Source organism: Hibiscus syriacus, unplaced genomic scaffold (genome assembly GCF_006381635.1).
Source record: "Hibiscus syriacus cultivar Baekdansim isolate YM2019G1 unplaced genomic scaffold, ASM638163v2 tig00005294_pilon, whole genome shotgun sequence".
Classification (NCBI taxonomy): domain Eukaryota; kingdom Viridiplantae; phylum Streptophyta; class Magnoliopsida; order Malvales; family Malvaceae; genus Hibiscus; species Hibiscus syriacus.
The window spans coordinates 351,002-495,180 of NW_024062052.1; the positions used below are offsets into that span (position 1 = coordinate 351,002).

General features: G+C 35.4%; 7 protein-coding genes and 4 pseudogenes across 8 annotated transcripts; 5 read left to right on the forward strand and 6 right to left on the reverse strand.

Annotated features, from left to right (window-relative positions):
• Nucleotides 1-1,269: 1,269 nt before the first annotated feature.
• On the forward strand, nucleotides 1,270-2,638 carry LOC120199065 (light-harvesting complex-like protein OHP2, chloroplastic). Of its 2 annotated transcripts, none has more exons than XM_039200269.1 (2): nucleotides 1,270-1,764; nucleotides 2,418-2,442. In XM_039200269.1, exons 1-2 carry the CDS (start codon nucleotides 1,337-1,339, stop codon nucleotides 2,425-2,427), a joined length of 438 nt encoding a protein of 145 aa, XP_039056200.1. In that variant the 5' UTR covers nucleotides 1,270-1,336; the 3' UTR covers nucleotides 2,428-2,442. The 2 variants fall into 2 exon arrangements, with proteins under 2 accessions (XP_039056200.1, XP_039056199.1); XM_039200268.1 differs by lacking the exon at nucleotides 2,418-2,442 and adding an exon at nucleotides 2,451-2,638 and having other exon boundaries at nucleotides 1,272-1,764.
• Nucleotides 2,639-13,237: 10,599 nt separating this feature from the next.
• LOC120199067 (protein NRT1/ PTR FAMILY 5.4-like) lies at nucleotides 13,238-15,302 on the forward strand. The gene is made up of 3 exons (XM_039200273.1): nucleotides 13,238-13,377; nucleotides 13,450-13,670; nucleotides 13,751-15,302. The coding sequence occupies exons 1-3, from the start codon at nucleotides 13,281-13,283 to the stop codon at nucleotides 15,092-15,094; spliced, it is 1,662 nt and encodes a 553-aa protein (XP_039056204.1). The 5' UTR covers nucleotides 13,238-13,280; the 3' UTR covers nucleotides 15,095-15,302.
• A 974-nt stretch (nucleotides 15,303-16,276) lies between these two features.
• LOC120199014 lies at nucleotides 16,277-48,563 on the reverse strand (annotated as a pseudogene).
• Nucleotides 48,564-52,877: 4,314 nt separating this feature from the next.
• Nucleotides 52,878-55,759, forward strand: LOC120199068 (pentatricopeptide repeat-containing protein At4g20090). Its single transcript, XM_039200274.1, has one exon. The coding sequence runs from the start codon at nucleotides 52,995-52,997 to the stop codon at nucleotides 54,891-54,893; it is 1,899 nt and encodes a 632-aa protein (XP_039056205.1). The 5' UTR covers nucleotides 52,878-52,994; the 3' UTR covers nucleotides 54,894-55,759.
• Nucleotides 54,929-56,330, reverse strand: LOC120199016 (annotated as a pseudogene).
• Nucleotides 56,331-81,883: 25,553 nt separating this feature from the next.
• Nucleotides 81,884-83,269, reverse strand: LOC120199017 (annotated as a pseudogene).
• A 2,904-nt stretch (nucleotides 83,270-86,173) lies between these two features.
• LOC120199069 lies at nucleotides 86,174-88,400 on the reverse strand (annotated as a pseudogene).
• A 685-nt stretch (nucleotides 88,401-89,085) lies between these two features.
• On the reverse strand, nucleotides 89,086-91,209 carry LOC120199036 (basic transcription factor 3-like). Its single transcript, XM_039200248.1, has 6 exons — nucleotides 91,072-91,209; nucleotides 90,282-90,349; nucleotides 89,834-89,982; nucleotides 89,690-89,746; nucleotides 89,515-89,553; nucleotides 89,086-89,422 (listed from the first exon to the last, which is right to left on the reverse strand). Exons 2-6 carry the CDS (start codon nucleotides 90,347-90,349, stop codon nucleotides 89,259-89,261), a joined length of 477 nt encoding a protein of 158 aa, XP_039056179.1. The 5' UTR covers nucleotides 91,072-91,209; the 3' UTR covers nucleotides 89,086-89,258.
• A 500-nt stretch (nucleotides 91,210-91,709) lies between these two features.
• On the forward strand, nucleotides 91,710-93,098 carry LOC120199018. Its single transcript, XM_039200236.1, has 3 exons — nucleotides 91,710-91,805; nucleotides 91,857-92,034; nucleotides 92,896-93,098. The coding sequence occupies exons 1-3, from the start codon at nucleotides 91,710-91,712 to the stop codon at nucleotides 93,096-93,098; spliced, it is 477 nt and encodes a 158-aa protein (XP_039056167.1).
• Nucleotides 93,099-94,897: 1,799 nt separating this feature from the next.
• On the forward strand, nucleotides 94,898-95,925 carry LOC120199019. The gene is made up of 3 exons (XM_039200237.1): nucleotides 94,898-95,081; nucleotides 95,193-95,531; nucleotides 95,654-95,925. Exons 1-3 carry the CDS (start codon nucleotides 94,898-94,900, stop codon nucleotides 95,923-95,925), a joined length of 795 nt encoding a protein of 264 aa, XP_039056168.1.
• A 164-nt stretch (nucleotides 95,926-96,089) lies between these two features.
• Nucleotides 96,090-102,364, reverse strand: LOC120199070 (cellulose synthase A catalytic subunit 5 [UDP-forming]-like). Its single transcript, XM_039200275.1, has 14 exons — nucleotides 102,093-102,364; nucleotides 101,549-101,744; nucleotides 101,206-101,441; nucleotides 101,023-101,122; nucleotides 100,711-100,879; nucleotides 99,997-100,263; nucleotides 99,474-99,819; nucleotides 99,043-99,180; nucleotides 98,802-98,927; nucleotides 98,454-98,666; nucleotides 98,100-98,361; nucleotides 97,692-97,888; nucleotides 97,235-97,585; nucleotides 96,090-96,961 (listed from the first exon to the last, which is right to left on the reverse strand). The coding sequence occupies exons 1-14, from the start codon at nucleotides 102,171-102,173 to the stop codon at nucleotides 96,380-96,382; spliced, it is 3,264 nt and encodes a 1,087-aa protein (XP_039056206.1). The 5' UTR covers nucleotides 102,174-102,364; the 3' UTR covers nucleotides 96,090-96,379.
• Between the last annotated feature and the right edge of the window lie 41,815 nt (nucleotides 102,365-144,179).

Consider the following 144,179-nt stretch of genomic DNA (forward strand, 5'->3'; position numbering starts at 1 on the left):
TTTACCTCAAAATTGATGTTAACTTCAAAATATTTCATGACTAAACTTAAAGGCATCAAATATTCTTTTTTATTGATCTCTATTAAATGTTACGATTTATTTGTTGACTCTAGACTTTAGCTATTTCTGGAGCTTAATGCAAATTACAAGTTAAAATGAGATGAAAATAGGGGGTGAGGCAGTTATTTCTTTTAAAATTTAAAAATTTTATATATTTTTTATTGATTTTTTTGTTCTTTTAAAACTATATAAGCTTGTCTTGCTTTACATTTTTATAAATTCACCCTCTAACATAAAATTAAATATTCGTCCATGATGTGTAGAAAAGATATACAAAGATTATAAAACTAGAAGATGGAATTTTTTGAAATTATTTCTAAATTTAAATATTATAGAATTATAACAATTATAACGTTGTGTTGTAAAATTGCATATGGAAGTTTGACGTGGAATGTTTAATCATAAAAAAATCATACATATCCAAGAGTTATAATTGAGTCACTCATTTTATCAATTGAAATGAATAAGTCATATGTAATATAAAACATTATCGCTTATATCATAAGATTTATCTCAATCTCTTTATTCGATTTGAGATTAGATTTCTATAATTCTTTCTCAAGAAAAGAAAAAAAATCATCCTAGAGTTCAAACTTCTTCTTCAAGCCTAATCTTCATTGTCTACCATTAGATGACCTTCGTTTCGAGATATGTTCTCCTTCTCACCAATGAAAAGTTCACCATTATTTGAATTGTCAAATAGAGCCTCTGATGTTTAAGAAATACACTCCAAATCACCCATTTATAATAAAATTAATTAAGCAACTCAATTAAACTTTCTAAAATATAATGAATCATTTGTAAACTCACTAATAAAAAATTAACTATGTGATTTATCCAACAAAAATAAAATAAAAATATCTTACAAGAACACCTTTTAACGTCGGTTTGAGATTTAACAATACAATAATATGATTGCTATAATCAAATAATTAATTAACTTGATTGCGTTTTTTAAAAGTATAGTGACCAATTTGTAAACTTAATAATAATAGGATACTTGTGGTGTAATTTACTCCTATATTCATTACCTATAGTTTTACCATTTTACCTTGTATCTCGTATTGTCGCGGCTTTATTTTGGTGTTGAAATCGACAGGTTTACGTTCAAACCCATCCGTGTGTTGAAACTTGGCGATGACTTAGCCACACACCCGACTTCTACTTTCCAACACAATCTTAACTCTTAAGCCTCCAAGAACATAAAATGTTCACAATAAAAAAAAAAAAAACAACAACCCAGAATTTGGATAAACAAAAGAAAAATAATACTACTATGTCTATGGCAACCTCGATCACATGTCTGAAAATCCCAAACCCTTGTTCCCCTCCATGTTCCTCATCACCTTCATCTTCAACCAGTTGCAGATTGTCTGCAACAACCAAACCTTATGGTGTGACGATAAGGAGCTCTCAAACCGACGGTCCTTTGAGAAGGCCCGTGGCACCTTCTCCACCACCTCCTTTGAAACCAGTCCCGCCGTCTTCTCCTTCTCCTCCGCCGCAATTGACTCCTCCTCCTCCTCCTTCGTCTACTCCTCCGCCTTCAGTGGCAGCTGTTGGGGACCAGAATGTGATCACTCTGGAGTTTCAGAGACAGAAGGCAAAGGAGCTGCAAGAATACTTTAAGAAGAAGAAGCTCGAGGAATCTAGTCAAGGGCCTTTCTTTGGGTTCCTTGGCAAGAATGAGATTGCTAATGGAAGGTAAATGGAATAATAAATATGCCCTTTATATATTTAGCCATGATTCTGGTTTGTCTTGATTGAGAATTGAGTGAACAATTTTTACATTGATGGATATGATATCTGCCATTTTGTGATATGGTGTGTATGCATATGAATAATTGAGTTCAAATCCTTATAAATCTGTTAATAATTTTACCAGAATAGCTTATGAGATATGAGCGCGTTGCTTGATTTTGAGAGAATATTTCATAGAATAGGAGTATCCATGCACTCCATGCCTGGAAAATCTTCATATCTAAATTTTGGGATTCACTCTATTAGTTTGTATGCACACTGTAATGGATTCGGACATTTCGATTCATCATATTTTTGTCCTAAAATCTATACCTATGGAATGTGCCATGCAATAAGCTTAATTTGTGCTACTCCTGCGAATTCATCAGATTCTGCCATGATTAACTGGGAAACTGTTATATCTTATCTTTTTAGCTTCCTGCACATTGATATTGTAACATGATGTTGATTGAAGATACACGCACACATTCTGTCTCTAAAACTTGAAGCCCCCATTATTTTCACATGGTTATGCCTTATTCTATTAGTTTCATATTGCATTTAACTTGTGAAATCCTTGTCCTGGCTACTTGTAATGACATACAAATGGTTGCTAGATGTAATTGATTTGAGGGTACTGGAGTTTGTAGATGGGCGATGTTTGGATTTGCTGTAGGGATGTTGACAGAGTATGCAACGGGCTCGGATTTCGTGGATCAAGTAAAGATCATGCTCTCCAATTTCGGGATAATAGATTTGGAATGACTCCTTTGATCTTATATTCTCTTGTATACCACAATGCTTCTTGTATTCATACGTTATGATTTCTGTAAGTTTGTCCAATGTTTTTGTTTGCAGCTCTCTGAGCAAGCTGTTTGCTATCGTTGTTACTTCATGAATCAATTATAATAACAAGCTGTATCTCAACAATCTGCCTGGCTTTATGGCTTTTTCTGCATATATCAAGTTCCAACAGTTCTTCCTCTCTTTACCAAGTTTTTATGAAGTAGTTGTTTATGAAAAACTGAGAAACTGTTTATGACATTTTCTATCTCAATGAGTGGGAAAGTATAAAAAGAAGAAGAAGAAGAAATAATGCTCACTCGCGGCCAAATTCAAGCAATTATGGCTATGGACGGCCATTTTGTCACATTTTTCTTCCATTTCTCTCTCTCTTCTGATCTTTAAACTTGTACCTCCTCAGTAAATGGTACCTCCGCTATTATTTCTTTTGTCTAAAGAAGATTTTGGATTTTCTTGAAATCTTTAGAGTTTTACATCCTTCGATCAGCTATAGATCTTTGATATATACGATCGTTGTCAATTTCATCATATAATATCTATTTACCACGTAAATATAAAAATAGACATTTTTATCTTTAAACAGACATTAACACTAAAGATTTGCATATAAATCATTACGTAAAACTAGAGAAACGACTCCTATTCTTCTGCTGACTCGAACTCCCTTCTTCCCTTATCGTTCGATTATTTATCATCATTTTCAGTCGTCTAAATTAGTATGAGCAGTTCTTCGTCTAAATTTTAAAAGCAAACACCATTACATCTCCGTAATCCCATTTATCCCAACAACAAAACTCTTCCAAGTATCCTCCTTTCGTTTCGTCGTTTTCTCTGTTACTCATTGTTAAACCATAAAGAAGCAACAGAAGCAAAAAAAAGAAGAGTTGTCAGTTGTCATAGTGATTGTCGGTTTGACTCGGTCCACTCGATTTATTGACTTTAAACCGACCGAAGTCAATTATTTTTAAGAGTCACTAATTTTTATTAAAAATAAAAAATATTCAGAATTACAATAATATTTACTGACCGTAAACTAAGATATTTTCTTATATATTACCATGTAAACTAGCCACCTAGATCACACAAGTACCCAAAAAAGAAAGGTTAAAAAACCTAACTAAAAAGCTCAAACAAAATAAAGATATGAACAAATTTAACTGTATCGGCAAACGAACCACAAAAGAAGATGAAGCTACGGAAAGATCATCGACAAATTGTAAATCAGAGTCGAGCGAAGTGAGAAAACTATCTACGAATGCAAAGCGCATATCTAAATTAATACGAGAGTTCAAAGTAGAAAAGATCAATACAATAACAAACAAATACATCCAACCCTGATAAAAAAAGAGAGAAAACAACGGCCATATAACCTAAAACTATCAAATACAGAGAAAAAACATGGTACAAACAACGAAATAAATGTTTGGCAAAGTCAAGTTTTTACCCCTTATAAAAGGAAAGTCTAAAATATGTATAAAACCAATTACATTAAGAGAAAATAACCTCGGTGACTGAAAATTCCTTATAATATACGATTTTGACCAACTTTTTTTCGATTTGCCAAAATGACCAACAAAATCGTAATGCGATCTCCATTATCACAAATCAGTTTCCAGATTCGCAACACGATTTTGACTATCGCATTGCGATTTTAGAAAATCGCAATGCGAATATGTAAATCGCAACGCGATTCTGACTATCGCAACACTGAATTTCAAATTCGCAACAGGTTTTAGTTTTGCAACACAAATGTTTTGGGTATATAACTACGCAGCAACAACAACTCATAACCCAAATCCCTAAATCGTAACTCATTTTATCTTCATCTATCACTCTCTCCGGCGACATCCGTTCCTATATCTAACGACATCCTTCCCCATCCGGCAACAGGTTTTAGTTTCACAGCTCGTTTGTTTAGTAAATTAATTTACACTAATGAAATCATCTAATGTTGATCATGTTTGGATAGATTTGTGTTTTGGAGGGTCATGGGAGAATGTTCATGGTGTTTTACAATATATGCCTTTACCCATGAATCTTCAACTAAAACTGTCATTAAAAAAGTTAACTTATGAAACTCTAATGTTACGTGTTGCAAATAAATTGAATTTAGAGCCCATAAGTGGATTTAGGCTATCTTATCAGAGAAAATGTAAATTTTATTTGTTAACCGACAATGAAGATGTTGGACGATTCATTGCTTACATTAGTGTTTTGCAAGATGATGTTACATTGTATGTTGTTGAACCTAGAAATAGTGAAGTTGGGTCAGTAGCGGATAGTAATCAACTAAGTTTTTCAACCCTAGTTTATGGTGCTCAAAATTTAATGGTTCCACCACAATTTCATCACCAAGCAAATTTTGTTTCACCACATTTCCAATATCAAACACAATCTCAAAACCCACAACCTTTCCCTAATCTAAATCCCAATCAACTTTCAGCACCAAATTTCAGTTTTCGTATTGACCAGTTAGACGATGATGAGCTAACAGAAAAAATTGTGAGTACTAGTCAGTATTCGAAATTTGATCTTGGTCAATACCCGGACTTTGATCTTGGTCAATACTCGGATTTTGATGATGTTTCAGAAGAAGAAACAGACCCTGCGTGTAATGATTTTGATATTGGTCAATACCCGGATTTTGATGATGAAATAGCCGTTGCCAAGGAAGATGTTGTTGATGATAATGAGGAGGAAGTTACGACTGTGAATGAACATGTTGAACATCCATTCTGTAATTCATATAACCCTGAAGAAGAAAAAGAAGAAGAAGAAATCCCCGAAGAAAAGTCCCCGAAGAAAATGCAACGGGAGTATAACTGGAATATGCCAGAATTACTTCAGATACCGGAAGAAGAGTTGGTAAAGATAACAGTTGATTGTTACATAAAAATTATTCGTATAAAGAAAGATGATTGTTTTGATACAAAGGAAGACTTGAAGATAGCTTTGTATACGAAATATGTGGAAGATGGCTATCAACTAAAAGTTAACAAATCAAGCAAAGATCGTTTCGAAACAAGGTGTATGATTGGCAAAAACTATACGTGGCGTATGATTGCAAAGAGGATAAAAGATTGCGAAATGTTTCAAGTTAGGACTTTTATTGATAAACACACATGTTCAAGAACCCAATTTTTTCCTCACCATAGACAGGCAAACAAAAAGGTGTTGGGTGGTTTTCTGGCTGAGTTAATGTTTTTGAATGACAGGGTATATCGGGGACATGAAATTATGACTGACATGAATACTCGGTTCAAGATTAGTATCTCATATTCTCAAGCTTGGAGAGCCAAATGTTATACCTTGGAATTGTTAAGGGGGTCACCAGAAGCATCGTTTGCCCAACTGCCGGCTTATTGTCACAATTTAAAGCTGAAAAATCCTGGGTCGGTAACTCATATCAAAATTGGTGTTGCGGTTAGTCAATCAATATAATTTTGTTGACTCATTTTTGTTAGCTTCATGCATTTCACATTTAAATGATTATATTTCTTGTGTATATTATTTTGTAGATTCGTTCGTTTATTACTTGCATGTTCCCAGTTATTATAGTCAACGGAGCACATTTGAAAGGTCGATACCTTGGAGTAAACTTATTAGTAGTAGTCATGGATGCTAACAATGGGATATTACAAATAGCTTACGGGGTTGGCAAATCTGAAACCTCTGATTCATGGACATGGTTTATGGGGCATCTTAGGGATTGCATAGGTCCTATTAGCAATCTGACAATCATATCCGATAGGGCAAACTCAATTGACAACGCTGTTAGAAGGTGTTTCCCAGATGCTTTTCATGGACTTTGTGGTGATCATTTGTATAGAAATCTAAAATCAAGGTCTGCTGGTATAAAAAATCACAAATGGACATACTGGAAGGCTGTAAAAGCTTATCGGGAAGTGGATTTTAATAAGCATATAAATTGTTTAAGACGTGTTTTGCCTCAGTGTGCTCAAACACTAGAAGATGTCAGGTTTGAAAGATGGTCAAGAGTACATCAACTTGGAGTAAGATATGGTTTCATGACGTCTAATAGTGCATAATCAATCAATGCTCTAATTCGTCATTCCTAGAAATTACCCATTACTATGTTAATGGAGTTTTTTCGAGCATCTATTCAATAGTGGTACTACAAGAAAAGAAACCATGCATGTATTATTTCTTTAAATTCGTAACTTATTATATATTTTACTAAGTATTATTTATTTAAATTTACAGGAACAATGGAACATCGTGTTACACCATGGACTGAAAAAAAGATAACGAAACGTGTTGTGAAGTCAACGTCATGGAGAGTTGAACCATGTTCAAACACTTTGTTTGAAGTACTGGATAATAACTTAAATGGGCTTGTCGATCTAAATGCAAAGACGTGTAGTTGTATGAAATGGCAAACATCTGGTTATCCTTGTGGCCATGTTATAAAAGTTGCTCTTCATCTAAACCAAGATGATTCAAGCGCATACGCTATTGATTACTACACTACAGAAGTATATCGACAGACTTATGCCGAGATTATTTACCTTTTCCACATCCTTCTGAGTGGGACATACCAGATAACTTACAAACAGTTTTGCCACCAGCCATGGACAGAAGGCTACCTGGCCGACCAAAAAGTCACGATCGTATACCGTCTAAGGCTGAAGAGAATAAGAGATCGACATGTAGTCGGTGCAAGGAAAGTGGTCATACAAGGTTGACATGTGGATCACCAGCGCCATCACAATCATCTTTTCCTCTACTAAAATATGAATCATCATCAAAATCCAAAGCTCATATGGTGTCAAGCAAAAGGCAATCAAAATCGCAATCAAAATCAAAATCTCAATCACAACCGGCTTCACCTTTTGGGACTATTAACTTAGGTGATTTTTAAATGCAAACGTTGTATTATGTGTGTAAACTTTTAACATTTTCAGTTAGGCATGTATTAGTAACTTGAGTTTGAACATTGCTATGATTTGTTCAGTTATTATCACTTGTTACACATTCATTTGAATATCGCAACGCGAATTTGACTATTATGTGTATTTTATGTGTAAACTTTTAACATTTTCAGTTAGACATGTATTAGTAACTTGAGTTTGAATATTGCTATGATCTGTTCAGTTGTTATCACTTATTACACATTCATTTGAATATCGCAATGCGAATTTGACTATCGCAACGCGAATTTGACTATCGCAACGCGAATTTGACTATCGCAACACGAATTTGACTATCGCAACGCGAATATGACTATCACAACGTGAATTTGACTATCGCAACGGGAATTTGACTATCGCAACGTGAATTTGATTATCGCAACGGGAATTTGACTATCGCAACGAGAAAATTGCAAAGCGTATTAGACTATTGCAATGCAAATTGACAGGGGCCTTGCGATTTTGGCTTTCGCATTGCGATTTTAACTTTCTCATTGCTATTTTGAGTTTAGCGTTACGAAAGTGTACCTTCAACAGGTCTTTTGCCTTCAATATGATGCAGATTGAAATCAACAAATCAACTTTTACATTTCAATCAATTAAACAAGCACAAATAAAAATTATTTACACATCAATTAAACAAATCAACTTTTACAAATCAATTAAACAAGCAAGAAATAATAATAATTCTTATTTTCCTCATCAATTAAACAAATCACACTTTTAAGAATCAATTAAACAATCAAAAAAAGTGTACCCAGACAGTTGTTTATGCACCCATACATCAATTTCACGCAACTCACTTCAGGATTAACCTGCAGAAACCAAACATTTGCTCAAACAACACTTTCTACACATCTGAAATCAACAAACAGCAAATTATTGAATTCTAGGTACTTAACAACACTTGCATTTGACTTACCAATTGTTTATGGACACTTTCATAACGCGGATGCAGGTAGGCAACGTCTCGTATATATCGCTCTAGCCATAAAATGACGAAACCACAAGCCTACTACACCTCTATCTCTATCGGTGGGAGGTAGAAACTATATACTTCTTGTCGTCAAACGCTCCAAGCACATCCATACGAGAGGACCACAATCCCCTCTGGCTCCATGCGTTTGTTGTGGAGCGGTCTCGTCTCTGATAACTGTAACATTGAACTTCTTTGGCTTCTTGTTTCCAGAATAAGTCCAATAATTATTCGCATCCAAGAATTTAGCCAAATGAGAGCTCCATCCCTTAATAATATCTCTCAAATCAGACAATGATATGTAATTTATCATGTTGCCATATACTATTATCTTCAGGGATGGGAGCTGAAGCTCGACGAGAAACCAATGATTATGTTCTAAAACAGGGATAAACACCTGGCACACTTATTTATGAACACCTTTAAAATATTTAAAAAATAAATACTAACCTTATCGACCTCTCACCATGCAGGATAAAGTTTAGCTTGTCCATTACCCAACACATATGATTCATCTCGTTGATTCTTCAAGTGAACTACGTGAAAAGACGTTGGCATAATTGTATATCGCGTATTTTTTTATTTTTCCTTATTTTCCTTATTATTAGAAGACGCGACACCCATGCATCAATATGTTATTTTACAAAAAAAGACATATATTAGTGAATTACATAAATTTTAAAAAAATTAATCAAAATGAAATATAAGAAGAAAAATATAAGACTTACCCCCCATCGAAATAGCCTTTGTCTTCAACCCCTAATAACACACCCCACCAAGACCGATCAATCAACAAATGCATATCATCGTTGAGTTTGTATATGTCAGCGTAACACCCCTGGCTCCGCTCGTGTAGATAAAAATTAACTGCGGTCTTAGCCCAAAGGGTATTATCCAGAATTGTTTCCGGTAGTTGTCTCCTCTCCACTTCATCTGTCGAAATGGTACTGGCCGGTAACTCATACGAAATCCAACAGTCATCCATCATGTCCGGCACGTGAGGGGGTTTCTCAATAATTCGACATATTACGTCGTGTGAATCGGGCTTTAAAATGGTGGGAGGGACCTCTTCAACGATGACAGGGGCCTCTTGAACAATGGGAGGGAACTCTTGAGGGATGATAGGGGCCTCTTGAATGATAGGAGAGGCATCTTGAACGATGACAGGTGAGTCAGGCTTCTTCTTACGGAGTCTTCGTACTATTGGGATGAACGGAGACATAATGGCACGTGCACGCCGTCTGATGCGTGAACCCCGTCCTGCAAGAAAAGCCCGACATAAAGCATCCACTTTATCGGGCCGCTAAAAATAAATTAATACATAAATCAGTAAATAAACAGACATGATATTAAACAGTGAAAACAAAGACAAATATGTTTCAAACTTGCACGGTATTCACCCAAGTCATTATTCTATCATAGTTCACAAAATGCATCAGATAACATTCCAGAAGTAATCACTTATATAAATATTTAAAAGGACAACATATAGGTTTAGTGCATGTTCAAGGACAACATAAAGAGTAGTAGTTTATTCTTGAAACTTAAATTTGCAACACTGTGAAGTTAGTATTTGTCTTTGTCTTTTGGTTGAAGTAATGCAATCCATTCAAGTTTCAATTTGCAGAAGAAGAATAGTTTCTTAAACTTAAAATCGCAACACGAAACTTAAAATTGCAACGCAAAAATGACTATCGCAACGCGGAAATGACTATCGCAACGCGAATTTGACTATCGCAACGCGAAACCAAAATCGCAACGCGAAACTAAATTCGCGTTGCGATTTTCATTTTCGCATTGCGATTTTCACGTTGCGATTTTTATTTCGCATTGCGATTATCCCGTTGCGATAGTCAAATTCGCATTGCGATAGTCATTTCCGCGTTGCGATAGTCATTTTCGCGTTGCGATTTTAAGTTTCATGTTGTGATTTTAAGTTTCAAAAACTATTCTTCTTCTGCAAATTGAAACTTGAATGGATTGCATTACTTCAACCAAAAGACAAAACAAAGACAAATACTAACTTCACAGGGTTATTTTAGAACTGTTTAGCAGTATTGACAGCAACCGAATGAATTTACTAAGCAATCCAAGTGAAATTGTTAATCTAAGTGAAATTATGAGTAAATCAAGTTAAATATGAAAAATCTTAAACTTACCTCGTTGCGTAGAGTATGAACCTCATTCTACAACGATGTTACCATCTCACGTAGAGCCGCTACCTCACCACGTAAAGTCGATACCTCATCACGCCATGCACTATTGTCATCGCGTAAAGTACTACCTCCTCACGCAAGGCATTGACCTCATCATGTAGCTCCCCTAACTCATCCCGTGGAGGTGAAGAACAGGGAGATAAATGTCGTGGCATCTTTTCCGATCGCCTATCATGAGGTGATGGTGGAGAAGAGGCTCGATGATGTGACGGAATAGGTGATGGCTCTCGTTGTAGAGGTATATAGTGTGGTCGATCAGGTGATGGCTCTGGGTGAGGTGATGACTCTCGAAGTAGAGGCTGCCCATCATCCGTGCCATCAAAAAAACGCTTACTAGCTTGCCACCAATCAGTGGCAAGCTCAGCCTCCGTGGGTGTCAGCCTCTATAATGGAGTGTTGGCCTCCTAACAATATAAAAGCTCAAACAAAGTTAAATGTGTACTAGTAATAACTTGTTTATAAACATATATGGTAGTATTTGTGTTAACTTACATCATTTATTGTCGTACATCGTAGTAACTCTTCCCAAATCAACAACCGCCGTTTCCTCTTCCAGGAAATAACCCTAGGAATATCATTTGAAGTTTTTAATGCATATGTCTGCATGTCGGGAAAAACCTCAAATATCCAAATCTACAAACAATATAATACACAAACATTAGTAATTGTTAAATAATTAATTATAATTTTGGAAACATTATATAGAAATTATTACCTTAAAGGCTCAAATAAAGCCTGACAAAGTGTATTTGGAACCATCGCCATGCAAACTTTTGCGGTCATCAAAGGCAGGCGATAACTTATTCAAGGTAGCTTTCCATAGATACGAACCCCACGGAAACAGGTTCCATGCATTTAGGTCATCTACCAATAATATTAGGTCCTTAGGAATAGGTTGTCTGGTCTCTCTGCCTAAAAAGCCAGCATGCAAAAGTACTAAAAGGCATACTCGAACAACATCGACGTCATCCATCTGAGTAAAACCATCTTTCTTATTAAATAATCTCGCCAAGTCGTCGACGTGTAAATTCGGCTTCTCCATTGACAGCTCAGGAAAAACCCGGGATAACCATGATGGGCGGGTAATATGACTAGTGTATCGACCTATATCATCGTGTCCGAAGCGTAGACCAGTGATTAAGCAAAACTCCTCTCGCCCAAAACACGTATACGCCGGTGGAAAATGAAACCATATCTCTTCAATACCACGTTCTATACTCTCGGGTAGATCGCGTGTCATGGTTTGAAGCCACAAATGGGTCAACATAGCATCTCCACCCGGATGTTGTACTTTCAGCCATGGCCCGAAGCAAGTATCCTCAAACAATTGTCTTTGTACAGGTGAAAGCTTCGACGCAATTGTAGTGACTAGGCTTATTTTATTCCTTAAGGTCAATTGAGCAAAAAAAAAAGTTCTACAAAAACAATAAACATACCAAGTTAGATATACCAAAAACTACACTGTGAAGATATACCAAAAACAATAATAAACATAAAGAGTAGTAGTTTATTCTTCAAACTTAAATTTGCAACACTGTGAAATTCGTATTTGTCTTTGTTTTTTGGTTGAAGTAATGTAATTCATTCAAGTTTCAATTTGCAGAAGAAGAATAGTTTCTGAAACTTAAAATCGCAACACGAAAATGACTATCGCAACGCGAAACTAAAATCGCGTTGCAATTTTGTCGTTGCGGTTTTTATTTCGCGTTGCGATTCTCGGTTTCAAATAGTCATTGTCTAAATTTGAAACTTGAATGAATTGCATTACTTCAACCAAAAGACAAAACAAAGACAAATACTAACTTCACAGGGTTAAAGACTAAACAGTTTAGTAGTATTGGCAGCAATCAAATGAATTTAATAAGCAATCTAAGTGAAATGGTTAATCTATTATTGAAATTACCAGTAAACTTATCATCAATTTCAATATGAAAAACCTAATAATAACGTAAAAATTTTAAAATAAAAATAATTAAAAAAACTAACCATCGGTGGTTGATTTGATTGATTTTCCATTTCTGATCGTTCGTGAATGATTGTGAGGGTGGCTCTGAGAGATGGAGATAGACGGATTTCGCCGGAGATGAGGACGGATTTCGTCGGAGATGGGGACGAATGTCGCCGTAGAGAGTGAGAGATGGAGATGGGACTGAGTTGTGATTTAGGGTTTTAGGTTAAGAGTTACGATTACGGAATATATTAACATTCGTGTTTGGAATTTGAAAATAAAATACGCGTTGTGATAATGGAGATCGCGTTGCGATTTAGAGATCGCGTTGCGATTTAGAGATCGCATTGCGATTTTGTTGGTTATTTTGACAAATCGAAAAAAAAGTTGGTCACAATCGTATATTATAAGAAATTTTCGGTCACTGAAGTTATTTTCTCTTACATTAATCATTAAAAAGCGATCACGCCGGGCACTTTCCAGGAAGATTCAGGCCAATAGGAACCATTTCTCCATGGTAGGAATTACCGAGTTGGTATAAATACAAGAGAGATTGTGATTAATACTAAAACGAGATTCATTATATTTTGAGAGAAGAAAAAAAGATGGGGTTCATCAAAATGTTTCAGAAGATGAGGAATGAATTATCCAACTGGGCGTCTTATAACATCTGTTTCTCCAAAGCTGCTTTATTTATCTCAGGTAATGTAATTAGCTGTTCCAGTTTACTCCCGAAATGAGTATTTACATTAGTTGATTATTGCATGCACACAGGTTTAGTTTTCAGTCATTCGTTTGTAGAAAAAGCTTTCTTTTCTGTGTTGATATCATTCGTCACAAGTAGCTGGGAAACTTATCATCTCCCCAAAGCAGCGGCCATTGTCAATGCCCAAGAAGGTGTATCCATACTCTTTGCACTTGTCATCGCCTATGTTGCCGACGAATGGTTAGGCCGGTTCAAGGTCGTTGGTTACACCACTGCAGCTTTCATCACTGTAAGTGAGGACTGAACGTTTATTTCATCGGATTAAGATCAAGGGACTAATTTGATTCACCTGCTTTTTTTTTATTACAGGGATTAGTGATGTTATGTTTTCACACTGGCAGCAGTGGAACATTTTACATGGCACTGCTACTAGTAACAGTGGGGAAAGGTGGGCGAAGTCCAACTCTGGAAGCATTTCTCAGGGACCAATTTAGTCAGAACCCGAACTCGGAAACGGAAGAGTTGGAAAGGGCGGAGGCTCGGCAACAGTTTTGGTGGCGTACAGCTTGGTTTCTGGGTGCCCTGTTTCCTATTGTAACATCAAGCTTCTTGTCACTGAAGCAAACTGTCATGATTTCATCAATAATAACGGGAGCGGCTTCTTTGGCCTTTTTGCTAGGCATCCGATGTTACAGCAAAGAACCCCCTCGAAGCAATATTAGATTGCAGATGAACAACCCCAGGAGTCTCTTAAGATTGGTCCCTCTTTGGATGATGTTCCTCGTCTATTGTCTGGTGGAGTCAGCAGGGAGCACTTTCTTCCTCGAGCAAAGTGACTACCTGGAAGATGGAATCGGAAAGGGTTTCAGAATTCCTCTAACTTTTTTCGTTGTTATCACTTCCTTAACAAAGTTCACAACTTCCCAGTTGGTGGATTTTATTATAACCTCAAAATTTTGGAAGGAAAACCAAGCAAGGCGTGCTTTTGTCATACGAAACGCTATGGGAATGGTGGTTTCGTTTTTGTGTTGCATAGCTGCTTGGCGGGTCGAGGTTCGCAGATTGAAGTTAATCAACGAGTATGGAGTGTCCGACAGCGAGATTGAGCGGATTCCGATGAATATCCTATGGTTGACTCCTCAGTTTGTGCTCTTGGGATTTACGGGCGGACTCGTTGAGGAAGGGATGAGGGGCTCTTTCTATAACCTGGTCCCAGAATCTATGAGATTGTACGAGTTACCATTCAATAAAATGGTGATGGGAATGGGTAAAATTGTTAGTGTAGTAATTATATTTGTTTTCAGAGAATGGTTTGGAGAGACTAGTGGCGAAAGTCAGCTGGATCGATATTTTCTGATGTTGGGTGTCATGAGTATAGGCTCCTTGCCCTTTCTTACAGTCTTCGCATACGCATTTTACTGGAATTATACGGCGCCCCAAGGCCAAGAGGATAATCTTGTGGAAATGGAAGAGGGTCTCGCACAAGGGATTGCAGGCTCCGATGAACCCTTGGGAGATCCATCCTCCGAGACTGATAATGAAGCAACCCGAGGAATCGAACCGTTAACCCGGGAATCCTCGGGTCAAATCTCAGAAAAGGGTTATTTGTTTTCGGAGGGTGATTCAATGGCTACTAGACCGAGTCCATGGAATAGAGTGAGGGAGTCATTGAGGAATCGAAGTTTCGGTCCCAATAGCAGATCCTTTAACTGATCATGGCCGGTAAGCATTCGGGCCGGACCCCATTCAAATACAGGTGTAGTGTCATCAGCCATTACTGTTCCGACATAGGTTAATTTGGTGGACCATGAAATGCAAGTCATTCATAAATTTGCAAGGGTAGTTCATCGTTCAAACTCTAAAAAGAAAAGGTTATTACTATTGTTAATGTGCTAGACCCTAATCTCGGGAATACAATATGATTTAGCCCTTAATCCCAAATAGAGGTACTTACAAGCGAGTCAATCGTAAGTTAGATAAATGTTTGACTTGTGCTCGCCAAAAAATTTGTTGTTTGACTTGATTCATTGCTCGTTAAGTTTATTAAAGAATTTTGTTGCTCAACTCGACTCGTTGCTTGCTAAACTCATTGCTCGTTAAACTCACGACAAATTTTCCTTATTTTACTATGGGTAAAAGCTAATAATACTATATAGTGTTTAATATAAACATAAATTAATAAATTTAATAAAAAAATTACCAAAAGAATGTATGAAATAATTTTAAAGTATAAAATCTAAAATAACAATCCATAAATACATCAAACTAACATATTGATGAGTTGGACTATGTCAGCGTCATAAATTTAGATCTTGACTAAGATGTTAATGGGAGACGGTATGGTGTGGAAATAACATCAGAGAAATGTTCTCAATAATCAAATAAAAGTCAAGGAAATGTTCTGGTCCAAAATTAAAGTTCCACGAAAGCACGTCTCTCGTTGATTTTTTTATTATTATTAATTTATTTATAATTTAAAATTATTTCTTCATATTAATAGATATTTATAATCAATTTATATATATAATATTTAAATTTTAATAATCAATTATCAAAATATTATTCTATTATTTTTCACCTAATCAAAGTATTTGGTGAAGTTTTTAATTATTGTTTTTCTTTAATATATTTTATAAATAAATAAATAAAATTTCAAAAATAATTTAACTGTATTTATTTAAAAACTGAAGCTAAGGGTAAACTACGCCAATGATCACTAATGTTTGGGTGAATGATTGTTTTCACCACTAATGTTTGAAAAGTCACTAATCGATCACTAACGTTATCGTTTGTTATAAAATGGTCATTAAAGTTATCGTTTGTTACAAATGGTAACTCGACGTTAACAACCGTTAATAGATCGTTACTACACTAACGTAATGATGACATAGCACGTTAAACCAGCTGACTCGGTATGTTTGACCAACCATTTGACTCTTCTTCTTCTTCTTCTTCATTGTTTTCTCCTTGATTTCCACCTTTTTTGCCATGCTCTCTATATGGATGTCTTCGACTGTCATTCACTGCCAAACCCCTCTGTTCATGACTTCTAGGTCCTACATTCACATTGTATATTCAAAAAGAAAAAGAAAATGAAAGAAATGATGTCATTGGCATGATAATGAAGGTTGCTAAATCCATTAAAATGAAACCTTCTATATAAAAGGTTAAAAGAAATGTGTACCAGCATTAGCAGGCTTGCTAAAGCCATCACTCCAACCAGCCAAATGACTCTCACTTTTACCTTTCCAAGCCTTTTCGAATTTCGCAAGTTCATCTAATAAAATTGGTTTGATCAACCTATGTTTTTTCCATTGCTCTCCACTCCAAGTCTCTTCTTCTTCAACCCATGTTTCTTCATTGCTCTCCATTCTCTCTGACAGAACAGAAACCAGACAACCACTATTGTTCTCCATTGCTTCACCACTCAAACCAGCTTTTATCAAGACCCAACCATCTAGAAGCTTGCATGGGGTCTACTGCTACTGTCATCGATTCTCCCTTCTGGTTTCGCTAAAGCTTTATCGTACGAGGAAGCCTTGTAACAGACTATGTAACACCTTAACTCGTATACGTCTCGATATACAAGTCAAATGTGTTACATCAACTTATAAAATATTTATTGAACTGAAATTTTCCTTAAAAAAATGTTTCATTTTAAAACGCTTCTATTTTAACTTTAGAAACTATTTTATGAATATCCTAACTTATAAATTAATTCTTTGTCGTAGAAAAATAAATTCATTTGTTAATCAGTGATTTTATCGATTCATAAATTTTCATAAAATCTTTTTAGAACATAATAATATAAATATTCTTTTCATGCATAAATATTGATAAAACTAAACTAAGTAAAATAAACTAAAGTAGTTATAGTTTACTTTTACAAATTATTTTAAAATAAATACAATAAATAGAACTACTGACATAATTATACATATCACTAAAAGTCAAAAGAAACATCGTAAATGTCTTACTGATACTGATGATAGGTATGATTTTCCAAAAAGATGTTCGGGAGGCTCCTTACTGCTCATATTTATCTCTATTAGAACCTACGCATGAAAATCATTACACGCTAAGTATAACTTAGTGAGGCAGTAGTAATCTAAGGTGAGATAAATCTGAAAACATCATAAACATAAATAAAATAATTTTAAATGAAATATTAAATTGTAAAGTTGACTTATCCAAGCGAGCTTCTTTACTGAGACTTGAAATTTCTTTTAATTCATGAACTCGTGAAAATTCTGATAATCAATGTCTGATAAAATAATCATATCATGTTTTCTATCAATTGAAAATCATTCAAAATTTTTGAACATAAGATACGTGAGTACAGTGCGCACTATACACAACACGATGAAAAATCATAACTAATACTGAGATATGACGTACTTCAGTGCAATCATAACCTGAACACCAACGGTGATGGACATTGGTACACAAATGTACCAAATTTAATATGATAACTGATAACTGAAAAGTACTAAACTAATGGCTTGTCAAATGTACCAACAATTCTCAATATACATACAATAGGCTCATGTATCATATAAAATCATTTATTAATTAATAGTTTATCAATGATAACGTCTAAAATCCATCATAAAAAATATCGTGCTTGCACGGTTCATACCCTAAGTCATTCATAAAACTGACATAAATATTATAGAAATATTTTTATACGCTTTATAAATCGTGTTGTAAATTGAACTGAGGTTAACTTATCGCAAGTCGTCCTCAATCAAAATAATTAAATAAATAAGTTGCACTCATATTTACCTCACTATAGTACCCTTTACGCGATATTCCTAATCACATGCTTTTTCCTTTCCTTTTGAATCGTTCATTTGCTAGATTTGTCGTGGTCTGACAATACCAAATAATAACACAAAGTGTTCAAACTACACATTAATATTGTACTAACATAGGCTGATTTTAACATTCGAAAATTTATAAAATAAAAATCAGAATTAAATCGATATCAAACTAAATCGTATCTCCACTAAAATTTCTAAGTTCTCAAAAATACTCATCCAAATCCATGAATATTTATTTTCATCATTAACCCTTTGTCTTATGCTAATTTACACAAATAAGCCACAAATTATGAATTCTTTTTAGAATTCACCTCAACTTTTTCGTTTAGTTCATAATGGTCCTTCGCCATTAAGATCATTGCACATTAATTACTAAAATTCCAGCACTTTAATAAAATACTCAAATCAATACTTCAACATTCAAAACATTTATAATTTCAACCCAAAACTTTCCTAACTTTCGATTTTCAATCACCTAATTGTATAAATTTGTAATTCAACCCTAACTCAAAATTTAATTCAAAATTCAGCATACTAATAAATTTTCCAACATTCAATAATTTACCCAAATAATACCTCTACATTTAATAACTTGCAAACAAGTCCCCAAGGTTTTGAGACATTTCGAATTCCACCTCCAATTTTACCAAATTTGCAATTTGGTTCCAAACAACTTTCCAACTAAATTTTCAGCATTACAAGTATCAACAATCAACATTGAATTCAAATATTTCAATCTTACGATAATATCCCACAATTCCAAAAACTTCTAAACTAGCCCTTTTGCACTTTTAAGGTTCCAAATCAATCTCCAAATCACATGGAATGCTTCTAATATCATTTCAAATCCATAGAATTTTTTTCAACATTTCCCCCCAATTTTCTTCCCTATGGTTGAATGCTTCATGTCACTTAGGGGGCCTTTTTGTTCAATTTCAAACATGAATTCAACCTCCTATGATTAAATTCATGCATTTCCAATAATCACAACATCAAATTGAATCAAAATTCCATCATTCTTACAAACCCTAACATGACCAAACCTTAGATACACATGTTCAATTAATTTTAATCAGTGCACATGCTTTAGAAATAATCACTAACATCAAAAACATAAAAATCCTTCATCAACTCTTTAAAATACTAAACTCTTCATTACCCTAATCATCAAATCCCATAACACAATCATCTTCACCATGAAATTTTGGTACCAAATGATAGAGAATTTCATATAGATTAATTTTCTATCTAATAGCTAAAATCAAAAATCAAGTATATAGCTTCAAAAATCAAAATAAAAATTTTACCTTGGGAATCCTTGGAGTTCCGGCCTTGGAGAGATGAAAGATGAAAATGATCAAGTTTTCTTGATTTTTCTAGTGATAATTAGCCTTAACACATGACTTAATACTAATATAATTGAATTTTTTATTCAATTATTAAGAAATTTCATATTTACCATTAATGAAACTTAAAAATTACCAATTTCCATTGTCATAATATCCATTAAAATATTCCTTGATCAAAGATGAATCAACTTGGCTTTTACTTTTCACTTTGGCCATGCAATTTTTGAAAATTGCATTTTAGTCACTAAAATTCCATTGTTTCAGTCAAATCTAAAAAAATTGCACTGTTTTGAGCCAAATTTCTCTGATCTAAAATATTAAATTAATTTTCCAACCATTTTCTAACATCCTTCAAATTTTTGTAAAATTCTGATTCGATCCGAATATCCGATTCAAATACCAAATTTTACTACTTTATAACTTTTAACACAATTCTCGTAATAAAAAATCGGATTCCCGCTAAAATCTATGTTTTAATCCAAAATGTTCATTTACATACTCAAATATGTAACTTTTAAAATTACAATTTTGATCCCTAAACTTTTTAAAGTTTATATTTTATCTACTAAACTTTTAAAACTTATATTTTAGTCACTAGACAAAATTTGGGGTATTACAAAATATGTCGGAAGCCCTTCTTGTTGATGAATCCCTCTGGATCCGACTCCGTCCTGCTCTTGTTGGGTTCGGGTTTATATTTTTACAAGGAGCAAAAGCGTTAAGGCTTGGCTTATCGGACTCTAGCGACAGCCTCGGGAGATCTTCGTGTTCGTGGCCCGAGGTCGAAGAAGAAAATGATAACCTTGCTGAAGATATGGACACAGACTCGCTATCCGAGTCTCTAAACAGTGGGAGATTCAATGAAGATGAACACTTTGTGGTTCTATAGAGGAAATGCTTGAGAGATTTGGGGCCTTGAGACTCTGGTTTTGGATATTGTTGATTAGTGTTTTGGGGGGATTTTTTAAGACCGAGAAGCTCCATCTACCTGCTGGAACACCTTTAAGCTCTGGGAGAAAACAAGGATCCATTTCCATCGTTGGACAAGATTTGGTTGTTTTGATGGACCTGGTATCAGACGATGGAGGTTTGTTGCTGTTGTTGTTGTTTAAGTGTCGAGAAATGTAAAGACAGGAGCTTACCATTAGAGAAAAGCTCATTAGCTGGAAGCATGGTGACAGGATCTTCGAGCCTGAACTCAAACTCACCAGCTACAGTAGTATCTTAGATCTCTGGTTCAACAAGATCTGTAGGCTTAGACCGACTAGTCTTGGGTCTAGTCTTCGACGGCTCATCTTCTCGGCTCAAAGATACCCTACTACTCAACCAACCGTATTGTTGGAAACTATCCGACGAGACACCCATGGCCCATGTTGTTAACACAAGCTGCAACCAAGAGCTTAGACTGGAAAAATGTAAGTTTTGAGTTCTAAATATGATTTTTTTCTATTGCAACAATCTGATATCTCTGGAAGAATCATGGGTTGAAGAAGAAGAAAAAGAAGAAGAAAAGTCAAATAATTGATCAAATATGTTAAGTCAGATGGTTTAATGTGTCACATCAATATTTCGTTAATGTAGTAGCCATTTGTTAATGGCCGTTAACGATAAGTGATCAATTTGTAACAATCAATAACGTTAGTAATTAATTTGTAACAAATGATAATATTAGTGACTAATTTATGACTTTTCAAACAACAGTGGTGAAAACAAACTCTAACCCAAACATTAGTGACCATTAGAGTAGTTCACCCTAAATTTTAAAATTTAAAGCTAAATATATTCTGAATGCAGCACAACACCGCACCCGAAGTAACAACTCTCATACAACTCAAGTATTAAAAAAGAGCAAACTTGGCCTGTTGGGGACGGCACTAGTTGTGAGTATACCGTTGATTTACTTTTTTGGTAAACTATACACGTGGCCACCTAACTACAATCCATTTTCATTTTGATTTCTATTTTTTAGTTTTTATCAATATGGTCATCTAACTATTTAAATGCATTCAATCAGGTCACTTGTCGTTAACAGTTAACGGAAGTGTTGACATGATAGTTAACAAAATTAGTATGGTTTTAGTAAAAAAAATAAAATATAAAAATTAATTTTTCTTTTAATTTTATATAAACTAGAGTTTAACATATATATAAAATATATCCAATAATTAGTTAAATATAAAAATTTGTTTAAGTGGTTTTTTGTTGTTAAGTTTTATATTTGGTCTAGGTTCAATTCCACCCTAAGCCATTTTTTTTCTTTTTTTTTTCCTGGTATTGATGAGATTATAAGATATATATAATATTATGTATTATAGAGAACAAATAATGACCTTGGCGGAGTGGTAAGTCGCCCTTATCACAACCAGTAACTCGTGTTTGAGTCCTGCCCAAACCATAGAATAATATTTCTCTATGGTTTATTTTCCATCCAATCAAATAGTGACACATATCACTAGTTGGTTGGAAGAAAAAATAATTATATTAAATGATAAAAATAACCTTTAATAAGATATTGACACGTGTCACTATATGATTAGGGGATTAAATTTATTAAATTAAATGTGTAATTGTACCGAGTTTATTATTTGTCACGTCAACACTACCGTTAACTGTTAACGACAAGTAGTCTGATTGAATGCATTTAAATAGTTGGGTGACCTGATTGATAAATATTCAAAAATGATAGTCAAAATGAAAAGAAGTTTTAGTTAGGTGGTCACTGGTATACTTTACCCTTATTTTTTTAAGGGTAAATTATATTAGAGAAAATAACTTCAGTGACCGAAAATGCCTTATAATATACGATTTTGACCAACTTTTTTCGATTTGTCAAAATGACCAACAAAATCGCAATGCGATCTCTAAATTGCAACGCGATCTCCAGTATCGCAAATCAGTTTTCAGATTCGCAACGAGATTTTGACTATCGCATTGCGATTTTCCAAATTCGCGTTACGATTTTAGAAAATCGCAATGCGAATATGTAAATCACAACGCGATTGCGATAGTCCAAATTCGCGTTGCGATAGTTCGAATTCGCTTTGCGATAGTCCAAAATCGTTGCAATAGTCCGAATTCGCGTTGCGATAGTCCAAAATCATTGCGATAGTCCGAATTTTTACGTTATTTCTTCTAAATTCGCGTTGAGAATAAAAGCTTATCTTATTTAATTGTTGTAGGATTATAATTCGCATTTGTTTCTTAAGAATTTTCTCTAAAAAGATAGTATCCGCGCGGACGTGTCGAAGACACGTATTACCATTACCATTACCACGACCACGACCACGACCACGACCATGACCATGACCCGAGACGAGACGGACGACGACGACGGCGTGCGAGAGTCCCCATTGTTCTCTTTCACTCAACAAGGAAGTGGGAAATCCAAGCCTTAAATACTCATTCCCAATAGTGTTTCTAATACTATGTGGGATTGAGCATTACCAACACTTGTTTCCAATGCTAAGTTGAAACATTTAACATTTGGAAGTTGGAACACATTTAACCAAGTGAACATCCTACTCGGTGGCCAAGATGTAGATGCATCCTTTTGGAACACATTCGTCTTGTGTTGATTATATTTCCACCCCACAATTTCAACAAATCTGATGTGATTCTCATGCACTAGTGGTATTACCAACAATGACAAACGTAATTATTGTTTTATATTTTAAGTAGCTAAGCACATGATCTATGTTAATGATTAAATGAGAAGGTTTAATCAATGTTTGAGAAGGCAATGTACTTGGCGAAAGTTGGGTTAAGAGAAGTGTTAAATGTGTTAAATGTGTTTCAACTTCCAAATGTTAAATGTTTCAACTTAGCATTGGAAACAAGTGTTGGTAATGCTCAATCCCACATAGTTTTGGAAACACTATTGGGAATGAGTATTTAAGGGTTGGATTTCCCACTTCCTTATTGAGTGAAAGAGAACAAGGGGGACTCTCGCGCGCCGCTGCCGCCGTCCGTCTCGGGTCGGTTCGGGTCGGGTCGTGGTCGTGGTCGTGGTCGTGGTAATACGTGTCTTCGACACGTCCGCGTGGATACTATCTTTTTAGAGAAAATTCTTAAGAAACAAATACGAATTATAATCCTACAACAAAAGCTTTTATTCTCAATGCGAATTTAGAAGAAATAACGTAAAAATTCAGACTATCGCAATGATTTTGGACTATCGCAACGCGAATTCGGACTATTTCAATCGCAATGCGAATTTGGAAATTGAGTTGTGAAATTGGAGTTCGCGTTGCGAATTTAAGATCGCGTTGCGATTTTGTTTGTCATTTTCGCAAAACCAAAAAAAATTGGTTAAAATTGTATATTATAAGGCATTTTCGGTCACTGAGGTTATTTTCTCATTATATTATTTATCATTACATTTTACTATCTCTTATTTTATTTACTGTGATTTTGGATTTTTTTCAATTTACTTATTGAACTTTATAGATTGAAATTTTTTAACCATGCAATGATAACATTGATTATTTGATTATTTTTCATATGACATGTAATATTTTTGTTAATATTATATAAAATTATAATAAAAAATAAATTAAAAAAATATTAAATATTACATTCAAACCCTAAATTTCCAAATAATACCTCAAAATTTAAATCTCAAATTAAAATCATCACCCTCACGAGACCACCACCTATTCTATCACGACAATAGCTTCTTCTCTCAACTACAACGGTATCAACTTCTTGTCCCAACTGCAACACCTTTTTCTTCTTCTTCTTCCATTAAAGTTGTCATTCAATATTTATTCAACATTTGTTAACGTCCAACGAGCAAGACATTATCCGTCGATGGGAGTGTAAATATGTCAAGGATGAGGGTGAGTGGGATTATAATTTGGGAATAGAGTTTGAGATATAATTTGAGAATTTAGGGTTTATATTTAAAATTTAAAGATATAATTTAGAATTTTTAAATTTATTTTTTATTTTAATCATATTTGGTATTAAAATGTTAACAAAAATATGACATGTTATATGAAAAAAAAATTAATTCATGTCAAACAAAAAAAATCAATATATAAAGTTTAATGAGTAAATTAAAAAATTTAAAAATAAAGTTAATGAAATATGAGAGAGAGTAAAGTTTAATTATGAATATTGTAGTTTATTTTTTAATTAAGTGAGAAGGTATTATATTTTTAGGGTAAACTATGCGAATAGTCTCCCTTTATTTTCGGTTTGATCGACTTTGATCACGAATTTAAAAATTAAGGGTAAATGGTCCCTTAAGTTATCAATCTGCCCGGTTTAAGTCCCTCCACCGTTAACTTTCGTTAACCCCTTAACAGAAGTCTTACTTGACACTTACAAAATAATTAAAAAAAGTCTTAATACAAAAATAAGTGCCTAAAGAATGTCTTGGAAAATATTTTAGTGCCTAAAGAATTTTTCGTTAAAAATATGTGTTTAAAGTTTTTTACATTACATTTTTAGGTGTCTTCCGTTAAAAACAATTGTTAAGTTACACATATCACGTTTATATTTTAAAAAAAAAATTATTTAAAAATATTTTTTTTAAAATCTGGACGTGACATATATCACTTAACGAGTTTTTTTAAACGGTAATCACATAAAAATGTAACGAAAAAAACTTTAGGAACCAAAAATTAATTGAGTATAATTTAGACACTTATTTTTATATTAATCCTTAAAAAAAAACTATGTGCCTTCTTCTTCTTCGAAACAAGTGACAAAGAGAACGCAATCTTCCATAATGCAAACGATCTAGCACAGGTTATTTGACTATTTCTATCTCTGTTTCACTTTCACATACAAAAGCATCTTAATTCTTCATAAAAGGTCCACAAGTTTTCTATTATTGCAGTCATTTTTCTCAAAGTAAGTTTTTTTTTTGAAAGATTTTTTCAAAGAGTAAAAGTTAAATGATGGGGAAAGTTCAAGCTCCAGTTCTTCAAACAACTCATGTTATGTATTTTTCTATTCAAGCCACCAAGTTTGATGGCGACGAAGATTTTAAAAAATTACTTACGTATTTGAAGGTGCATATCATGCATGTTTGATTGAACTTCATATATTTTCCAATAATCTTCTTGATTGAACTAAATTCTTTTTCACTGCTATATATAAAGGATCTATTCCCCCTATCTCATACAATAACACTCACCTCAAGTTTGATTGTTCTGGCACCGAAAATAATGGAGACAGAGCTTAATGCAGCGGCAACTAAACTGCAAAAGTAGTTACCGGACTCGAAGAAACCTTGCAGATTGTGTTGTTGTTGTTGAAGAGCTCTGGTTTGTTCTCACTTCTTTCTCACAGCCAATTAACCAGCATCTGCGACCGAGTCTCCCTATAAGGTGTCAACTTCTATAACATGTCCACTAGTACCGCCACTTCACTGGCATTTTGTCTACTTTTTTTCTTCCTTGGTCTTCCCTTTTTACGCGTCCTTTTTCCAATAATTTTACTAGTTTATTCTTTGACTCTTCCTCCTCCTTCAGAAACTTCATAAAAGTTTACTCTGGACTTTCCTAAAAGTTTACGGTTCCCTCGTTGTTTGTCATTCATAGCCGACACTTCACTTTGGATTTGGGGTATTCTCAGCCGGAGTTAGGTGGTTGCTGCTCTTAGCCTCATCGTGTTGTCTGGTAGGGATTTTCCATTGTTTTCTTGGAGGTTGAAGGGAGTTACTCAAGGGCCCTGTTCTCACTCAATGATGTGGTTATTGCCTAAATCATCATAAGCTATTTACATCATTCACACGAGCTTACCCCATTAAAAAGATACGATCACATGAACAAACCAATACAACATTCTTATAATGATAAAAAGAAATTTGCCATCAATTAATCATTTCCCAGGCGCAAATTCATGTGGGGATTGGATTTAGAAGCTCAACAACCTCTTTCATGCTCTGTTTTGAAAACCGGACCGGCTGGTTCAATCGGGAACCGTTGCTTAGTCCGATTCAATCTAAACCGGTTGAACCGTTATTAGTGAACCGGCCAGAACCGTTGAACCGTTCGAACCGGATCGGCTGAAAACCGGAAAAAACCGGGATTTTTTTTAAATTAAACCAAACAACATCGTTTGTTAAACGAGCCAAGTCGAACTCGAGTATTGCTGAGCTCGACTCGAACTTGAAAACTTTAAAAGTAAGCTCAACTCAACTCAAACTCACAAGCTAAAAATTATCAAGTTCAACTCAAACTCGAAATATAATATTGAAACTTGAACTCAAAAAGACTTGAACTCAAAAAAAATTTAGAACCTCGATTGAAGCCTAAAATTCGAGCTTAATTGAAGTGAAAGAATAGTTCACTCAATGCTCACCAAAAGGCTCCATGATTTTGAATGCCAAATTACCTCTATTATTTATAGAAGTTAGTTGTGATGCTCTTCTATGTTTCTTAGCAATGTGAGATTGTTTTGTTCTCATATTTTTACTCTTTAGACTTTTGGGATGTTCTTCTATGTTTCTTAGCCATGTGAGATTGTTTTTTTAAAAAAATTAAACCAAACAATATCATTTTGTTATGATTTTTTTAATCCCAAATTTATTTTTTGATTATAGTTATATAATTATATTTATTATTTAATATGTTTTACCTTAAATATTAGAGAAAATCGCCTCAGTGACCAAAAATGCCTTATAATATACGATTTTAACCAACTTTTTTTGGATTTGCCAAAATGACCAACAAAATCGCAACTCGAAATAAAAATCGCAACGCGATCCCCAGAATCGCAAATCAGTTTCCAAAATCGCAACGCGATTCTTGAAAATCGCAATGCGATAGTACAAATTCGCATTGCGATTTTCAAGAATCGCAACGCGAATATGAAAATCGCAACGCGAACACATAAATCGCAACGCGTATCCGTAAACCGCAACGTGTATCCGTAAATAGCAACGCGTATCCGTAAATCGCAATGCGTATCCGTATATCGCAACGCGTATCCGTAAATCGCAACGATAATCCGTAAATCGCAACGAGAATCTGTAAATCGCAACGATAATCCGTAAATCGCAACGAGAATCTGTAAATCACAACACTGAAATTTTGGGTATATAACTACGCAACAGCAGCAAATCAAAAACTAAATCCCTAAATCGCAACTCATTCCATCTCCATCTATCACTCTCTCCGGCGACATCCGTTCCTATATCCAACGACATCCTTCCCAATCCGGCAACATGTTTTAGTTTTGCAGCTCGTCTGTTTAGTAAATTAATTTACAACCATGAAATCATCTAATGTTGATCATGTTTGGATAGATTTGTGTTTTGGAGGGTCATGGGATAATGTTCATGGTGTTTTACAATATATGCCTTTACCCATGAATCTTCAACTAAAATTGTCTTTACAAAAGTTAACTTATGAAACTCTAATGCTACGTGTTTCAAATAAATTGAATTTAGAGCCCCTAAGTGGATTTAGGCTATCTTATCAGAGAAATGGTAAAGTTTATTTGTTAACCGACAATGAAGATGTTGAACGATTCATTGCTTATATTAGTGTTTCACAAGATGATGTTACATTGTATGTTGTTGAACCTAGAAGTAGTATTGTTGGGTCAGTAGCGGGTAGTAATCAACTAAGTTTTTCTCAAAACCCACAACCTTTCTCTAATCCAAATCCCAATCAACTTTCAGCACCAAATTCCGGTTTTCGTATTGACCAGTTAGACGATGATGAGCCAACAGAAAAAATTGTGAGTACTAGTCAGTATTCAAAATTTGGTCTTGGTCAATATCCGGACTTTGATATTGGTCAATACACGGATTTTGATGATGTTTCAGAAGAAGAAACAGACCCTGCGTGTAATGATTTTGATATTGGTCAATACCCGAATTTTGATGATGAAACAGTCGTTGCCGAAGAATGTATTGTTGATGATAATGAGGAGGAAGTTACGACTGTGAATGAACATGTTGAACATCCATTCTGTAATTCATATAATCCTGAAGAAGAAAAAGAAGAAGAAAAAGTCCCCGAAGAAAAGAAAATGCCACGGGCGTATAACTGGAATATGCCAGAATTACTTCAGATACCGGAAGAAGAGTTGGTAAAGAAAGCAGTTGATTGTTACACAAAAGTTATTCGTATCAAGAAAGATGATTGTTTTGATACAAAGGAAGACTTGAAGATAGCTTTGTATACGAAATGTGTGGAAGATGGCTATCAACTAAAAGTTAACAAATCAAGCAAAGATCGTTTCGAAACAAGGTGTATGATTGACAAAAACTGTACGTGGCGTATGATTGCAAAGAGAATAAAAGATTACGAAATGTTTCAAGTTAGGACTTTTATTGATAAACATACATGTTCAAGAACCCAAGTTTTTCCTCACCATAGACAGGCAAACAAAAAGGTGTTGGGTGGTTTTCTGGTTGAGTTAATGTTTTTGAATGGCAGGGTATATCGGGGACATGAAATTATGACTGACATGAATGCTCGGTTCAAGATTAGTATATCATATTCTCAAGCTTGGAGAGCCAAATGTTATGCCTTGGAATTGTTGAGGGGGTCGCCAGAACCATCGTTTGCCCAACTGCCGGCTTATTGTCACAATTTAAAGCTGAAAAATCCTGGGTCGGTAACTCATATCAAAACAGATAGAGATGGACACTTTGAGTTGCTGTTTATCGCCATTGGTGCTACGGTTAGTAAATCAATATAATTTTGTTGACTCATTTTTGTTAGTTACATGCATTTCACATTTAAATGATTATATTTCTTGTGTATATTATTTTGTAGATTCGTTCGTTTATTACTTGCATGCGCCCAATTATTATAGTTGACGGAGCACATTTGAAAGGTCGATACCTTGGAGTAAACTTATTAGCAGTAGCCATGGATGCTAACAATGGGATATTGCCAATAGCTTACGGGGTTGGCAAATATGAAACCTCTGATTCATGGACATGGTTTATGGGGCATCTTAGGGATTGCATAGGTCCTATTAGCAATCTGACAATCATATCCGATAGGGCAAACTCAATTGACAACGCTGTTAGAAGGTGTTTCCCAGATGCTTTTCATGGACTTTGTGGTGTTTATTTGTATAGAAATCTAAAATCAAGGTCTGCTGGTATAAAAAAGCACAAATGGACATACTGGAAGGCTGTAAAAGCTTATCGGGAAGTGGATTTCAATAAGCATATAAATTGTTTAAGACGTGTTTTGCCTCAGTGTGCTCAAACACTAGAAGATGTCAGGTTTGAAAGATGGTCAAGAGTACATCAACTTGGAGCAAGATATGGTTTCATGACGTCTAATAGTGCAGAATCAATCAACGCTCTAAGTCGTCATTCCCGGAAATTACCCATTACTATGTTAATGGAGTTTTTTCGAGCCTCTATTCAACAGTGGTACTACAAGAAAAGAAACCATGCAGGTATTATTTCTTTGAATTCGTAACTTATCATATTTATATATTTTACTAAGTATTGTTTATTTAAATTTACAGGAACATTGGAACATCGTGTTACACCATGGACTGAAAAAAAGATAACGAAACGTGTTGTGAAGTCAACGTCATGGAGAGTTGAACCATGTTCAAACACTTTGTTTCAAGTACTGGATAATAACTTAAATGGGCTAGTCGATCTAAATGCAAAGACGTGTAGTTGTATGAAATGGCAAACATCTGGTTATCCGTGTGGCCATGTTATAAAAGTTGCTCTTCATTTAAACCAAGATGATTCAAGTGCATACGCTATGGATTGCTACACTACAGAAGTTTATCGACAGACTTATGCCGAGATTGTCTACCCTATTCCACATCCTTCTGAGTGTGACATACCAGATGACTTACAAACAGTTTTGCCACCAGCCATGGACAGAAGGCTACCTGGCCGACCAAAAAGTCACGATCGTATACCGTCTAAGGGTGAAGAGAAGAAGAGATCGACATGTAGTCGGTGCAAGGAAAGTGGTCATACAAGGTTGACATGTGGATCACCAGTGCCATCAAAATCATCTTTTCCTCTACCAAAATATGGATCCTCATCAAAATCCAAAGCTCATATGGTGTCAAGCAAAAGGCAATCATCTTTAAAATCCCAATCACAATTGGCTTCACCTTTTGGGACTGTTAACTTAGGTGATTTTTAAATGCAAACGTTGTATTATGTGGATTTTATGTGTGAACTTTTAACATTTTCAGTTGAATTAATGACTCAGGCCAACCATTTTGACTTAACCAACTCTTGTTATTCAGTTGTTATCACTTATTAGGCATGCATTTGACTATCGCAACACGGAAATTATAATCGCAACGAGAGAATCGCAATGCGAAATGAAAATCCCAACAAGAAAATCGCAATGCGAAATGAAAATCGCAATGCGAAATGAAAATCGCAACGAGAGAATCGCAATGCGGAAATGAAAATCGCAATGCGAAATGAAAATCGCAACGAGAGAATCGCAATGCGAAATGAAAATCGCAACGAGAGAATCGCAATGCGGAAATGAAAATCGCAATGCGAAATGAAAATCGCATTGCGATTCTCTCGTTGCGATTTTCATTTCCGCATTGCGATTTTCATTTCGCATTGCGATTCTCTCGTTGCGATTTTCATTTCGCATTGCGATTTTCATTTCAACATAATGCAGATTGAAATCAACAAAATCAACCATTACATTTCAATCAATTAAACAAGCACAAATAAGAATTATGTTCGCATCAATTACACAAATCAACTTTTACAAATCATCTTTTACAAATCAATTAAACAATCAAAAAATAAGCAATAATTCTTATTTCCAATCATCTACTATTGAATCAACTTTTACAAATCAATTAAACAATCAAAAAACAATCAATTAAACTATTGAATCAACTTTTGCAGCCATACATCATTTTCACGCAGTTCACTTCTGAGATTAACCTGCAGAAACCAAACATTTGCTCAAACAACACTTTCTACACATCTAAAACCTACAAACAACAAATTATTGAATTCTAGGTACTTAACCAAACATTTTCAAACCAAAAGTCTATAAACTTACCAATTGTTTATGGACATTTTTATAACGCGGATGCAGGTAGGCAGCGTCTCGTATATATCGATTTAGCCATATAATGCCGAAACCACAAGCCTACTGCAGCTCTATCTCTATCGGTGGGAGGTAGATACTTGGTGCTTCCCGTCGTCAAACGCTCCAACGCCAAGCATACGAGAGGACCACAATCTCCTCTGGCTCCTCCCGTTTGTTGTGGCGCGGTCTCGTCTCTAATAACTGTAATATTGAGCTTCTTTGGCTTCTTGTTTCCAGAACGAGTCCAATAATTGATCGTATCCAAGAATTTAGCCAAATGAGAGCTCCATCCCTTAATAATATCTCTTAAATCGGCCAATGATATGTAATTTATCATTCTGTCATACTCTATTGTCTTAAGGGATGGGAGCTGAAGCTCGACGAGAATCCAATGTTTACGTTCCAAAACAGGGATAAACACCTGCAATCATAAGTAATAATTCATTCATTTGCGCACTTATTTCATAAAACCTTTAAACTCAATCTAAAATAAATACTAACCTTATCGACCTCCCACCATGTAGGATAAAGTTTAGCTTGTCCATTGCCCAAATCAAATGATTCATCTCGTGCATTCTTCAAGTGAACGGCGTTAAAAGACGTCGGCATAATTGTATATCGTATATTTTTATTTTTCTTAAGTTTTCTTATTATTAGAAGACGTGTCACCCACGCATCGATATGCTCTTTTACAAAAAAATACATATATTAGTGACTTACATAAATTTAAAAAAAAAATTAATCAAATTGAAATATAAGAAAAATATAAGACTTACCCCCCCATCGAAATAGCCATTGTCTTCGACCCCTAATAATACGCCCCACCAAGACCGATCAAGCAACAAATAGATATCATCGGTGAGCTTGCATATGTCAGTGAAACACCCCTGGCTCCGCTCATGTAGATAAAAATCAACTGCGGTCTTAGCCCAAAGGGTGTTATCCAGAATTGTGTCCGGTAGTTGTTTCCTCTCCTCTTCAGATACCGGTATGGTACTGGCTGGTAACTCATACGAGAGCCAACTTGAATCCATCATGTCCGGCACGTCAGAGGGTTTCTCAAGAAGCCTACATATGACGCCATGTGAATCGGGCTCTTGAATGGTGGGAGGGACCTCTTCAATGATGACAGTGGCCTCTTGAACGGTGGGAGGGGACTCTCGAGGAATGATAGGGGGGCCTCTTCAACGATAGGAGTGGACTCTTGAGGGATGACAGGCGAGTCGGGCTTCTTCTTGCGGTGTCTTCGCACTATTGGGGTGTACGGAGACTTAATAGCACGTGCACACTGTCTGATGCGTGAACTCCGTCGTGCAAGCATAACCCGACGTAAAGCTTCCACTCTATCGGGTCGCTAAATAATTAAATACAAAAATCAGTAAATAAACAGACATGATATTTAAATAGTGAAAACAAAGACAAATATGTTTCAAACTTGCATTGTATTCACCCAAGTCATTATTCTATCATAGTTCACAAAATGCATCAGATAACAAAGAAAAATATGTTTCAAACTAATACCCTGAAGTTAGTATTTGTCTTTGTTTTGTCTATTGGTTGAAGTAATGCAATCCATTCAAGTTTCAATTTGCAGAAGAAGAAATAGTTTACTTTCGCAACACGAAACTTAAAATCGCAACGCGAAATGAGAATCGCAACGCGAAACCAAAATCGCAACGCGAAATGAAAATCGCAACGACATAATCGCAATGCGAAATGAAAATCGCAACGAGAGAATTGTAACGTGAAATGAAAATCGCAATGCGATTTTGGTTTCGCGTTGCGATTTTGTCGTTGCGATTTTGGTTTCGCGTTGCGATTCTGTCGTTGCGATTTTCATTTCGCGTTGCGATTCTCTCGTTGCGATTTTAAGTTTCGTGTTGCGAAAGTAAACTATTTCTTCTTCTGCAAATTGAAACTTGAATGGATTGCATTACTTCAACCAATAGACAAAACAAAGACAAATACTGACTTCAGGGTATTAGTTTAGCAGAATTGGCAGCAACCGAACAAATTTACTTTCAACCAAAAGACAAAACAAAGACAAATACTATTTCACAGTGTTAAAGAATACACAGTTTAGCAGAATTAGCAGCAACCGAACAAATTTACTTTCAACCAAAAGACAAAACAAAGACAAATACTATTTCACAGTGTTAAAGAATACACAGTTTAGCAGAATTGGCAGCAACCGAACAAATTTACTTTCAACCAAAAGACAAAACAAAGACAAATACTATTTCACAGTGTTAAAGAATACACAGTTTAGCAGAATTGGCAGCAACCGAATAAATTTACTAAGCAATCTAAGTGAAATGGCTAATCTAAGTGAAATTACGAGTAAATTTATCATTAAGTTAAATATGGAAAATCTTAAACTTACCTCGTTGCGTAGAGTATGAACCTCATTCTGCAACGATACTATCATCTCACGTAGAGCGGCAACCTCACCACGTAAAGTTGACACCTCCACACGCCATGCACCATCGTTATCGCGTAGAGTACCGATCTCCTCACGCAAGGCATTGACCTCATCACGTAACTCATCCCGTGGAGGTGGAGAACAAGGAGATAAATGTCGTGGCCTCTTTACCGGTCGCCTATCATGAGGTGATGGTGGAGAAGAGGCTCGATGATGTGACGGGATAGGTGATGGCTCTCGTTCTAGAGGTGTATAGTCGGGTCGATCGGGTGATGGCTCTGGGTGAGGTGATGGCTCTCGAATTGGAGGAAGTGGATGCTGCTCATCATCTGTGCCATCAAAAAAACTCTGACTAGCTTGCCACCAATCAGTGGCAAGCTCTTCCTCCGTGGGTGTCAGTCTTTGTAATGGAATATTGGCCTCCTAACAATATAAAAACTCAAACAAAGTTAAACGTCTACTATTAATAACTTGTTTATATATTATATGAAAGTATTTGTGTTAACTTACATTATTTATTGTCGCATATGGTATTAAGTCTTCCCAATCCAACAGATTTTTCCACTTCCAGGAAATAGCCCTGGGAATATCATTTGACGTTTTTATTGCATATGTACGCATGCTGGGGAAAGCCTCGAATATCCAAATCTACAAACAATATAATAACAAAATTAGTAATTGTTAAATAATTAATTATAATTTTAGAAACATTATATAGAAATTCTTACCTTAAAGGCCCAAACAAAGCCTGACAAAGTGTATTTCGACCCATCGCCACGCAAACTTTTGCGGTCATCAAAGGCAGTAGACAACTTAGTCCAGGTAGCTTTCCATATATACGAACCCCACGGAAACAGATTCCATGCATTCAGGTCCTCTACCAATATTATTAGCTCCCGAGGAATAGGTTGTCTGGCCTCTCTGCCTAAAAAGCCGGCATACACAAGTAGTAGAAGGCATACTCGGACAACATCGACGTCATCCATCCGAGTGAAACCAGCTTTCTTATTAAACAATTTCTTCAGGTCATCGATGTGTAGGTTCGGCTTCTCCATTGACTCATCCGGAAAAACCCGGGATAACCATAATGGGCGGGCGATATGACGAGTGTACCGGCCTACATCATCGTGTCCGAATTGTAGACTAGTGATTAAGCAGAACTCCTTCCGCCCAAAACAAGTATACGCTGGTGGAAAATGAAACCATATCTCTTCCTCACCACGTTGTATACTGTCGGGTAGATTTGATGTCATGGTCTGAAGCCACAAATGGGTCAAATTAGCATCTCCACCCGGATGCTGTACTCTCAGCCATGGCCCGAAGCAGGTTTCCTCAAACAATTGTCTTTGTGCAGGTGAAAGCTTCGAAGCAATTGTAGTGGCTAGGCTAACTTTATTCCTTAATGTCAATGAAGCCGAAAAAAATTTCTACAAAAACAATAAACATACCAAGTTAGATATACCAAAAACTACACTGTGAAGATATACCAAAAACAATAAACATAAAAAGTAGTAGTTTATTCTTGAAACTAAAATTTGCAACACTGTTTTGTCTTTTGGTTGAAATGAAAATCGCAACGAGAGAATGACTGTCGCAACGAGAGAAATGAAAATCGCAACGAGAGAATCGCAACGCGAAATGAAAATCGCAACGAGAGAATCGCAACGCGAAATGAAAATCGCAATGCGATTTTTGTTTCACGTTGCGATTCTCTCGTTGCGATTTTCATTTCGCGTTGCGATTCTCTCGTTCCGATTTTCATTTTTCTCGTTGCAGATAGTCATTTTCACGTTGCGATTTTCATTTATCTCGTTGCGACTCTTCTGCAAATTGAAACTTGAATGGATTGCATTACTTCAACCAAAAGACAGAACAAAGACAAAGACAAATACTAACTTGAAAATCGCAACGAGATAATAGCAACGCGAAATGAAAATCGCAACGAGAGAATCGTAACGCGAAATGAAATCTAAGTGAAATGGTTAATCTATTATTGAAATGACCAGTAAACTTATCATCAGTTTCAATATGAAAAACCTACAATAATGCAAAAATTTCAAAATAAAAATAATTAAAAAAACTAACCCTCAGAGGTTGATTTTCCATTTCTGAATATTGTGAGGGATTTCTGACCGTGAATGGTTGTGAGGGATTTCGCCGGAGATGGGGACGGAAATCTTCGGAGATGGGGACGGATTTCGCTGTAGAGAGTGAGAGATGGAGATGGGACTGAGTTGTCATTTTAGGTTTTAGGTTATGAGTTGCGATTACGGGATTTTGTCTTAATATTCGTTTTTGTAATTTGAAAATAAAATACGCGTAGCGATTATAATGGCGCTTTAAAAATTGCGTTGCGATTTACGGATACGCGTTGCGATATACGGATACGCATTGCGATTTATGGATACGCGTTGCGATTTACGGATACACGTTGCGATTTACGGATACGCGTTGCGATTTATGTGTTCGCGTTGCGATTTTCATATTCGCGTTGCGATTCTGGAAAATCGCAATGCGAATTTGTACTATCGCATTGCGATTGTCAAGAATCGCGTTGCGATTTTGGAAACTGATTTGCGATTCTGGGGATCGCGTTGCGATTTTTATTTCGCGTTGCGATTTTGTTGGTAATTTTGGCAAATCCAAAAAAAGTTGGTTAAAATCGTATATTATAAGGCATTTTTGGTCACTGAGGCGATTTTCTCTAAATATTATGTTGTAGTTAATTTGAATCATTTTGTTTCACTTGATTTTATGGTTTTTAACTTATATATGTTATGACTTGCTTTTAATATGACTTGTGATATAAAAAATTATTTTTTATTAAATATTTTTGGTATTTTTATTTAATTTTTTAAATAATTATGACGTCGTCCGGTTCTTTCGATCGGTCAGACCAGTTCGACCGGTTGAACTAATGAACCGGTAGCATGAAGTCCGATTGTGAAAACCATACTTTCATGGCGGCCCTTCTTTTTACCCCCATGTTGAGATGGGTGAGGGGTGGATCGAAGGTGGCGCTGTCGCATGCGGTGAGAGCTGCGGGGTTTAAGGAGGATGGTTTTCTTGGTTGGATTGAAACCTAGGATGATGTAAGTTAAGATTAAAGATACTAAAAAGAAATTTAAAAAAATGCTGAAACCACTCCTAAAAGAATTCGATTCATTGAGGCAAAAGAATAAAGTTTAGATTCGAAGGGGAAGGCAGGAAATAGAAAATGCTGGAAAGATCAACGGAAGAAAGGGATGGGTGGGGGATTGAAGCAACAATGACAAAGGATGGATGGAAAAAGAGAGGGCGTTAATGGGGTGCCCATAAGAATTAAGGGACGACCCAAGCAAATCAATCACGATAGATTTTCGGATTTTGTTTGCGGGTAAGTTAGGATAGATTTGATGATCTCTTTTCCATGTCTACTTCTTCTTCCAAGTTTGACATTTATTTTTAAGGGACTAGATCACAAAAAATTACATAAATTAAATGTTTATTGGATTTCATTTTGAGCTTGTTCTCAGGTGTCTGTAAACCTCCTTTGTTCCTTCCATTTCTCTAAGGTTCAAGTTCTCTGATTGTCAATTTAGTAAAACTCCATTCCCAACACTTGTATGATGTCTTGTTTCATTGAAACAATCAAATTACTATACCCTTCAGTTTTCTCTTACAGATCCCTACTATTTCTCAATTTTATTGGCTCCTTATCCTCTAACACCACTGAAACCAAAACAAGCAAAGGGAGGGGACGCTCTTAATTTGCTTAAAGTCTTGCTTGTTTACACTCTTAATTTGTTTTATAGTGAACTGTCTCAGCGTCGGAGGGAAGGGGAGGAGACGAAGGGAAATTGCAGGAGAGGGAGGGGGACGACGGGGTTAAAAATAATAATAATTTATTTTTTTAAATATATAAACGTGACCCTGTCACTTAACAATTTTTTACAGCGTCATAAGTACCTAAAAGTGTAACGATTAAAACATTAGGCATATATTTTTAACGAAAAATTCTTTAAATACTTTAATTTAACTTAGGTATAATCTAGACACTTATTTTTAAGTTTAATTATAAAACAAGTTCTCAAAATATAATGCTTTTCATTAAGAGTGTTTAAATGGTTAATTCGGCCACAACCGAATCGGATTTCTATTAACTGAACTAACCGAACTTTTTTCTTTAATTGTTAATTGAATCGAACTTTTTTTTAAAAAATATTAACCGAACCGAACAAAGTTCGGTTATTTCGGTTGATCAACCGAATTAACCGAATCTTTTTTATAATTTTTAATTAGATTAATTTGAATATAATAGAGGTATTTTTTATTGAGAAAATCGCCTCAGTGACCAAAAATGCCTTATAATATACGATTTTAACCAACTTTTTTTGGATTTGCCAAAATGACCAACAAAATCGCAATGCGAAATAAAAATTGAAACGCGATCCCCAGAATCGCAAATCAGTTTCAAGAATCGCAACGCGATTATGGAAAATCGCAATGCGATAGTACAAATTCGCATTGCGATTTTCCAGAATCGCAATGCGAATATGAAAATCGCAACGCGATTCTGACTATCGCAACGAGTATCCGTAAAAATCGCAACGCATATCCGTAAATCGCAACGACAATACGTAAAATCGCAACGCGTATCCGTAAATCGTAACGAAAATACGTAAATCGCAACGCGATTCTGAATATCGCAACGAGAATCCGTAAAATCGCAACGCGTATCCGTAAATAGCAACGACAATACGTAAAATCGCAACGCGTATCCGTAAATCGCAACGAGAATCTGTAAATCGCAACGATAATCCGTAAATCGCAACGAGAATCTGTAAATCGCAACACTGAAATTTTGGGTATATAACTATGCAACAGCAGCAAATCATAAACTAAATCCCTAAATCGCAACTCATTCCATCTCCATCTATCACTCTCTCCAGCGACATCCGTTCCTATATCCAACGACATCCTTCCCCATCCGGCAACAGGTTTTAGTTTCGCAGCTCGTCTGTTTAGTAAATTAATTTACAACCATGAAATCATCTAATGTTGATCATGTTTGGATAGATTTGTGTTTTGGAGGGTCATGGTAGAATGTTCATGGTGTTTTACGATATATGCCTTTACCTATGAATCTTCAACTAAAACTGTCTTTACAAAAGTTAACTTATGAAACTCTAATGTTACGTGTTTCAAAGAAATTGAATTTAGAGCCCCTAAGTGGATTTATGTTATCTTATCAGAGAAAAGGTAAAGTTTATTTGTTATCCGACAATGAAGATGTTGAACGATTCATTGTTTACATTAGAGTTTCGCAAGATGATGTTACATTGTATGTTGTTGAACCTAGAAGTAGTGAAGTTGGGTCAGTAGCGGGTAGTAATCAACTAGGTTCTTCAGCCCCAGTTTATGGTGCTCACAATGTACAACGTTGTTATCAACCTCAAAATTTAATGGTTCCACCACAATTTCATGACCAAGAAATTTTTGTTTCACCACATTTCTAATACCAAACACAATATCAAACACAATCTCAAAACCTACAACCTTTCCCTAATCCAAATCCCAATCAACTTTCAGCACCAAATTTCGGTTTTCGTATTGACCAGTTAGACGATGATGAGCCAACAGAAAAAATTGTAAGTATTAGTCAGTATTCGAAATTTGATCTTGGTCAATACCCAGACTTTGATCTTGGTCAATACTCGGATTTTGATGATGTTTCAGAAGAAGAATCAAACCCGGCGTGTAATGATTTTGATATTGGTCAATACCCGAATTTTGATGATGAAACAGGCGTTGCCGAAGAAGATGTTGTTGATGATAATGAGCAGGAAGTTACGAATGTGAATGAACATGTTGAACATCCATTCTGTAATTCATATAACCCTGAAGAAGAAACAGAAGGAGAAGAATTCTCCGAAGAAAAGAAAAAGAAGAAAATGCCACGGGAGTATAACTGGAATATGCCAGAATTACTTCAGATACCGGAAGAAGAGTTGGTAAATAACGCAATTGATTGTTACACAAAAGTTATTCGTATCAAGAAAGATGATTGTTTTGATACAAAGGAAGACTTGAAGATAGCTTTGTATACGAAATGTGTGGAAGATGGCTATCAACTAAAAGTTAACAAATCAAGCAAAGATCGTTTCGAAACAAGGTGTATGATTGACAAAAACTGTACGTGGCGTATGATTGCAAAGAGGATAAAAGATTGCGAAGTGTTTCAAGTTAGGACTTTTATTGAGAAACATACATGTTCAAGAACCCAGGTTTTTCCTAACCATAGACAAGCAAACAAAAAGGTGTTGGGTGGTTTTCTGGCTGAGTTAATGTTTTTGAATGGCAGAGTATATCGGGAACATGAAATTATGACTGACATGAATACTCGGTTTAAGATTAGTATCTCATATTCTCAAGCTTGGAGAGCCAAATGTTATGCCTTGGAATTGTTGAGGGGGTAGCCAGAAGCATCGTTTTCCCAACTGCGGCTTATTGTCACAATTTAAAGCTGAAAAATCCTGGGTCGGTAACTCATATCAAAACAGATAGAGATGGACGCTTTGAGTTGATGTTTATCTCCATTGGTGCTGTGATTAGTAAATCAATATAATTTTGTTGACTGATTTTTGTTAGTTACATGCATTTCACATTTAAATGATTATATTTCTTGTGTATATTATTTTGTAGATTCGTTCGTTTATTACTTGCATGCGCCCAGTTATTATAGTTGACGGAGCACATTTGAAAGGTCGATACCTTGGAGTAAACTTATTAGCAGTAGCCATGGATGCTAACAATGGGATATTGCCAATAGCTTACGGGGTTGGCAAATCTGAAACCTCTGATTCATGGACATGGTTTATGGGGCATCTTAGGGATTGCATAGGTCCTATCAGCAATCTGAGAATCATATCCGATAGGGCAAACTCAATTGACAACGTTGTTAGAAGGTGTTTCCCAGATGCTTTTCATGGACTTTGTGGTGTTCATTTGTATAGAAATCTAAAATCAAGGTCTGCTGGTATAAAAAGCACAAATGGACATACTGGAAGGCTGTAAAAGCTTATCGGGAAGTGGATTTCAATAAGCATATAAATTGTTTAAGACGTGTTTTGCCTCAGTGTGCTCAAACACTAGAAGATGTCGGGTTTGAAAGATGGTCAAGAGTACATCAACTTGGAGCAAGATATGGTTTCATGACGTCTAATAGTGCAGAATCAATCAACGCTCTAAGTCGTCATTCCCGAAAATTACCCATTACTATGTTAATGGAGTTTTTTCGAGCCTCTATTCAACAGTGGTACTACAAGAAAAGAAACCATGTAGGTATTATTTCTTTGAATTCGTAACTTATCATATATTTTACTAAGTATTATTTATTTAAATTTACAGGAACATTGGAACATAGTGTTACACCATGGACTGAAAAAAAGATAACGAAACGTGTTGTGAAGTCAACGTCATGGAGAGTTGAACTATGTTCAAACACTTTGTTTCAAGTACTGGATAATAACTTAAATAGGCTGGTCGATCTAAATGCAAAGACGTGTAGTTGTATGAAATGGCAAACATCTGGTTATCTGTGTGGCCATGTTATAAAAGTTGCTCTTCATCTAAACCAAGATGATTCAAGCGCATATGCTATGGATTGCTACATTACAGAAGTTTATCGACAGACTTATGCCGAGATTGTCTACCCTATTCCACATCCTTCTGAGTGGGACATACCAGATGACTTACAAACAGTTTTGCCACCAGCCATGGACAGAAGGCTACCTGGCCGACCAAAAAGTCATGATCGTATACCGTCTAAGGGTGAAGAGAAGAAGAGATCGACATGTAGTCGGTGCAAGGAAAGTGGTCATACAAGGTTGACATGTGGATCACCAGTGCCATCACAATCATCTTTTCCTCTACCAAAATATGGATCCTCATCAAAATCCAAAGCTCATATGGTGTCAAGCAAAAGGCAATCATCTTTAAAATCCCAATCACAAATGGCTTCACCTTTTGGGACTGTTAACTTAGGTGATTTTTAAATGCAAACGTTGTATTATGTGGATTTTATGTGTGAACTTTTAACATTTTCAGTTGAATTAATGACTCAGGCCAACCATTTTGACTTAACCAACTCTTACTTGTTATTCAGTTGTTATCACTTATTAGGCATTCATTTGACTATCGCAACACGGAAATGACGTTCGCGATCATCTTAATGACTATCGCAACACGGAAATTACAATCGCAACGAGAGAATCGCAATGCGAAATGAAAATCGCAACGTGAAAATCGCAACGCGAATATGAATATCGCAACGCGGAAATGACTATCGCAATGCGAAATGAAAATCGCAACGAGAGAATCGCAATGCGAAATGAAAATCGCAACATAATGCAGATTGAAATCAACAAAATCAACCATTACATTTCAATCAATTAAACAAGCACAAATAAGAGTTATGTTCACATCAATTAAACAAATCAACTTTTACAAATCATCTTTTACAAATCAATTAAACAATAAAAAAAATAAGCAATAATTCTTGTTTCCTCATCTACTATTGAATCAACTTTTGCAGCCATACATCTTTTTCACGCAGCTCACTTCTGAGATTAACCTGCATAAACCAAACATTTGTTCAAACAACACTTTCTACACATCTAAAACCTACAAACAACAAATTATTGAATTCTAGGTACTTAACCAAACATTTTCAAACCAAAAGCCTATAAACTTACCAATTGTTTATGGACATTTTTATAACGCGGATGCAGGTAGGCAACATCTCGTATATATCGATCTAGCCATATAATGCCGAAACCACAAGCCTACTGCAGCTCTATCTCTATCGGGGGGAAGTAGATACTTTAAACTTCCTGTCGTCAAACGCTCCAACGCCAAGCATAAGAGAGGACCACAATCCCCTCTGGCTCCTTCCGTTTGTTGTGGCGTGGTCTCGTCGCTGGTAACTGTAATATTGAGCTTCTTTGGCTTTTTGTTTCCAGAACAAGTCCAATAATTTATCGCATCCAAGAATTTAGCCAAATGAGAGCTCCATCCCTTAATAATATCTCTTAAATCAACCAATGATATGTAATTTATCAGGCTGTCATATACTATTGTCTTAAGGGATGGGAGCTGAAGCTCGACGAGAAGCCAATGTTTACGTTCCAAAACAGGGATAAACACCTGCAATCATAAGTAATAATTCATTCATTTGCGCACTTATTTATGAATACCTTTAAACTCAATCTAAAATAAATACTAACCTTATCGACCTCCCACCATGCAGGATAAAGTTTAGCTTGTCCATTGCCCAACGCAAATGATTCATCTCGTTGATTCTTCAAGTGAACGGCGTTAAAAGACGTCGGCATAATTGTATATCGTGTATTTCTTTTATTTGTCTTAAGTTTCCTAATTATTAGAAGACGTGTCATTCACGCATCGATATGCTGTTTTACAAAAAATGACATATATTAGTGACTTACATAAATTTAAAAAAAAATTAATCAAATTGAAATATAAGAAAAATATAAGACTTACCCCCCATCGAAATATCCATTGTCTTCGACCCCTAATAATACGCACCACCAAGACCGATCAAGCAACAAATAGATATCATCGGTGAGCTTGCATATGTCAGTGAAACACCTCTGGCTCCGCTCATGTAGATAAAAATCAACTGCGGTCTTAGCCCAAAGGGTGTTATCCAGAATTGTATCCGGTAGTTGTCTCCTCTCCACTTCAGATACCGGAATGGTACTGGCCGGTAACTTATACGAGAGCCAACTCTCATCCATCATGTCCGGTACGTCAGAGGGTTTCTCAAGAATCTTACATATGACGCCATGTGAATCGGGCTCTTGAATTGTGGGAGGGACCTCTTCAATGATGACAGTAGCCTCTTGAACGGTGGGAGGGGACTCTCGAGGAATGATAGGGGCCTCTTCAACGATAGGAGTGGACTCTTGAGGGATGACAGGCGAATCGGGCTTCTTCTTGCGGTGTCTTCGCACTATTGGGGTGTACGGAGACTTAATAGCACGTGCACGCCGTCTGATGCGTGAACTCCGTCGTGCAAGCAAAACCCGACGTAAAGCATCCACCTTATCGGGCCGCTAAATAATTAAATACAAAAATCAGTAAATAAACAGACATGATATTTAAACAGTGAAAACAAAGACAAATATGTTTCAAACTTGCATTGTATTCACCCAAGTCATTATTCTATCATAGTTCACAAAATGCATCAGATAACAAAGACAAATATGTTTCAAACTTGCAACACTGTCAAGTTAGTATTTGTCTTTGTCTTTTGGTTGAAGTAATGCAATCCATTCAAGTTTCAATTTGCAGAAGAAGAAATAGTTTACTTTCGCAACTCGAAACTTAAAATCGCAACGTGAAAAATGACTATCGCAACGCGAAATAAAAATCGTAACGAGAGAATCGCAACGACAGAATCGCAACGCGAAATGAAAATCGCAATGACAAAATTTTCGCGTTGCGATTATGTCGTTGCGATTTTCATTTCGCGTTGCGATTCTGTCGTTGCGATTTTCATTTCGCGTTGCGATTCTGTCATTGCAATTTTCATTTCTCGTTGCGATTCTCTCGTTGTGATTTTCATTTCGCGTTGCGATAGTCATTTTTCACGTTGCGATTTTAAGTTTCGTGTTGCGAAAGTAAACTATTTCTTCTTCTGCAAATTGAAACTTGAATGGATTGCATTACTTCAACCAAAAGACAAAACAAAGACAAATACTAACTTCAGAGTATTAAAGAATACACAGTTTAGCAAAATTGGCAGCAACCGAACAAATTTACTTTCAACCAAAAGAAAAAACAAAGACAAATACTATTTCACAGTGTTAAAGAATACACAGTTTAGCAGAATTGGCAGCAACCGAACAAATTTACTTTCAACCAAAAGACAAAACAAAGACAAATACTATTTCACAGTGTTAAAGAATACACAGTTTAACAGAATTGACAGCAACCGAACAAATTTACTTTCAACCAAAAGACAAAACAAAGACAAATACTATTTCACAATGTTAAAGAATACACAGTTTAGCAGAATTGGCAACAACCGAATAAATTTACTTCAACCAAAAGACAAAACAAAAGACAAATACTAACTTCACAGTATTGGCAGCAACCGAATAAATTTACTAAGCAATCTAAGTGAAATGGTTAATCTAAGTGAAATTACGAGTAAATTTATCATCAAGTTAAATATGGAAAATCTTAAACTTACCTCGTTGCGTAGAGTATGAACCTCATTCTGCAACCTCACCACGTAAAGTAGACACCTCCACACGTCATGCACCATCGTTATCGCGTAGAGTACCGATCTTCTCACGCAAGGCATTGACCTCATCACGTAACTCCCTTGACTCATCCCGTGGAGGTGGAGAACAGGGAGATAGAAGTCGTGGCATCTTTGCCGGTCACCTTTCATGAGGTGATGGTGGAGAAGAGGCTCGATGATGTGACGAGATAGGTGATGGCTCTCGTTCTAGAGGTGTATAGTCGGGTCGATCAGGTGATGGCTCTGGTTGAGGTGATGGCTCTCGAAGTGGAGGAAGTGGAGGCTGTTTATCATCCGTGCCATCAAAAAAACGCTGACTAGCTTGCTACCAATCAGTGGCAAGCTCATCCTCCGTGGGTGTCAGTCTTTGTAATGGAGTGTTGGCCTCCTAACAATATAAAAACTCAAACAAAGTTAAACGTCTACTATTAATAACTTATTTATATATGAAAGTATTTGTGTTAACTTACATTATTTATTGTCGCATATAGTATTAAGTCTTCCCAATCCAACAGACGTTTCCTCTTCCAGGAAATAGCCCTAGGAATATCATCTAAAGTTTTTAATGCATATGTCCGCATGCTGGGGAAAGCCTCGAATATCCAAATCTACAAACAATATAATAACAAACATTAGTAATTGTTAAATAATTAATTATAATTTTGGAAACATTATATAGAAATTCTTACCTTAAAGGCCCAAACAAAGCCTGACAAAGTGTATTTCGACCCATCGCCACGCAAACTTTTGCGGTCATCAAAGGCAGACGACAACTTAGTCCAGGTAGCTTTCCATATATACGAACCACACGGAAACAGATTCCATGCATTCAGGTCCTCTACCAATAATATTAGCTCCTGAGGAATAGGTTGTCTGGCCTCTCTGCCTAAAAAGCCGGTATATAAAAGTACTAGAAGGCATACTCGGACAACAATGACGTCATCCATCCGAGTAAAACCATCTTTCTTATTAAACAATTTCTTCAGGTCGTCGACGTGTAAGTTCGGCTTCTCCATTGACTCATCAGGAAAAACACGGGATAACCAAGATGGGCGGGCGATATGACGAGTGTACCGGCCTACATCATCGTGTCCGAATCGTAGACCAGTGATTAAGCAGAACTCCTTCCGCCCAAAACAAGTATACGCCGGTGGAAAATGAAACCATATATCTTCCTCACCACGTTGTATACTGTCGGGTAGATCGCTAGTCATGGTTTGAAGCCACAAATGGGTCAAATTAGCATCTCCACCCGGATGCTATACTCTCAGCCATGGCCCGAAGCAGGTTTCCTCAAACAATTTTCTTTGTGCAGGTGAAAGCTTCGAAGCAATTGTAGTGGCTATGCTAACTTTATTCCTTAATGTCAATGAAGCCGAAAAAAATTTCTACAAAAACAATAAACATACAAAGTTAGATATACCAAAAACTACACTATGAAGATATACCAAAAACAATAAACATAAAGAGTAGTAGTTTATTCTTGAAACTAAAATTTGCAACACTATTTTGTCTTTTGGTTGAAATGAAAATCGCAACGAGAGAATGACTATCGCAACGCGGAAATGAAAATCGTAACGAGAGAATCGCAACGCGAAATGAAAATCGCAATGCGATTTTGGTTTCGCGTTGCGCTTTTCATTTCTCTCGTTGCGATTCTTCTGCAAATTGAAACTTGAATGGATTGCATTACTTCAACCAAAAGACAAAACAAAGACAAATACTAACTTCACAGAGTTAAAGACTAAACAGTTTAGCAGTATTGGCAGCAATCGAATGAATTTAATAAGAAATCTAAGTGAAATGGTTAATCTATTATTGAAATTACCAGTAAACTTATCACCAGTTTCAATATGAAAAACCTAAAATAATGCAAAAATTTCAAAATAAAAATAATTAAAAAAACTAACTCTCGGAGGTTGATTTTCCATTTCTGAATGATTGTGAGGGATTTCTGACCGTGAATGGTTGTGAGGGATTTCGCCGGAGATGGGGACGGAAATCTTCGGAGATGGGGACGGATTTCGCCGTAGAGAGTGAGAGATGGAGATGGGACTGAGTTGTGATTTTAGGTTTTAGGTTATGAGTTGCGATTACGGGATATACTGTGGACGGTTCAGTGTTCCGATAATTAATATTCGTGTTTGGTATTTGAACATAAAATACGCGTAGCGATTCTAATGGCGCTTTAAAAATCGCGTTGCGATTTACGGATACGCGTTGCGATTTTACGTATTGTCGTTGCGATTTACGGATGCGCGTTGAGATTTTACGGATTCTCGTTGCGATATTCAGAATCGCGTTGCGATTTACGTATTCTCGTTGCGATTTACGGATACGCGTTGCGATTTTACTTATTGTCGTTGCGATTTAGGGATACGCGTTGCGATTTTTACGGATACTCGTTGCGATTTATATGTTCGCGTATCGATTTTCATATTCGCGTTGCGATTCTGGAAAATCGCAATGCGAATTTGTACTATCGCATTGCGATTTTCCAGAATCGTGTTGCGATTCTTGAAACTGATTTGCGATTTTGGGGATCGCGTTGCGATTTTTATTTCGCATTGCGATTTTGTTGGTCATTTTGGTAAATCCAAAAAAAGTTGGTTAAAATCGTATATTATAAGGTATTTTTGGTCACTGAGGCGATTTTCTCTTTTTTATTTGGGTTCAAATTTAATTAGGTATTGATAATTTAATGAGTATAATGTGGTTAAATGATAATTGAATCTTAATTCTTGATGGGTTTGAGCTTAAAATAAGTATTTAATATATATAATATATTAAATATTTAATAATTTTGGTTAATTTGATTAGTTAGCCAATTTGAAACTGAATTAACCTTCTACTGAATATTAAAAAATATATTAATTGTTTAATGACCGAACCAATTCAGTAACCGATTGAATTAACAGAATAATTTAGTTCATTCGGTTAAAACCAAAAAGTGAACACCCATACTTTTCATGAATTGATGCCTAAACTATTTTTTGAATCATCCAAGTGCTCAACGTTACGACATTAGGTGTTCAGGAATTAACAGTCGTTAAAAAATTCTGTTAATAGACAAGTGTCATGCTCTGGTATAATTTTAAAAAATAAAAATAAAAAATTCATATATTTATAAAAAAAAACTCTTTTTTAAAAAAAATTACAAAAAAACCCAAAATCCCTAAAACTCCCAAACCCCTAACCTTAACCTCACCTCTGTTTTCAGCCACCACTAACACTTTCCTTGCCATCTCCGTAGTTGAACGACGTCGTCTTTGTTGTGGAGTACCGATGGTCTTTGTGATGGTTATCGTTTCATATCGTATAAATATTGGCGTCAAGGTAGCTTTCGTTGCGATTTTAAGGGTTTTTAATACTGTTATAGTGTTTATTCATAGAGTAACTGATCTTCAGTGGAGGCACGACCAGGTGAAAGTTCAATCGATGACAACAATGATGACAGACGACGGTGAGCATAGATATATGGACTAGATTTAGGGGTTTTAAAGTTTAAAGGAGGTTTTTAAGTTTTTTAATTTTCCCCCCCTAAAATTAGGGCGACACGTGTCATTTAACGATGGAAATTAACGACCATTATGACCAGGGACCTAAAGTGATAACGTTTGTAACATTAGACACCTGAATGATTCAGAAAATAGTTTATGCACCAATTCATAAAAAAATGTATAATTTGAATACTTATTTTATAATTAAACCTTATTTTTACATGAAACCTTTAAGAATCATCAAGGATGACACATGTCTCGTTGAGCAACAATCTTGTCACTAAAACATTAATTTAATGATGATATTAAAGAATAAATTATTCGTCCTACTACTAGCGTCTATTATTGATCTTTTAAAAGATCTTTTAAAAGTTAAAATTTTAAATTTTGATCATGATTATTTTAAGGGTTAATTACATGATTGATTATTTATGTTTGTATTTTGTTTACTTTTCTTCACTGATTTCAAAAAACATAATATATGGTCATTTTCGTTTTTATTTAATTAATACATGTGGTTGTTAAATATTTTAGTATAATTACACATTTGATCCTTGTTATTTAGATATTTTCTTAATTTAATTATACTTTTAATAAATTAAAATAAATTTAATTCCCCCATCGTACCACATGTCACCATTGTTGAAAGACAACAAAGCAAAACAAATTAGAGCTAAAGAGATATGAACCTTAATCTATTAGGAAACTAAGCATGTACTCAAACCATTGAGCCAAGATTACAACTTATTCTAAAATAGACAACGTGGTGTATGTATTTTTTATTTTAGTATATAAATATTTAACTTAAATTTATAATGTTTTATATTTATTAATTTTAAGAAATATTTTTATATTATATTATTAAATATTTATTATTAACTTAATTTAAATATATATATATATATTTTTTATTCTTATCTAAACTTTTAAAAATATATTTTATTATTATTTAACTTTTCAAAGTATATATTTTATCTTAATTTACTAAATATATTATATTATTATTTTAAATTATTAAATATATTTTATACTTATTTTAACTTCAAAATATTTTAACATAAAATATATATTTTTAAATTCAAATAAAAATAAAATATTTTTAAATTAAATTAATAATAAAATATATAAAAATAAAATATTTTTAAATTAAGTTAATAATAAAATATATTTAATAAGTTAATATAAAAATATTTTTTAAAAGTTAATATATATAAAATATTATGAATTTTAAGTTAAATATTTATACATTAAAATACAAAATATATACATCATGTTATCTATTTTAGACTAGGCATTGGTCTTGGCTTAATGGTTGGATACATGATTAGTTTATTAAGTGACTTAGTTTTGAATCCTTTTGACCTTTGTTTGCTTTGCTTTGTTTTATTTCAACAAGAATGTGATACGAGTCACTAAGATGGGCATGGGTCAGGCCGGATCGATTTTTTATCACCCTAACTTCGACCTGATTACTATACTCCTTCACTCGATACTCGACATGACTTTGAGAAGACTCCATCTAACCCAAATCCGATTTGATTTTTTAAAATAAAAATTCAACTCGACACGACCCGAATATTATAAAAACCATCCCTAAATTGTGTAAAACCCCATAAATTAGGGTTCAACCAAAATCGAATAAAAAAACAACCAATAATACAAAATCAAGCAAAAACCATTGCCATATATTTATCAATCTTGCAACAAATCAGTATATTTGAATTCGAAATTCAAGATTTCAATTTCTAAATTTTAAAATTTCATATTTGGTGAAAGAAATGGTTAAAAAGTAGAAGAAAAAAAAAGGAAGATGAAAACGAAATGAAGCAAAAGAAACATGCACAGAGAGCAAAAGAATGTAGAGAAGTTAAGAGAAAAAAATTAGAAAAGATTAGAGGAGACAGACGACACTTCTGTAAATATATAATAAGCCTAACAGCCACACAAGACATGGATAAAATGATAAAACCTCAATCATTTATCAAAGTTCTGTTTTTTTTTCTTTTCAAATAGAACAAAGTGGAATCCACCAATACCATCAATTTAGAGTTTAACCTGACACTAAAGCTTTGACCTTTAACTTCAAACTTGAGATGGGTAGCCGAGAAAACAAAGGGAAAAAAGAAGAAGAAAATACATCAATTGAAAATAGTAAACAATGTTTGAAGGGTTTAATTATGGGACTGGGTTTTGAAAAAAAGAAATGAAAAGATTAGAGAAGTGTCGCGGCAGTAATTGGAAAAGAAATGGAAATAAGAAAAAGGGAGAAACCCTTATATATATAGTGGCATTTCTGTAAATATGTTATATATATATATATATATATATATATATGTCGGGTCGGGCGGATATTTTTAATGTGTAACCCAAACCCGACTTGAACCCGAACCTTAAAAAAACTCGACCCTATAGGGTCGGGTCAAAACCCATCGGGTCCGTGTTCTATGTCCATCCCTACGTGTCACACTCTAATTGGTGGGAAATAAATATATTAAAATAAAATAAATTAAAATAAAGTTAGTCCTCCAATTGAATAATAACACGCGATATCATTCGATTTGAGGATTGAATTTATTTTAATTTATTAAAAGTAGAATTAAATTGAGAAAATATACAAATAACAGGGGTCAAATATGTGATTATACTAAAAATATTTAATAACCACATCACATATTCTATTAACTGTTAACGATAATTAACTCGTAATGACCACATCTCAATTAGAGATGGGCATGAGTCAGATTTTTGGTCCACCCGACCCGACCTGAGAACAATGACTCCACCACCCGAAATTCGACCCGACCCGCATAATATATACCCTCCACCCGACCCGACTTTTTGAAATAAAATCCGAACCCGACCCGACTCGAAATAATAATAAAAATATTATTTTTATTCAATAAAAATAGTGATTTAATTGAAAAAAATTATATATAGAGGAGTATTATTGTAATTATTTCTAAATATATAAAGTAAAATTATATTTTTCCTCGGGTCGGGTAGGGTATTTTTTACCCTAAACTCGAGTCCGACCTGACCTGAACACCACCTTTAAAAAAACCTGACCCGTCCTGAGCCCAATTTTTTTTTAAAAATGAGATCCGATCGAGTCTGGTCGGAACCCATCAGATTCGGATCTCATACCCATCTCTAATCTCAATTAAATTAACAAAAATGACAATATATTATATTTTTTGAAATCAGTGAAGAAAAATTGTCAAAACACAAACATCAATGATAAATCATGTAGTTAACCTTTATTTTTAATATTTTAAACAATTAATTCTTATAAAATATATATTTAAAAGCTCCTTGATTAAAAGTTTTTAAGATATATTTTTTCTATAATTTTGTTAATAATAAATTTTAAATATAATGAGTTAAAATTAAAAAAATTGATAAAAAAATTAACAATGAATAAATTTAATAGGATATAAAGAATAAATCTAAATAGTTAAAATTTTAAGTTATTTAAAATCAGCCGAATATATAAAAATTAAGAAATAAATACCAAATTATATTCTTTTAAAAAGTCACATCATAATTTCATAAAAGAGTAATAAAAAATAAGGTAAACCATCCGTTTAGGGGTATATTTTAATACCTAAATTTTTATTTTTTAAAATTATATATAAAGTTTAATTTTTATTTTAGTTTAGTACTCGTTCAAAATTTAGCGTTAATTTTTTAATTTTTTTAAGGTTTAGGTACTAAAATAAATTAAAATTAATAGTTTAGGTATTAAACATGTTAAGTTTTTAATAGCCGGAGACTAAAATAAAATAAAAACTAAACTTTAGGTATAGTTTTAAAAAATTGAAAGTTTAAATAATAAAATAGACCAAAATTAATAGTTTAAGTGCTAAATGTGTAGTTTATCCTAAAAAACTGGGTTAAAAACGTTAATTAATGAATTTTGAAAGTTTTTAAGTTTAATGATCAGATGCAGTAACCTAAACGTTATGCAACTAAAAATGTAATTTTACCCAAAAAATGTTGCATTTACCTCGTAGGTTTAGCGTGTCTGTTTGGACTTGGGCACTAGGCTGTCGGTCTCCTAAACTCTAACCAAAAGAAAACCGCAAGAGAAGTGATGAGGAAGAAAAACGGAGTACTGAATTTGGAATTAGTTGCAAACCTTAGTTAATCCGATTGCTTTCTTCACCTCAGTCCACAATGACAAAGCTCACTGTTGCCAACACAATATGCAGGGGCCTCTCTCCATTACCCAGTAAAGCGTCCCGAGGGCAACGACCCTCCCATCCGCCGCCGCTCTCCGATCTACTTTTCAACTCGGCTCCCCAGTCCGGTTCTTTCAGATTAGGCGATTCCACTTTCTATTCCCTCATCAACCATTATGCCTATACTGCTGATTTCGCTTCTTTAGACGACGTTTTATGTCGGATGAAGCTCCAAAACCGAGTCTTTATCGAGAAGTGTTTTCTTGTCATCTTCAAGGCTTATGGGAGAGCCCATTTGCCCGACAAAGCAGTGGATTTGTTCCATAGGATGCCTCATGATTTTCGTTGCATCCCCAGTGTTAAGTCCTTCAATTCTGTTCTCAACGTCATTATAAAAGAGGGTTTTTATCATCGAGCTTTGGACTTTTATAATCGTTCCGTTAATGTCAATAACATCAATATTTCTCCAAATGTGCTCACTTTTAATCTGCTTCTCAAGGCCATGTGTAAGTTGGGATGGGTCGACCGTGCAGTTGAGGTGTTCAGAGAAATGCCTGAGAGAAAATGTCCGCCCGATGTATATACTTACTGTACATTGATGGATGGGTTGTGCAAGGAGGATAGAATTGACGAGGCCGTTTCCTTGTTGGACGAAATGCAAACCGAGGGTTGCTTCCCTTCCCCTGTTACTTTCAATGTATTGATTAATGGATTATGCAAAAAGGGTGACTTGGCTCGCGCAGCAAAGCTAGTGGACAATATGTTTCTCAAAGGTTGTTGTCCTAACCAAGTTACTTATAACACACTCATCCATGGTTTGTGTATAAAGGGGAAGTTGGACAAGGCAGTTAGTCTTTTGGATCGGATGGTGTCCAGTAATTGCATTCCAAATGACATCACATATGGAACCATAGTTAATGGGCTTGTTAAGCAAGGGAGGACGGAGGATGCGGTTAAAGTCATGATTTCTATGCAGGAAAGAGGGTACGGAGTGAATGAGTATGTTTACTCGGCCCTTATTAGTGGGATGTTCAAGGGTGGTAAGTCTGAGGATGCGAGGAAACTGTGGACTCAAATGATGGAAAAGGGGTGTAAACCTAACATTGTTGTTTATAGTGCTCTTATAGACGGTTTGTGCCGCGAAGGAAAGTCAAATGAAGCTGAGGAAGTTCTATCTGAAATGATAGACAAGGGTTGCACCCCTAATGTTTATACATATAGCTCCCTGATGAAGGGTTTCTTCAAGGCAGGCAATTGCCATAAGGCGGTTAAGCTGTGGAAAGAAATGGCAGAACATGAATGTAATCACAACAAGGTTTGTTACAGTGTTCTAATCCATGGCCTTTGTGAGGTTGGGAATCTCAATGAAGCTATGATGGTGTGGAGAGATATGTTGGACAACGGTTGTAAACCTGATGCAGTGGCTTACAGTTCAATGATTCAGGGCCTATGCAATGCTGCCTCGATAGATGAGGCTTTGAAACTTTTTCATGAGATGCTTTGTCAGGAGACTGAATCTCAACCTGATGTGATCACCTATAATATACTTTTTAATGCTTTATGCAACCGAATCAACATTTCCCGTGCCATTGATCTCTTAAATAGCATGCTGGATAGGGCCTGTGATCCTGACATAGCCACATGCAATATATTTTTGAGAACACTGAGAGAGAAGCTAGACCCTCCTCAAGATGGAAGGGAGTTTTTAGATGAGCTTGCCATCCGGTTATTAAACAGGCAAAGAGTTTTGGGTGCTTCCAGAATTGTACAAGTGATGATTCAGAAATTTCTGCCACCGAAAGCATCTACTTGGGAAAGAGTTGTCCAAGAGCTCTGCAAACCTAAAAAAGTTCAAGCTGCCATTGACAGATGTTGGAGAAACCTAGACTTTTAATTCTTTTGAATGGGACCTCGTAGATCTTTTAGTGGTTACTTCTGAAAGATTTGTTCATCACTGTAGTATTTCTCTTCCCATATAGCTACAAATATCATTGAGGATGGACCTGCAGAATATTGTTGGAGAGACAAGTCAAGCTGTTTGCTGCAATATGTGCCTTCTTCACATGCTTTGGAACTCCTTTTAATTTCTGTGACTATACTAAAAAATCGCATAAAGTATGGTTGACAATCAGGAGGTTTATTTCTTGTTTGGCTTCCTTTACATGGTATCTTCTCACAAGAAGTGCTACAGCCATCATCTATATGAAAAGAATGCTCACAGATATCAGGCTTGTTAAGGTTTCCAAGCTCGAAAAGAGAGCAAGAAGACCACTTGAAATAGCTATCAATCGAAAAAGCATGGTATTTATTGGTGTTCCAGTCTTTGGATCACTCATGCCCATGCAATACAAGTACTGTATCATATCTGCCCTAGCGCTCCTACAAGGACTGTGGTCATCCCCTTTAAGGGCTCCAAGAGCTCCTACCGGGACAGTTGTGATCCCCTTTAAGGGCACCAAGTGCTCCTAGGCACTTAGCCCATTTCATTTCTGCAGCAACAAACAGGCAGCAAATGGATCTATCTGTGTATTTCTGCATCATACATCTGAAAAGTGTCAGCAAGCAATATATAATTGTGATGATTGACATCTATCAAAGTAATCTTAATGTTTTGTATCTTGACAAGTTTTTTGATTCTTCAGCCATGGTGGCAATGTTGTCAAATCCATCGTGGGCAAAGTAAAGAATAGCAACTGCATGGAAGATCCTTTTGGCAAGAAAGGAGTCAAATTTGATGTTTTGGCATGAGCAAACCCCGGAATTATCACTTGAAATAATACTAGAGTATTCACTGCTGTTGCTATTCAATTGAATTGTGTAGTTTTCTTCATGCTGATTGTTGCATTGGTTGTAGCATTTACCAAATCTGCAACTGCAATGGGTTCTTAATAGATTTTATCCCTCGTGACATTTTTTTGGATACGAAGTGACTTAGGTTGACGGTTTAGGAGAGCGGGGAAGTAAGAAGCGATGCCTGCCAACGCTGCGCTTCCAATGATGCTTTCAGAAGTATGTTTCCAGCTGTGATGAGTGTCTAAATATCTCCTAATTCGATTCTAAAATAGGCAAACCATTCACTTACCACTGGTATGTCTGCTACAGACTCTATATAGCATAATACCGAAAACATTTCTGAAATACCTGAGGCAATAAATTACAAGTTAATTGCTGGTGTAGAGTGATTATGAGCTTCTTGATCAGTTAGCAAAAGGATGCCTGATCCAGTGATGGAGCCAAATCTAAACTAGGTAAGATCCCAAAGGCGAGGCAACATTTCATGTTGTAATGCTGGTGTGCTGATTCTGGAATGATTCTTGTGGCAAGAAATCATGTTTGCTCCATCTGCAGTAAGTTCTTTGTTGGAGCTTGACCTCGTATATAATTCTTTTGCTTTGTTCTCTAGATTCTCACGGCTTTTCAATTTTTTGTGTAAACTCCTGATGATATGTAGTACATGTGTATTTGTTAAGACTTTATATTCAGTCACTGATCAATGCCGCCATGATTTGTTGGATCCTTAGCACGGTGGTTCAAATTCCGTTATATATTAAGACAATTATTGCCTCTATACTCTTGCAATTGTAATCAAAACTTGCCTGGTTAATTACTGGTGTTTTTCGACCGTCACTCAGTAGCCTCGATTTCGTAATGAGTTATGACCGGTGAGCATTTAAAGGAGGGACTTGCCCCTTACCTGTTCGAGCCTCTACTGTATAGTTTTTATTGTTCTATGCTTGCTCCTTTATCCGATCACGCATCTAGGAGGTTCCATGTGCTCAATCACATTGATTCCGATGGAAATTAAGAATGTCAGACTCAATTCTCAATATCAAAACCATAGTCGTATTCTTGGGAAATTGTTGCACGTTGAATGCTATATTTTGAGTGGGGCGAGTCTAATGTAACAGCAGACAAACTTTACAACTAAGAAATGTAAATATTAAATTGTAAAAATTTAAGTTTAGATCAAAATAAAAAAAATAATTATTCAAGTTGATTTGAAAAGAATTAAATAACTAGATTTAATTAATTAATTTTTTAAAATTAAATATTCAAATTAAAATAATTTTTGCTCATCACTAATCATGTAAGTTTCAAAGGCTAGGTTGATTGTTCTTGATGATAATGGACAAGATTACGCTGTAAACTATGAAGAGAGATGTTTATGCGCACAATACTTTCCATTTATGCTTCATATGATCACTCAAGCAGATGGATGTCAAAATTACTTTATAGGGGTGATCTTAAAGAGGATAATTACATGAAACCTATCATTGGTTTGTTTTCTTCTTCCCTATTCGAGTTTATAAATTAAATCGCTCATTGCATGGTTTAAAGTAAGTTTTCCGTACAGTGGTTGGGCTCAGGTGGAGGGCTCACAAGATAAATGTAACATCCTAAAATACGGGTTAGTGACTAAATTGTAAAATTTTAGTATTTGGTGATGAAAGTAGAATAGTTGAATATCTCAATAATTTATGTGAAAATATTTCCTGAAAGTTATTTGTAATTATTAAAAGAATTAAATGGCAAAATGATCATTTGACAAGGAAAGATATTTCCCCCTAGATAAGAATAAATTACGTGGGGTTGGGGGGGGGGAGAGTTATCTACAAACTCTCTTCTTCTTCTTGCCTTCTTCTTCTTCCTCCTCCCGTATCTCTAAGCTCAAAGGTGAGTTTCTTTGTTAGTTAGTTATTTGTTGATTTTATGGTTGAGTTTTGATCATTATATGATAACTAAGCTTAAGGAAAGCTTAAGTTATCTTATAATCAAAAGACGAAGAAGTTATGAAAGATTAAAGAAAATGGGTTTTCAAGTGAGTTTTTGGAATAGAGTTGATAAGTTGAATTTGAAACTAAATTTGACTTGTCATAGGTGTGAATAAGAAGTTATAAGTGTTAAATCAAAGTTTGGATAATATGGAAAATTTAGTATGATTATTAGCCTTAAGAATTTGGATGAAATATGGAAGATTATAAGGTGTTGGAATGATAAGAATTGGTTAAAGTTGTTATAGATGAATTTAGTAGCATAATAAGGATTTTATACATGAAAATTTGGGTGAAGTGTTGATGATTTTTTGATTAAATAACCTATTCTGGGCAGGTGCATCGATGCACTATGAGTGTGTACCGATGCACTAAGATAAATTTTGAAGGTGCATCGATGCATTAAGGGGTGCATCGATGCATGGAAATTTCGAAGCTATTTTGTGTATCGATGCACCCATAGTGCATCGATACACCCCTAAAGGAAAAATGGAATTTTGGTTCATTAAACTAGCTTAAGTTATTAACATCAAGTTATAAGGTTTAGGCTTCTGATAATCGTCTCGAAAATTATGTTTATGTAGATATTGAGCCTAAACAAGTTCCGGAACAATCAAAGAGTTAGGATGAATCAAAACAAGACTAAGGTGAGTGCAATTTAATTTGTACTTATATTATTGAATAAACATTGGCTTGTGATGAGCCAGTGATGGAGTTACTATGGTAAGAAGTGACTCCTTAAATGTCATTTGAATTTTGATTGATATGATGACATGTATGTGTGTATGTATGTAATGGTTATATGAAAAGTATATGAGTTACATGATTTATGTGAAATGTCATGATAGGTGATAAAAAACGTGAGCCTATATGAATATGTGATATGAATGTAATATATGTGATGTACGTAAATCATATGAGAACAAGAGATGACAATGATTTACATGTCATATGAACACAAGAGAAGTGCTATAAAAAAGTGACATATGATTATTAAATAATATGAAAAATGAAATGTGCATGTGAATGTGTGAAATGATATAAATGATAATGCCCATGTTATGTGATATGAGAGCTAGTGGTATAGTTGGCATGCAAAGAGTCGAGGGTTACCTAGGTTCTCCGGGACTTATGGACAGTTGCCGAGGTTCTTTATGACCTCTGGATAGGTCATTCGGGACAATTATATGAGCTGTGGTGACAACATAATAATGCACAACCTTAATGTACTCACATACCCTAAGTTCTCAAAAGTATACATGAGCTAATACATGGGATTTAAAGAGAGTAAATAAATCAATTGATATGATACTATGTGTGCTTTGTTGTGAAATGATATATGTGTTCTATGATGTGTATAGAAATGTTTAGTATATGCTTATATGATAAAAAGAATTAGTGACATGTGTACATGGGTTAATAAAGAGATTAAACAAATATACTGAGGGTAATATGCATATGTGATTTATTATATGGAATAAATTACAGGATTCATGTATTGGTTATATGAAAGGATATATGTTTTAGTTATATGAAATGTTTTATGATTTAGTTATATGAAATGTTGTTGGGATTTTCGAAAGCTCGATTCGACAAGCCGGAACGGTTTGCAAAGAGGGGTCGGAACGGTTTTGTGTTTAAGGAGTAAGGAGATTAAAAGATAGAAAATTGCACAGCGATTTAGAGTGGTTCGACTTTCTAAACCAAAGTCTACGTCCACTACCTTAGCTCCTCACCAAGGATTTTCCAACAAATTCACTAATTTGTTCTTTCTTTTGAGGACAAAGAGATAACCTTACAACTCCCTAGTTTTTCCGGGCTAAACTAAAACATTTCCCTAGCTTTTACACGGGATAAGCTAGAACCTTTCCCCTTTAGAAAAGGATAAAATAAGTAAACAAGAAATCCTCTCTAAGGTAGGTGTTTACAAGATTGAGCTCACAAGAACAAAATATTTACAAGAGAAAGATGAAATAAGATTGAAAACTTTTCTTTTGTGTTTGATTGCTTGGATAGTTGTTCTCTTACATTTTCAAGTGTCCTTAGCTTGTATTTATAGCTTGGAATGTGTTTGATGTTGTATATAACCGTTGGGGATGTTTTGGAGCCATTTGGGGATGATTTTTCTACTCAAAAAGGCTGCCCATAACATGATGCATCGGTGCACTATCAAGGTGCATCGATACCCCTTCATTAAATTCAAATAAACTAGCCGTTGCAGCCTTGATGCATGGATGCATGGCAGGATGCATGGATGTATGGCAGGATGCATCGATGCACTAAGTGCATTCGATGTTTGAGTGCATGGATGCATTGCATGATGCATCGATGCACTAGTGCAGGTGCATGGATGCACTGGAGGGATGCACTGGAGAGATGCATGGATGCACTTTGACACCATTTAGCATTTTGGCTCAAATCTAATTTTTATGGACTTTGAATTATTTTTGAAACCTTTTAAAACTTTGAATAAATTCAATTAAGTCCAAAAATATTTTGTAAATTCAATTCAAGTCCAAAAACATTTTGCCTTAAATTGTTATATCAAAACATAGTTCAACAATCTCCCCCTTTTTGATATAACAAAACATTTGAAAAATTGTTTTTAGCAAAACTCCCCCTTAATAAAATGTTTAATGAAAAAGATACCAATTGTTGGAAAATATATGAAAATGTTAAGCTCCACATTTTTCATTAAGAAATTGAATTTTTCAAACCAAACTTCTCCCCCTTTTTGTTATATAAAAAATAATTCAATCTTTGAAGTTCAAAATAACTTTGGAGAGTAAGTGGTAAATTTGACATTTAAAAATCATTTTAAAAAAAATCAAAGCTCCCTCTTAATAAATGCATTCCAAACAAAATTTAGCTTTAAGAACTTGACACTTAAAGAAATTGAATTTCTACAAAGAATAACAAATATGTTAGTAGCACATGAAATTCAATATATCCAAGACTAAAATACTTTATGCAATACCAATTGTTAAAATTAAGTGCATATGCATAAAGTTTTCCAAAAATGTTATGTATTTTGAAAATTTTGATATCAATTGTTAGAGAGATATCAGTTTCATTTAAACCATATACATAATCTTTTAAATTTAGGTCAAAAATTTAAAATTTGTAAATTCAAAACATTTGAAAAGTTGATATCAATTGTTAGAGAGATATCATTTGCATTTAAAACCAATTTTGACCAAAATTTTATTATGATGAACTAATTTTTTTTAAAAAAAGTATTAAAACTTTAAAATTGTTCATCATACCAATTGTTTTCAACATACATGAGATTAAAACAAAACATAATCATTTAATATCACAACTCATGCATGCTTAAAATCAAATGAGCAACCAAATAACCAAAATTAAATCATTAAGCTTAGAGGTTACCCATTCCTTTTTATGTGTGGCTAGAGCATCTTGAATATCATCATTTTCATCACAATTGCTTCCACACACCTACAAGAGACATTTAAGTATATTTTGGTATCCAAATTGCTTTGGATCCTTGAACGTTAGTTACAATGCCCCTTTTTCCTTTCGGAACCCACACTTGTCTAATTCTAAAACGTTTTTCTTTCTTTAAAGGACAAGTATGTTCCAAATGACCATGATAATGACAGTGTGAGCATATTGTCATTATTGAACTAAATGAATTATTTAAAATGATTTCCTTTTCTTTTGCTAAGCATTCAAGCTTAACTTTTAAATCAAAATTTTCTTTTTCAAAACTTTCAATTTTTATTTTTGAAAGCTCTAAATCCTTTTTTAAAATTTTTGGCTTTCAAAAACTATTTTTGTTTTCAAAAGAAAATCGTTTTTCGATTTTAAATTTTGAAATCATTTTCTTATATTTGGAGTTCATGGTCATAAACTCCGAATATAACCTATTAAAAACATCTTGTAACTCATCAAACGTTTATGAATTAAATTCATTTGAGTTAGAAGATACCTCGGGATCTTTACGAGCCATTAGAGATACCACCTTTGTTGGTTCTTTCTTGTTTCCATGGATTTCCTCAAGCTTATTCTAAAGCTCCTTAGCACTTGAACATGAAGAAACCCCTTCATAGATTTCATGACCAAATGCACAAAACAACATGTGCATGGCCTTGGCATTAAGTTGAGCTTTCTTCCGTTCTTTGTCACTCCTCTTCTTCTCCTTCTACTTTGGAGAAGAGTAGTCATTCTCGATTATCTCCCATACATCAAGATCATTGAATTGGATGAATACCTTCATTAATTTCTTCCAATGATGGTAGTTGACTCCATTGAAGTATGGAGGTTTGTCGGTTGGTAGGGAGTCTTCCATGTGGAATGAGCCGGAGGTGGAAGCCATCTTCTCGGTTGTGTCGGGAATTAGTAGAGCTTCTTCGAGGATCGTCTCAAGGTGGTTAAACCTTCTTATTGAGTTAGGCTCTGATGCCAATTGTTGGGATTTTCGAAAGCTCGATTCGACAAGCCGGAACGGTTTGCAAAGAGGGGTCGGAACGGTTTTGTGTTTATGGAGTAAGGAGATTGAAAGATAGAAAATTGCACAGCGATTTAGAGTGGTTCGACTTTCTAAACCAAAGTCTACGTCCACTACCTTAGCTTCTCACCAAGGATTTTCCAACAAATTCACTAATTTGTTCTTTCTTTTGAGGACAAAGAGATAACCTTACAACTCCCTAGTTTTTTCGGGCTAAACTAGAACTTTTCCCTAGCTTTTACACGGGATAAGCTAGAACCGTTCCCCTTTATAAAAGGATAAAATAAGTAAACAAGAAAACCTCTCTAAGGTAGATGTTTACAAGATTGAACTCACAAGAACAAAATATTTACAAGAGAAAGATGAAATAAGATTGAAAACTCTTCTCTTGTGTTTGATTGATTGGATAGTTGTTCTCTTATATCTTCAAGTGTCCTTAGCTTGTATTTATAGCTTGAAATGTGTTTGATGTTGTATATAGCCGTTGGGGATGTTTTGGAGCCATTTGAGGATGATTTTTCTACTCAAAAGGTAGCCCATAACATGATGCATCGGTGCACTATCAAGGTGCATCGATACCCTTTCATTAAATTCAAATAAACTAGTCGTTGTAGCCTTGATGCATGGATGCATGGCAGGATGCATCGATGCACTAAGTGCATTCGATGTTTGAGTGCATGGATGCATTGCATGATGCAACGATGCACTAGTGCAGGTGCATGGATGCACTGCAGGGATGTATGGATGCACTGCAGGGATGCATTGATGCACTTTGACACCCTTTAGCATTTTGGCTCAAATCCGATTTTAATGGACTTTGAATTATTTTTGAAACCTTTTAAAACTTTGAATAAATTTAATTAAGTCCATTTTTTTTTTTGTAAATTCAATTCAAGTCCAAAAACATTTTGCCTTAAATTGTTATATCAAAACATAGTTCAACAAATGTTTTATGATTTTTATTATATGTTTTATATGCCTTACTAAGTCAACGACTTAGCGTGTGATTGTTTCACACGTAGGTTTCGAGAAGAGGAAGATTGATAAAAGTTATGCAAGACAGGTCCTCCTTTCCAAAGATCAGATCAGAAAAGAAATGTATAGTATGTATTTTGTAATAAGGAAATTGGTTGGCATATAAATAAAGAATTAAATCTGATATGTTATAATCGGTTTTGAAAAGTCATATGATTGAGTTTGTAATGTTTTAAATGTGTATATATAATTAATAAATTTTATACGGATGAAAGCTTAGATTTTTACGAGTTTATATGTATTTTTACGAAAGTTACTGTAGTAGTGCATCGATACACAATTTATATTCGAAATTTTTCACTGTTCATGGTATTGTTCACAGTACTGTTCATACCGTGTAATACTGTTTATAAATAAGTATTTTTTCAAAATTTTATAATAAAACATAATTTAATAATATTTTATTGTATTTTCTTAAAATAAGTTCAAATGTTTTGCTATTTTACAAGAATATTGTTTCAAAAAGTCAATGTGACATCTCAAACTCGTATTCGGGTCGGATACGGGTTGGGTGTTACAATAAAGGAATAGTACCGATAAAACTATTAATATGAAAAATAAAAATTTATTTAAATATTAACAATCATTTATGTTGTTTATTTTTTTAATTTTATATTCATTGTATTACATCAATAATTCTAGTTAAAAATCTAATGATAGTTAACCTTTAATGATTATATCTTAATTAAATAAAAATAAAAAAGATCAATTATTATTATTTTTTTAAATAAATGAAAAAATATATAAAACTTCAATGAAAATGTACAATTATATAATTTACTAAAAAGATATCGGTTATAATGTTCTCTTTCTACCACTATTTTATATTGCTATAAATAGAGTGATACTAACCATATATTTTTTCTTTTCATCGTTATTTTATAATCTGTAAATAGAGAGATATCAGCCATGTATTTAGCTAAAATTAATCCATATTCTTATCTAAATTCAAATCAATATCCTGTCAAATCAATATTTTATGGACAGTTTAAAAATATATAAAAAGTATTTAATCATGCGATTGTTTTTAAAATTAATTATTAATTAAAATAATTACTAAGTAATTATGGTGTATATACAATATATTCTTTTGAATGGATTTTATCTTTCATGTGAAAAATTGGAGAAAAATTAAAAAAAATGTTTACGATTAATTTTTAATACTTGGAAGTGTTGGAGTATAGCTCTAGGTGACGTGCATGCTTTTTATGAAGGGAAAGTGTGAAAGGTTCTGTTGTAGGAGCATTGTTAGTGCGTTACAGTATGTTGTGATAACTCGACCAGACATAGCGTTTGTTGTTAATCAAGTATGTTAGTTTATGCAAGCTCCTCTTGATGTGCATTTTCAGGCTGTGAAGCGGATTTTGCGCTATCTACAGAGTACCATTGATTTTGGTCTGCGTTTTTTAGCTTCTTCTCGGCTTGCTTTGACTGGGTTTGTTGATGCAAACTAGGGGTTGTATGTTGATGATCGACGCTCTACTACAAGTTATTGCATCTATTTTTGGAGAGAATCTTGTTTCATGGAGTTCTCACAAACAACAAGTGGTTTCTATTTCCACGGCTGAAGCAAAGTATCGTGGGATTGCTGTGCTGCTGCTGAAGTTATTTGGCTTGAGTCTTTGTTGGGAGAGTTGCATGTTGTCCCACATGGTCGTCCTACGCTTTGGTGTGATAACTCGAGTGTCGTGCATGTGGAACTTGATTTGTTTTTCGTTCGAGAGATGGTTGTAGCTGGCAAATTGCAAGTTCATGAGGTCCCGCTTGTGAACAAGTTCCAGATGTATTGGAGCAGTTATCAGTCAAGATTGGTTAGGGAGGTTAAAGTTGCTAGCGTGCAATTAACATGTAGTTAAGGTAGTTGAAGTTGTTGCAAAACTAGTATAAAAACAGTGTACTTGATATGCTTAAGTGAATAAGAGAAACATTCTGTATTCTTGATCTTTACAAGCTAATCCTAGCTTGCTAACATGGTATCAGAGCTAATCTTCCTGGGAAAATACGTTTTGTCTCTGCTGTGTAAACTCTTGTCCCTGTAAAAGGTTGTGCTTTTGTTCATCATACTGAGTAGTAGTAGATCTTCCCCGTTCGTGGATTTTACTGCAAGAAATGCCAAAGCATTCTCCAACAAAAAGGTAAACGTTGTTCTTGACGAAACCAATTTCCTTCTTTGGAAACAATAAGTGCTGTTGACGGTGCGCAGCTATCGTCTTGAACGATTCTTGATGGGAACGGTAAGGACGCCGCCTCAAACTGTGGTCATTGATGATGGCGAAGTGGTCCCGAATGAGTTGTATGAAGACTATATTGCACAAGACATTGCCCTTGCGTCATAGTTACTCTCCACGATTAGTCCTCAGCTCTTGCCTCAATTCGTAGGTGCAGAAACAGCCTCAGTAGTCTGGAGCACGGTGCTTCAGTTCTTTGGAAACAGATCCACGACTGCCGTTATAAGCCTGCACTATAAGTTGCAGTCTCTCAAGAAGGGTGATGACTCGATGAGGGTTTATATCACGCGTGTAAAAGAGGTGCGTGACGCATTGGAGTCATGTGGCAGCGTGGTGTCTCAGGGTGAGCATGTTGCAAGTATATTAAAGGGCCTTCCTCGTGAGTACTAACCGTTTGTGGAGGTTATAACGACCACTCGAGAATCGTTGAGTCTTGATGTTGTGTGTACCATGTTGGTGGATGCAGAAACACAACTAGCTGGCTTTGGTGATCAGCCTGAGACACTGCTAATTAGTGCAAACGTTGCTCAAGGATCAGGTATGAATAGATCTTATGCCTCTAATTACTCCTATGATCATAAATCTTCTCGGCTACCAGTCAATTCTGGCGGTAGGTCTGGAGGAAGAGGTCGAGGACGTGGTCGATACATGTAGTGTCAATTGTGTGGGAAGAACGACCACCTTGTGGACAGCTGCTGGTATCGCTTCGATCAAGACTTCCCTGGGTTAAAACTGGCAGTATAACGTACTCCAAAGATCAGTCTGGCAATGCATACTACTCCATGGGTGAAGTCAAAGTTGCTGAGTGTGAATGTTGTCATATTTGAAACGATGGATCTCAGACTGATTCTCGTCCCCAAGGGCTTGTATCTACAGCAGCTCGTGAACGGTGGGTGGTAAACTCGGGTGCCATACACCATGTTACACCCGATGAAGCTGTGTTCAGTCATAAAGATGATTATAACAGACCAGGTAAGCTGGTAGTCGGTAATAGAATGGCTTTAGATGTTAAGGCAGTTGGTAATACTACCTTGTGTTCATCATCTCGAGCATTGTTATTGAATGATTTGTTACATGTACCAAGAATAATTAAGAACCTCTTATCTATCTCAAAGCTTGCTAGGGACAATAATGCTTTCTTTAAGTTTCATGCACATGAGTGTTGTGTTCGTGATGAAGATACTGGTGTGGTTTTGCTTCGTGGGAAAGAAGAAGACGACTTGTACTCATTTGCTGTTGACCCTCAAATGACAGCTCTAGTGGCTACAAAGGCAAGTTACATGGCTGCATCCCTTGACTCCTATGAGTTGTGGCATCGAATATTGGGGTATCTATCTCACGATAGTTTAGTTAGACAGTTGAATGTAAATATCTCAAATTCAATATGCTTGCTACATGGGGAAGAGTCACAAACTACCTTTTCATGATTCAAATGCTGTGTATGACACCCTGTTTCAACTCGTGTTTACAGATTTATGGGGACCTGCACCAATTGTCTCAAATGGCTTTAAGTACTATGTCACCTTCGTTGATGCTAGTACTCGGTATTCCTGGCTTTATCTTTTGAAAGACAAGACTGGAGCCATCACTGCATTCGGGTTATTTCAACAACTAGTTAAAAATCAGTTTAGTCTCCCTATTAAAGTAGTCCAAAGTGACTGGGGAGGAGAATATAGACGTTTATCAACTCATCTGCTTAAGGAAGGCATCATACACCGTGTCACGTGTCCACACACGTCAGAACAGAACGGAGTGGTGGAACGCAAACATCGTCACATTATCGAACTTGCACTTATTCTTCTTGCACAAGCATCTATGCCTATTCGTTTTTGGTCTTATGCAGTGGTTACTGCAATTCACCTAATTAACATGTTACCAACTAAAATATTGCAAGGAATGGCGCCATTTGAGAAGTTATTTTGCAAGAAACCCGAGTATGAGGCATTAAAGGTGTTTGGCTGTCAATGCTTTCCACACTTGAGACCCTTCTTGAAGTATAAACTTCAGTTTCAATAACAACCATGCGTTTTCCTTGGATACAGCCCCCATCACAAAGGATTTCAGTGCCTAGCACCTAATGGTCGCATATATATCTCGAGGCATGTTGTATTTGATGAGTTACATTTTCCTTTTGCAGGTACTACTCGTACAAAATCTTCACTTCACAAGACTGATCAGCAATCTCAGTCACTGAAGATGGTCACTGATGTAGATAAATTTAGTACACGTGGAGCTTCCATTTCACTAAATATGGAACGTGGATCCAGTGCTGGAAGAGACATTTCAGTTGAAGTTGGCTCGCATACTACACACGAGGATGTGTCGAGTGTAGCACGGTCTGCATTCAGTAATGGTAATAGTGAACTTTCTCCTCACCAACCTAGTCCAGCTCGTTCATCTAGTTCAGATCATATAACTAGTCCAGTTAATTCATCTGGTTCAGCTCATGGTGACTCTAGTGATGCTGGTGTTAGCACATCAATCCCTATTCAACTATAACATACTGATGATGAAGTTACTAGAAACAAGCACCCCATGCTCACACGCAACAAGTGCGGTGTTTTTAAGCCAAAAGTATACACTAGTTTCTTTGATGACACAATACCTACTAGTGTTCGAGCTACTCTGCAATCGCCTAGTTGGAAATCAGCTATTGATGCAGAACTTGGGGCGTTACAGGAGAACAAGACTTGGTCTCTTGTTCCCTTGCCTAGTGGGCGAGACGTTGTTGGATACAAATGGCTCTTTAAAATAAAAAAGAATCCAGACGGGTCTATGCAACGATATAAAGCACAGCTGGTTGCCAAAGGGTACTCGCAAGTACCTAGGTATGATTTCAAGGATACGTTCAGTCCCATTGTGAAATTTGTCACGCTGACTGTTGTGTTGTCCCTTGCTGTCACTAAAAACTGGTCACTACGCTAAGTTGATGTAAATAATGCATTCTTGAATGGTGAGCTATCTGAGGAGGTGTTCATGTAGCAACCTCCAGGATTTGAAGAAGTTTCTGCTGATGGGTCACCGCTCGTGTGTAAGCTGCACAAGGCTCTATATGGGCTTCGCCAGGCACCCAGAAACTGGCATGATAAGCTGAAGGTAAGTCTTGAGCGAATGAGGTTTGTCAAATCCTTAGCTGATGTATCACTCTTTGTGAGAAGTGTAGACAATTCTTATACATTTGTGTTAGTTTATGTGGATGACATAATTATTACTGGGGACAGTGCGAATGATGTTGAAAGAGTGGTTCAACTCTTGCAAGGAGATTTTTCGCTCAAGGACTTGGGTAAACTAAGTTTTTTTCTTGGTATTGAGGTCAAGAAAAGCAGTGGTAAATTAGTTCTCTCACAGAAGAAGTACATTCTGGAGCTACTAGAAAAGGCAAACATGCTAAATACTAATTCGACAGCTACACCTATGGTTGGATCAACTAAATTGATTCATTAAGCAGAAACTTTACTCCTAGATGCTCGTGAATATAGAAGCTTAGTTGGTGCACTTCTCTATGTGTGTCACACTCGTCCCGATATTGCATTTAGCGTGAACAAGACGTCTCAGCATATGCATGCACCCTGTGAGTCTCACATGGCAGCAGTCAGACGTATACTTCATTATTTGGCTGGTACCTTGGATTACGGGCTCACGTTCTTAGCTGGTGAAGCAGGACTGAAGCTAGTAGCATTTGCAGATGTAGATTGGGGAGGTGATGCAAACGATCAGAGGTCCGTATCTGGCCATGCTGTGTTTATTGACAAATATCCTGTGGTGTCGGACGGCCTTACTAAACCTCTAACTAAAGCTGCATTTGAAGTGTTTTGAACCAAGATGTGTGTTCTGCCTTGTTGAAGCAGGAGGAGAAAGCAGAGGGAATATTGGAGCAGTTATCAGTCAAGATTAGTTAGGGAGGTTAAAGCTGTTAGCGTGCAGTTAACATGTAGTTAAGGTAGTTGAAGTTGTTGTATGTTGTTGCAAAACTAGTATAAAAATAGTGTAATTGATATGCTTAAGTGAATAAGAGAAACATTATGTATTCTTGATCTTTACAAGCTAATCCTAGCTTGCTAACAAGATGTGATGACGAAATCACTGTCCTCAACTTTGTTTTTAAAGTACAGGTGGCAGATGTTACTTGTTCAGCTTAAGGAGTATAGTTTGGCGATTGAGGTTGTTGAAAGAAAGGTGTGAAAGGCTTTGAAGGTTCTATTTTAGGGGGAAAGTTGGAGTATAGCTCTGGGTGACATGCATGCTTTATGCATGAGTATGTTAGAAGTTGGTTGAGAGGTTAGAGTTTTGATGAGCTGTCATTTCTTAGATGCTCTTTCTCTCTCTCTCTAACCGTCTGCTTTTGTATCTATATAAATAGTTAGTCACTATGCTTGGTTGCTTAGAGATTCAGTTTTATAAAATGACTACTGAAGCGTTCTTTCTATTCTATTTTTCTCTTGTTCAATCTGTAGAAAGATAGCTTTTCTGTTATTATAACAGGAAGCAATTACTTTAAGTATTAATTTTGAAAATTTTGGTAATTAGGTCTATATCACATCACGTGCACTTGATTAAAATAAGGGTAAAATATAGTAATGGTCACTGAACTTTTTTTAAAACTTTCATTTAGGTCCCCCAACTTTTAAAACTTGCAATATAGTCCTCCAACATTTAGTCCGTTTACAATATGGTCCCCCAACAGTTACGTCAGGGACCATATTGCAAACGAATTAAATGTTAGGGGATTGTATTGCAAGTTTTAAAAGTTGGGGGACCTAAATGAAAGCTTTAAAAAAGTTCAGTGATCATTACTATACTTTATCCTTATTTTTATTAAACTAATAATAGGGTAAAGTATAATAAGCTTTCATTTAGGTCTCCCAACTTTTAAAACTTGCAATACAGTCTCCCAACATTTAGTTCGTTAGTAATATGGTCCCCCAACAATTACGTCGGGGACCATATTGCAAACAGACTAAATGTTGGGGGATTGTATTGTAAGTTTTAAAAGTTAGGAGACCTAAATGGAAGCTTTAGAAAAGTTTAGTGGCCATTACTATACTTTACCCTTAAATTTAAATAAAATCTTAAACAATTCGAATAGGCTAGAATTTTTTAAAATATATATATTTAATTAGAATTGTTGTAATTAACGTGAACAACGTTGATTTTGTTTTAGTGAGAAAATAAAGAAACTAAACGAAAAGAAGAAAATAAAGATAATGAAACTTTCTTAGTTTATTAGTATATATCATTGATATATGTGTCACCGTATAAATGGTGGAACACATATGGGACCATGGGATTGAGGAAAGAGAATTTTATTCAACATAGAAACCTGTCCACTCATTTTTATCGTCAAACGCATCGATACCTGCTCGGAATCCATCGGCAACGCTCTTCGATTCGGGGAACTTGGTCGTGTTAGTAGTAAGGAGAATTTCTTGTGGCAAAGCTTTGATTATGCATGTGCTGCATTGCTTCAAGGGATGAAGCTTGGGAGAGACTTGGTCATAGGCCTGGATCGACTCCTTTCAGCCTGGAGAACTCCTGATGATCTTTCCCCTCGTAGTTTTATGTATCGGTTGGAACTCGGCAGATTTCCAGAATTTATACTTCGAGAAATTTTGCATTCGGGTCTGACACGGTCCTCGAAACAGTATACGATTTAGAGCACACCCGGGGTAAAAATGAACAAGTTTTTCTCAGCTTCTGTTGTGATCAATGATAAGGAAATATACGACACATATGTTCTTCATAATAGCTCGGTTGAAGGTGGTGTTGAGCCATGACGGACTTCCGGAGAAGCTAACTGTTGCGAAAGACGGCTATCGGATAGAGCAAAAACACAACTGATAATTTGAGAAAATAAAAATTGAAGATAAAAGAGACAAAATTTACGTGGAAAACCCTTAAATAATATAGGATAAAAACCACGGGCAACGGTAGAAGAATTTCACTATGAGAAAATAGGAATTACAACTTCTCTCGATCTACCAAGGAGAAAACAATGATAATTCTCTCTTGATAAAAATGAGAAAACAACTCTCAAGAAACTCTCTAAATTCTCTAGTATTGAAAGAAAGCTAGAATGCTTTGGGATGATTTTGAAGCTAAATGAGCTAGGGTATTTTAGTTGAAACTTAAGGACTAATTTGTAAATACCCTAAATTACAATGACTAAATTTTGTAAATTTTCCTTTTCATTTTTTCAACAAATTCCAGCTTGAATTTGGTGCAATAAATGCACCACTTTCACCGAAAGTTTCCCAACAATTTCCACCAAAATTAGCTTGCAAATGTTGACTTTTTAACAATCTCCCACTTGAAGATTTGATTGGAACAATCATATCTTCACACCATTCTTTCTACCTTGTACCTTCATGTTGCTTACGTCTCTAACAGGCCACAGGAGGATCGACACCAGGTAAATTTATCAGCGTTGATCGTCTTCGTCATGAAATCTGCTATGTTATCTTTGGTATGGATCTTCTGCATATCTACTGTCCCTTCTTCCACCTTTTCACGAATAAAATGGTATTGAACTCGTATGTGTTTTGTCCTTGAATGAAATGCTAGATTCCTTGCTAAATGCAAGACGCTTTGACTGTCACAAAACAAAGAGACATACTCTTGATTCTGCCCAAGCTCCTCCAATAGCATCTTCAACCAAATTGCTTCTTTACTGGCTTATGTAGCTGCTACATATTCTGCCTCTGTTTTGGATGTAGCCACAACTGACTGTAATTTTGAAACTCAGCTTACAGCTCCACCAGCAATTTTGAACACATATCATGTAGTATATTTGCTTTTATCCAAATCCCCTGCATAGTCAGAATCTACATACCCATTGATTAGTAAGTTTGATCATCCGTAACATAATGCAACATTTGAGGTCCCTTTGATATATCTCAGGATCATCTTTACTGTATTCCAATGCTCTTTGCATGGATTCGCCATGTATCGACTAACCACTCTCACTGCTTGTACAATGTCTGGTCTTGTGTATATCATAACGAACATTAAACTTCCCACTATTGATGCATACGGTACTCGAGACATCTCCATCCTCTCTTCTTCACTGCTAGGACTCATACTGGAGGATAATTTGAAGTTAATAGGAAGAGGAGTAGAAATTGGCTTACAATCTTGCATGTTGAATCGTGACAAGATCTTCTTCAAGTAATTCTTTTGTGAAAGCCAAATCTTCCTATTACTTCTGTCTCGGTGAATTTGATTCCCTAGAAACTTGTTTGCTGATCCTAAGTCCTTTATTTCAAATTCCCTAGCCAGTTGTGCCTTCAATTCTTCAATATGATCTTTGTTGGGTCCTGCAACCAATATGTCATCTACATACAACAACAATATAACAAAATTGTTATCATCAGACCTCTTGAAATAAGCACAAGGGTCTGCATTAAGTCTGTTGTATCCAAGGCACATAATGAAGGAATCAAATCTCTTATACCAACACCTCGGCGCCTGCTTTAGACCGTATAGAGATTTGTTCAACCTACAAACCAAGTTATTCTTTTCTTTTTCTTCAAAACCTTCAGTTTGGAGCATATAAATCTCTTCTTCAAGATTTCCTTGAAGAAAATCTATTTTAACATCTAGCTGCTCTAGATGTAAGTTCAATGTAGCACACATTGCCAAAACTACTCGAACTGTTGTTAGTCGAACCACAGGAGAAAAGATTTCATTGAAATCAATACCTTCTTTTTTAGCAAATCCTTTTACCACCAGTCTTGCACGATACCTCTCCACTTGATCGTCACCATTTCGCTTGATTTTGAAGACCCATTTGTTACCAATTGGTTTCCTTCCTTGTGGTAGTGGCACAAGGTCCCATGTATTATTTTTATGAAGGGCTTCAATTTCTTCTTGGATCGCCATCATCCACAGTGAAGCATCTGAGTTGTTTATTGCCTCCTCATATGTTGATGGCTCATCGTCCTCTGTTAAAAGACAATATGCGATATTTCCTTCTATAACATAATCTGAGTGCCAATTGGGACGTCTTCTCACACGATCTGATTGACGAGTTGTTGGAGCTTCAGAACTCTCTGGTTCTTGTTCATCATGTGTTGATTCTGCTACAGAAGAATCTCCTTGTTCAAACTCATTTTCCACATGTATCTGTGTAGTCTCTGACTTTTCAGCACTATCATCGTCTTCTTTTCTTTGTAGTTTATCTTATACAAAGATAACATCCCTGCTGATGATCACTTTGCGGGCAGTGGGATCCCACAAGCAATACCCCTTTTCTCCATCAGCATACCCCAAGAATTTGCATTTCTTGGATTTTGGATCCAACTTTGAAATTTCTTGGGAGTTGTACATCACGTACATAATACTTCTAAATACATGGAGGTTTGAATAATCAGCTGGTTTACCAGTCCACTTCTCCATTGGTGTTTTTAGCTCTATTGCAGTTGATGGAGCTCGATTCACCAAATAACAAGCGGTATTGACTGCTTCTGCCCATAATGATTTTTCTAGGCCTGCATCCCTCAACATTGCTCTTGTTCTTTCTAACAAGGTTCTGTTCATCCACTCTGCCACTCCATTTTGTTGAGGAGTGTTCGCCACTGTGAACTGTTTTTTGATGCCTTCTTTCCTGCAAAAGTCATCAAATTCTTCGCTTGTGTATTCTCCTCCATTATCTGTTCTGAAACATTTGATCTTATTTCCATAATCAAGTTCCACCCGCGCGCTTTGAAGTTTTTGAAAGTTGAAAACACATCTGACTTCTTCTTAATAGGGTACACTCAACATCTCCTGGAGTAGTCATCAATAAATGAGACAAAGTATTTTGCTCCACCTAGGGATATTAACTGGTGCTTTCCATACGTCAGAGTGAACCAATTCTAGAACACTTTTGCCTCTAGAATTTGATGTGTTAAATTTCAACCGGTGCTGCTTACTTGTTATGCAATGCTCACACAAAGGAAGCGCTACCTTTGTTAAGCCTAGAAGTAGCTTTTGCTCAACAAGGACTTTCATTCCTTGTTCTGACATGTGTCCAAGTTTCTGATGCCATAACATTTCAGAATCTGAACTACATGAGGCAACAAAGGCTTCTTCTTCTAGAAAAGTTTCTCCCTTCAGCATGTATAAGTTTGCTGCTATCTTTTCGCCTTTCAACACCACAAGCGCTCCACGGAACACCTTCATGATTCTTTTCCGTGTTTCAATCTTGCTTGCATTATTATCCAACAATCCATAGGATAATAAATTTTTCTTCAGGCCTTTCACGTGTCGCACATCTCGAACAACTTTAATTGTTCCATCATACATCTTCAATTTGATAGTTCCCACGCCAATGATCTCTAAGGCATGATCATTGCAACTATACACAGATCCCCCTGAGACATGTTCATAATGATGGAACCATTCTCTTCTTGAGGTCATGTGATATGTTGCTCCCGAATCAATGAGCCATATATCTGCAAATCTTTTTCTGCCTTCCACGGTGGTTGACGCTTCACAGCATAGAGCATCTCCATCATCTGAAGTGTTTGCGGTATTGCCTTGTGGATTGGAGTTTTTATTTAGACTCCAACAATCGTTCTTCAAGTGACCATTCTTTCCACAGTTGTAACACTTTAAATTCTTCTTGCTCCTCGACTTCGATCTACCATGTTTGTGACTGCTGCTTTGGCTACGTTCTGTTGATCTCCCTCTCATCATTGTCAACGCTTCTGCTTGTTGCAGATTTACTTGTCTGTCTTCCTTGTTCTTGTGTCGATTTTCTTCTTATAAAATAGCAGCTGCAACGTCATCGAAGACTAGACTGGTGACATTACTGTTTGTCAAGTTGATGATGAGTTGATCATACGAATCCGGTAGACTTTGAAGTAGAAGTTCAACACGTTCTTGTTCTCCTATTTTACAGCTTAAGGATGTAAGCTGAGAAAATAAAGTGTTCAGTGTATTTAAGTGCTCCGTCACTGAAGTAGATTCTGACATCCGGAGAGTATACAATTTCCTCTTAAGGAAAATTTTATTGTGCAACGATGTGGCCTCGTACAATTTTGTGAGATGATCTCATATCTCCTTAGCTGTCTTATTCTCCTCAATGCTTGACAATACTTCATCTGCTAATGCTAGATGAAAGTTTTTCATAGCATTCCCATCCATCTCGTTCCATTTGTTGTCATCTGTGAAATCTACCAGCCTTTCATTGATTGCTGCTAGACAACCGTCTTTCCTCATGATGGCCTTCATCTTCAATTTCCACAATGAGAAATTTCTCCCATTGAATTTTTTAATATCAAATTTCGTTGTCATAGCTTCTTTTACGGATAGCTCTCACTATTTCACTATCGTGAATAGTTCGCTGGAACCTTCAAAGAATGGGTAATAACTTCTTACTTTATTATGTTGGAGGATCCACCTTTTGGTGGTAACCACAAAGACAATAAGCATATATTATACACTTTAATCTGGCTTTGATACCAATTTTTGCGGAAGATGGCTATCGGATAGAGCAAAAACACAACTGATAATTTGAGAAAATAAAAATTGAAGATAAAAGAGACACAAAATTTACGTGGAAAACCCCTAAATAATATAGGGTAAAAACTACGGGCAACGGTAGAAGAATTTCACTATGAGAAAATAGGAATTACAGCTTCTCTCAATCTACCAAGGAGAAAACAATGATAATTCTCTCTTGATAAAAAGGAGAAAATAACTCTCAAGAAACTCTCTAAATTCTCTAGTATTAGAAGAAAGCTAGAATGCTTTGGGATGGTTTTAAAGCTAAATGAGCTAAGGTATTTATAGTTGAAACTTAAGGATTAATTTGTAAATATCCTAAATTACAATTACTAAATTTTATAATTTTTCCTTTTTATTTTTTCAACAAATTCCAGCTTGAATTCGGTGCAATAAATTCACCACTTCCACCGGAAGTTTCCAATAATTTCCACCGAAATTAGCCTGTAAATGTTGACTTTTCAACACTAACGTGGACTCGACCCAAAGTTGGCAAATTTTCGTGATGGTTCAAATGGACTAGGTGGTGCATATGGCAGCTGCAATGCAAGCGACAGTGTGAAATGCAGTTGTCTGAAAGGACGCTGGAAACTGGTCTCAACGGTTGTGTAAGAAGAACAGCATTGAACTGATGGAGCAATCTATTTTTGATATATTCGACTGTGAAGTTGACAGTCGTGGCTCAAATTCCAGTATGAATCTCGATGATTGTAAGAATTTTGTGTACCAGAAAGTAGAAGGACGACATTGATAATATAGACTTATGCAAGGACGATATGGAAGTAGGAGAAAAACCTATGCTAAATTGTAACCATGCATTTTGTTATCTTCCCCTTGGCTGTGCTTTACAACACAAGAAAAGAAAGATGATACTAATAGTAGATTACAGACCGTATTTTGACAAACGAGAGTTCAGCTCCTTTGGTTATAAGATTGACGAGTATTCTGATGAAAAAGATCCACAACATATTTCGAACCTGGAAATGATGATGATGCTGGAATCACAGGAGATATTGATCTGCATTCAAAACAACTTTGAGCAACCATGGCGTATCTTAAACTGCAATAACACGAGTACAATCTCTTATACATCAAGTCATTGTAGTATAGTGGTAAGTATTCTCACCTGTCATGTAGGTTACTTGGGTTCAATCCCCTTACACATCAAGTCATTGTAGTATAGTGATAAGTATTCCCACTTGTCATATGTAACATGTAACAATATTTTATGGATAGTCGAAGTTTGCGTTGCGATTTTCCAAATTCGTTACGATAGACGAAAATCGCAACGACTGGTGGTATTACATTTGTTTCTTAAGAATTTTCTCTAAAAAGATAGTATTCGCATGGATGTGTCGAAGGCACGTATTACCACGACCACGACCCGAGACGAGACGAGACGGACGGCGGCGGCGGCGCGCGAGAGTCCCCCTTGTTCTCTATCACTCAACAAGGAAGTGGGAAAGCCAAGCCTTAAAAACCATTCTCAATAGTGTTTCCAACACTATGTGGGATTGAGCATTACCAACACTTGTTTCCAATACTATGTGATTATTCAGGAAACAATTAACAATCATGCACCTTAAAACAACTGAATCAGCAACCAATTGCATTAGTATTATACGATTAAATATGTCATAAATAAAAGCCAATCTACAATCACATAATTTGATATCTAATGTAATTAAAAAAAATCTCTTATAATTGTAATTATGGGCACAAAAAAAAACATGAAAACTAAAAGTCATGTTCTGATTATCGCAATTTTAAGCAAAACATTCAAAAAAAAAATTGAATCACTCGCGAGAATAAAAAATATTGTTATCGTGCAATTACAATCAATTAAAAATAAATTAGAATTGCATGAAAACTAAACGAACCACAAATACTTTTCATACAAATACTAAAGTCATTAATTATAATTCACAAATAATATCACTATTTAAGGCTCAATCCCACATAGTATTGGGAACAAGTGTTGGTAATGCTCAATCCCACATAGTATTGGAAACACTATTGGGAATAGTATTTAAGGCTTGTCTTTTTCACTTCCTTGTTGAGTGATAGAGAACAAGGGGGACTCTCCTGCGCCGCTGCCGCCGCCGCCGTCCGTCTCGTCTCGGGTCGGGTCGGGTCGGGGTCGTGGTCGTGGTAATACGTGTCTTCGACACGTCCGCGCGAATACTATCTTTTTAGAGAAAATTCTTAAGAGAACACTTCGACTATCGCAACGAATTTGGAAAATCGCAACGTAAACTTGGAAAATCGCAACGCGAACTTCGACTATCGCAATGCGAATATGTAAATCGCAACGCGAATTTGGAAAATCGCAATGCGATAGTCGAAGTTTGCGTTGCGAATCTGGAAACTGATTTGCGATATTGGACTATCGCAACGAATTTGAAAAATCGCAACGCGAACTTGGACTATCGCAACGAATTTGGAAAATCGCAACGCGAACTTCGATTATCGCAACGTGAACTTTGACTATCGCAACGAATTTGGACTAACGTAAATTTGGAAAATCGCATTGCGATTATGTATTATCGCGTTGCGATAGTCAGAATCATGTTGCGATTTTGTATTATCGCGTTGCGATAGTCAGAATCGCGTTACGATTTACATATTCGCATTGCGATTTTCTAAAATCGCAACGCGAATTTGGAAAATCGCAATGCGATAGTCAAAATCGCGTTGTGAATCTGGAAACTGATTTGCGATACTGGAGATCGCGTTGCGATTTAGAGATCACATTGCGATTTTGTTGGTCATTTTGGCAAATCGAAAAAAAGTTGATCAAAATCGTATATTATAAGGCATTTTCGGTCACTAAAGTTATTTTCTCTATCTAAAATCGGTATTACACCGCGGTACTACTCCAAATGACCACAATAGTAATCATTATATATATAATCATAAAAAACGTAATACAATTAAAAACGTCACCTCAAGTATAATTTAAAATTCATATTTGAATGTTGTGAGTAAATATTATTTAAGTAGGTGTCGTAAAACAAAAGAAAATTGAGAGAGAAATGTAAATTCTAAGAAAAAATTTGTTAAAGAACCTAAATGATTTTTAGAAATAGTTTATGAGTAAAATTAAATATTTTTTTATTAATATAGCATATTATTAATTTAATAAAAATAAGGGTAAAGTATAGTAATGGTCATTGAACTTTTCTAAAGCTTTCATTTAGGTTTTCCAAACTATTAAAACTTGCAATACAATCCCCCAATATTTAGTTCGTTTACAATATGGTCCATCAACATTTAGTCAGTTTGCAACATGGTCCCCGACATAACTGTTGGAGACCATATTACAAACAGACTAAATGTTAGGGACTATATTATAAGTTTTAAAAGTTAGAGGACCTAAGTGAAAGTTTTAAAAAAATTCAGTGACCATTATTATCTTTTACCCTTAAAATAATTAGGTCTCTATCACGTCACGTGCACTTGTATAAATAATTAGGTCTCTATCACGTCACGTGCAATTGTATAAATAATTAGGTCTCTATCACGTCACGTGCACTTATACAAATTATATCCATGTTTTCGGTAATTTTTTTTAGCTTTTATTAAAATAAGAAGAACGGTGAGAATTTTTGGAAATATGTGTATACTTAAAAGGAAATATGTACTAATTACCGTAACTATTAAAAGTAATAAAAAGAAATATCGATAAATATCTAAATAATAAACACCATTATTAATAAAGAACGCAATAAATTAAAGATTTGTTTCTTAATTATAGCCGATACTCTCAAAACAAAAGGAATTCTTTCAAAAACAAACCATGACATAAACCTTATAAATCAATGAGCGCATTCATCCCAGAACCAAACCAAGCAACATCCATTAACCCTTTCAACCCAAACAAAACATACAAGATGTCTTCCCAGACACATTTAGTCCCCACGTTCACTTTATTCTTCTTGTCCCTCGTCGTTTTCTCTCCATCGACGGCCTCCGCCGATAAAAAACTCGTCGTCAAAATATGCCATGCCCATAAGGATATCATCAGGGACACGGAACGGTGCTTGAAAACTCTTTCCAAACCCGAAATCGTTGTGGCACACGACATCAACCAACTCGTCGATCTCGTCATGAAAGACGGGGCGTCCAAGGCCAAGAAGACGCTCGATGTCATCAAAGAGATGATGAAGAAACCTACTTCACCGGCGGCACTCACGGCCCTCAAGACTTGCGCGAAGGTGTACAGGTATTGCGTGAATGGGTTCAAACTGGTCGGCCAGGAAATTTATGTAGACGCCCTGACTGCAAATTATGATGCAGCGCTTATCCGCCCCGAAGTGGATCTTTGTGTCAAGGCATTGCAGGCTGCCAAGCTTGATGAAGCCCAACTGGCCGAAGGAAACGTTGAGTTGAATTTTTATAGTGCTTTGGGATATGGAATGACAGTAGATTTATCCTAGGAAACAATAATAAATAAATGTGGATGCATAGTTCACAAACTGAAAGGGTTTATTGAATGAAAAAAAATAAAAAGGTGTTGCTATACTTCACATTGCAAATTTTAATCTTGAGGGGGACAAATGCTTGTTTTACATTAATGGAAACGCCCACTCGGTTCAATTACATTAATAATATAGTTTTAGGGTTTGAGATTACGCTTTTCAATCATGTTTTTAAAATTTAAACAACTATGAGAAAACGATATAAACCTCCACCTAATTTAAGTGATTTTATTATTTAATTTATAACAACTTTTTTTTTAAGAGATTAATTGTAAAATATAGATTAGGTAGGGATAATTTAAGGTTTTAAAAGTATAATAAAATAAATCTCATGGTTGTACATAAATTACTTATTTGATCATTCATTTATTTTATATTTTTATTTTAATCATTTAATTATTTTAAAAAATATATATTATATTTTTCAATAAATTTATTAATGAGACCTTGATAATGTTAGTAAAATTGTGCTCTTCAATTTATGAACATTTTATTCAAATTTTATTGTACATAAATTAAAATTTTATTTTGATTTTAATTTATTTAATTAGTGTAATATATCAATGGGTTCTGCTTGTTACAAATTGGATATATCAAATTAATATCTTCATTAATTTGTGTTTGTCAAACATGCACATATATGTTCAAAAATAAATAAAACATCAAATATTTATAATAAAAATATCGGTATATATACGAGAATGAACATAAATATATTTTTCTATATAAAGTCACATTCACACATTGCACTATTAATTTTAGGGGTTAAATTATAATAAGTTCAATTCATTAAAAATTAAAATAACTGTGATATACATTGATTATTTTTTTAATAAATTAAATGTTTAGTACTTAAACTATCAGTTTTGGTTTATTTCAAAAAAAATTAAACAAACCAAACCTGATAGTTTAAATACTAAACGCATAATTTGATCTATTTTTATTAATCTATAATGCTTACAAGTAACAATATTTATTCTAAGGACTCTCAACTATTTGACAATAAACGCTCAAATGCCTATAACTTTTGTTACTCGAACTTAGAACCTCTAGAAATAATAAATATTCTTTTAACTATTGAGGTACATTAATTTTTTTATAATAAATAAAAATATCTAAATTTCATATGAAACTATTTATTTTGAAATATAAGATTTGCCTAACCAAAATGTAAATTGAGATAAATAGAAAGAATTAAAATTTACATTCAATTCTTATGTTCATAATTAATTAAGTCAAAGTAAAAATTCTAATCAATTCAACACCAGTCTAATCCTAATTAATTAATTAATTAAGTCAAAGTAAAAATTCTAATCAATTCAACACCAGTCTAATCCTAATTAATTAATTAATTAAGTCAAAGTAAAAATCCTAATTAATTAATAGAAAGAATTAAAATTTACATTCAATTCTTATTTTGAAACTATTTGACTCGTTAACTTTGATGTTCGGCGAAAAGCAGAGTAAAAATAAGCAGAGGAAGAAGATGTAGTAGAAGCTAGAAATGAAGAAGGGCAAGGTGAAAAAGAAGATAACAGTGGTTATTGAATACTGGGTAATTGAGAGGATTGGATCATCTGTTGCATCAAGCTCGTATCTTGTTGCTCATGGACACCGGCGGAACTCTGTAGAAGCAGAGAGTACTGCCAATAATCTCTCAGCATGACAGCGGTATACCTCTGGAGAGCTTGCGGTAGGTAAAACGATGGCAATGGCGTAGAATTAGATGGTTGGAAATGGGTCGTTAGAGAACTGGAAACCGGTGCTTAGGTGGCGGGAAAATTCTGCATTGGTTGAGGAACGGCCCTGACAAGTTCGGGAAAATTTAATTTGGCCCTGTTTCCCCTGAATCTCAACGTGACTTCATCGTAGGCTCTTGCGGCGGCTTCTGCAGTATCAAATGTGCCGAGCCAAACTCTTGCTGCTTTGTGAGGATCTCGTATTCCTGCGGCCCATTTCCCCCATGGCCTTTGCCTTACGCCTCTATATCTTCTTCTTCGCTCCCCGGTTTCTTCATAGGATGCTGCCGATGCAACAACAATGCTTGTAGTTTCATCACCAACTGTTATTGAGAAATAAAGTTAATCACATGAAATCTTTAAAGGAAAATGATAATGCTTGCTGAAAGTTACACCTTTGAGTTTTACAAAAGCTGGCTAATGGAAACGTAAAAAACATGCAATATTACATATTATTATTATTAATAGTAATCCATATATATATTGGTTTTATCAAACTGTTGACAATAGGAAAAAAACAAGCCTTTTCTAGAGTATGCGGTCTTATGTAAGCTATGAAAACAGGAAAAGAAGTCGCTAGATTTTGATTGAAAGCAAAATTATAATGGGAAATAGATACCAGAAGTTGCAGCAGATGATGCTGAATCGCCTCTAAAATCAGAAGAACTTCTCTGAACCCCTCTTGTTGGTGCAGACTCAATGAATTGAACGCTAGTCTAATCTTCACGCCCTCGTTTTTGACCAATCCATAGACACGAACTCCAGCCAGAACCGGGAGGAGAATCAGCCGATGAGCTGCTGTGTGCAAAACCGGACGAGACCTTGCCCACTTCGTTAGCACCGTAACCCCAATCGACAACAGCCCTTTGCCCCGACAATAGGGACAGATACCGTTGGTTGTCCCTGTTGTTGTTCATCTTCTTCAGCACCGCCGCCATGAGGAAATCTGGCGTACTGACTTGAACCTCTTTGGTGCGCCACCTTATTGAGTAAGCACATGAAAACCAAATTTTAATCTTTGGGATTTTTTTTTTACTTTTGCTGAAAAAGAGAAAACTGTAGAGCCTTTGAATTGAAATGGAGGGAGGCGGTATATATCCGTGGATTGAGGAAATCCAAAAGCTGATGCTTTGATCATCCGCCGCCACTCTTCTAATTTCTAAATCTGCAGATATGTTATGAGACACGTGTGGGATACATGTTAGATCATATATAGGGTTAGATATGAATATATTTTTCCTTCGTAATATTTTAATAAAGTTATTTATTGTATTTGATATCAAATATCAAATTGTATCCACTCTGTTTAGGGATACATATAATTAAAATTTTTAGGGTGAATTATTCAAATGTCCACTTAATTATGAGATTGGTGTTGATATGACCGTCATATAATTATTTAAGTGGTTTTATTATAGCCATATATGTTCGAACACAAAATCTCTAGGAATAATAATTATCTCTTTAACCACTGAAATCGTTTGATTTGTACAAATAAAATTATTATTTTTAAATACGAACAATTATTTTTAGAGTACTTTACATAGTATTTTTTGGGGTACATACTTTACATGGTATCTTTAATAAAAGAGTTTTCTAATTACTTTATACCACTATTCTTTTTGAAAACCATCCACTTAAAATGTCAAGTAATTTACATTTTAGGTTTTTAAAATTAATATATTTCTTTGAGTATGTTATAATATTTTCAATTTCATTCAATTATATTAATAAACTTTTATTATTAATAAATGAAATTGAACTTTAAACTTTTTTATAACTTTATGTCTTTAATTATTTAAATATTAAATTTATATTGTGCTCTTTCTATTTTAATTTACATTAATCTAAACAATGTAAAATAATAAAATTCATTTATCCTTATTGAAATGTTTGTACCATTAAATTTTTTTAAAAATGTTAAAAATTATATAAAAGTAATATGGCATCATCATTGTACTAATGACAAATTATTATTATTATTTTATAGTGTGATAAAAAATGATAAAATAATTAACACTAGTTTAAAATTATTATTATTATTCTATTACATTTAGGTTAATTGATAAGATATAAAATATTTTAGGTAAAAATGTAATAAAAAATTAAGGATTAAAATATTACAATGTTAAAGTTGGAGGGGTTTTGTGGAATCTTGAGATTTAGGTGATTCAAAATTTGAAACATTGGAAGGGACTTTATGGGGTTTCGATTTGTTGTTTTGATCTTTAAAGTGATGTGTGAAGATTCCTGGGCTCAAGTGGATGAATTTTCTTAGTCCAGATATCTAAAGAGGCGACTTATCCTATGTTGAAGAAGATTATTCTACGCAGGTTCGAGACGATATTGAAGGATTTTCCCTTTTTTTTGGGGGGGGGGGGGGGGGGTTGTGCAGTTTGGTTTTGAAGTTGGGTCTCATTTCGACATGGCTGTGAGCCTTGCTTCTGCAGGATTGAAGAGAAGTGCTTTGAATACTGCTGATTTTTTTTTAGTTTGTGAGTTGTGACTTATGACTTGTGCTTTTGCTTTTGTTTATATCAGTAGCTGCTTGTTTTTTTATCTTGGTTTGTTCAGGGTTCGTTTTGGAGCTGTGTTTGAGTTGTAATAGTCTGATAAGTCCTTGGCCTGTCCTTGTCTAAGTTGTTCACTCAGCTTCCATGTGTGTTTTTGCTTTCGGGAGCTGTTCTCGGTTAGCTGTCTTGTTTCCCTGCTGTTTTGCTGGTGCCCCTGGAATGGCTGCAGTGTTATTTTGTTGTATTTTGGTTCGAAAGTGTATCTGGTGGTGTACCTTTCCCTATTTAAGAATACTCTTTTCCTCCATTTAAGTTTAGAATTTTTGTTAAAGAGACTCTTAATTTAAATTTTATTAATAAAATTAATTTTACCGAGCAAAGAAAATTAAAATGTTAAAATTAAGGTAAAAAATAATGTTCAATCTTTATTTTATTTCGGGAACATTTTTTAATTTAATTGTGAAATAAGAGTTTAAGTTATATTTGTTTTATTAATTTTAAGTTTTTAATTTTTAGTCAAAATAGATGTATTTTATTGCTCCAGTGCACACGATGCAAACGGCTGCCATTCCTATTGCTGTTTGTAAAAAATAATCAGGACCTTTTGGTAAAGAACGGCTGGACAGTTCTTAACAAGCAGAATGCTATTTGGTGCAACATATATAAAGACAAATACCTGAGGAATTCAAACTTTTGGGAAGCTCGAAACCACACTAACAGTAAAATGAAAAAGATTTTGCACGGACAACGAAATCGGTAATATTCGACACCGAAGAGTTGAGTAAAATGGTGTATCTCCACCCAACTCTGTGAAACTTTGAGGCTATTCCCTTCGATTCCTTTCCTTGGAAGAACTCCGCTCCATGATGACACCCTCCCCTGCTGGCATCGGACCGATAACAAAACAATGGTTGTAATCTCATCATATGCGATGGGAAGGATGTCATCAACATGGGGAGAGGATTGCCATTAATTCAAGCCAGAGAGATGGATCAACGATGATGGAGAAATCAAACATGAAACACCTCACAAGTTCTTCGTGTTCAACACCGGGCCAAGGGTCTGCGTCAGGAAGGAGATTGCTTTCAACGTGATGATGGTCATCATAAAAAATTACCAAGTAAAAATGATGGAAACCGTTACTCCTAAGCTTGGTACCATTCTGCATATGGAGCAAGGTTTAATGGTTACTGTTGGGAAGAGATGAGGTTGATCAGTATTAGAATATAGTCAAAATAAATTATTCTAGTGTCAATAGTTTGTTTGACTGGTTGCCTTTGAATAAGATATTGTAGAAATTGAGTGAATGTATAAAAATGTAATTTGGACACGACCGTTACCTTTGTGTTACATGTATAAAATATCCAGTCTTGCGTTTATATAAACTCCGTGATTAAATTCTAGCACGCAAGGGAATATGATCAAATTGCAATCTGAGCAACAAAGAACAGCAAATAAAAATGCGCATTCATCTATTGAAAATCCTCTGCACTTGAAACATCATCCACTCCAGATTGAGAAAACAAAAGAAACCCAACTGTTCTATTTCAAAAAGGAAAAGAGAAAACGATAAACTAAGCTTGGGGTGAAACAAAAGCATGTGATAACCCAAAATTTCGTACCAGTTTGAAAACTTATGCCTTGAGTCGGCCATAGAATTTCTGTTTTTCTTGTGTTGTCTGGAAGCGTCCATGCCCAAACTTTGAGGAGGTGTCAATGAACTTGAGTTTGATTTCCTCCAGGGCCACACGAGATGTCTGGTTAATAAGAGACTGGCGAAGTGTAACCACCCTCTTCTTAGGTCCTACACAGCCTCCTTTGATCATCAGGTAATCACTCTTCAAAACACCACAGTGAGGGAAGCCACCAATAGGGGTAATATCTTTTTCGGTCCTGAATAAAAGGCCACACATTGAACAATGGAATTAAGCAAATCTCCAGACAAGACATCTTCAAAACAACTCCAACCTTGCATAATCTATAGATATAAATAGACAAATGGACTAACCTGTCATAATCGGTTATGGCAGAGTGGGTCTCATCACCAACCTTGCCAACCCTGTAGACCTTCTTGTTCATCTCAGTGCGATGGTGGTATCCATTCTGACCTGCCCTGGCAACTGTAAAGGAGACCCTAGCAGGATGCCAGGCACCAATACAAGCAACCTTACGCAGACCTCTGTGAGTCTTGCGGGGCAGACGTGTTACACCCCAACGAGTGACAACACCTTCATAACCTTTACCCTTTGTGACACCAATGATATCAATCATTTCAACCTTCTGGAAAACAGCATCAATGGGGACTTGCTTCTCAAAGAACTTGTAAGCAAAATCAACCTTGTCGGCAATAGTTCCACCATTGACTTGGATCTCCATTAGGTGTGCCTTCTTCTGCTTCAATCCCTTCATTTTCCTAATCTGTAATATGAAAACCATGCACAAGAAATGAAAAATTGAAAAATGCAGTTATGAGAAACAATATTATGTCGGATATTGTTATAACCTGAGTGTGGGCCAAAACCCTAATAACAGTTGCATATTTCTTCATCTTTTCCAACTGAGCCTGGATGCTTTTCTTCCCATCTTCACTTTCATACTGCTTTGAGTACTTGACGAAAGCCTTCTTCTTGGACTTACACCAGTGTTTGTAGAACCACCGCTTGACTTCCTCGCTCAGATGCTGAGCCCAGACAGTGTTCAAGGAGCGGAGGCCATCCAACGACCCCAACAATCACCATAGGAGGGGTTTCAATGATAGTAACAGCTTCGCATGTCTCCTTCTTGTGAAGCTCTATACGGAAATAGAGGATACAAAATCAACAAAAATTCCGGCAAATTTGAAAGATGTATAAACCATTATATAAACGTAATTCAATCAAAGAATCTCAATGCACTTCCAGGTAAATGTTTAAAAAGCTCAAAGAAAAATATAACTGCATTTCAAACAAACAATAAAAATAATTTTGGAAGTTACTTGATGAAAACAAACTTACTAGATCCAGGCTTTTCGACCTCTCTTACAATGTGAGTCATACCCGCCTTGTACCCCAAAAAGGCGGTGAGCTTGCAAGGTTTGCTGGGGTCATCCTTTGGGAATGCCTTCACTGCACCAGCAGAAAACATGATCAGATAAAAACACAATAGGTACATATCAGTTGCAATACTAGAATTTCTACAGCTATATCATCAGCATACTATTTTTGTCAAATAAACAAGAGAAACTGAAAGCGAATACCTTTTCCTCTGTGGCGAGAAGCTCGCTTCCTTGGAAGGAATCCAAGGGAACCATGCCTTGGGTGCTCAAATTTCCTGTGATACATTCTTGCTCTCCTTCACCCCAAAATATAAACAAAACCCAAAAAATGTATTAACAAAGAAATGTTCTTCTTATAGATCTATACTCTAACAGGGGAAAAAAAGAATAAAAGAGCCAAAACAGGAAGTGTTAATTACCTACAACTCAATAAAAGAACTCATAAAGATTTACAAAGTGATACAAATACAAGAACAAAATGAGAATATGGTTTATTTATCTTTCATTTCACACCATTTTCTATGGATAAGAAGTGAGTTGGGAGTTACCTGCGGTTGCTATTCTTGCTTGCTGGATGCGGCTGCTCCCACTCCCAAGTTGCTGAATCACTAAAACCCTAGTTGTTGTTTCTTATAACATAAATTCAGACCCGCTTTGTTGGGCTTTTTTAGTAATTAATTAATATCACATCTTAGTAAATGATTATTCAGCTCTCTGTTATTTTCAATTTCTAATTATCTTAAATTTAATATTATTAATACACATTTTAATTATTTATATTTATAAACTATATAACTTATAATATATGTATATGTATCTATTATTATTGTTATAAAAGTATAAATGTGAAAATCATTTAAAATTTTATCAAGATATCCTTACTTTTCGTAAATAATTAATATTACGTAAGTAGATGTATTATTTTTTTACCGAGACTAATACATATCAATATCGATTTATTTGTTATATTATTTTATATTTATTGATAACTTTTTAAAAATATTCAATGTATAATGTATTTTTATAAATAAAAGGAATTATATTACATAAATTTTAAATACAAAATAATCATTCGATTCATAAGTATTAACATAAAAAATAATTATTACATAAGTGAAAATAAAACCGTTAAGCAAAAATCAATAAAAAAATCAAATTTAGTACTCAATTTCAATGAAACAAAAGCCACATGACATTATCCACTGTAAAATAGGGCATTTTAGTTATCGTGCTAAAGCCAGTAGTAAACAATGCTAGCAAAGAAAGCATCAAAGGGCTGCACTTTGAGCATCGAGGGTAATCAATAGCAAATAGCAAGGGGCAAAAAATAAAGAAACCCTACCAATTGCAGTATATTGATACCAAGTCAGCAATTGCAGGAATTCTAGAAACATGAACCAAAACATTAAGACTACAAAGTGAGTGCACCACCTAGAACAACAGAGTAAAACAGGAAGAAAAAGCATGAAAAATGGCACAACAAAAAATCCCTCTAAAATCACTATTTAGCCTCTTCGCCTCCTTCTGCCGCAGCTTCAAAGGTCTCACCGGGGACGAGTACTGGTACCTCATCATCATCCTCTTCCTGAGCACTACCATCAGCAGCAGGAGCCTGCATCTGGAATTGTTCTGCCAATTTCCTCAAGTTCTCCAAGTTATCTGGCCCTATAAGTTTGCGGGTAAGGGTCAAAAGTTTACACCAATTTGCAATCAAGAAACAATAACAAAATTGACAAACAGAGCCAAGAGTATGATACCCAATTGGTTGATGATTCCAGGGAGAATATCCTGCAATTCTGAAATAGGGGAAAAAGCACATGTAAAGATAACAAGGCAAAAAAAGAAAAAGAAAAAAAGAAAAGGAAAGCTGCAAAGGGTAAATAGCAGTAAGATTTGATCAACTTTCCAAGGCTTTGAAGTTGAGTGTCTTACTCTTTGTCTGAGGGGAACCACTAACAACCCAAGTGTTGGCAGCAATAGAAGCCTGGACTGAAATATGAACCATCACATATTAGTTACTATGCAAAACATTTGAAAAAAAAATTATGAGGTCCACTTCGAAAAAGAAATATCTACCTTTCGGATTAGTAAACTGGATAACAACATCATCCTTGAATATGTTCACTTCCTCAATAGCAGGAATAGCATTCACCCCTATTCTCTTGAGGGTGCTCTGTAGCCGTTTGTCATCAGTGGAAGTTGTCTTGTGTACAGCCTTCTTCTTTCTGTTAACATAGGTAAAAGTAACATGATAAGGATACGCAAACTACAATAATACATCAAAATTAAAGCACTTTATAAGAATGAGAATGACTTCAGTAAAATTGAAGTTGGGAAAGACTAAGAAGGCAGATAAAAGATTCTACTTGACATGTTAGCAAATAAAGCGCAGCAGGAAAAAATTTGATTCAAGAGCCTCTCCTAAACCACTTAACAGCACTTATGTACAAAATTTTGCAGATGACCAATCAATAAAACTTCATATAACTAACCTATCTACGGAAATTCTACACAATCAGCATACCTTCTCATGCTACCCTTTCCACCAGTGCGGACTGCACCAGCCATCTTTGTGAGCCTCTCCACATTCATCTGCTCATAACAGCAAACAAGTAAAGGTAACATGTTTATGAGAACACATAACAGAATGGATTAAATAAACAAAAGAAACTACAGTTCAAGCATAAGAAACAATCATACACCGTGAAGATGAGATATGAATTAAAATCTAAAAATCAGCATCACTTGACCATTTTTTTTTGCAGCCACTAATATGGCAGCAATTAAAGTAAAATATAAGAACCCTTTTCAGCTGTCATAGAACAACAAAGATTGTAAGCAAAAATATTTTATTAAAAAACAGAAGGGAAAAGGAAAATCAATGGAAAATGGTGGGGTAAAATGATATAGTGAAGTCACCAAAAGATAATAATATAATCAGATATTTGCAGAGACGAGGATACGGGCTTGACTACAACATAAAAGCTTAACAAGAAACTCGAACGTGAGTTGCCCAATGTCATTAAGTCTCAAAGCTAAGAGAATATAAGTTGAGGCAGCTCAAAGGAATGCATGTAAACATGAAAACCGTCTTCAAATCTATAAAAAAAATGTACATCTCAACTACATGCATTCTTTTACTTAAAAATCTTCCCATAAATACAAACTTTTAAACCGAAACAACCCAAGTTAGCAGATCTAAAGACAAAGTGTGAGAGATGAAATAAGAGTGACAAAAAAACTAACGAAAATAAAATACTTTTTTTAGAATGTCAATGATTCACAACTGATAAATCAAATAACGAGATGTTAACCTTTTATGACTTAAGAGTTGATGCGCCGCGACTGCAATGGAAGGTTGAGAGATGAGGGTTTTTGGTTTCTTTAGAACCCAGGGATTGAACAAGTTCGCATCCAATGTTTATGTCTTTAGGGCTTTTATCTCCGCCCTTGGATATTTACGATTTTGATCCTACGGTTGAAACGCAAAAAAATCGGCCCTGGTTTGTCTTGGGCCTATTCGCTAAACAAATATAAATAAATACGGGCTCAATTAAAAAAATAACTAATTAAACTATACTTTTGTTTCCATTTTAAGAGTAAGTTTTCTTTAGGTTAAGATAAATATTAAATATTTTTTACATTATTATTTTAATTGCATATTTTATCATAACTGTTAAAAAAATTATCAATCATCCAAATTGTGACATTCTCATATTTTTTAAAATCTTTTAATTTATTTTACTTATTATTATTTTTCAAAAAAAAATCAAAAAAATTCTCTAAACTCTAAAATAAACCTAAAATTTTTAATTTCAAACATTCGTCATCATCATCGGTCCTCATTAATTGAAGTAGATGAGGACACAAGTCTTCCTCAAGAGGATCAGAATATACCAACATAACTGCTGCTGGAGCAGTTCAGAAGGTAGTTTTATGGGAAGGTGACAAAATGGAAGTTGAAGGGGACACACGTCTTACTCAAGAGGATAAGAGTTCAATGCACTTAGAAGATACCAACCAAACTGCTGCTGAACCAGTTCAGGAGGTAGTTTTCTGAGATCACTTGAATAAAGTCTGTGAAAGTGGTGGTACAAAGGTATCTGGTGATTCGTCTGGTATAGGAATGGTACAAACTGAAAGTTCAGTTGAGACCGATGAAATGAGTGAAGCCACTGGTCAAACAACAATTATAGCACTGCAATGGAGCATAAGCATTCGCGATAAAGATTTTATAAGTCCTCTTAGAACTCAAGTAGTCAGCCAAGGTTACCAAGGTATCCTCACTTTCTATCTTTTTAACTTTCTGGATTTTTTTTTTTTTTTGAAGATAACATGTACGTACCTCGTTAAAAATCCCTAACTGTCATATATCAAGAATCAGTTACATCGACCATTATGTCACTCGAAATAATCTCGAGACAAATCGAGTAAAAAAAAACAAAGAGTCACCGGCCATAATAGCCCAATTAGCTAATTTGTTAGCAACAATATTACAAGTACGGTGAGCAAAAGAAATATGAAACTCAAGATTAGAGTGAAAGATTGCACGAGCTTGCTTGACAAAAAGACCAAGTGTAGATATAACATCAGTAAGCCTTGTAATCTTTTGAACAAGCATTAATGAATCCGTTTCAAAATGAATGTCCGTCCGCCCTCTATCAGAAGCAAATCGAAGCCCAGCAAGAAGAGCATGATACTCCGCAAGCCCGGCTTCGAAACATCCTATAGATGGTTGGCCATTACCTCCAAGAACCTGACCTCTCATGTCCCGCGCAATAACACTAACTGCAGCAATACGACGCGCATCATCAAAGGCACCATCCTTATTTATTTTAATCACCCCGCCACCGGAGGTCGCCACCTATCCACAGCATCTCTCCACAGCATCTCTCAAACCAGCACTGCTAGTCGTCCTCCCATATGCATGTTGATCCGTCTTTCTGGAATATTGAACGATGATATTATGTTAAGATCCAGGCAGTTTGATGATTGAACATTTTACCATACACTTATCATCAAACTTACTTGTAGGTACAACTTATAGAGCTGAAACTGATGTTAGCAGTGCAGGATGTGCAATCATCAAACTTGCTGCAGTTTAATGATTGAACTTTTTACCATACACTTGTTTGCAGGTACAACTTATAGAGCTGAAACTGATGTTAGCAATGCAGCATGTGCAATGCCTGATCGGCTAAATATTGAAGAAAATGCAAAAATAGTGAAAAATGAAGACACAATAAAATCTGAAACGGTGTTGTTGGTCAGTGGAAAAAATATTAATGATCAGAGTTCTGAAGGAAAGTCTAGGGAAGATGGCGTTTATCATCCAGTTTAAGAATGTATTGACAGTCAATGTGTAATAGTTAAAAAAATGGACATCTCGGATGGAAGCTTTAGCGATGTTTCAGGTGAAATAGAGGTGAAACTTACATTTGAAGTTTCTTATGGAGAAGTAGCAGGTCTGGTTTCACCATAAGATAAGGGTAATGATATATTTCGAAATTCTTCTCATGGTGATGTTTATCCACAATGCTAGTGCATTAGAATTATCCCTTTTTTGTTAAAGTACATCTTACTGTTGCTTGATTTCTGAAGAATTATAGAAAGTAAAAAATAAAGGAAGAATGTAGCAGTTGGCTAGATATTCTTGGGACAAGAACAAAAGAATTTTATATGCTAAATAGATTATCATTTTCCTCTAATTATTTATCAAGGACTTTTCTTTTCCGCCTGTTTCAGGTATTTGGAACGAGAAATTGCCCAACAACAGCTTTCAGCATTCCATCAATGACATGCAAGAAAAATCTGAGGCAGTTTGCATGGATACAAGAGACGGAATTCCAACAAATATTTTGCCTCAAGGTGCTGAAACCGAAGAAGTCAATGCTAGGGCTTTTGGTAATGGCACTGATTGCCATCCGAGTTAAGGACTACACCTTTCACTTCGGAATCTTTTTCAATGAGCCCTCTTGATCATGCGTTGGTGGATGGAGAAACGAATCCCAGTGGTGAAAGAGTTGTGTCATCCTTTCATTGAAGACTTTGCTGCAACCATGGATAGCAATGGAATCAGTGTGAGTGGTGAAACAGATGTTGTACAAGAGGATAACATGGTGGAGCAAATAGCAACATCACCCCTGAAAGCTGAGCTTATTGACTGCGGTGGTGGCAATGTGGATGCAGAGTTGCGTGACCCCAATATGAGTGTCACAGATCCAATATTTCAAGAAACTGATACTTTTGAGATTCCGAGCACCGAGTATCCAGGAGAGATATCAAATGTACCTGGCTACCTGCGGCCATGGAAGCTGAGAACTATCGGGATCATGATAATCATGGTGAAGAGGTTGAACTTGAACATGATTGTAGCTCTTCTTTCGGAGTAGATGGTTTGACATCAATTGTTGACCTGGCCGTGGATAACATTCCAGTGGTCTTCCCATTGGGGAGCACTTTAAAAAGTAGCTACCCTCAATCTCGAACAAAAGTTGATAAGTGATAGTGATGCAGCAAAACAATTTGATATTGCCTTCACCATTGAAGAAGCTAGGGTCGAGGATGGTGAAAAATCACTTGTTTCTCAAGATTTTCACATGGTGAACAGGAAGATGTCTCGTCATCTGCTGATACACCTTGTAGCAAACCTGAAATCAGTATTGGTAATTCAACTATTTCATTTTTTTTTTCAAATACAGAGAAAAAAATGACTTGATGCAGTTTCCATTTTTAACTAAAAGTACATCTCTATCTTTTTATCAAATTATGACTTATTTCTGTTTTCTTTTCCTGTGGCAAAGCAGAAAAAGAATATCCACAAGCTATGGATGGCATCAAGCCATCAACAATGCCGTGGAAACTGAGATTTCTATTGAATGCATAGGTATAGTTGTTAATTGGATTGAGGACTCATCTTTTATACTCAAAGGTTGTAAACTTTTCATCCTTTAGAGGAGCTGACTGTAATTACTGGGTTTGCTGTTTCATGATCATGATACAGTTACAAGGGAGGAAATAGATGGGTGCCAGATCAGTTCCGTAGGTTTTAATGATGTAACTGATGGTTCCTTCAAAGATGAGAGCAAGATAGGTCTCGAAGAACTTGTTGGAGCAAAATCTGATGATTGTGAAGGATCCATGAAGCCTGACACAAACAGGAATGGCATTAACCATTCAGATGCGAACCTAGAGACTGAGGAACCAAATGCCTTACATTTTCCTGAAACCACAGCTCGTGATTCCAGGGAAGTTGAAAGCTGTAGTAAGCTAAACATTGTTCCTTCAAAGAAACCTGAGAAGGTTTTGGATTGCTCTTCTGATGGTAAGAACCCGTTCATTCCCTTCATTTCAATTACTGATTTGTAAAGGAAACAACTCTTGTAGATTAGTACAGACAAAATTTGTTTCCACTGATGATGTTAAAACGGAGCAGAACGTAAACACCTAGAGAATCCTGATGAATCAAACATCTTTACCATCATGGAGATGAGATTGTTGTTTGGGGTTGAAGATGACGTTAAAAATTCAGATGCAAAGGCTGGTCATAGTAATGATGTTGCTTTAGACATGGCCGTCGCAAAATTCAATTCAAGTGACATTAAAGAGGGTGATCATATTGCTAAATCAGATGTTGAGAACACAAATTTCTATGTGAGAAAGGATGGACCTGAAGATACTGAAGAAACAATGGAGTTGAGGAATGTACTCTCAGGGCTGGATGCAGCAGTGGCATATAAATCTCCCGATTTAAAGAGTTCAGAATCTGTCAATGGTTGGATCTGTTTAATTTTGGACATTTCAATTACAACAGCCCCAAAATAAAACCAACACTTTAAACGCATTATGTTTCTTTATTTATTTTTAGCATAATTTCATTGGTTAATTGTGTTGTAGTTGCGGATGGTGAAGAAACAGCCTTCAGAACTGAACCGAACTTTCTAAATTCAAGTTCGAAAATGGAGAGAAGCAACAGTGTGCCGGTTAAGCATTTGATGTCTTCCATAATGAAGAGGAAGAGAAAGTTTGGTTTGATTCAAAGAACACCAAAGCGACCCATTTTCCATGACATGAAGGAGAATGAGGGTAGCACCAAAACGGAACAGATCGGCAACATAACAACGCCTAAAACATCATCCAAGCTGAGGCCTCCGCTACAGCGTATCTGAAACGGGCTGTTTATGGTTGTTTTATTAGATTAATGACATTTCGAGCATATCTCATGCACTTGTTTGTAGAAATGTGAGAACTTCATGTTATATTTGTGAATATTTGATTTGATTATATATTTTCATTGTTCGGTGAAGTTTTGAACTTGCAATGATACATTATGGGGGGGGGGGGGAACAACATTTATCAAGTATCTTAGAGATTACAGAGGACTTTATGAAATCAATACATTCTAGCCCACAAAACCCACAAAATTATATAAAGAATCAAAATGAAGGGAAACTCAACACCAACAAATAGGATCACATTTCTATATATGCATCTACAAGCACCTTCTTCCTCACCTTTTACATCGTATTTGAGGCGGCCATGTTGAATCGAGGGATGTCATCTTCATCTTCATCTTCGACCAAAATCGCTCAACTCTGTTTCATTTTTCTTTTTATTGTATTTTTAGTCACATTTCAACCCACACACTTCTAGAACAATGCCTCCTTTCGATATAAATGGGTTGACCCGAGCCCATAAAAGAGAGAAAATCGATGCTAAAAGTATTGACCAAACCACAATAATGGTGGGAAGCCTGTCTTGTTTCCCCATCAACCCCTTGAGGAAGGGGTAAAGATGAACGATGACCCATAATGCAAAGAACAGCCTCCCAAAAAGTGGCCCCCATGAGTCGTATCCGTTTGAGATGGCATCCGAAATCCCAACTATTACTCCGATTATGTTGATGATCAACAACGTCATGGGAGGAATCAATAAAGTTGTCCACTTGAATATGTACAGGTCGGAAAATTCCCCATCGTCTCCTCCTTTCGATGTAACAGTGAAGTTTGTGTTAACTCCTGCTAAAACCTTAAGCAGACCCTGGAAGAGAGCAAATAGGTGTGATGAGACACCACCGATCACCCAGAACTGCTCATTTCTCCACCAGTCATGTATTCCGACACCTCCCCACTGCATTTCTAGGATACTAGTCACAGCTATGATTATGAAGAGAGACATGAAAAGGAGACTGGCATAATTACTAATCTGCAAATAGAAAATTCATTATTAGCTGAAATTCTGACAAAGCCAGATAAAATGCAGCATCCTAATTTTGTAATTCCCTCGGCATATCGAGGGATACTTTTCCGGTATCATATGAGCTTTGCTACAATGTTGAGTATTGACAATGAGCACTCATAGTATCACCTACAAACAGTATAAAATGACTAATCCTAGCCGAATGTTTTTAACTAATTGATCTCGAAATAATTAAGTATGCATGTTAGAAAGATATGCTACTCAGAAATTCAGAATTACCTCAGGAACAATAAACTTTCCAGTAAGGAGACAGATAGCCGGAAGTATACAATACACGAGCAGCGGAATTGATGTCAAAGGGTACACAACAGAAGCAATATACGAAAAGCGCTCCAAGGGTTTCAATCCACAACCATACCCGTACCATAATGGGCAATGCCTGCTCAAGAAAATTTCAACAGATCCCAGAGCCCAACGTAAAACTTGATGCAGACGATCTGAGAGGTTAATAGGAGCTGAACCTTTAAATGCAGGCCTTTTCGGCATGCAGTACACTGACCGCCAGCCATGGCAGTGCATCTTGAAGCCTGTTAATATATCCTCAGTAACAGAGCCATATATCCATCCCACCTGAATGATTATAGGAATTGATGAGCATCATTATCAAAATTCAATAACTAAGAAAAAACTTCAAAAGACAAATTAATTTATCAAGTTCAGGACACTTTTGACGTACTTCCTTCCCCCAATCTGTTTTATCTTCATAACCACAGCTGATGACATGAATTGCTTCTTTCAACAGTGATGCAGTGGTTGCTCCCTTCGGGATTCCTCCATCCTCCATAAGTGTTGAAGCAATGAAAACAGGTGACTGACCGAATCTCTTCTCGAATTTGATTTGTGGAATAAGGGTCGACTTCTCATTATCTATACCTGCGACACAGATGATGGCACTATAAGTAATAAGGCTCTAAAATAATCTTAACACCTATCCTAACAACAAAATAGTGGAATAATTCTAGGTTTGCGGCAATAAATTTGTATATATGGAAAACCGAACTTTGATGGGAACAAAATGTCTGAAGGAAGAGTATTCCAAGATTTTGCAAATGCATACTGGAAGCGAATGAAGGAAAATAATTACCTTCAATTCCCTCTTCAATATTTTCTAGAGCATGTATGTGCTTTGAAACCTCATTTTTCTTCTTATCAATGGACTTTGATTTCCTATTCTTCTTTTTAGATCGGAAGCAGCAGCAGCACCATTTTGGCAAACAATTGCATGTCCTTCTTGGAGGCTTCTTCTTGGCAGGGGCATCATATCCGTAGAGTGCCTGCCTCCTGAAGACGCATCCAGTTCCAACATAAATAGGTCCTTGAATCCCATCCAGGCCTTTCATGTTGATCTGTTTTTTGAAAAAAAAAATAACAAGATGTCAGCTTCTCCTCTTACAAAGAAACGTGTCAACAAAATTAAAGTTTGACAAATCATACTTACATCAAAAAAGACAACATTTCGGTTTGAGTATCTATCATGTCGGTCAATGCCATCGAATCTTTGAGGAAACTGGACATAGCAGATTTTTTTGCCCGAAATAGGGTCCATCATGAAACACATGGCTTCACGAAGAGCCTTGCTATTGTTTATGTAGTGATCACAATCAACATTCAGTAGGAAAGGAGCATTGGAGATGACAGCAGAAACACGAACCTTCATAAATCAACCACAAATTATTACAATCACATAAAACCAGACAACAGAAAGATCAAAGGGCATGCCAAGCTGAGACTGTGTTGTGACCGCACAGCTGCATGCCTAGAGATAGAGAGAAAGAGAGGAGTATACCAGAGCATTCATGGCCCCAGCTTTCTTGTGGTGATCAAATCCTGGTCTCTTTTCTCGAGAAACATAAATTAGACGAGGTAATTCATTCCCTTCAAGATCACGAACACCGTCATGACCAAGGAAAACCTAAAACAAAGAATACCAAATGTTTACCATGTTAATGCATACTGCAAAAAATGTGGGGGCTGGATAATTGCATCTGAACCGAATCCCAAACAGCATTTAACGAATAACAGCTCACCTGGATCATTCCAGGATGGTCCCTGACATTGTTTCCGGGCCATGGAGTTCCATCCTGCATTGTCCAACCATCCTCTGGAACCTTTTGTGCCATTGCAACCAAGCCATTTATTCTAACTTTGAACTCTTCATATTCCCTCTGCATCAACAAATGAGCAACACCAAATATGAAACATTATGTCTTAAAATCATTGGAAAACTCGTTTTAAGGACAAAAAATGCCATGCATAAGAATAACGAAATAGCAGTTATATAAGTTTATGTTTTTTTTTCCGGTGGCATATAAACAAACTCTCTTCCTGCTAAAGTTTTATGCTCAAGTAATGTGATGTTTTGGTCGACACTTGGTTCTTTCATGCAGGTAAGCTAGTCAAATGGCAGATACTTAGCCACAGCAAACATATCAATATTAGGGGGGGAAATATTACAAACCTTCATGGCCCGGCGTTCCCTAACAAATGTTGGATCTACTTTATCTCTCAAATAGTCGACTTTCTGAGCAAAATACCATTCTGGAGCTCGAGGTTCAATGCTGAACTTCTTACAAAACGGTACCCATTTTCTTGCAAATTCAGATGTCTCAGATAGAGCCTCAAACGTGAGCATGGCAGCACCATCATCAGAGACATAGCAAGCCACTTTATCAACTGGATAGTCTACAGCAAGGATAGACAGAACTGTATTTGCAGTGATAAGCGGTGGCTCCTTCATTGGATCAACTGTACTCACAAATACGTCTACAGAAGCTAGCTCAGATGGCTTCCCTTCTTTCTCATACCTTAAAAAAGAGGAGAAAAACCAATAATATAAATAAAATTAATAATAGCTAAAACTGAATTTCCTCTTTGATATGCACACGAGTTTAGTGTGAGTACAGAAGCAAGGAGAGAGGAATTGAGATACAATGAAAAAAAAAGAATGGGGAAGGGAAGAGGATAAAGGAAGATGAAATCACCTCAATGATAAACGATCAAGGTATGTTTCCCTTTCAATTGGGAACCATTTCGGGAACTGATCCAATATCCATGATACAGCAAACCATATTTCACAAATGACTGAAATAAGCCAGAGAACATAAGCATCATTCACGGGATGCAGAATTCTATAGTGAAAAAACAACACCAGGATCGCAAGCCGGAGTAGGATTATAATTCTGTACGGGTTTATCTTGCTAGAGGGTATTGGTAGTTTCCTTGAAAGTGGCTGCCTGCCTTCATCCATCCTATGATAACACATAAATTTACATTTACAGTCATGAAGAAAAAGGTGTTAATGAATCCATAAAAGTTAGCCTACAGTGTTTGATTCAGAGACCTGAGATACAGTATGAGAAAACTATTTCAACATAGAAAAATGGTGCATTCATTTGCTCACAACATGTAAGTAAAAATAAAATTGTCATTTCTCATTAGAAAAAAAAACAAGGAAAAATTATTGGTCGTTGAGAAAAGCAACAATTATGCTTATGTCATAAACAATTAGTAATGATTAGCAACTCAGGCTCTAGCTGAAGCAGCCAGGTCTTCTTTTAAGCCATTTGACAATTTCTATATGGATTCAATCCAAAAAAGGACAAGGAATCTACTAAACAAACAGTTGCAAGAACAAACTTCTAGACTTAAACACACTCAGACAAGCAAAAAGAATTTCAGAGAGTAAATGCACGTACATCGGCAAGTCAGAACCCTCAAAATCATCTCCATTACTTCCTTCATGCTTAACCACCAGGAGTTTATTGTTCTGTTTATTCTTCCAATCCTCCATTCTTTTCTTCCATGCAACTGTTCCAATCCCATACACTGCCAAATCTTTTTTAGGATCCATTGGTCTGGGTGGTACTATGATATCAGCAACACAAACCATGTTAAATGCTAAAAATAGAATGATGTTTAACAGACAAGTTCAGAAATGCTTCAATTATTCATTCAAAATTAAATTACAAGTTCTCATAAATTTCTACCAATCATATGAAATAACTTACAAATGTAAGGATCGGGAGTTGGCACTGGATGAACACGTTTTCCACGACTCATAAAGGGAGGAACAATTAGAGCATGCTTATCCGAGGAAATCCCAAAATCCTTCACAATAATCAATCAGATGTCAGCCACCAATGTAATAGCAAACTCAAACGAACAATTTTTTTATGGTAAAACAAATTCACCTCTTGGCCGTATGTCAGGAGAGGGACCTCTGAAGCAACAGATGCAGCATCGAACTCTGCCGGGGTGCTTATTCCTGAAACATGAGGTCGGGATCCATGATTGATATTATATCGATCAGAGAACACGGCAGCAGCAATATGGTGAGGATCTCTCCTATCATGGCTCGCGATATCAAACTCATTCTCCAAATCATCATCGCCATCTTCTTCTTCATCCCCTTCTACACGAGGGCAACCTGAAATAATATAAGGTCACAATCTTAGCTTAATTTCAGAAAGACAAACTATTACCAAGTCGCTATCTAATGGAGCTTTACTGAAACATCAACTTAATAAGGATCACCTTTGAGGCGCCTGTATCTGGTTTTGCATTGAGGACATGCTTGATTGCCCTCCCTTCTTTCATATTCATAGCAAGGCCTGCATATTGGGAACGCACACTCATTGCAGGCAACAAATGGCTCCCCGTCAACGGTAAGCTCTATCTCATCACCACAGATCTGGCAAATCTGCCCACTTAACTCTTTAACAGATGTCACCTATAAGTCATAGTTGCACAATTAACAATGTCAACTGCCAGTAGATCATAAAAACTGCTTTTCAAAATACCCCACAGAAAGACTTTAGGCTACCCAAAATCCCAAGTGACAAGCTTTTCTAATAGACTAAATAACAAAATTTTAAGCAAATCCAGAGTCGATAATTGATAAAATTGGATGCGTCTATCAGCTGAGATCTACAGGGTACAGAAGAATTTGCTGAGTTGGGACAACAAGGAATGTTTATTGAACTGTATATAAACACCATATAAAAAATAAAACACACACACCAAGTAAATGGAGCTGTAAGAAGAGGTTTAAAAAGCAATAACCTTTGAGGGGACTTACTCTAGCAATCTCATCAGCATTGATGAGAACAAACTCATTCCTGTTGTGAGAACCAGCAATGAGTCTTCCTTTGGTGTCCATCTAGTTCCCAAGCTCCAAAAAAGAAAACAACTTGAGGTTAAATAAAAGCTTTAAAAGCAAGAGAATCCCACTTCAATCTTCATCACTCAAAACTCATAAAGATCCAAACTTTACCCCCTCTTTGTCTCTCTATTTCTCGCAGGCACCAATTACAATAAAGAAGAAACCCACATTTTTTTTTACAAAAAAAGTAGAGTTTTTAGAGAGAGAGAGAGAGAGAGAGAATCAGAGAAAGGTAGGGAACTAAATATAGAAATACAGCTAGAAATAAAATATAATGTCAACTATTATAGAATAGTATTAAATAAAAAAAAAAGTAGTCTCTTTTGTTTTTTTGTCTGTTTTTTTATCGATTGATTCTTTCCTTGACAGAGAAAGACAGGGAGACCAAATTTTGCCAGCAAATGTGCCTCTCTGTTACAAATAAAAATAAATAAACAAAAGGTGAAAAGCTTTGGAGTATTGAACTGAGACACGATCAATTGACTCTAAATGAGAAAATTCAACGCTAAACACACATTTCAGTCATGATTTAAGCTCAATTTATTGTAAAGCAGAATCCCATACGTAAAGTTGCTGAACTGTTAAAAGAGGGAAAAAAAATCTCTTACAACGGTACTTATAATTGTGGTAGGGTTATGAAGGTGGGATCTTTTGGAGTCGTCTTTCGGGTGGATTCAGAATAAGGTTTCGAGTGGAATTAATTGTTTGGGTTAGAGTCACCACCGATCACTTTTAAAACGAATTTAGGTGGGTCGGGCACCGTCTTACCTGATCTGCGTTGTACCATAAACGTGTCGGGTTCGGGAGTCGGTTACGGTCAAGGAAGGATTAGCACCCTTGAACCGCCCTTTCGGTACCAATTAGTTTGTCAATTGTCTTTAATTACGAAAATTAAAAATTAAATTAAAATTTAGAAGTATTCGATTTGAATTGTTTACCTTCGATTAGTTAAAATTGTCCCTAAAAAAAGTAAAAATGTTAGAAGAAAACGTCTATAAAAAGAATATTAAATAAATAATAAATACAAAAAAGATGTAAAAACAAGGGAAAATATCAACAAAATAATAAATCAAAAGGGAAAAAGTTAAAAAAAATAAAATTAAAGAGAAAAAAAGGAAAAGAAAAAAAATAAAATTTAATGAAAAGAATAATAAAAAATAAGCTAAATATTGGAAAGAAATGAAAATGAAAAAACGTTAAGAAAAAATAAATAAATATTAACAAAGAAATCGAAAAATAAGTAAAAAGGATCAAAACGTAAAATTTTAACAAACAGTTACCGAATCAGAAAAAGAAAAAAAAGAATAGTGGCTAAATTGAAACCTGCAAAAAATACCTGGGCCATTTCGAATGAAACATGAATTAGGGACTATAATGTAAATCTCTTAAGTTCAAAGTCCAAATTGAAATACTGAAACTTGAATTCAGTGACCAAAATGTAAAGAACAGAAATTACAGGTACCATGTATAGAGTTCACCCATACGTGAAATTACACCAAGATTACTTCCCAAAATGACGTAGTTTTGGGGAGGGTATAAATACCACCCAATACGCCCAAAATCTCTCATTCTTCCTCATTTCTTCATTCTCATCTTCTCTCCAAAATTGGGAGAGAATAATTTTCTCTTGTCTCTCTCTAGCCCCCTCACCGAAGGGGATAATCGACCACAGCGAGTCGCTGCCATCGGCCACCGCCGGCGGTGGCCGAAAAAAACCTAAACACCTCCAAAGTTTCCCCTCGACGTCCCCAACAATAATATGAAGTCAAAATCCCCAAAAATGGTCCCAAACAGTGTAGATCTAAAACGTAAGTTTCGGTTTTTTACCCCTCTCGCTGGTGTCCCTTTGTTTTCTCGAGGCCTTCGGCTTTTTGGTATGTTCTTCGGTATTTTATGTGTGGTTGGGTCTTTTGTGTTTGTATTGATGTGGTATTTTTTGGCTTTTGCTTGCTTGTGTTGATGTTATGGTTGTCGTGGCCTTACTGTTGTTAGGTGATGTTCACCGTGGCTGTGTTGATGGCTTTTGTTTACTGTTGGTTTCTTCGTTTGCTGTGTATTGTTGATATCTCTCGGGTTCTCTCTTCCGATTGTTGGGTACCCTGGCAGCGTTCTCACTGGGGGGCTTTTATAGCCCCAGTGTGGTGGTTATTTAGCCCCGAGATGAGGGGGATCGTGGTTGTGGTGAGGCCGGTCGTCTCGGGATGGGTCAGTCCCAAGATTATCGGCTGGTCGTTGGCACTGTTGATCGTTTGGCTCCTTGACTTTGCGACACTGTTGAAACTGTAGAAACCCTAGCTTTGGATATCAATTATTGGCTAGGCCAGGCCCTATTCTGAACCGTGACTTGGGCTGCCCGTTTTGGACCTTGATGGACCCTGGACAAAAATAGAGAAAAAATGAAATTAAATAAATAAATAAAAATAAAAAAAGAAATAATAATAATAAATACCAATAATATAATAATATATAATATATACATTTCAAAAACATTTTTTAACTTTATATTATTTTTCTAAAATCTTTCCAAATACTATATATTATATAGTTTCCAAAAATGATTTAAAAAATATTATATGAGTTTTCAAAAATGTTCTTAAAAAATATATATTATATAATTTTTCAAAAATGCTTTTTATTTAAAACCATATATTATATAAAATTTTAAAAATGTTTTAAAAACTATATATTATATATTTATTTTCAAAGTGTTTTAAAAACTATATAATATATATATATTTCCAAAAATCGTTTTCAAAACTGCATAATATATACATCTTCGAAAACCGTTTTCTGAAAACTATATATTATATCTTTTCAAAAGCATTTTCAAAAATGTTTTAAAAACTATATATTATATATTTAATTTCAAAGTGTTTTAAAAACTATATAATATATATATATATATATATATTTCCAAAAATCGTTTTCAAAACTGCATAATATATACATTCGAAAACCGTTTTCTGAAAACTATATATATCTTTTCAAAAGCATTTTCAAAAAATTACACTATATATATATATATATATATATATATATATATATATATATATATAACAAAATAAATAAATAATTTTCTGGGGGCTGGAGGAGATGGTGGGGCCAAGGGCGTTGCCCCACCGTGCCACGGTGATGAATTGACGATGGGGTTTGACAGTGATAAAGGGTATCTTTGTAATTTAAGATGTTTTGACTTCTTTTGTGAAAGAAATTGTAAATTAAATAGAAGAGAGGTGGAATTTGATGATCCGTTAGCGGGAAGTGCCCCTCAATACATACAAATTTGCCTTTAAAATGAAATGAAATACTTTGGGATTTCCTGACCGGCTATTAGGGGGAGCGCCACTTTGTTATCCTTGTAATTGGGGTCTCTATTTTTTTCATCTTTATAATTAGGTCTTTAATTTTTAAAATCTTATTTTTTTACTTTTAAAATTGAGGTCATAATATTATTCAATCTAACTTTCTATCTTTATAATTGAAATCTCTAATTTTTTTTCAATCCCTTTTTTACCTTTATAATTGAGGCCTCTAATTTTGTAATCTTACTTTTAACTTTATAATTGAGGCTTTTAATTTTTTCAATCTCACTTTCTACCTTTTCAATTAAGGCCTCTAAGTTTTTTCAATCTCAATTTCTACCTTTATAATTGAGGCCCCTAATTTTTTAATCTCACTTTTTTAACTTTATAATTGAGGCTCTTAAGTTTTTTAATCTCACTTTCTAACTTTCTAATTGAGGCCTCTAAGATTTTTTTATCTCAATTATACATTTATAATTGGCGCCCCTATTTTTTCAATCTCAATTTCTACCTTTATAATTAAGGCCTTTAATTTTTACAATTTCATAAAATTCTCAATTTCTCATGCCTTTCTCCATCTCTCTCGCTAATTCATTTAATTTTGAATTCATTTAATTTTGAGTTAAATCTAATTATATTTGTCTGTCTCTTTTTTACAAATCTTATTTTTCATTTTTACCAAATATTCTTTAATTCTTAGTCTTCTCCAATCACAATCTAACGATAACATAATATGTTATTTTTAATTTATTATTCATAATAAAGCTCCATATCCTAATTTATACCCACATTCGATTTTTTATTCTCTTTGTTGTATTTAAGATGTTTTCTTAACAAAACAATGAAATTAAAATTCGAAAAAGTTTAATAATTTTTGTACGGCATTAAATTAATTATTTAAAGTAATGGAGTATATTTTCCTTCAATTGAGAACTGTTTTTTTATTTTCGTTCAGGGTCCCGAAAATATTCGAGATGGCTATGAGGATTTCACCAAACGCCTTAGGGTTTATATCGGTTTTGATCTGAACAACCACTTCATTGTTGGTAATCGGTTCACTCTTTATTCTTATTTTTTTATATCATGGTTTCTATATAAAATTTTTTTAAAAAAATTAACATTATTTTAAAAAATAAAGCTTTTTAAAAATTTAACAATCATGGTTAACCTCTAAAAAGTTATAAAATAAATCATAACTCTACAATTTAAACCGTTTAGTTTTGTCATATAACATTTCAGAGATCAAAAATAAAAAAATTATATTAATTAAATACTTTATTTATCTATTTAATTATATATAGTATAATAATAAAATTTTGAAATGTATATTTAATACCTAAACTATTTATATTTTCCATAAATGAGATATTGAGAGAAAAAGACAACCATTCTTGAATTGTGGAATGTTCGTGGATAACCTTCCCGTCACTGGGGTGACGAAGATGGTAACAGGTGAAAATAAAGAAGGCAGGGGTAACAAATGGATCAGAGCCTCAGAAGGAGTAGAAACATAATAAGAGAACCTATAGACAAGATCATGAAGAGACACGGTTATGAAATCATCTCCCTTTTCAGTAATGTTCCATAGCTCATCAATAATCAAAAAATAAGAAATCAAGTTGGATGAGGAAGAAGAAGATAGAAAAGATGATATTCCAACAATGAATATCTCAACAGAAGCAAAAGAAATAATCAAAAAATCATGAAGAAAAACCCTGACCATAAATGTTCTAGGGAAAACTGTGTCCTATATAAATTGTTAATGCTGAGGATCTCGATAATGTGGAATTTGGAAAGAGAACTTGAAAACATCGACCTATAAAAATTGTAGAGGCGTGGGAAGTACAAAATTCTATAGAAATTGTAAAGAATTGATTCGGGAAGAAAAACATGATATTATAGGTTTACTTGAGACGAAAGCGAAAAGAAGACACTAGAGAGGCACTTCACATAAAGCTAAGTTTTTAAAATTTATTTGAAGTACCTGCTAAAGGATTAAGAGGGGGCTTGATTATCCTTTTGAATGTAAGTCAATTAGAAATTAGAATATGCCATAATATTGACCAAACAATTCTGTAACGCCCCGAATCCTGGGTTAAAAGTATTGGGCTTGGTTTAATTCCTTAGCTTGTATGAAGCCTTGACCCAAATTGAAGAGGATTTGGGCTTAAGTTGAGCCCAATAGTGAAATAAAAAATGGTGTTTTTAATTTATAGACAGAATTGGAGGGACGAAAGAAACAATTTTACCCTTGTTCAAAATTAAGGCTGAAATCCTTAATTGCTTGGTGATATCACGTCTGATACACCCTCTTTTTCTCAATTCTCCTTTGTCTCTTCTTTCTTTTTAAATCTTCATCTTCATAGCTCTTTCTTCCTCTCCAAGAACCAAATAAAGGTAGAAACTTGGTAGTCTTGCAACCCTAGTTCAACAACCTAAAGGTAAGAATCATGATCCTTGAATCCCAAGCTTTGTATCAAGCTCTCAATACACCTATTTCACCATAGTTGCTAGAACGAGTTTAGAAGGGTTTTAGGAACTAGATGGTTCCAACCCATTTTTTAGATATTTATAGCCTTAGGAAATATTTTAAAACCCTCTTTAATCTCTAGCAGCAGTTAATAACCCTTACATTTGGTTTTGTTTAGTGCAAGAGGTTGAAGAAGGCTCAAAAGCTAAGGGGAAGGAAAAACTTACTTTGGGCAGAGCCTTTGACGTTTGCAGCAGTATAGCATCAAAGGTAACTCACTCTTGACTCAAATATGACATATGTAAGTCATTTAGATAAAATGTAGTAGGTTGCATAAGCTTGAAACATTCTCATGGTAGATTTCATGTTTTAAAGTTATAAACATGTCTAAGGCCCTATTTATACTCATTTGTATCTACATAAAACATTAATAATGTTTGGGGACCTCACTAAGATATTTGGGATAGTAGAATAAGAGTTTTTTTCACTTATTTTATGCTCTCTGTAGGTTGTTTTTCGATACTAGAGGGATGATATCGAAACTTATTCTTCTTCTCGGGCAAACTCGTGAGTTTCTAGGCAAGAGTATCGATAATATTTCAAGAGTATCAATATTTTGGGTCATAGTTTTGAAGCTCCCAGAAATTTTTGAAACTAGACAGAACAGAATGTTTAAAAGTATCAGTACTTATATAAAATAACGAAACCTTTGCAGGAGTATCAATACTCTTGGGTTAGTATCGATACTTTCAGTCTGTTTTGGACAAAAGGTCAATTTTTAAGGGAATTAGACTCAAGGTACCCCAACAATTTAGTATATCCTCAAAAAAGACTACAAGTGAGAACAATAATTAATATCATAATAATTGAAACAAAAATAGATAGGTTACATAAAACTAGCATTGGTTGACGCTCAGAAAACAACCAGGACACCTGAGTTCCTTTAAGCATAAATATGACAATCATTGGATCCAAGTCATTGCCATGACACTACAATAGCCGACTGGGAGCAGATACCCTAAGACTAGACGGAGTAAGTCGGCGGGTGTACATTTCGATGCAGAATTCTAGATCTCACATAAGAGTACCTGATGGAGTTTCGACTGTACTAGAGGGGTGTGTGAGCTTCGAGATATAAATCCCTCAGTCGCACCATGATTCCAATCATAGATTAGCAATTTAGTAATTGTACACTCATACATGTGCCACTTGTCACTTCATATAGTGAATGCATATAATATAGAACCATTTTCAGTGAGACGTTGAGCTCGTAAGCGCAGTGTTCGGAATGTGTTTCTGTGCTCAGTTTTTTATAGAGCAGGTCACGGGGAGCTATCGTCATCAGATATTCCAATGCATGAGATTCTTATTTCTAGGGACATTTCAGAGTACGTCTTGAGTCATCTTTAAAGGGCATGTACTGTTATGGACCTTGTTATGTATTCAGTTGTAACTCTTTTTAAACTATGTATTTTGTATTATTTAGCGAATATATTTTAGGAGCTCCCTATTATTTGTAAACCCAGATTATTATTATGTTTTATACTACTTCATGGATGTCTAAATTTCAAATATTTACAAGTAGCTTTAAAAGAAAATTTTTGGGTCACTATTTCGGTAGTCTTGTGTAACATTGTAATCCATGGATCTTCGGGTATAACTGGGCTACGGTGTTACATTTAGTGGTATTATAGCCTCAAATTTAGTCCTTTTTAAGACTCACGGGTTAGAGTCAGTCAGTGTATATATATGTACATGCCTCTAGAGAGTATAAAGTACTTAAATGACTAGAATAACGATAATAAACCCCTTCTTTTTTCTAATTTCATATAGACCCTCTGGTAGACGACCCAAATTATAATCAGGGTAACAGAGACGAGAGTCATACCTCACCACCACCCAATATCAGTGAGGGATTTATCCCGGATACTACAACCGTCAGGATCCAATAGATGTAGGGGTATAGGAGGTTATATTTTTCAGGGACATTACCTCCGTACTTAGGTCATCTCCCCCACCAATACCTTTTTCAGCTAGGTTTATCCCTAGTTCTTCAGCTGCACTACCTCTTCCACCAGTATCCCCAACTCAACCAATGTACATTCCCCAAGAGTCATTAATAGAGTGACTCCACCAATATAAGACCACTGAGTTCTTCGATTCTAAGGATGATGACCCTATCATAGCAGATAAGTGGATCAGAGAGACACTTCATACCTTTAGGCAGTTACATCTCACCCCAGCAGGTAACTTATAGAGCATCACCTCCCTACTTAAGGGTGACACGATAGAGTGGTCGGAGACTGTAGAGTTGGCGATGGAGCCAGAGAGACCTACTTGGGAGCAGTTCCTCACCCAGTTCAAAGAGAAGTACATCAGACAGATTCATATCGATAACCTGATGGAGCAGTTCCTACACTTGACTTAGGGTGATCGCTCAGTGGGGGATTACAAGAAAGAGTTTTTCTGGCTTAGTAAATATGCAACAGAGTTGATCTCGACTGAAGAGTATCGTTGTTATATGTTCAGAGAAAGCCTTCGGGGTGATATTTTGACCCATCTTGCAGCAGATCCTCCTAGAGTCTTTGCTTAGCTGTCCCACCAGGAGAAGGCAGTTGAGAGAGCCCTAGATAAGTAGACTAGGCAATCTAATGAGGCAGTAGGATAAGTCAAGAGAGCCACTGAGTCAACGAGTTTATCGCAGGCCCCGGCTAAGAGGGCCAAAGATATTCAGGGTTTATTGAAACCCTGGAAGTACAGTCTCAAAAAACTGGGCAGAGTTTGAGTCGTGGAGGCAAGTCTGATTCGAGAATGAGACTATTGAACTTAGCTTCTGGAGGTGTTGCTAATGAGCTGACTGGAGGGTTCACCTTTACCCCATATTTTAGGTGTGAAGAAAGGAACCCAGAGACATACCGACTGGGGTATAGAGGTTGTTATAGTTGAGGCTCTATAGGACATTTCTCAAAAAACTGCCTAGGAGCTCAGGGCACAGCATCAGTGGTGACTCAGTGATCGGCACCATCAGTATAGAAAGGCCAAAAGCCAGCTAGAGAAGGTAATGATGTGCCTGGGCAATAAAGTCATGGGATAGCTAGATCTGAGACTGGGGCCGAGCCGATAGTGGCCTCCCGATAGTATACAGTACGAGCCAGGGAAGATTGTGATACAGTAGATGTAAAATCAGGTACCTTTACAATATTTTCTTTACTAGTTACCGCATTTTGATATATTCCAGTTCCACTCATTCTTACATATGCTCCGAGTTAGTTCAAGAAATAGAAATCTTGGCAGAGAACCTAGAGATAGGTGTTCGAGTTTCTAGCCCATTAAGTCTAGGCGTCCTGGGGGGCAAAATTTTCAGACGATGCCCAATGAATATTCAGGATCAAACATTTCCAGCGTACTTGATGGAGTGCTTTAGGGAGTTTGACTTGATATTAGGGGTGGATTGGTTAACCGAGCACGATGACAGTTTGAGGTGCAAATCCAGGTGGATTAAGCTCAAAGCCATCAATTGAACCAAGTTGGTAATTACTAGTGAGAGATCACGTCAGACGAGGATTGTATCAGTGGTGCAAGCCCAAAAGATTATTGACAGTGAGTGTGAGACCTTCTTTGTTCACGTAATCGATACCCGAATCTTAGTACCCACACTTAAGGATATCCGAGCAGTGCGAGATTTTCCTGATATTTTCCTATAAGAGTTATCGGGTTTGCCACCTGAGCGTGAATTAATGTTCGATATTGAAGTAATGATAGGTTTAACCCCGATGTCCATTATTCCCTATCATATGGCACCCACTGAACTTAAGGAGTTAAAAGCTCAGATTCAGGAGTTACAAGAGAAGGGTTTCATCCAACCGAGTATCTCTCTTTGATAAACGTTGGTCCTATATGTTAAGAAAAAAATGGGTCAATGAGGTTATGCATCGATTACATAAAGTTAAATAAGTTGACCATCAAGAACCGTTACCCACTCCCCACAATAGACGACCTATTCGACCAGCTCAAAAGGGCATGTATCTTCTCAAAGAATGATTTGCGATTTCGAATACTATCAGTTGAAAGTCAAGGACGAGGATGTGGTAAAGATGACTTACAGAATGAGGTACACTAATTATGAATTCTTAGTAATGTCGTTTGGACTCACCAACACCCTGGCGACATTTATAGACCTAATGAATCACGTCTTCCACCCATTCTTGGACCAGTTTGCGGTGATGCTTATAGATGGCATCCTATTGTACTTCCAATCGGATGACGAGCATGATCATCATCTATGTATTGTTCTCTATACCCTTAGAGATATACAATTATATGCCAAATTCAGGAAGTGCAAGTTTTGCCTATCAGAAGTGGTTTTCTTGGGTCATATCATTTCAGCTGATGATATCAGAGTCGAACCTTAAAAAATTCGGGCTATAGTTGAGTGGGAGCCCCCTAAGAATATATCAGATGTGTACACTTTCCTCTGGTTAGTTGGGTACTATCGTTAGTTTGTGTAGGGTTTCTCAATGATAGTAGCTCCATTAACCAAATTGCTTCAGAAGTGAGTTCTCTTTGTTTGGGATGAAAGACAACATGAGGGTTTCAAGAAGTTAATAGTCATCTTGACCCAAGCCCCAATGTTGACCCAACCAGATACGGGTAAGAACTTCATAATTTTCAGTGATGCTTCTTTGAATGTAGTTGGATGCATCTTAATGCAATAGGGTAATGTTGTAGATTACACGTCAGCTTAAGCCTCATGAGCATAATTACCCTACCCATGACCTTGAATTAGTAGCAGTAATGTTCACTTTGAAGATTTTGTGACACTATATTTTTGGTGAGAAGTGTTATATCTTCACCAATCACAAGAGCCTCAAGTATCTTCTCACTCAGAATGAGTTGAACCTCAGACAATGCTGATGGGTTGAGTTGCTTAAGGACTACGAATGTATGATAGATTATCCTCTGGGAAGTGTGAATGTGGTGGCAGACGCCTTGAGCAGAAAGTCAATGACTAAGTTGTGAGCCCTCCTAGCATGTTTGAGTTTATCCAATGACAATGGTTTGCTAGTTGAGTTACGAGTAGAGCCAGAGTTTGTAGGTAAAGTCAAGAGGCTACAAATTTCAGATGGCCGATTGAGAAGTAGGACCGAGTAGATTTGCCAGGATGATGCCTAAAGTTTTAAGCTTTGATATGGAGATGTGTTATACTTTAAGGGTCGGTTGTGCATAACAGTAGACGTTCACCTGCGCAGTAAGATTCTCCACGAGACACACTACAATCCACTATCCGTACACTCGGGCTGTAATAAGATTTACCAGGAGCTTTGCATATTGTTCTATTGGCTGAGCATGAAAAAGTAAGTATCAGAGTTTGTCGACAGATGTCTAGTGTGTCAGCATGTTAAGGCGAAATACCAGGTTCTCTCAGGTTTGTTTCAGCCCATTCAGATACCTTAGTGGAAATAGGACAGGGTGACCATGAACTTTCTGACCGGGTTACCAATCACCATACAGAGATATGATGCAGTTTGGGTCATAGTAGACCGCCTAACCAACTCATCTCACTTTCTACCAGTTAGGATGGATTATACCTTAGAAAGGTTAGCTCAGTTATACATCCATGTGATAGTGAGGTTACACAGTGTACAGACTTCCTTCATATCAGACATGGATCCTCATTTTACTTCTCGCTTCTAGGAAGTTTTTCATGAGTCCATAGACACCCAACTATACTTCAACACCGCTTTCCATCCTCAAACATATGGCCAGTCAGAACGAGTTATCCAGATTCTCAAGGACATGCTCAAATGTACTATCATCGATCTAGAAGATAGTTGGGGGGAACACTTTCCATTAGTGGAGTTTGCCTACAACAATAGTTTTCAGTTGAGCATTCAAATGGCTCTGTACGATACCTTATATGGGCATAAGTGTAAGACTCCACTTTATTAAACTGAGCTCAGTGAGGGTAAGATTTTATGCCTAGACTTAATAAGAGAGACTGAGGAGAAGGTTCGATTTATTCAAAACTGACTCAAGGAAGCTTCAGATAGACAGAGGTCTTACGTAAATTTGAAGCATAAGAACATCAAAATCGTAGTTGGGGACAAGGTATTCCTCAAGGTTTCCCCTTAGAAGAAGGTTTTTTACTTCAGGCACAAGGCAAATTGACTCATAGTTTCATAGGACCCTACAAGATACTAGAGAGAATTGGACCAGTGTCATATAGACTAGCTTTATCACAAGAGTTGGATCACATTAACAATGTGTTTCATGTATCTATGCTCAGAACAAACCGCTCTGACTCTTCACATGTCATACCTTGATAGCAGATTTAGGTCTACTCGGATATGACATATTTAGAAGAACCAGTTAGAATCTTGGCGAGTAAAGTGAATGAGTTAAGGAATAAGAGTATTCATTTTGTCAAAGTATTTTGGAGGAGCCATGGCATTAAGGAAGTGACTTGGGAAACAGAGGAGGACATGAAGTTTCAGTATCATCACATCTTCTACTTAGGTAAATTTCGAAGATGAAATTTTGTTTAGGAGTGGAGAGTTATAACACCCTGAATCCCGGGTTAGAAGTATTAGGCTAACCCAAGATGGGCCTTGTTTTAATTCTTTAGCTTGTAGAAAGTCTTGACTCAAATTGAAGAGGATTTGGGCTTGAGTTGATCCTAATAGTAAAATAAAAAGGAGTTTTTAATATGCAATCAGAATTGGAGAGACCAAAGAAGTAATTTTACCCTTATTCAAAATTAAGGTTGAAATCCTTAATTGTTTGGTGATATCACGTTTGATACACCCTCTTTTTCTCAACTATCATTCGTCTATTCTTCCTCTTCAAATATTCATCTTCATATCTCCTTCTTCCTCTCTAAGAACCAAGTAAAGGTAGAAAATTGGTAGTCTTGTAACCCTAGTTCATCAATCTAAAGGTAAGAATCATGATCCTTGTATCCCAAGCGTTGTATCAAGCTCTAAAAACACCCATTTTACCAAAGTTGCAAGAGCGTGTTTAGAAGGGTTTTAAGAACTATATGGTTCCAACCTATTTTTCAGATATTTCTAGCCTTAGGTAGTGTTTTAAAACCCTCCTTATTCCTTAACAACAATTATTAACCCTTGCATTTGGTTTTGTTAGTGCAAGAGGTTGGAGAATGCTCCAAAGCTAAGAGAAAGGAAAAACTTACTTTGGGTTGAGCCTTTGACGTTTCTAGTAGTATAGCATCAAAGTAACTCACTCTTGACTCAACTATACCATATATAAGTTATTTAGATTAAATGTAGTAAGTTGTATAAGCTTGAAGCATTCCCATGGTACATTTCATGTTTTAGAGTTATACACATGTCTAAGGCCCTATTTATGCTCATTTTTATCTTTATAAAACATTAATAATGTTTGGGGACCTCGCTAAGGTATTTGAGATAGTAGAATAGGAGTTTTTGTACCTATTTTATACTCTCTGTAGGTTAAGTTTTGATACTAGAGGGATAGTATCGAAACTTGTTCTTCTTCTCGGGCAAACTCATGAGTTTTTGGGTAAGTGTATCAATACTATTTCAAGAGTATCGATAATTTGGGTCATAGTTTCGAAATTCCCATAAAGTTTCGAAATTAGGCAGAATAGATGTTTAAAAGTATCGATACTTATATAAAGTATCAAAACTTTGCAGGAGTATCGATTCTCTTGGGCTAGTATTGATACTTTCAGTCTGTTTTGGACAAAAATGCATGTTTTTAAGGGAATTAGACTCGATGTAACCCAACACTTTAGTATATCTTCAAATAAGACTTCAAACGAGAATAATAATTAATATCAGAATAGTAGAAATAGAAATAACCGATAGTCAGGACACCCGTGTTCCTTTTAGCATAAATACGATAGTCAGTGGATCCAAGTCAGTGCCACAACACTACAATAGCCGACTGGGCACAAATGCCCCAAGACTCGACGGAGTTAGTCGGTGGGTAGAGAGATATCATTTGTAATAAATCGTATGCATAGACATTTAAATTTAAGGTCAAAATTAAAAAAAATTGATTAAAACAATATGAAAAAAATGAATTGGACCAAAAATCATTATGATGAACCAAAAACTTATGAAAAATCATTGACAATTTAAAATGTTCACCATAATACTTTCTTTAACATAAATGAGATAGAAAAACATAAAATCATTTAAAATAAAACTCACGCATGCTTAAAATTAAATGAGCAACCAATTATGTAAGATAATTAAAATAAGCTTAGAGGTTACTTATTCCTTTTCAAGTGTGGATAAAGCATTTGAATATATTCCCTTTCACCACCATTGCTCCCAAACACCTACAAGAGACATTTATTTGGATTTTGGTATCCAAATTGCTTTGAATCCTTGTACGTTAGTTTCAGTGCCCCTTGTTCCCTCATGAAACCATACTTGTCTAATTTTAAAAGATTTTCTTTTCTTTATAGGACAAATAAGTTCCAAATGACAATAAAAATGGCAATGTGAGCATTTTGCCATTTTTAAACATAATGAGTTATTTTTAGAAATTAATTCTTTTTCTTTTGTAAGCTTTCAAGCTTAACTTTCAAATCAAAAAATTTCTTTTTCTAAATCATTGATTTTGACTTTTGAAAGCTCTAAATCTGTTTTCAAAGTTTCATTTTTTTTCAAAATCAAATCATTTTCAACTTTAAAATTTGAAATTAATTTCTTATATTTGGAATTCATGGTCTCAAATTTCAAATACAACTCATCATATGCATCTTATAACTCTTTAAATGAATAAGAATTTAAATCAAAAGAGTTAGAGGATATCATTAAATCTTCTTCGATGTCCATGAGACATAGGTTGGCTAATTCATCTTCATTATTGGAGTCATCTTCATCACTCCAAGCCGCCATAAATACCTTTTTCTTACTTGATCTCTTCTTCTTTAGGAGGGGGCAATCATACTTGACATGCATTGTTCTTTGACATTCGAAGTACACCGGGGGACCCTTCGTTTTGCTTGATTCATGCTTCACTTCCTTAGAAGGCATGAATCTTTTGAATCTTTTGAAGAGCTTAGACATCTCTTCTTCTTCTTCATCGTCTCCATCCACTTCTTTACTTGAGTATTGATTGATCTCATTGGTGGATTTGAAGGCAATACCTACCTCATTCTTTTTCCTATTGTTCTTTTCTTCATATTCTTTTTTATTCTTCCTTCACCATCAACTCATGAGTGAAAACAGAATCAATAAGCTCATCAAGAGTGAGAGACTTTAAGTTCTTAGCTTCTATAATTGATGTCTTCTTCGATTGCCAAGACTTTGGAAGAGAGTATATCATCTTTCTCACAAGCTTATCATTAGGGATTACTTCTTCAAATCGCTTTAGACCATTTACAATCACGAAAAATATATATGTCATAGCTTTGATGTCTTCATCCTACTTCATCTTGAAATTATCATAACTATGGTTGAGAAGACTAATTTTGGTTTCCCTCACTTCATCGGTTCTTTCATGAGTGACTTGGAGCTTGTCTTATATTTCCTTGGCATTGCAACAAGAAGAGACTCTTCCATATTCATCTGGGCCTAATGCACAAAATAGAATATGTATAGCCTTAGCATTGAGTTGGAACTTCTTCTTCTGTCCATCACTCCAATCATCCATCTCACCGGTTGGAATGGAGTACCCTCTTATGAAAGAGTTCCAAGCTCCTAGATCGTTGGCTTGAATGAAGAGCATCATCCTATTCTTCCAATAAGCATAGTTTGCTCCATTGAAATAAGGTGGCTTATTGATCGATTGAGAATCTTTAATGTAATAAGAGCCGGAGGTCGAAGCCATCTTCTTGGTTGCGTCAGGAATTGATAGAACTTCTTCTAGGATCATCTTAAAGTGGTTAAACCTTCTAATAAGCCAAACTTTGATACCAATTGTTAGGATTGAAAAAGCTCGATTGAATAACCAAAAATGTGCCAAGAGGGGTGAATTGGCGATTTAAATTTTAAGGAGTAAGGAGTATAAAGATAAGGAAATTTGTACAGCGATTTATAGTGGTTTTACTTATCAATCAAGTTTACATCCACTACCTAAGCTCCTCACTTAGGATTTTTCAACAAATTCACTAATTTGTTCTTTCTTTTTCAAGGATCAATAGTAACCTTTACAACTCTCTATCTTTTCAATTGACTAAGATAGAACCAAAACCCAATTTACAAAAGGAAAAAGATATAAATAAGAAAATCTCTCTATGGTAGGTGTTAACAAAATTAAAGCTCACAAAAACACAACTATTTACAAGAGAAAAAAATTAAAGAGTGAAAAAGCTCTTCTCTTGTGTTTGATTGCTTGGATAGGTGTTCTAACCATTCTTCAAGTGTCTTGAACTTGTATTTATATGTTGGAATGTGTTTGTGGTCGTTTCTAGCCATTGGGGATGATTTTGAGTCATTGGAGATGAAATTTATTGCAAAATAAAACTGCCTAGTATATGGAGTATCGGTACTCGTTTAATGAGTATCGATACTTCCTTTGTTATTTTTAAATAAACTAGTTGTTACTAGCCGTTGGAATGGTATCGATGTTATGCTCATGGTATCGATACTACTCTGTAAAGTAATATAGATACTCCTTTGAGTATCGGTACCTATTTGACATTCTGGAATTTGAACAAGCTGGTAGTATCGATACTACTTAGAGAGTATCAATATTTCTCTTACCTTTGGTATCGGTACCACATGAACAATATCAATATTGTTTATTCAGTATCGATATTGTAAGAACAGTATCAGTACTACGTATCTAGAAAATCAGTTTTGTCCTCAAATCCTCTTTTAATGGACTTTGAATTATTTTTGAAAACTTTGAACAGATTCAATTCAAGTTCAAAAACATTTTGTCTTAATTTGTTATAACAAAACATTATAAAACATGGTTCAACAGAGCCATATTCCCCTGAGAAACCTAGTGACTCAACTCGATAGGAGGATTTGAATCTAAATTTTGAAATGAACTTATTTGATTTTGGCCCATTGATGCGAGGCTTTAAGAGAGCGACTGGGTGCAATTTAAGTTATGTCATATATTCCTCAAAAGCTTTGAGGAATTTTGGTTTTGCATACCCTTAGTAATTCTATGTAAATAAGTTAAAATTCATGATGATACGGTTGGTATTGGTATCTAGGCTTGCCCTTTAAGAGATTTGTTACCTCTGTGCTTGTTCTCTCATGTTCTTTGGACTCGTTATAGTTAACTGTTCCTAGATGTTATGAACCATCTTTTGAATCGGGTTTGAAAGAGGATAGTGATTACTTTAAGTTTTGAACTTATTGTTTTTACTTCGGGGGTATGGTTTGCTTGTATTCCTCATCATGTTCGTTATTTGATTTTCTTGGTTGTGTTCTTCATTCGTTGTCGGATTCCCACGTTGGCGAAAAATACTATTGTATGGTGTGTAGCATCCAATGAGGATTCCACCACTTGCCCCTTAGTTCCAGTGAGTTACCAAATATAGAGTCCTTGGAGCTCAGAGGGGTTATAGATACAATGGCAGTAGGCTCTTCTAGTATTAAATCCAAGTTTAAGATCTTATGTTCTCTCTGAGGTTGAGTGTCCCTTGGATGTTGTACCATGGTGGTGGTTTTAGTAATGGTTTGTCTAGTGTTTTTTTTTATTTTAGACGTTGTTAAGGTTGAGAGTCCCTTGGATGTTGTACCTTGGTATTTAGGGTTTCTTTTGTGTTATTAAGTTTTTGTTTTTTATTGTCTCACTTATTTTCTATAAGTAGGCTAGGGTTTCTGGATTGGGTCTTTGGTGTACTTTTCATTCCTTTCAGGTTTGTAGTGGTTGTCTCCTTATCGAATTTGTTTAGGTTACTCTGTTCCTCAGAGGTGGTTGGATCCGTGGTCATTATGTTTTCATGTTCGATGTCCATCTCATCGAGGATTAAGTATCTTGAGTCTGAGTCTCTATTCCATGTATTCGTTCCATGGGTTGTTGCGTTTGGTGGTTAGCTCGTCGTTTTCAGTTCTCATACTTGACAATTTGTATCTTGTCGTCCACTAGGATCTTCGAGATTAGAGGTCTGTTGAGGTTGAGGTTGAGGTTGAGGTTGAGGTTGAGGTTGAGGTTGAAGTAGACGACCATTTGGACGAATCTCTCACGTATGCCTTTGTTGGTAAGGTAATCCAGTTTGACAACTCGACCAACAAGATTGTCGATACTCCATATGATTTTCATCCGATACATGTATTCTGGTAGCTTTGGAAGCCGAATCCAAGTAATAATGGTTTCCGGGGATGACTAAGTTATGCTAATATCTATGATCCATGGTTAGACCGTGGGGTATTGTCCGTAGACAATCTAGGGCCCATTCGATAGTACTAGCTCATAATCCTCGGTTGGCGGGAACTTTGCCAGAAAATATAAGTTTTCTAATCAATCAATTTGAACGGCTTGTATGACTTCCATAACGCATAGGCCTTGTTCGAAAGTGCGTTGATACTTATTATTCCCTAAGAATTTAAAAACCGTAGTGTTGACCATGCTTGCTTCCATTAATTTGTAGGTACGCGCCGATAATTGAATAGTCAATAATCCCTTCACCATCCCTTTGGAAATATCCTCCTCGAGCATGTCGATGTCATCCTCTTCTTTTGATCTCGTCTCGTTGTTTGTTCCAAGGTTGTTGCCTCTAGGGTTGAGAGATAAGTTGGTCTGCTTTGCCTTTACCTGTCCTTCGTTGTCTCTACAGTCTCCTCCAAGCCAGATTTTGGATTTACGGCGATGCCAATGTCTAGCGACGCCGCGTTTTGATCTTCTTCCATGTAGGGAACTTGTCGCAAGTGTTTACTGTCTAAGGTTTTTTAATAGAATTGGACAAATTTCCTTTGAACATTTCTCATTTAAAAGAGGGAAATAAATTTTTAACACACCTTCTTCTAAGTTGGTATGCGATGCGAAGAATCTTACTATTAATTTAATACTCCAAATTTTAATGTCATCTATAGTAATTTATTTAATTTTATTAAAAAATGATAAAAATTTAACAATTAAGTTACAATCATTTGTATATATTAGGCCTGTAAACGAACTGAACGCACACGAACGGAGGTATGTTCATGTTCGTTCATTTGATAAATAAACAAACATAAACGAACACGAACATAAACGAACAAATTTTTTTTTGTTCATGTTCGTTTATTAAGGAATATAACTTGTTCATGTTCGTTATTTAATAAATAAACGATATAAACGAACACGAACATAAACGAACACGAACATAAATGAACATGAACATAAACGTTGGAGACCCTACCTTCCATTGTTCTTTCATGAAAAATAGTCAACAATGCAAATCAACTAAATCTACAATGATAAATAGCGTAAGAGCGGATTAGCAGTGATGAAATGTTTGAAGATATCAAATATTTCGATCGATCTTTTAAAGATATTAAATGATTCACACGACTTTAATTTAACGATATAACATTTATCTTAGTGGTCCATGACATATGAACAATCATTTTCCACTACGTTATTCTAATAAATTCGTCGGCTAAAAGTTTTGTGACATCAATGTCGACTTTAGTGAGGTTTGTTAATATGGTCATTTCCGTTGGAAGAGTAGAAATTTAACAGCATGAAGATTTCGAACGGTACAAATTGGACTACAAGGCAATAACATAGATCCGAAATCCCTTCGAGCTACATATCGTAACTGATATTATTGCTAAACCACCATTCAAAATTTTAATGTACCTACAGTCTACTCCACAACTAAATGTCACACCAAACTATGAAACAAAATTTCATTGTCAAAGTGTATTTTCTACTTATTAATGGGTTCTTCCTGGAAAACTCATTACTTCCGCTATTACACTCTTTTGCAGAAATTACATAGAAACCTTTGTTTTGTTTTCTGGAAAATTCTATATATTTTTCTCTTTACTGATGCTCATACTTCCGATTGTCACCTTATCTTCCCATCTATTTCTAGAAAGAAGTATAATGTTTTCTTGAGTTTTAGATGTGAAGATACCAGCAATAACTTTACATATCAACTATAAGTCAAATAAAACAGAGAAAGAGATGAAAGCATATCTAAAACTTCAGATTGCACTATAATAAAACTTGTTTTGAAGCTTTCAGCGATCGTCTCCACTTTTTAGTGAACACTAGGGTTTGGGAAAAAATGGGGGAAATGAATATAGGTGTGAGGTGCCTCACAGGTTAACATATTGGATTTAATCTTCGAATAAAATTGGGTTAATTATGGAATTGGTCATCAGAATATCAGATTAATTAATATTTTTAAGATACTTACAAATTGGTCACCAAAATTGATTAAGAAGTGTTAACATAATGAATGAACATAAGCGAACATAACCGAACAAACATAAACGAACGAACATAACCAAACGTTCACGAACGTAAATGAACGAACGAGACCTATGTTCATGTTCGTTCATTTAATTAAACGAACACAAAATCTTGTTCATGTTTGTTCATTTAATAAATAAACACACATAAACGAACTTCCCGCCGCACAGTTCATGAATGGTTCGCTGAACGTTCAGTTCATTTACAGGCCTAGTATATATTAATCAATTATCGTATTCATGAATTCATCATAAAATATCAATTAAAAATGTAAAAAAATATTAATTGAATATTTAGTTTAGACTCATCAAATGGTCTCAGTGATAAAAGAAAGTGTTGTTCTCCTTAAATGTCTTGAGTTCTAATAATTACATTTTTAATATGTGCACAAATTATCAATTGATTATTTTTTTTAAATAAATATTATTCTATAATCATCTCAAACTATATTATTACTAATAATACGAATCAACGAAGTTAGTAATTTTATCGTTTGATTAATTCTGTCTTGCATATCCTCCAACAATAAGAAAAACAAAACGAGATTCGGATTTATTGTTTGTGTTAATTAAATAATACATGGTTGGTTCATTATTATCATCATCGAAATAACAACAAAAGTCGTCTTATTTGTTTATCGTCAGCTGGCTTGCATGTTATGTTAACACTTCAACAGAATACAAGTTGAAACGAAACAAAGCTTCCAAATCGTCCTCTTCTTCGCGTTGTTACTGTTATTATTTTGCTTTCAGTGACTGCGATGGACCATCTGCTGCTTAGCTAGATAACCAAATGCTGATTATTATTTATTTTGGGGGTGAAGGGCGAATAAAAATTATTATATATTATAAAAAATAAATATAATAATAGAATTAAATCAGACGTTAATAAAATTACAAAGAAAATGAAAACAAAGTGTCAAAGGTCTTGTAGGATCAAACTCAACAATGATATCGCAATCTTTTGCCTGTATTTGGTTTGGCAACACCGTATCTGCTATTTTGTTTTCCCAAATCTCCCATTCTAATACGTCTTAATTACGATTAAATTATTATTTATTTGTAAATAAATTACTTATCTAGTCATTCAGCTATTTAAATGGTTCCATCTTGGTTACATAACTATTTATTTTCTTCAAAACATAGGCGGCATTACATGGAGACTAAAGGGGCCGTGTCCCCCTTAAAATCTGAGAAACTTATTATACGACACTTCAAAGTTTTTAAAATTTTTATTTATATCACTTAGAATATTTGAAACAAAATGTTTTATTCTCTTAAAATTGTTAATATAGACACTAATTTTTTCCATTTTTAACTTTATTATTATTATTATTATTATTATTATTATTATTATTATTATTAAATAAAAATTATATTACAAGCCCAGATCCCGGGAGCCCATTTACATATCAGAACCCAGGCCCAATTTACAAGCCCAATCTGGTCCAGGCCCAAGACTGACCCACACCCTTATAGGGTTTGTATCATCTCTGCTAGGGTTTCTAAACCCTAGCCCCAGCTGCCGCCTCAAGCTTCCAGAAGCTCGTCGCAGCTCGTTGCCGACGCTCCCACTGCCAGATGACCCAACCCGCTACAGCCACGACACCGCCGCCTCGACGAAGCCTCCAGAAACGCCACGAAGCCCCCCACGTCGAAGCCCTATGGTGAGTCACCACCGTAGCTATGGTGACTCACCGCCCCAGCTGCCGCCTCAAGCTTCCAGAAGCTCGTCGCAGCTCGTTGCCGACGCTCCCACTGCCAGATGACCCAACCCGCTACAGCCACGACACCGCCGCCTCGACGAAGCCTCCAGAAACGCCACGAAGCCCCCCACGTCGAAGCCCTATGGTGAGTCACCACCGTAGCTATGGTGACTCACCGAGGGCCATTCCTTTAGCCGGTCCGAGGAAGACACTGTGGTGGCTATAAAAGCCACCACCGAACCTGCAAAGAAGGAGGAACACATCGACAGCAACCAACACCAACGAAAAAAAAAACGGGAACCAACAGCCACAAAGGGGAAGCAACACAGCAACTCCAAACCAAGAAACAACAAGCAAAACAATGACAAAAAGAGCGACTTACCCTCGGAGAACTCAAACGCCGTCGAAAATCCTTGTAAAACCCGAGGTAAAACCTTCGGTTATCGCTTAGATCTAGGCTGATTAGCAATTTTTTTAGGACAAAAGGGCTTCAAAATAGGCTTTAGGGTGATCGGGGTTTTGATTTGGGTTAAGCTTACAAATTCCGGCCACCGTGAGTGGTGGCCGGCGGTGGCTATCGCCACCAGAGTGCGATGGCCGGCCGGGACCGGTTTCACTCCGGTGTGGGAAATTAAGAGAGAGATGAGAGAAAAAAAATTTCTCTCTGTTAGAGAGAGAAAAAAAATGAAGAAATGAGAAATGGCTTAGAGGAAGCCGGTTATAGGGTATTTATACCCAATATTAAACGATGTCGTTTCAGGGTGTAACTGTGTGTTTTGGTAAACCCCATCCACAACCCTTCAAATTTTATAAACTTCTATTTTAGTCACTCATATCATACTTTTAATTATTTTAATTTTGTTATTGCATTTTATTCTATTATATTTTAGTCCCTAACATATATATGTTTAAATTTTTAGGGTAAATAATTGATTTAGTCCCTTATCATTTAATTAATATTTATTTTAACCCAATTAATTAATAAAGGATAAATTACATTGTTAATAATTATATTTTATAATATTTCAAATTATGTACATTAATTTAGATAATATATATTTTAATATTATAAGTTTTTAATTCATTTTATTTTGGTCATTTTATTGCAATTTTATTTCTATTTTTTTTATTATTGTACTTTATTTTTCAATATATTTAAATTAGTATTTTACTTTAATTATTTTTTAATTATTATTTTAGTCATGCTAATATATATATATATATGCATATGAAAGATATGTAAATAAATTTCACAAATTAATAGTATTTATTTGTTGTTTAATAGCAAAGAAATGACAGTCTTAATATAACTAGATGTCCAATTTTAGTATTTTAAAAATAAATAAATATTCTACTTATAAAAACCAGAAAATACATATTGTTTTATTTAAATTATTTTCTTAGGAAAAATTATTGTTTTTAATATTTATTTATTTTTCAAATATTAAGAAATGACAATCTTAAAGCAACTAGATGTCCTTTTCTGATGTTTTAAATAAATAAATATTTTATTTATAATTTATAAAAATTATTTAATATCTTTTTCTTCCTTAGAATTATCCGATTAAAATACGAAATAATATGATCATAAATTAAATTTATATTTGAATTCTTAAATTCTAATATTTGAGACAATTTATAATTGACCAAGACCAATTTTGGGCGTTGTGGGGGTGCTAATCCTTCCCCAAACGTAATCGACCACGAATCCATTTTTATTATTAAAAAGAACGAATTTTTAGTTAAACGCATACCAGTTTATCTTTTTACTGATGTTTTCTTAAAAACTCTTTTGAAAGATGATTTTTAGTTATTCGACCTACCTAATCCAAAAGGCCGATGGTGACTCCCAAAACATTTCAATAAAAACTATTTATCCATATTATTTTTCCCGCCAAGTAAAAATTCGTACCCGAGCGAAAATGGCAACTCCGCTAGGGACCCTGGTCAACCTAAGTCGATTATTTATTGTCTCTATTAGAAATTTAGAATCCAATTTTATTTAATTTATGATTCTTTTGATTTCTTTCAATTTTTTCCTTGTATATTTATGTTTATATTTAATTGCTTTTTATCAATTTTTGTATGAACATTTCTCCTCACACACAAACACTTGCATTGCATAATATAAGCTTTATAATCAAGCTTGTCCCTTTTAAGTGGGAGTGAAAGCGTCGTCTTCGTGAGAATTTATTCTCCGTGTCAGACCTAGCAAGTAGCTTTCGGGGTTTATATGCTCTATGTCTTCGTGAGAATTTATTCTCCGTGTCAGGCATAGGAAAATGTGTCCCCTGGAATTGAACTCGATCAGCTTAAGTCTGTAATGGACTAGGATTAAGGGTTTGGTAGCCTATGGGGCACCAACAAGGACAGTTCGAGTACCTTTACTCCTAGAACTGAAACCCTGCATATAATAAACTCTAGAAATTCTCCTGATCTAAGACAATACTGAACCTCTGTCCGTAGGTGTACACAAAGGAGAAATAAACTATAGCTTTTAATTTATTTAATTTATTATTTTTTTCTCTAAATAAATACATGCGAACTAGAAATCATGCGATTAAGTTAATTTTTCCCAACAAGGCATGGAACTAGAAAGCATGAGGTTAGGATATATTATATACCATGATAGATAAAATCTTTTATTTCTATTAGTTGGTACTAACCATTTTATTTTTTCTTATTTTTTTCCATGCATATTATTTTCCTCTAACTTGTTTATATTGATTTCTTTTATTTGCATTGCATGATCATGGCATAACCAAAAGGTGTTGATTCGAAAGATTGTTCATCAAATTGGAAAGAATTCCTAAATGAACAAAAAGTTTTATGATCAAGCAAACTATGGCGCAGCTAAAGAAAGACATCCTGAGGGAACTTCGAACATAGAGGAGAGTTATGCACCCAAAGATTGTATGCCTGTTGAGGAGCAAAAGGAGATACGAGAAATAAGAGAACAAATGTCCAAGATGATGGTTAAAATATCTGTTTTGGCCAAAGGAAAATAGATTCATGCACAAAAAGAGAGAAAGGTTAATGAACATAACCCTGTAATTTCAGATATGCAAGATACTTATGATTTTAACCAATTTGAGAAATTACAGACAGTCATCATTCGTATTCACAAATTGTCTGGAGATACCCAGGAAATGGTGACAATTATAAAAGCTCTTAGAGATGAGAAGAAATCATGTAATCTGAAATTATCAAAGTTTAGTCTACTCCCGACATCTGAAACTCAGGTTTAATCTAGGACAAAAGGTGGTTCTCATTTTGATGTTATCCCTATATCATATAAAGAGTTATATTATAAGCTACTTGAAGCGTGAGAAGTGGTTCTATACTACATAAATCCGATCCAACCTCCATATTCAAATTGGTATGACATCAACGTTTATTGTGAATATCATGCCGGGACTCAAGGACATACCATTGAGAATTGTCTTGCCTTCAAACGTCGAGTCCAAAGTCTTTTGGATCATGGAATCTTAAAGTTTATGATAAATGATCAACCTAGTTTGGTATTTAAAGATCCTGTTATATTAATACCAAAAGTATTCCACACAGATCTTGTTAGATTGGTACCAAAAACATTCTACGGTAAGAGTATCAGTCGGGGCATTTAGAATAAAGGAGATTTCCAAAAGATTAGTCAAGCCTTTCAAAATGATGGCATAGGAAACACCCAGAAGAGTGGTTAACAGGGGTAACCAAACTAAAAAAGAGTTGCGATATACATGAACATCTTATCAAATAACTCCGTAACCATAAAGATTCCCTTTCAAAGGAGAATGAGCAACATTGCCTACAACTCCGAAGGTTGACACAGAAGATGAAGGAAAAAGAGAATGTCATGGAAGAAGTTGCAGTCCAGACAAGAAATATGGCCCATAAGCTGATAGACTTAGCTGACTTTACAAGGAATTGAAGCAGACTGATAACTCAACTTTTGAGCATGAATGGAAACTAACTTGGTTTTAGAGAAGTTAAGAGGGAAAGTTATCCTCTATATGTAAAGTTTTGTTGAAGTTAGGACTGAAAGTTGTCCCTTACATGTAAAAGTTTTGTTTGATGCACCGGAACTTTTGTGTTCAATGAAATCTGTTCTAAGATGATCACTCTTGAGTAACACATTTTCATTTATGCATTTGCATTTTGAATCATTTTGCATTTGTATTTTTATGTTTGCTTTTGTATTGCACAATTTGCATTCTTATTTTTGTATTTCTATATTTTTTTTTGCATTTTCATGTTACATTCACATATTTACATTTGCAGTTTGCATTTTTGGATTTTTACGTTTATATTTACATTTTTATTCTTGCATTTGCATCTTTGCATAATTACATTTTGTCTCAAACTATTTTACATGCATTTAATCATGAAAATATGGGAATAATTCGTGGAGGATTCCATGACAGAATTTTCAAAATCAAATTGGAGCTAACTTTGTCTTCCTAAAGAAGGATAATAGCCATGAATGAGATTTTATCAATGGTTGGTAAAATCGAGAAACTGCAAGAGCAACTTATCAAGACTCAACAAGAGATGATTGGTCAAATAAAAAAGTTCCAGAGTGATTCAAATGAACAAATTGATCAAGCAAAAAAATTCCAAGATGATTCAAAAGAGCAAATGACAAAATTAATGGATATGATGAATATTGTGATTCATGGAGAGAAACCCTTAGAGGATCCCGTTGTAACATATTTGAATGGGTTTATGAATGTTAGTGGTATAGTCCAATGCAATGGAAACAAATGAGCAAGAACTTGTCAAGAAATGTGGAAATCTAATAAGTCTCCAAAAATCGGGTATGATCCCAGAAAAGGCGACAAAGATCAAGTTGAAGCGAAGCATAGAAGAGGTTCAAAGGCCATTGAAGAAAGCAAGGAAAAGAAAAAAGAAAATGATACCTCTTATTCCAATTCCAATCTCATATTCAGATTTATTACCATTTCTTTTTGAAAATGACCTCATAACACCAATTCCTCCAAGGCCTAATACTTATTTGCGACCAGATTGACAGGGTGTCAAGAATTCATGCAATTATCATTTTGGAGAGTTTAGCCACTCTACGCAGAATTGTAGGGTTATGAATTTAAAAGTCCAAAACCTCATCGCAGAAGGGTTGTTATGTTTTGAAAATGGGAAACCTAAGCTCCTCAAAAGTTCAAAACTGGTCGAGAAAGAGAAATTTTTGAATTATTGTCTGTCTCATGATGTTCAAGAGTCAAAACATTCAAAGCAAACATTTTGGTCATTATTCATATGGTCTTCAAGAAAGCAAAGTAAACAATTGTAAAGAGACAGTGATGTCAAGGGAGAATCTACCCCGTTTTCCTTCAGTTTCATGCAACAAGGTATATTACAAGTTGCTCCAAGCCCAGATTATTACTCCATGTCGAGCTAAGCTTTTTTTGCTTCCATACCTGAGTTAGTATAATGAGAAACTCTCTTGTGATTATCATGTTGGCGCCTGAGGGCACTCCATTGAGATTTATGGTAACTTTAAATGACAGGTTCATGACCTTTTGGTTTAGGGAATCATAGATGTGGATGTTAACAATCAGTCTGTTTTGGTCAAATAATTGGGAATCAAACCCTAAAATAGAGTTGGTAGTATCAAAACAAGTGAAGTACATGCCGTAGAGGACGAGGAAAACGAAGTACTTAAGCCAAGGATAAAACATTCAAATCTCAATACCTCTCTGATTATAAATGATAAAGAAGTAAAAGGAGAAGTAATTTGAGACTGGCCTATGGGTTTAAAAAGGAATGGGGCAGATGTAACCCAGAAGACACCTCATACACCTATATCAGATTTTTTGAAAATAAGTGAGGTAGGGGCAATTTAAGGAATCTGGGGAATACTACTCCAATTATAGCTGCAATGAGCATTCAAAACCAAGACAAAACTGTCATTACTAAGGAAAGTTGTTATGGATATAAAATCAAGCCCAATTTTCAGTCGGGGGAAGAAAAAGATGATGATGGAGACTACTCATGAGGAAGAAGATATTTATCTGAAAGTTTATCCCAATAACTTGACATAAGAAATGATCAAGAAATGGGGGGCAAATAAAGATGAAAATCATGGGCCAAGTACACACCTAACAATCGAGGAATGATATAACAAGTTAAACAAAACAAGTGGAAGTTGTTATCTACCACTGTAGTACCTTTTTATTTTCAGCATCTTGTTTGAACTTGTTTTTTTGTTCCTTTCTCCACCTTTTGTGCAATAAAAAAATTTGTGTTGCTTTTAAGGTTATGAGCATTGACTCAATTTTGCAATCTTGCAGTTCTTTGAATATCAATTGGATTAAAAAACTCTGCATGATTAGAGTTATAATCTTTGACAAAATATCAGGATTGAAAACCAGAAAAACAAGGACCCTTGACCTTACTTCAGAAGAAATATACCCAAACACTATCCTATTACAAATATGAGATAGCATTCTCCTATTGAAAAGAATTACAAAAGGCTTGGTATTTATATATATGAGCGTACAAGATGGGGCATCGTTTGTGTATTGCAAAACTGACTAGAGTACTTTTCTATTGATGACGTTCGATGATGAACATAATTTTTACAAATCAGTTGCTTGGGAATTGAACTCTAACAAAGAGATTTTCTAAATTCCACCAAAACACCTATACTATAACATGTTCTTCTTAACAAGCTTAAGAAAATAGATTTGGATACCCATGTTATATTATATATACAATAAAGCTTGAGTTATCCCCCTAAAGCAATTGGTTAATAGCCCCGGCTTTATGGATAATATTCAACTAATTTGTTATGCTTGAGTTATCCCCCTAAAGCAATTGGTTAATCGCCCCGACTTTATGGATAATATTCAGCTAATCTTGGGGTCGTGGGATCGAGTCCAACGGAGGGTATTTCATAATTCGGAGGTCTCCTACGGAAGCTGCTCTTAACCTGGTGTTGGGGGCAGCCTACTATCCTACCTCCCCCTTACCCCATTACATATGGGAATAAGGGTCAGCTAATTTTTATTCAGCTAACCTATTATACTATTATATGCAATAAAACTGTCCCTCTAGAGCAATTGGTTAATCGCCCCGGCTTTATGGATAAGTTTCAATTAGCCTGATAAAGGTGATTATATTATTATATATAATAAAGCTGAATTCAGCTAGCCAAAATGGCAAATGTGTTAAGAGATGGACTAAGGATGTTAAGAAACACCTATTATAGTCAACTTCACACGAGCACTCAGAAATTTCATTTTTAGATCAATATTTTCGCACTGCTTTTGTTAGAATTTGCAAAGCTTTCACAAATGGAATATTTCAGAGAACTGAAATAGATGTAGTCTAGATAATCTAGTAATTGGAAATATTAGTTGCGTCATTTTGTACGCATTCGGTTAGAATACCAAGTCCTTAAAGTGAGGCATATGACAAAGTTCACAAAGAGCGAGAGAGGAGTGTCATCTTAAATAGATGTAACCATAGAAAAATAGGAAAGCCATCCTGAAGCCAAACCAAATTTTGATACTTGTCAAAGAGCTATAATTCTCAAACATTAAAGAGTTGTTGATTCTTTTGATATTCTTTGAACTCATACTTATGATTTGATTCTATTGTGAACCTGTAAGAAACAATAATTTACAAAATTCTTTCATTCTTTGATAAAGAAATGAGAAAAAAACATTTTCAAACAGGACAATCTCAAATGAGGAAGGTCATTGAAGCAAGTTGTTGCCTATTCTACTTCTATTGTAGAAAAAGAATAAGCAAGGACAGAATGATGAAGCCTTTCACATTCTTGAAAACAAAAATCCGTGAGTCCATTCAGATGATGTTTATTTGTTCTAGTAAGGTTGTTATATGGGATGCCACTAACAACAAGGTCGAATCCGCCAAATCTACTCATAAATTGCTCCAACCGATCATTATTCAGTTCTTGCACATCTGCTTTCAAAGGTATGATGAGCCGGTAAAGGGTAATCTCTGCACCACTGATCCCAGAGAAAAGAGACAGAACATTGATACCCCTGGGGAACATGTCTCTTAAAACCGAAAGATGATAAGCCACTGTGTCAGCCTGGAATGGATTATCAAGCAATTTATACCACTCTATCCGACTAGGTCCCTCTAGATCCAAAACATTGGGCACCTCATTCAGGAGAGGCACATATCTCAGACATTTCCGTCCGAATAATTGATTACTTCTTAATTTTGGGACCATATTAAGAGAATCCCTCAAGTTATGAAACAACTGTTGTTTAGTGACACCAGAATAAGAGCATTCAAGATTAATAGATTTGTGCGCGGATAGAGCCACGAGTACCCTCAATGGGCCATTAGCAAAATTGAACCTCGTGGGGATCATAAGATTCAAATCAAACAAACATTGAGAGTAAGCCTTACAATTTAGAATGTTGAGGCATTTTGAAGGCCCAATTTAGACAGATCCAAATGGGACATCTTGAAGGCCCATTTCAAACAGAAATAGAATGTTGGGGCATCTATGTAGGGTATTTTTAAGGCTCACAGCAATATGAATATTTGGGCATTCTTGGAGGCTTATCTCAACAAGAAGAAAATATTGAGACATTTTGAATGCCTATTTCAAACAGAAATGATCCATGTTGGGAATTTTTTTCACATCAACAAAAAGAATATATTGAGGCATCTCGAAAACCATTTCAGACAGATCCATTTGGGGCAATTTGAAGGCCCACATCAGTATGAATATTTGGACATCTTTGAAAGTTCATGTTTGTAAGAAGCAAATGTTGGGGCATGCTGAAAGCCCATTTCAATCAGAATTAGCAATATTGACACATTTTAAACGTTTGCATCAGTAAAAGATGGGGCATGTTGAAAGCCTATTCCAATCAGAAATTGGAATATTAACTCATTTTGATCGTTTGTATTAGCAAATGTTGGGGCATGCTAAAGGCCCATATCATCTTATGGAAAAATCATTACTTTGAGCAAATATTTCCAATGAGACATAAAGGTATGAAGAATGAAAATGGTGAAGCAGTGACAGTTAAGCTGACTATACATAATTGCTTCATTCATCAGGCAGTTGCATTAGGGTCCTGAAAAAAAAATATTTACTCAGCAAGTATGGTTTCAAATACACAATCTTCTTAACCATGTGTTGCATGACAGCGTGTTTTTTTGTTAAGCTACATCACGATTGTATGGATAAAGATGGTCCCCAGGCAGACCATTCGATCCAGGGTTCAGTTCCTCAAGATCTCGGCTTTGAATTTAATTTTTTTTTTGTCAGTGATGATTAGAAATATATCTTTAAGATTACTAGCAGTTAGTTTCAATCATATTGTTGGGGTTACGAAGCTATTTTTCACAACAATTTTCGCCTACTTGATAACATTGAAGAGAAATGCTCGAGATTATGTATATTACCCTTATTCCCATTGTTATTGGGGTTATCATTGCCAGTCGGGGTGAACCGAGTTTTCATCTATTTGGTTTATCATGTGCGTTTCAGCTATAGCAGCAAGAATCCCAGAGACCTCTTTCCATACATGGCTCCCATAGCTGTTGTGTTTCTACTTTCTACAACACTCATTATGGAAGAAAACGTGATCGATATCACACTTGCCCTTGCCCGAGATGATATAAAGATCAGTTGGTATCTCTTATTCAATTCGACATTAGCATATTTTGTGAATTTGACCAACTTTTTAGTCATGAAACACACCAGCATCCCATTTGTATTCCCACTGAGTTTTGTTCTCAAGTAGTCTTGTGACATCATAAAAAAGCTTTGAACACTATGCAAATAGCTTCACTGGAAAAAATTTGTGCAGAAGCCACATGAAATTATGAATGTGATACTAAATGTATTACGAACATTTGTACAGAAGACATAGGAAATGATGAATGTGTTGTCAAATATTTTACGAACATCTATGCAGAAACCATATGAAAGGATGAATATGTTGTCAAATGTATTACGAAAATCTGTACAGAAACCACATAAAATGATGAATGTGCTGTCAAATTTTTTACGAACATCTTAGCAGAAGCAACAGGAAATGATAAATGTGTTACCAGATGTTTTATGAACCAGTGATTATGGTGTTGAACCAATGTTGCAATCATATGGTATTTCTATTTATGGACCCAAGATGAATTTTGACTTCTTCAACCCCAAGGTTAGAAGTGAGATATGATGAAGATTTCTTTCCATAGAAGGGAAGCTGAAATTTTGTCAAATATTTTACGAACATCTGAGCAGAAACCACATGAAAGGATGAATGTGTTGTCAAATGTTTTACGAATCAGTTATGGTGCTGAACCAATGTTGCGATCATATGTTGTTTCCATTTTTTATTCAAGATGAAGCATGTCATCTTCAACCCCAAGGTTAGAAGTGATATATAATTATTATTTCTTTCTACAGAAGTGGAGCCAACTAAGATTGAACAATATATTGTTGTTAAACATCTCAACATGATATGGTCCAAGTTGCCTTATTCGAGATTTGATTAGATGAGGAGACATGAAAGGAATTAGGATAAATCCTCTTTGTGATGTGTTCAAGAGTCAAATCAGAATAGACTCTACTTTCTTAATTAATCCCTATTGAGTTAGACATATCTACATCTATATTCTTTAAATATGATAGATTCACTCTCCAAAGATGATAGATTCTCTTTTCAATGATGAAAGATTTATTGGATTTCTACACAAGTGCAGATGAAGAAAGTCGGTGTTATTAAAGACAAAAATGGGATATCAAAGTCATAATTCTGATTACGGCAAGAGTTCCATAAATGAAACATTTCTTCTGAGACTTTCATTAAACAAATATACAGATTGATCAGATGATTCTTCAGAAATATAGCATAAGTTGCTACAACATTCCAAAGGTAACCCTGAAAATAAATGATCAAGTGAAGGAAGACCGAGTTCGCCACTTTGAAGTCAAATGAAGATTGCATAAACATTCAAGAATTCAGAAGAACATCATTTGCACAATAGATAATTCATTACATCGATACATTTGATTTCATTCAAACATGAAGTTTTACAGATCTTCGTATGAAAAAGAAGATTCATGATGAAAAATATCTTACAAAGGTAAGGTAGAATTCAAACCTTAATTCCAGAAATCATATCAGGAAAGGCAAACATCTGAAGAATAGATGGTCTTAATCCACAAAAAAAGTATTATTTTGGGGCATGTTACCTAATCAACCAAGTTATTTCAAAAAAAATGAGAAAACGGTTTTCAAAGTTTCTCATTTAATCTTTTCTGAAAATGAAATTGTTGAATAGTAAGAAAACGATTTCCAAAGTTTCTTACTTAGTAAACTATTTCCCACATCTGTAATCCCTTCAGTGCATGATGTTTTCAAAACCTTCGGGTCATCCATAAGACCTACAGTGCAGGATGTTTTCAAAAAGCCTTCGGGAGCTTTTTTGATGTTTTCAAAACCTTTGGGTCATATATAAGACCTTCAGTGCATGATGTTTTCAAAGCCTTCGGGTCATCTGTAAGACCTACAGTGCATGATATTTTCAAAAAGCCTTCGGGAACTTTTTTGATGTTTTCAAAACCTTCAGGTCATCTATAAGCCCTTCAGTTTATGATGTTTTCAAAACCTTCGGGTCATCTGTAATACCTTCAGTGCATGATGTTTTCAAAGCCTTCGGGTCATCTGTAAGCCCTTCAGGGCATGATGTTTTCAAAGCCTTCAGGTCATCTATAAGTCCTTCAGTGCATGATGTTTTCAAAGCCTTCAGGTCATCTGTAAGCCCTTCAGTGCATGATGTTTTCAAAGCCTTCCGGTCATCTGTAAGTCCTTCAGTGCATGATGTTATCAAAACCTTCGGGTCATCTGTAAGCCCTTCAGTGTATGATGTTTTCCAAAAGCCTTCGGGAGCTTTTTGATGTTTTCAAAACCTTTGGGTCATCTGTAAGCCCTTCAGTGCATTATGTTTTCAAAGCCTTCGGGTCATCTGTTAGGCCTTCAGTGCATGATGTTTTCAAAACCTTCGGGAGCTTTTTGATGTTTTCAAAGCCTTCGGGTCATCTGTAAGCCCTTCAGTGCATGATGTTTTCAAAGCCTTCAGGTCATCTGTAAGCCCTTCAGTGCAAGATGTTTTTAAAAAGCCTTCATGATCTTTTTAAGATTTTCAAAGCCTTCGGGTCATCTGTAAGCCCTTCAGTGCATGATGTTATCAAAACACCTTCGGGTCATCCATAAAACCTACAGTGCAGGATGTTTTCAAAAAGCCTTCGGGAGCTTTTTGATATTTAAAGCCTCCAGGTCATCTGTAAGACCTACAGTGCAAGATGATAAGACCTCAGGGCCATTCATAGGACCTCTGGACATAATGTTTTCAACATTTCCATCCTATTCAAAAGAAGCCAAATGAAAAAATTATCATCTTTTTCGTCTTTGCTCTATTCTTGTTAACATAATAATAAGCAAAGAGGGGCAGTTGTAGACACTAATTTTTTTCATTTTTAATTATTATTATTATTATTATTATTATTATTATTATTATTATTATATTATTATTATTATTATTATTATTAAATAAAAAAATTATATTACAAGCCCAGATCCCGGGAGCCTATTTAGATATTAGAACCCAGTCCTAGTTTACAAGCCCAACCTGGTCCAGGCCCAAGACTGACCCAAACCATTCTAGGGTTTGTATCATCTCTGCTAGGGTTTCTAAACCCTAGCCCCAGCTGCCGCCTCAAGCTTCCAGAAACTTGCCGCCGCTCGTTGCCGACGCTCCCACTGCCAGGTGACCCAACCCGCTACAGCCACGACGCTGCCGCCTCGACGAAGCCTCCAGAAACGCCACGAAGCCCCCCACGTCGAAGCCCTATGGTGAGTCACTACCATAGCTATAGTGACTCACCGAGGGCCATTCCTTTAACCGGTCCGAGAAAGACACTGTGGTGGCTATAAAAGCCACCACCGAATATGCAAAGAAGGAAGAACACATCGACAACAACCAACACCAACGAAAAAAAATGGGAACCAACAGCCACAAAGGGGAAGCAACACAACAACTCCAAACCAAGAAACAACAAGCAAAACAACAACAAAGAAGAGAAAAAGAACGACTTATCCTCGGAGAACTCAAACGCCGCCAGAAATCCTTGTAAAAACCGAGGTAAAAACCTCAGTTATCGCTTAGATCTAGGCTAATTGGCAATTTTTTAGGACAAAAGGGCTTCGAAATAGGCTTTAAGGTGATCGGGGCTTTGATTTGGGGTAGGTTTACAAATTTCGGCCCACGTGAGTGGTGGCCGGCGGTGGCTATCGCCACCGGAGCACGGTGGTTGGTCGGGACCGATTTTTTTCCGGTGTGGGAAATTAAGAGAGAGATGAGAGAAAAAAAAATTTCTCTCTGTTAGAGAGAGAAAAAAATGAAGAAATGAGAAAATGGCTTAGGGGGAGTCGATTATAGGGTATTTATACCCAATATGAAACGATGTCGTTTCAGGGTATAACTGTGCGTTTTAGTAAACCCCGTCCACAGCCCTTCAGATTTTATAAACTTCTATTTTAGTCACTCATATCATACTTTTAATTATTTTAATTTTGTTCTTGCATTTTATTCTATTATATTTTAGTCCCTAACATATATATGTTTATATTTTTAGGGTAAATAACTGATTTAGTCACTTATCATTTAGTTAATATTTATTTTAACCCGATTAATTAATAAAGGATAAATTACACTGTTAATAATTATATTTTATAATATTTTGAATTATGTACATTAATTTAGATAATTTATATTTTAATATTATAAGTTTTTTAATTCATTTTATTTTGGTCATTTTATTTCTATTTTTTTATTATTGTACTTTATTTTTCAATATATTTAAATTAGTATTTTACTTTGATTATTGTTTAATTATTATTTTAGTCATTCTAATATATATATATATATATATATATATATATATATATATGCATATGAAAGATTTGTAAATAAATTTCACAAATTAATAGTATGTATTTATTGTTTAATATCAAAGAAAGGGAAGTCTTAATATAACTAGATGTCCTATTCTAGTATTTTAAAAATAAATAAATATCCTACTTATAAAAACCAGAAAATACATATTGTTTTATTTAAATTATTTTCTTAGGAAAAATTATTATTTTTAATATTTATTTATTTTTCAAATATTAATAAAGGGCAGTCTTAAAGTAACAATATGTCATTTTCTGATGTTTTAAATAAATAAATATTTTATTTATAATTTATAAAAATTATTTAATATCTTTTTCTTCCTTAGAATTATCCGATTAAAATACGAAATAATAGGATCATAAATTAAATTTATATTCGAATTCTTAAATTCTAATATTAGAGACAATTTATAATTGACAATGACCAATTTTGGCCGCTGTGGGGTGTTAATCATTCCCCAAACGTAATCGACATCGAATCCCTTTTTATTATTAAAAAGAACGAATTTTTAGTTAAACGCAGACCAGTTTATCTGTTAACTGATGTTTTCTTAAAAACTCTTTTGAAAGATGATTTTTAGGTATTCGACCTACATAATCCAAAAGGCCGATGGCGACTCCCAAAATATTTCAATAAAAACCATTTATCCATATTATTTTCCCGTCAAGTAAAAATTCGTACCCGGACGAAAACCGATTACGACAGTTAAAATTTCATATTAACGCATATACATACTTATACGTTTATAAATAAAATTAAATTGAATTTAAATTATCATAAATAAAAATTTTAAATATATAAATTTAAACTTATTTATTAAAATATTAATTTTTTAACTTATAATAGCTTAGAACTAAAAAAAACTTGATTTTTATAATGATGTGATCATTGAAAAATGATTATGAGAGATGTTTTATAATATGACAATCATCCCATAATTATGAGCACCTATAATTAACGGTGAATGTTCAATTGAGTCGAGTAGAGCAAAACAATTTCGAGTTATTTAAGTTTACAAGTCTCAATTTATAACTCAAATTTGATTTGAATTTTTTTTAGTCAAGTAAAGTTGTTCGAGTTTCTATTTAAATTAATCATAAATATTTATAATATTATAACACTATTTGTTTTTAATTTAAACTTTTTTCATAACTATATGCAACATATATTTTTATTCATATTTTTTTATATGTAATATATATATATAAAGTAAAGTCGATAGACTCAACTCAAACATAAAAATTAATCTACTGATTATTAAAAAATAAGTTATGTAATTTTTATTTTATAAATTGACTCGAATTTAAAAAAAATCGATTCGAATTAACTAAAAAAATAAATTTTTCGAGTGGATTCTAATTTTAATGATAGCTAATTATGATTAGGAAATTTGTAAATGTTAGTTATGAACCGATAAAATACTCTGAATATACTCTTTTTCTATTGATACCAACCACATTGCTCTAATTTTAAATTGAACAAACGATTATGTTATTAGTGGTAACAAACGTTAAGGTAAACAGATTTGGGAAAGAGAAAATCGCCTCAGTGACCAAAAAAAAGTTATAATATACGATTTTAACCAACTTTTTTTGGATTTGCCAAAATGACCAACAAAATCGCAACGCGAAATAAAAATCGCAACGCGATCCCCAGAATCGCAAATCAGTTTCCAAAATCGCAACGCGATTCTTGAAAATCGCAATGCGATAGTCAAATTCGCATTGCGATTTTACAAAATCGCAACGCGAATATGAAAATCGCAACGCGAACACATAAATCGCAATGCGTATCCGTAAATCGCAACGTGTATCCGTAAATCGCAACGCGTATGGGTAAATCGCAATGCGTATCCGTATATCGCAACGCGTATCGGTAAATCGCAACGATAATACATAAAATCGCAACGCGTATCCGTAAATCGCAACGCGATATTTAAAGCGCCATTATAATCGCTACGCGTATTTTATTTTCAAATTACAAAAACGAATATTAAGACAAAATCCCGTAATCGCAACTCATAACCTAAAACCTAAAATCACAACTCAGTCCCATCTCCATCTCTCACTCTCTACGGCGAAGAAATCCGTCCCCATCTCCGAAGATTTCAGTCCCCATCTCCGGCGAAATCCCTCACAACCATTCACGGTCAGAAATCCCTCACAATATTCAGAAATGGAAAATCAACCTCCGAGGGTTAGTTTTTTTAATTATTTTTATTTTGAAATGTTTGCATTATTGTAGGTTTTTCATATTGAAACTGATGATAAGTTTACTGGTCATTTCAATAATAGATTAACCATTTCACTTAGATTTCATTTCGCGTTACGATTCTCTCGTTGCGATTTTCATTTCGCGTTGCTATTCTCTCGTTGCGATTTTCAAGTTAGTATTTGTCTTTGTCTTTGTTCTGTCTTTTGGTTGAAGTAATGCAATCCATTCAAGTTTCAATTTGCAGAAGAGTCGCAACGAGATAAATGAAAATCGCAACGAGAGAATGACTGTCGCAACGAGAGAAATGAAAATCGCAACGAGAGAATCGCAAAGCGATATGAAAATCGCAACGAGAGAATCGCAACGCGAAACCAATAGACAAAACAAAGACAAATACTAACTTCAGGGTATTAGTTTGAAACATATTTTTCTTTGTTATCTGATGCATTTTGTGAACTATGATAGAATAATGACTTGGGTGAATACAATGCAAGTTTGAAACATATTTGTCTTTGTTTTCACTGTTTAAATATCATGTCTGTTTATTTACTGATTTTTGTATTTAATTATTTAGCGGCCCGATAGAGTGGATGCTTTACGTCGGGTTATGCTTGCACGACGGAGTTCACGCATCAGACAGCGTGCTCGTGCTATTAAGTCTCCGTACACCCCAATAGTGCGAAGACACCGCAAGAAGAAGCCCGACTCGCCTGTCATCCCTCAAGAGTCCACTCCTATCGTTGAAGAGGCCCCCCCTATCATTCCTCGAGAGTCCCCTCCCACCGTTCAAGAGGCCACTGTCATCATTGAAGAGGTCCCTCCCACCATTCAAGAGCCCGATTCACATGGCGTCATATGTAGGCTTCTTGAGAAACCCTCTGACGTGCCGGACATGATGGATTCAAGTTGGCTCTTGTATGAGTTACCGGCCAGTACCATACCGGTATCTGAAGAGGAGAGGGAACAACTACCGGACACAATTCTGGATAATACCCTTTGGGCTAAGACCGCTGTTGATTTTTATCTACATGAGCAGAGCCAGGGGTGTTTCACTGACATATGCAAGCTCACCGATGATATCTATTTGTTGCTTGATCGGTCTTGGTGGGGCGTATTATTAGGGGTCGAAGACAATGGCTATTTCGATGGGGGGGTAAGTCTTATATTTTTCTTATATTTCAATTTGATTAATTTTTTTTTAAATTTATGTAAGTCACTAATATATGTCTTTTTTGTAAAACAGCATATCGATGCGTGGGTGACACGTCTTCTAATAATAAGAAAACTTAAGAAAAATAAAAATATACGATATACAATTATGCCGACGTCTTTTCACGCCGTTCACTTGAAGAATGCACGAGATGAATCATTTGATTTGGGCAATGGACAAGCTAAACTTTATCCTGCATGGTGGGAGGTCGATAAGGTTAGTATTTATTTTAGATTGAGTTTAAAGGTTTTATGAAATAAGTGCGCAAATGAATGAATTATTACTTATGATTGCAGGTGTTTATCCCTGTTTTGGAACGTAAACATTGGATTCTCGTCGAGCTTCAGCTCCCATCCCTTAAGACAATAGTGTATGACAGCATGATAAATTACATATCATTGGCTGATTTAAGAGATGTTATTAAGGGATGGAGCTCTCATTTGGCTAAATTCTTGGATGCGATCAATTATTGGACTCGTTCTGGAAACAAGAAGCCAAAGAAGCTCAATATTACAGTTATTAGAGACGAGACCGCGCCACAACAAACGAGCGGAGCCAGAGGAGATTGTGGTCCTCTCGTATGCTTGGCGTTGGAGCGTTTGACGACGGGAAGCATCAAGTATCTACCTCCCACCGATAGAGATAAAGCTGCAGTAGGCTTGTGGTTTCGGCATTATATGGCTAAATCGATATATACGAGACGCTGCCTACCTGCATCCGCGTTATAAAAATGTCCATAAACAATTGGTAAGTTTATATACTTTTGGTTTGAAAATGTTTGATTAAGTACCTAGAATTCAATAATTTGCTGTTTGTAGGTTTTAGATGTGTAGAAAGTGTTGTTTGAACAAATGTTTGGTTTCTGCAGGTTAATCTCAGAAGTGAACTGCGTGAAAATGATGTCGAGCTGCAAAAGTTGATTCAATAGTTTAATTGATTGTTTTTTGATTGTTTAATTGATTTGTAAAAGTTGATTCAATAGTAGATGATCGGAAATAAGAATTATTGCTTATTTTTTGATTGTTTAATTGATTTGTAAAAGATGATTTGTAAAAGTTGATTTGTGCAATTGATGCGAACATAATTCTTATTTGTGCTTGTTTAATTGATTGAAATGTAATGGTTGATTTTGTTGATTTCAATCTGTATTATGTTGAAGGCAAAAATGACTATCGCAATGCGAAATGAAAATCGCAACGAGAGAATCGCAATGCGAAATGAAAATCGCAATGCGGAAATGAAAATCGCAACGAGAGAATCGCAATGCGTTTATAATTTCGCATTGCGATTCTCTCGTTGCGATTTTCATTTCGCATTGCGATTTTCATTTCGCATTGCGATTCTCTCGTTGCGATTTTCATTTCGCATTGCGATTTTCATTTCGCATTGCGATTCTCACGTTGCGATTTTCATTTCGCATTGCGATTTTCATTTCGCATTGCGATTCTCTCGTTGCGATTTTCATTTCCGCATTGCGATTTTCATTTCGCATTGCGATTATCACGTTGCGATTTTCATTTCGCATTGCGATTTTCATTTCGCATTGCGATTCTCTCGTTGCGATTTTCATTTCCGCATTGCGATTTTCATGTTGGGATTTTCATTTCGCGTTGCGATTGTAATTTCCGTGTTGCGATAGTCAAATGCATGCCTAATAGTGATAACAACTGAATAACAAGAGTTGGTTAAGTCAAAATGGTTGGCCTGAGTCATTAATTCAACTGAAAATGTTAAAAGTTCACACATAAAATCCACATAATACAACGTTTGCATTTAAAAATCACCTAAGTTAACAGTCCCAAAAGGTGAAGCCAATTGTGATTGGGATTTTAAAGATGATTGCCTTTTGCTTGACACCATATGAGCTTTGGATTTTGATGAGGATCCATATTTTGGTAGAGGAAAAGATGATTTTGATGGCACTGGTGATCCACATGTCAACCTTGTATGACCACTTTCCTTGCACCGACTACATGTCGATCTCTTCTTCTCTTCACCCTTAGACGGTATACGATCGTGACTTTTTGGTCGGCCAGGTAGCCTTCTATCCATGGCTGGTGGCAAAACTGTTTGTAAGTCATCTGGTATGTCCCACTCAGAAGGATGTGGAATAGGGTAGACAATCTCGGCATAAGTCTGTCGATAAACTTCTGTAGTGTAGCAATCCATAGCGTATGCGCTTGAATCATCTTGGTTTAAATGAAGAGCAACTTTTATAACATGGCCACACGGATAACCATATGTTTGCCATTTCATACAACTACACGTCTTTGCATTTAGATCGACTAGCCCATTTAAGTTATTATCCAGTACTTGAAACAAAGTGTTTGAACATGGTTCAACTCTCCATGACGTTGACTTCACAACACGTTTCGTTATCTTTTTTCAGTCCATGGTGTAACACGATGTTCCAATGTTCCTGTAAATTTAAATAAACAATACTTAGTAAAATATATAAATATGATAAGTTACGAATTCAAAGAAATAATACCTGCATGGTTTCTTTTCTTGTAGTACCACTGTTGAATAGAGGCTCGAAAAAACTCCATTAACATAGTAATGGGTAATTTCCGGGAATGACGACTTAGAGCGTTGATTGATTCTGCACTATTAGACGTCATGAAACCATATCTTGCTCCAAGTTGATGTACTCTTGACCATCTTTCAAACCCGACATCTTCTAGTGTTTGAGCACACTGAGGCAAAACACGTCTTAAACAATTTATATGCTTATTGAAATCCACTTCCCGATAAGCTTTTACAGCCTTCC

What these genes read in the sequence shown, in the direction of transcription:
- LOC120199065 (XM_039200268.1), top strand. Translation starts at nt 1,337, where the DNA reads ATGTCTATGGCAACCTCGATCACATGTCTGAAAATCCCAAACCCTTGT. An exon ending in AATGAGATTGCTAATGGAAG is followed by an intron (nt 1,765 to 2,450) that starts GTAAATGGAATA and finishes TGGAGTTTGTAG; the next exon opens with ATGGGCGATGTTTGGATTTG.
- LOC120199067 (XM_039200273.1), top strand. Translation starts at nt 13,281, where the DNA reads ATGGGGTTCATCAAAATGTTTCAGAAGATGAGGAATGAATTATCCAAC. An exon ending in AGCTGCTTTATTTATCTCAG is followed by an intron (nt 13,378 to 13,449) that starts GTAATGTAATTA and finishes GCATGCACACAG; the next exon opens with GTTTAGTTTTCAGTCATTCG. An exon ending in CCACTGCAGCTTTCATCACT is followed by an intron (nt 13,671 to 13,750) that starts GTAAGTGAGGAC and finishes TTTTTATTACAG; the next exon opens with GGATTAGTGATGTTATGTTT.
- LOC120199068 (XM_039200274.1), top strand. Translation starts at nt 52,995, where the DNA reads ATGACAAAGCTCACTGTTGCCAACACAATATGCAGGGGCCTCTCTCCA.
- LOC120199036 (XM_039200248.1), bottom strand. Translation starts at nt 90,349, where the DNA reads ATGAATGTGGAGAGGCTCACAAAGATGGCTGGTGCAGTCCGCACTGGT. An exon ending in TGGTTCCCCTCAGACAAAGA is followed by an intron (nt 89,554 to 89,689) that starts GTAAGACACTCA and finishes CCCCTATTTCAG; the next exon opens with AATTGCAGGATATTCTCCCT. An exon ending in TGGAATCATCAACCAATTGG is followed by an intron (nt 89,423 to 89,514) that starts GTATCATACTCT and finishes GCAAACTTATAG; the next exon opens with GGCCAGATAACTTGGAGAAC.
- LOC120199018 (XM_039200236.1), top strand. Translation starts at nt 91,710, where the DNA reads ATGGAAGTTGAAGGGGACACACGTCTTACTCAAGAGGATAAGAGTTCA. An exon ending in CTGCTGAACCAGTTCAGGAG is followed by an intron (nt 91,806 to 91,856) that starts GTAGTTTTCTGA and finishes GGTGGTACAAAG; the next exon opens with GTATCTGGTGATTCGTCTGG. An exon ending in AGTCAGCCAAGGTTACCAAG is followed by an intron (nt 92,035 to 92,895) that starts GTATCCTCACTT and finishes ACTTGTTTGCAG; the next exon opens with GTACAACTTATAGAGCTGAA.
- LOC120199019 (XM_039200237.1), top strand. Translation starts at nt 94,898, where the DNA reads ATGAAGCCTGACACAAACAGGAATGGCATTAACCATTCAGATGCGAAC. An exon ending in TTTGGATTGCTCTTCTGATG is followed by an intron (nt 95,082 to 95,192) that starts GTAAGAACCCGT and finishes AAAACGGAGCAG; the next exon opens with AACGTAAACACCTAGAGAAT. An exon ending in GAGTTCAGAATCTGTCAATG is followed by an intron (nt 95,532 to 95,653) that starts GTTGGATCTGTT and finishes ATTGTGTTGTAG; the next exon opens with TTGCGGATGGTGAAGAAACA.
- LOC120199070 (XM_039200275.1), bottom strand. Translation starts at nt 102,173, where the DNA reads ATGGACACCAAAGGAAGACTCATTGCTGGTTCTCACAACAGGAATGAG. An exon ending in AACTCCCGATCCTTACATTT is followed by an intron (nt 100,880 to 101,022) that starts GTAAGTTATTTC and finishes CTGATATCATAG; the next exon opens with TACCACCCAGACCAATGGAT. An exon ending in AAACAGATTGGGGGAAGGAA is followed by an intron (nt 97,586 to 97,691) that starts GTACGTCAAAAG and finishes ATAATCATTCAG; the next exon opens with GTGGGATGGATATATGGCTC.